Source organism: Vanessa cardui, chromosome 28, assembly GCF_905220365.1.
Source record: "Vanessa cardui chromosome 28, ilVanCard2.1, whole genome shotgun sequence".
Lineage (NCBI taxonomy): Eukaryota > Metazoa > Arthropoda > Insecta > Lepidoptera > Nymphalidae > Vanessa > Vanessa cardui.
In genome coordinates this window covers 1,115,876-1,234,304 of record NC_061150.1, presented here as the reverse complement: position 1 = coordinate 1,234,304, position 118,429 = coordinate 1,115,876, and the positions used below count along the sequence as shown (strand labels likewise).

Below are 118,429 nucleotides of genomic sequence, written 5' to 3'. Positions count from 1 at the left end.
CTGTGTGTTAACATGTTATTAATCTGCGTACTGAAATAAATAAACACATACATATACTTGGTGGTAGGGCTTTGTGCAGGTCTGGGTAGGTACCACCTCATCAGATATTCTACCGCCAAACGACAGTACTTAGTATTGTTGTGTTCCGGTTTGAAGGGTGAGTGAGCTTGTACAGGCTCAAGGGACATAGCATCTTAGTTCCCAAAGTTGTTAGCGGATTGGCGATGAAAGGAATGGTTAATATTTCTTACAGTGCCATTGTCTATGGGTGGTGGTGACCACTTACCATCAAGTGACCAATATGCTCGTACTAGCATGGAAAAATAAAACACAATAAAAAATAAACTTATAAAAAATGGCGCCAAAAAGTGACATTTAGAAAAAAGGTTGATAATAATTTAAGAAAAAGGAAACAAATATGTAACCAAGTATTTCAAAAAACAATATTAATGAATAAATATATCAATAAGAAGGAAATAATCCGTCTTAATCCATTTGAAAACAGTATCATTTTGTTTTTTTTTTATCGCTAATCAATAATTATCATGTATTATCTGTGCTGTGTTTGATAACGTAGAAATGTATGCCTCAGTTTCTTTACTGTTTTCATTCAAAGGTGATGTGCTATTATTCCTAATTATTAAAATTAAATACAGATTTCTATTAAATTAAAAGTGATAAAAACTGAATTTAATGTGAGTGTGACTTGATTGTTTTTAACATACATCCAAACAAAGGTATTATTTTATTATTCTTTTTGTTCATAATATTATAAATTAAAAATAATATCTTTAAAAAAAATAGATTCGAAATAAAATAATTTACGTATACACTAGTACATCTCTTTTTATTTTTGACGTTTGTTTTTTTTTTAATTTCAAACAAAATATCAGTTCATGGCATCATTTTTCTTTCGTTTAGAAATTAAAAACATTGTATTATATAACAAATATAGTATCCGAACGGTAAATCAACAGAGTCCAGACCATTGGTAGTGATGCAAAATTTAAACAATGCATATAAATTGATAATATCGACAGCGCAATCTTATCAATGATAAGAGGTAATTATATGGCTGAAATTGGTCATAGCACGTTACTGAAGTACTTCACGGACACGTAAGTAAATTTTTATTTAATTTTAAATATTATAATTAATTTTTTTTAATACTTGCAACCCCATGTAGGTCAGGATTTTTCAAACTTTATGTTATGTGTGTGTGTGTGGTCACCAACGCCCATAGATATTATCTCATTGCATCTGCCACCAACCTTGAGAACTAATGTGTAGGTCACTCACTCTTCATAACATGTGCAGCCTGTAATTTCCCACAGCTGGGCTAGCCTCCCCTCCCTTATTTGAGGAGAAGGTTTTGGAACATATTCCACCACGCTGTTTCAATGCGGGTTGTTGGAATACACATATGGCAGTATTTCTATGAAAATTGTCACATGCAGGTTTCCTCACGATGTTTTACATCACCAAGCACGAAATGAATTATAAACACAAACTATACACATGAAAATTCAGAAGTGCTTGCCTGGGTTTGAACCCGCAACACATTAACCGTACAATACGGTTATTGATTGATTATGATTCTAACCAATAGGACATTTCGGCTCTCCATTCTTCAAAAGATCACAACAATTCTAAACATTGCTCTTTGGCTGATTACCTCAAATGGCTGGTACAAAGCCCTACCAGGATCTTATTCTAAATAAAACGTACTGCATTCAAGTAGGGTTACAAGCAATTTTCAGTCGTCGTTCAACAAGGATTTAATACCACCACCGGTTTGGAGGCAGGAAAAAAGATAAACAGGCCATGGATTCGCGTATTTCATGAGTTTATGATAAATATACACACACATACACACACACACACACACACACACACACACACACACACACGCGCGCACACACACACGCACACATCCATACACATGAAGATATATCGAACACACCACACGCTTGTAATAAATTTATTCTCTGTTTTATGTAATTTGTATTTCCGTCAGGCTGATTGTTTAGTCTTTAAGAAGTATCAGTAATTTGTATTTAAGTATGAGAGAGTTAAGGAAGAGTGACTTCTTCTTGGTGGTAGGGCTTTGTGCAAGCCCGTCTGGGTAGGTACCACCCACTCACCAGTTATTCTACCGCCAAATAACAGTACTCAGTATTCTTGTGTTCCGGTTTGAAGGGTGAGTGAGCCAGTGTAACTACAGGCACAAGGGACATAACATCTTAGTTCCCAAGGTTGGTGGCACATTGACGATGTAAGGAATAGTTAATATTTCTTACAGCTTCATTGTCTATGGGTGATGGTGACCATTTACCATCAGGTGGCCCATATGCTCGACCGCCAACCTATACCATAAAATATAAAAAAAAATACGGGAACATACTGCACTCAGAAGAATTCAACCTTTGTAAAGTTTATGAGGTGTTTTCTTACTGATTGAATAAATTATTTTATTTTATTATTTATTATTAATATATCTTTATTTATAACACAACACTGTTACACTTAACTACTTATTTCAACTTTAATTTTACTTCCAAAATTCTTATAATAGTTTCGTCGACGTTCAAAACGCCATTCTTTCGGAAATCCACAGAGAATACCATAGTCTAATCAAGCTCTCGACCAATGGCGTCGCGTCAATTTGATGATTGCGGGTTCAAACCCAGGCAAGCACCGCTGATTCGTGTGCTTAATTTGTTTTTATAATTCATCTCGTGCTCAGCGGTGAAGGAAAACATCGTGAGGAAACATGCATGTTACAAATTTCATAGAAATTCTGCCACATGTGTATTCTAGCAACCCGCATTGGAACAGCGTGGTGGAATATGTTGCAAACCTTCTCCTCAAAGGGAGAAGAGGCCTTTAGCCCAGCAGTGGGAATTTACAGGCTGTTGTTGTTGTTGTTGTTGATACAACACATTAGTTCCAAAGGTTGCAAAGGATTGGCAAGATTTGTTTGATAGTTGTGGGATATATTTGGTAGTAGTAATTAAAGTTTTTTCTTTATCATTAAACCTGTGAGATAAGACGTTTTGGTCTGAAGTTCTGGTACTTTAAGGGCAATTAGAAAGCTTTTGGGTTCTTTCCTTATTTCCTAAATATAGGTATTATTACTCAGCTGAATTCCAAGAGGACTGATGCTCATTCCAAATTCATTTCGCTTTATAACAAATTCTGTAATATATGATTTTACGATTTTTTAAAGTATATGCAGCGCGCTACGGAAACTGTCAATATATTTTTTCCGTTTTTAAAACATTTTCCATTGATACTGCGTTCCTATTGGTTGTAGCGTGATACTATATAGTCTATAGCCTTTTTCGATATATGGGCTACTAGTTGTAGCCCGGTTTACCTCGCGTTTTAGGCATTTGGTTGTCATGTGCTAGGCAAAAAAGTAGCCTATGTCCTTTTTTTGAGTTCAAATTTGTTCATACCAGATTTCATTAAATTTAGTTTAGTGGTTTGGTCGTGGTGAACAGACAGACAGACAGACATAGTTACTTTCACATTTATAATATTAGTAGATATAGATTTTACATTAAAATATTTTTTTCAAATTACACGACTAGCCTGAGTTTAGCGCCTTCAAACAAACAAATAATCTCTCAAATTATTACATAATATATATATATATATATATATATAAAGCTGAAGAGTTTGTCTGTTATATATATGCTCTGCAGCATATATATAAATGCATACATATATAAATATATCACAAAAAACTTTTTTTTTTAATTACAGATCAAAAATGTCGGACTTAACAGGCGACGCAATCAAATCGAATGTACCAGGAGAGCAGAAGTTACGAGGAGTTGATTCAGCGACTGCAATTGATATTGAACCTAATGACGATAGCAGTAAAGACGATTTCGTTCTGACGCCAGTTATGAATGTAACGAAAGAAGAATTGACCTGGACGAAAGGGGGGATGAAATTGCAGAAGGTCGTCGTGAGTGGGGAGACATCGGTAAGATTTCAGCACCTGTTTAAGAAATCACCGGACGTTGATACAAAGATGGAGAAAAAATGATTTTAAGAAAGGAATGTTTAAATTAAATTGATATTGATTTACTATTAAGATTGTTTTTTTTTTCGAACGAAATTTTATGACGTCATAAAACGTCACGGAATGAATAGGCGTTAAACTCCCTTGAAAGATATATTTGGTGTTTTTAAACAACAACAACCAAAAAATTTAAGTAACAGCCTGTAAATTTCCTACTGCTGAGATGCCTCCTCTTCCATTAAGGAGAGGGTTTGTAACATATTCCTCCACGCTGTTCCAATGCGGGTTGGTGGAATGCACATGTGGCAGAATTTTATCAAATTACACACATGCAGGTTTCCTCACGATGTTTTCCTTCACCGCCGAGCACGAGATGAATTATAAACACAAATTAAGCACATATATATATATATATATAGTGGTGCTTGCCTGGGTTTGTACCCGCAATCATCGGTTAAGATGCACGCGTTCCAACTACTGGGCCATCTCAGCTCACCACTGGGCCATCTCAGCAAGCATTGAAATTGTTAAATATTTGGGAATAAAAGCAACAAAATATATATAACTAAAAGGTAAAAATATTCAATAAAACTTATGTCTGTTAGTGCAAAGCCGGGAAGGGTCTAGTCCATAGATATTTGTGGCATCTCAAACCGTCTATCTCGTTCACAATAGGCTATTTGACAATGCGAAAAATCAATTGTAAATTATTGTAATCAGTGTATATTATGAGTTTAAAAATGGTTATTTACTAACGAAAGTTGAAAATAATACTTAATTTATTCAAAAATCAATAAATAAAAATGCATTTTTTTCAAACGTTTGTCACGTGACACAAAACGCTGCTGATTGGCCGGGCTTATGATGAAGTCTTGTAAACTTTGCTTTTCTACTAAATGTATCACAGATTAAAATACAGCAAAGTGACGTCACCGACCCCATTGCAGCGCCATGTTGTCCAAGTAGCGTTTTCGCGCGTTTATTTAAATATGGAATTTTTAATATGATATTTTTCGGCGAATGTGTACTAGAAATAAAAAAAACAACTTTCACTGGGTTCCTTAACCTCTACTAAATAATATAAAATGAATTTTAAAAACCAGTCAAATAGCCTATTATTATAATTAAACACTTGATTCTTATCAAATGAAGGTGTGTTTATCAAATCACGTAACACAACATACCTGCCCCAGATATCACTACATAGTACAAAACAAAGTCGCTTTCTCTGTCCCTATGTCCCTTTGTAAGCTGAAATCTTTAAAACTACGCAACGGATTTTGATGCGGTTATATTAATAGATAGAGTGATTCGAGAGGAAGGTTTTTGTATATAACACATGGACACTATAGTAAAGAAACACTGATCATTTTAGAATTTTGTAATGTGATGTCGTAAGTAAAAAAAATCTGTAGTATATTTATTAGTATCAGTATTGCACCCGTGCGAAGCCGGGGCGAGTGGCTAGTTTTTAATATATTTGTATCTTATATTAACAAAAATCATAGTCTTAAATCTTACACAGTTTAGAAGTATTACACTTATTAAACCACCGCTGTTCCTGTAACTCCCCAGACTTGAGAAAAACCAGCTAAAGAAACTCTTAGGTCTAGTGATTTTAACAACCATATATATAAGGAACAAATTGGTGGAATACACATGTTGCAGAATTTCTATGAAATTAGACATATGCAAGTTACCTGACGATGTTAACTTCACCGCGGAACACGAGATGAATTATAAACACAAATTAAGAACATGAATATTCAGTGGTGCTTGCCGGTGAAACCGCAATCATCGGTTAAGATGCATGCGTTCTAACCACTGGGCCATCTTGGCTCTCACCAATATAATCTTGAAGTAAATAATATTCGACATCTTCATATATCATCTTGTGTAGGAGATATTGCCAAAACACTGCTTCCTTTCAAACAGTCGTGCCAAGACGAAGCTGCCTTTAATTACACTGGCCTGCCATTCAAACCAAAATATAACCTATCTACGACACAGCTTAGACGTAGCATCGGTAAATTTAATAAAACCGATTCCTGCCTATTTACACGACCAATAGAAACAGCTCCCTATCGCGCCATTCGACGCTATTCGTCGCTATACATTTCCACGTCAGAGAAAGCAAGTGCATGTAAATCGACGTGTCAAATTAACGAATATATTAGGTCATATGATATTACAAGTTATTACGTTTGTGTAAAGATCATATTCACATGAGTAATAGATATTGATAAATTAGGATAGCGTACTCAATTCGGATGTGATCGGTTTTACGAGTTTTGCTGATGCTACTTCTAAATTGGGTCGTACTATACTTCTACCAATATTACGAAGACGGACGAAGTTTTAAGTATGTTACTTTGATTTATTTCAGAACGAATCAACAACAGTGAACACAACAATGAGTGTAACGGAATCAACAGGAGTCAACACAGTTCGAACGGAAACAACAGAAGTTAATGTTACTGTGACGTCAAATAATTCAAACGAAAATGGCACCCAGGAAGAAGGTATAGAAAAATTATCAAATATCTGACAGTTCTTAACACTACTATTCATACTCCAAAACATGCACATGTGTTTAGGCTAACTATCCTTTTAATCAGATAGTTTCTGTTTGCATACGGTAAATAGAACGTTTTTGGGCAATGGTATAAGCATATATAATAAGATACCGGAAAATATAATCAATTTACCATTTTCAAAATTTAAAAAGATTATTAAGACTAAATTATTAAATAAGTCATATTATTCATTAAAAGAGTACTTTTTAGAGTGAAACGCCTGGAGTTAGGCTCGGGTTCCATTATAGGACACTAATTATGGTAAATAACAGCATTGTAAATCTGTTTATTTGAAAAGAGCAACTATGCGAGTTTCTTGCCGTTTCTTCTCGCTGGAAGCTGCTTTCCAAAACGGTGGTAGTGTTTAATTATTGACGATTCGAAAACACTTCATTGTGAAGTTACTTGAATAAAATTGATTTTGATTTGATACCATCATCTCCTACGCAAAATGTCGTAACATTATTTTTGGCAAAAATCACAAATCAGCACATCAGTGAAAGTAAATCATATTTTCTTTACTGAGATTTTAACTCGATAGTACTATGACTAAAATATGAAATTTTAATTCAATGAAAAAGTTCCAAAATCAATGACAAACTGCATCTGGTAGCAGAGCTATGCAAAGATGAAAGGTTAAAAATAGGTCTTCTGAAAATTCACGATATTTTGTCATACGACTTAATGCGCTGGAGGTATCGATACAGAACAGAACAGAATCCAAAGGCAGGAACAGCGTCTTCACATGCCAGCCAAGGTATAGGATTGAACTCCGAGAATTCGAAGTGCTACTGAGAATAGTTGGACAAAAGTACTTTCTAACACATTGGCAGTGGCATAATAATAATCGCTTTAAAGCGATAAGACCGCCGGTTGTACCATCTTTTCTTTATATGTATACTTACTATAAATCTAATATGTTTAATTTGTGGTGTACAATAAAGTATTTAAATAAATAAATAAAAATAATATTTTAATCCATTCGTAAGGTACTGTCATTCAAATATGAAAACTATCATAATATCAGTACGAGGCCTATTAGACCCCGCAACGTTCATTGCGATATGTTAAAGTAGGTACACTATTGCATTCTGCTTTCAATTGGCATCATAAACATATATTTACCACTTTCTTCAAATACATTAAATAGATTACTGCCTCCACACGACAGATAAATCTATGTCTTTCTTAGCTGCACTGTAAGGGAGACACATAGGGCCATATACTATACACATGGCCATCAAACCACTAGACCGAGCCAGTCAAATAATTCAAGTCTCAATTAAAACTATTAGTTAATTTAACATAAAGTCTTTGTTTATGATGCAGAAACGGGTGAAAGGATATATGGCGAATCGAAGAAATCAACTAAAATACCGAAATTAAAGCTGAGACGGGCGTTTGATAAGATCAGACGAGAGGAACAGATGTCGCAGGAAAAAACTATACACGAGGTAATTATAGATAGATAGATAGATAGATAGATAGATAGATAGATAGTTAGATAAAGTCTTTATTTGGATCACACCACATGAGTAAAAATAAGAAGTGAAAAAAGAAATGACAAAAGTAACACAGAATTTAACTTAATTTATGACGTAGAAAGAAAAATAAATAAAAATAACTAACTTACAAAAATATTTTGCATCTAATTTTATTTAATCTATATCTATTAAATATAATTAGATGTATTATTATGTATTATACACATATCATACTAGTTAAGTAGGAGCCCGTGGATTCGTTCGCGTTTTAGGGTATTGGTTGTCATCATCATCATCTTTATCATCATCATCATCATCGGCCCGTTTTTGTCCACATGGCCGTAGACCTCAAAGTTCACGCCACTGTGGTCTTTCTCCGGCTACTCGCGTAGACAAAATAGGCCTATGTCCTTTCTTGGAGTTTGCTTCGTACAAATTTCATCGAATTCGGTTTCGCGGTTTGGTCGTTAAAAAGCGACAGACAAACAGAGTTACTTTCACATTTATATAATATAGATTGCAATCTTTTCAAACCTTGGTCGTAGAGCTTTGTGCCCGTCTGGATAGTTACCACCCACTCATCAGTTATTCTACCGCCAAATATCAGTACTCAGTATTGTTGTGTTCCGGTTTGAAGGGTGACTGAGCCAGTGTAACTACAGGCACAAGGAACATAACATCTGAATTTCCGAGATTTATGGCATATTGACGATTGACGACGTCATTGTCTATGGGTGATGGTGACCACTTACCCAGGTGGCCCATATGCTCGTCCGCCAACCTATTCCATAAAAAATGTCTAATTGTACAGTATGTCATTGTACCCCTGGCAGTCAGGCTTGGAGCGATAACGCAAAAAAAATCTAAATAAATTTAAACAAAAATAACAGTCTATAAATGTCCCTGCTACACTAATTTGAGCTTGTGGAATTTCACTGTAATTAGACACATGTAGGTATCCTCACGATGTTTTCTTGTGGAGCTTGTCTGGGTTTAAATCTAAATATATTATAATCTCAGCTCATAATTATGACACATAAAAATTATACTAATCTTATAAAACTACATCAATCCGACGAATGTCTACTAAATATGAGTTTATTTGCAGCCATACCTTGCAATGAAAGTACGATCTGCTATACCTCGGTTGAAGGATCTCAAACATCAGCAAAACGCTCAAGAGAACTTGACAAAAAACGAGGAAGTACCAAATGAAAATTCACCAAAGCTAGATGACGAATTCGATAAACTGTACGAAGAAACTGTAGAAAACGATCCGTTCAATAATAGCAGACCAGTGTCTGAACAATTTGATGAACTATCAAAGATCGAAACCAAATTCGAAGAAATAATTCATTCTTATGAGGATAATAAGGTTCAGCAAGTTGCCACAGAGAAAGTCAAAAGCAAAATACCGTTGCTTAAACGTAAAAGTGAGCAAGAAATCGAGGTTCGACCGCAAAACAGAAGAAGCTCACTCAAAAAGAGCCTTTCTATTGAAGACAATAAAGGTAAAATCCCTGTGGCCACAAAGGAGAAAGCCATCAAAACAGATGTGGAAACATCCAAGATTATTAAAAGCAAAGCGTTATCTGAAAGTTCGACATCAACTAAATCTGAAACTGTTTCCACAACAAAACATAGAGCGGAAACTTTCACAACTCAATTAAGTACAACCACAAAAGAAGTAAGTGTCTCATCAAAGGATAAAGTTGAAATAAAACAAAACACTACTACCACACCTAAAGACGTATCTAAAACTAATATACCTGTTTCACAACATACAAAGGAAAAACTTGAAAGAAAAATATCAAATAACACAGAAAAGTTATCAGAACAAGTCACAACTGAAAGATCAACATTATTAATTGATGGCAAAAGTGTAGAAAATGAAGTAGATGATATTAAATCTTTAAAGAAAAATGAAACTCAAACAGAAGTGAAAACAACGGAAAACATTAGCTCAAAGGTGTCCACTTCATTTAGCAAAAGCCAATCATTTGATCAATCATCATACACAACAGAAAATATATCTGTTAAAGAAACTACTGACGATTTGAAAGTAACAGAAATTTCAAAAATCAATGTTGAAATTCAAAACGTTGGCACAACTGAAGTTAAAGAAACAATCAAAGTCGCTACTCTGAAATATGACAATTCACTTAGTGCTGAATCTGAAACAATATTGAACAATAATAAAAATATACTTTCGAACGAAAATACTGATGAAAAAGGTACTCTTAATGAAAATTGCGATATTACAATAAAGGAAATTAAGAAAGAAACAACTGTATCATCAAATGCTACTGAAATAGAGTCCACAATAGAAAACAAGAAATTTATTGAAAATTACATATCCCAAAGGTTATCCCATTTAGATTCAAATGAACATGTTGCAAATTCAAATAATGATGTAAAAATAGAACAAAACAATGCTAAAGAAAAGGAAGTAACCACTACTAAAATAGAAAATGAAAGTGTAAAATCATCTAAAGATAATTTAAATGATAGTTTCACAAACAACAATAATCAGCTACAGCAAGATTTAACTATAACCAGCTCAAGACTCGTTAAATCATTAAGCATTAATGACAATATAAATAAACATAATATTGCTCAAGAAACGACTACAGAAACAATCCAAGTTCAGAACACACAAAAAGAAAAAGATGCTGTGCTTATTACTAAACAAGAAAATACTGAAAAAACAGACAAGACTCAAGTACCTGTAAAAGAAACAGAAGCAAAACAAACCATAAATGCTTTAGAAGCTAATCATATAAATACTAAAGATAATAACACAGTTAATAGTGAAGTTAAAATAAAAGACAATGGAAATGATAAGAAATCTCTAACAAATCTGTCATCTCAAGTGAAAAATATCGATGATTTGGAAGAGGAGGATATTATAATTTTGAAAGGAAAAGTAAATAGAATAATAAGTAGGTTAGATTCACGTGAACAGCAAGTAATCAAAACGGAGGTTGACGACATACCGAAAGATGTTTGTGTGTCATCGAAAATAGCAAACTTCGAAGTGAGTATCATTTCGTAACAGTTTTCGCATGTGTGTGTCGTGAACTTTAGATTTGAAATGTCCTTCTTAGGTTAAGTTTCCATTCCAAATTTCATCAAAATCGATTCAACAGCTTAGCTAAGAAAGCCTGAAGTACAAACATATATTGTAACTGTTATTCTTTGTTAAACTATAAGTACATTCACACATAGACAGTGAAATTACATAAGAGATTCTCTATTCCAACGTACTGCAATGAGATCTACCAATTTATAATTAAAATGCGCTCTAAGAACAATGCAATACAGTTGATTTTTGATAATCTAATAACTGAAAGGTATCTTGTATTAAACCAGATAGACTTGCTTAATGCTTAAAAATATAATTAGTCTCGTAACTTCAAGTCATTAATTATCATCAGAAACTCATCTTTGATAAGTACTAATTTAACAATACATTACTTTCCAGAAATCCAGACAAACAGAAACTCTCTACGAAGACAAAACAAATAATTTAGACGAAACAGATAATGATAGAAAAGATAAACCAAAGATTGTTGACGAAATATTGAAATCTGATACTGGATTGGATATTAATCACAATAAACAAAATAGCATAGTCGATAGCAATGACGCTACAAAACATAATGACAAGACCAAAGACAGTAACGATTTAGACAAGACCAATCCTTTCGACTATACAAACGCCTTTGATAATAACAAATTTCAAAGCAACTATTACAAAGTTTATAACAAAGTTCACAGCTCGATAGTGAAACGTCTAAACAGTATAGAGAAGAAATTCAATGAATCTGATATCAGCGAAAGAAATGAAACCAAATACGAAACGATCAAAGAAAACGATGATATTTGCAAAGATAATAATAATCTTAGAGAAACGAAAAGTTTATCAGAACCGAATTTCTTCAAAAACAAAAATCCAAACGAAAATGAAGACGTTTTTACTGATAAGAAGGAAAAACCAAAAGTTGATATGTACAAAGAATACAGAGTTAAAGAACTAGATGTGGATCAACGTGCGAAATCTTTAGCGGAATTAGATCTAGGTGATGCTGTTAGAGGGAGAGTCAGGCAGATGGTGTACAGGATGAATTCGATGGAGAGGATGAGGTTGATGAGGAGTGATACAGTTGAAAGGAAAGAGAGATTGAGAAAGATATCAATCACTGATCGAGTTGCTTTGTTTGAGGTAAGTTTTTATTTCATAACTACGATTTTACATGAGCTACATAATAATCATAAAACAGTAAGTCCTTACAACAACTGTAAATTTCTCACTAAGGCTAAGGCCTCCTCTCCCTTAGAGGAGAAGGTTTGGAACATATTCCATTTCGCTGTTCCATTGCGTGTGGCAGCATTACTATGAAATTAGATACATGCAGGTTTCCTCGCGATGATTTCCTTCACCAATCCAATCCAATAATAAAACACAAATTAAGCACGTGAACAAACAGTAGTGCTTGCCTGGGTTTAAATTTGCAATCAAACGAGTTGAAAAGATACACGCGTTGTAAGCATCTCGTCCCTTAAATAATACGTCCTTAAATAAATATGAAATTAAAAATAGTTACTGTATAAATGAACATTGATTAGGGAAAAGCTAGTAGCAGAAATTCCCAGTTGAATCGCAATTCTGATCCTCTGGGCATAAAACGAAGCCATTGTCACCAGTGCATTATACAAAGAGGTGTTATACTTTCATGACGGTGTTTTTCACTAGTACACCAAGGGCCAAGTGTAAAAGACACAGTGGTTGAAATACTTATACATAATACTTGGTGGTAGGTCTTTGTGCAAGCCCGTCTGGGTTGGTACCACCCACTCATCAGTTATTCTACCGCCAAATAACAGTACTCAGTATTGCTGTGTTCCGGTTTGAAGGGTGAGTGAGCCAGTGTAACTACAGGCACAAGGGACATAACATCTTAGTTCCCAAGGTTGATGGCACATTGACGATGTAAGAAATAGTTAATATTTTTTCAGCGTTATTGTCTATGGGTGATGGTGACCACTTACCATCAGGTGACCTATATGCTCGTCCGCCAACCTATACCATACAAAATAATAATATTCTAAAGCGATAATTGTGGGTCTTTATCAATATAGCATATTCATAAGCAGTGTATGCAAATTAAAAGTGGATTCCCGTTGTGAAAACATGAGATGCACCTAGTTATTTATGGTTCGAGTTTTTATATAACTTTTTGAAGTCTTATTACTTTCCTTTGTTATAATTATGTATAAGGGAGAAGCATGTCAGAGCCCGTTTTAAAAAAAAAAACATGACGTCAACACAGGTGACGTCACGACTGTCAGGGTTTCGATCTTTAACCATCTTCGGTGGTATGAAATTAAACTCAGGAAATAATCTTATCTGATGTATTGATCGACCAAGCCTGTAGATACCGGCGGGCGCCTGGTCTTTTATAACAAAAATAGGTGGGTAGACTTATTCACTCAACATAACAGCTGTTTACAAACACTAAAATATTTCAGACTAATTTAACATTTCAAAATTCACTAAAAATTATTAATTTAACAATCAAACAGTTTTAAATTATTAAAATAAACATTTCTGGACACGTGTTTTTCTTAAATTCGTGGTTTCGTGTCATACAATGCGAAGCATAAACTTTTTAACTTGAGAAATTTCTCTTCCAATTATTAACAGTAACAAGTTTATAATAGCATAAAATAGATAGGTAACTGCCCACTCATCAGATATTACACCCCCAAATGTACTTTTGTTTTCCTATTTTAAAGAGAAGAGCCAGTGTCGAGATGGCCCAGTGGTTAGAACGCGTGCATCTTAACCGATGATAGCGGGTTCAAGCCCAGGCGGGCACCGCTGATATTTCATGTACTTGATTTGTTTAATTCATCTCATGCTCAGCGGTGAAGGAAAACATCGTGAGGAAACCTGCATGTGTCTAATTTATGTCACATGTCATATGACGAATATGTTAGGTCATATATTACAAGTTATTACGTTTATGTGAAGATCATATTCACATGAGAAGTAGATATTGATAATTTGGGATAGCGTACTCAAATCGGATGTGATCGGTTATACGAATTATGCCGATGCTACATCTAAGTTGTGTCTTACTAGTAATCGCTTTTATTTTATTTAAAAAGTATTAATAACAACGCCATCTGTGAGCTTATATATATTTTAGATACTGCGGTTTACTAAGGTGTGTTAGTTGTTGCATATTGCTCATAGATGGCGTTAATGAATAAAAAATAATAATTGTATTAGTAAATATTTACAAGAAACGATCCACCCCGGCTTCGCACGGGTTCAATGCTGACACTAAATATACTGCTGAATTTGTTTACTTACTTACTTACTCATGTATTATATACAAAAACATTTCTAATGAATTAGTAAAATATCGAAAAATAGTACGTTAAATTGCAATCATATTTCACGTGTCACAATATTTCGACAGATTACAATCTGTCTCATCAGATTGTTATCTAACGAATTTTGAAATGCAAAGTTAGAACAATATATTTGAAAAAAATGATTCTAAATGTTATCACTATTTTTTTAAACAGGCACAAGGGACATAACATCTTACTTCCCGCAGCGGTGATGACCGCTTACCATCATGTGCCTATTCGAAAAATTAAAAAAGTAATAAAATGCGACTTAGTTTCCTTTTAATATTAATAACTAAACATAATAAAATTACTTTTAAATCTTAATAACGTACAAACTGCATAAAAAAAATATTGCAAACAGACACTTCGATTTAATTTATATGTGTATTAGGTATAAGGAAAATCTGTATGTGACAGCATATACAACGTCCTTGTACTCGTTATAAGTAATATATATGCAAAGATATATCTGCGGCCATTACTAGCGTTTGTAATACACTTAGTAATTATCCCACATAAAATATATTAGGTTACAGATGATATATTTCTTTAAAAAAAAAAAACTTATGTCAATTGTACGAATTGACAGATATTAAAAAAAAACACATTTTTTATCTGTTAATAAAAAAAATCTTAAATAATAATTTTTGACAAATAAATAGTAAAAAAAAACTAAAGATTGTCAAAACTAGTATGTATTAACTTTCCTTTTCTTAATAGTCCTAATCTTTCATTTTTCGAAATTGTACTGAAAGCAGCACTGTGCAAGAAATAAAAGGCTTTTTATTTTATTTATTAGTAAATGCTTTTTTAAAGATTTATTTAAGTCAACGACAATTTTTTTTTTTAATATACAATATTATAGAATATTGTACGAAACATTTACATAGCCAGCAGGTAAATCGCAGATCTAATTACATATACATAATTGTTAATCACAACATTGTGCATGCAGATTAAAAACGAGGGTAGAATGCTATTATATAAAAGCAAGAACTTATCTCAAACATTTTTAATCTATTTTTTATTTCGAACGAAACGGTGCCTTAGTGTGGATTTAAAAAAAAAGTGACCAAAATGAAATTCAAGTGTATTTTACTTATTTTGATACTATTTGTAAGTAATGTTATTTGAATATATTATCTATTAGTTATCGCACGCAGCTTAGCTTGTGTTTTAAGAGTAATAATGTGTTAGGCAAAAAAGGTAGACAATGCCCTTTCTTGGAGTTAAAGTTTGCGTTACACCAAATTACATCAAATTCGGTGCATTAGTTAGATCGTGAACGAGACACAGACAAATCAAATCAAAACAAAACTTTATTCAAGTAGGCTTTTACAAGCACTTTTGATCACTTTCAATCTTCATTTTACAACCAAGTGAAGCTACCACCGGTTCGGAAAGTAGATTCTATCGAGAAGAACCGGCAAGAAACTCAGTAGTTACTCTTTTTTTAACATTTAAAAATACAAAATCATGTCAGTAAAATACAATTATTTAAATTAATATAGGAAAGTAATAGTATGGAAGTCAACAGATATTAGCTCCACGCATTTTTATCATCTATAAAATCTTGTATGTATTTTTTACAAACGATTTGAATTTACTAAACGGCAAAGTTAAAAATGTCTGCGGAATTTTCTTATAGAAGCGGATACCCTGCCCTAAGAAGGACTTATTGACAGACAGACAGACAAAGTTACTTTTACATTTTTAATATTAGTATAGATTGATTTTTACATTAAATAAGTTTTTTTTTTTAAATTATTGTGCAAACGTATGCTATTTTCTAATGTCATTAAATACTACTTACTAAAATAATTTTTAATTACAAAAATTACGATTATTATTATGAATAGACTATTTGAATAGTTTTTAAAATCCATTTTATATTATTTAGTAGAGGTTAAGAAACCCAGTAAAAGTTGATTTTTTTATTCCTAGTACATATGTATTTACCGAAAAATATCATATTAAAAATTCCATATTTAAATAACGCGCGAAAATGCTACTTGGACAATATGGCGCTGCAATGGGGTCGGTGACGTCACTTTGCTGTATTTTAATCTGTGGTATATAGTAGAAAAGCAAGGTTTACAACAAAGTGACTTCATCATAATCAGGCCAATCAGGAGCGTTTTGTGTCACGTGACAAACCTTTGAAAAAATGCATTTTTATTAATTGATTTTTGAATAAATTAAGTATTATTTTCAAGTTTCGTTAGTAATTAACCATTTTTAAACTCATAATATGCACTGATTACAATAACTCACAATTTATTTTTCGCATTGTCAAATAGCCTATTACACTGGCAATCAGATGAGTGATTGTCGATACAACTAATTAGTAATCACCTCTATTTGGAGGGCAGGAAGGACGCTTATTCCTGTCATAAGAAGACAGCTTAAAGCATCAACGCATGACCTCAGAAATTCCTTCATCACCAATAAACCAAAACAATCTCAATTTCAGAAAAAAGTCGTACCAATTTACACGGACGATACATCGACGCATCGAAAAGCACCGAAACCCACCACCACCAACATCCAGGTCCTCAGCGATGAGAAGTTGCAGGAGAAGATCACGGAACTAAAGAATGCTAAAATTAAGTATGGCAAGTTTGAGAATATGACGTCGATCGAGCTGAGAGATGGGTCGTCGATGCCTGTTATCGCCCTCGGAACAGCCCTGGTAAGACTTTATGATTATACGACAGACCAGCTAACCACAGATGATATAATGGTGCATCTGTGTGTGTAAGACAGGTATAAAAGATAAGAGGGTTTAGAAGATATTCCACCACGCTATTCCAATGTGATTGGTGGAATGCACATGTGTCAGATTTTCAGTGAAATTAGACACATGCAGGTTTCCTCACGATGTTTTCCTTCACCGGCGAGCACGAGATGAATTATAAACACAAATTAAGCACGAATATTTAGTGGTGCTTGCCTCGGTTTGAACCCGAAATCATCGGTTAAGATGCACGCGTTCTAACCACTGGGCCATCTCAGCTCCTAAAACAGGTATAATCTCTACCCACTCTTGTAGGACTCTCTTATATAGAAACAAAACAAAAAAAAGAAACTCAGTAGCTACTCTATTTCAACATTTAAAAACACCAGAGGTAGAGATCAGAGCAAGCCTATCTCTTACCTTTTTACCAGAAATATTTAAAATTAATTTGGAGTGATTGTACCCCCAACCGTATTTTGTAATACTATTGTTGTCTGTTTTGAAGGGTGAGTGTATTGGTTAAGGCACAAGGGACATGGTATCTTAGTCCCCAAGGTTGAAGGGGTTTTTCACGATGCTGCATTACTTGATGGTCAAATTTCGTAGGGAGAACTAACTCCATTAGATACTAATCTATCAGATTTCATCGTCAACCATTAAGTGCTTAAATATATACAAATATGAACTAAAACTAGGTACTGTATAAATATTGACCGCGTGGAATGGTGGCAAGAAAGCTAGCTTAGCTAGCATCATTTCCTCGTTGAATCGAAATTCCGATCCTCTGTTCACAAAACGAACCAGCCCTCCTGTCACCAGTGGAGGCAATGAAGCGAGGTGTTAAACTTTTGATGAAGCTTTTTGCACCACTGAATCGAAATTCCGATCCTCTGGGCAAAAAACGAACCAGCCCTCCTGTCACCGGTGAAGATTGCCTCCACGAGGTATTATACTTTTGATGAAGCTTTTTGCACCACTACTCCAAGGGCCAAGCGTTTCGACAGCTATATAGTTTTATAGGTATACATTTGACAACAAAACCTCTATGTCTGAATATTTATCTACCCAATTAAATGACATATTCCATGCATATTGCAGACGCTCTTTAAATATATGTCGCAGAATCACATAGATAGCCATCTAAGCGTTCACTATTGCCATCCGACATTTTATTTTACGAAATCAGTCCATACCTCTGACCAAGATCAAGAGCTTCATTCAGGAAAGGAACATACACTTACAGATTCCTTACCATTGATGTATCAAGACAACCTTAATCACGTTGTGTATTATCGTCATTCTAAATTCATAAATCTCTAATATATATGTATATGTAATTTTAATCCGTAGCTGGAACCCAAGTTGATCAAGCATGTAATATGCGCAGCGATCGATCTCGGCTACCGCGCCATAGACACCGCTTACATCTACGGAAACGAGAAATTCATTGGCGAGGCGATCCAGGCTAAAATAGACGATGGTACCGTTACGCGGTAAGTTTCACTGTCTTTGCGATGACTGTTATTTGTGACGTCATACGTTGACAATATATTAGTTGAAATAAATATGTATAACTAGTAGTCGACCGTGGCTGCACTCGCGTTTAAGGGTGTTGGTTGTCATGTGATAGGCAAAAAAAGTAGCCTATGTCCTTTCATGGAGTTCAAGTTTGCTTCATATATAATAATTTCATCAAATTCGCTTCGGTTGTTTGGTAGTGAAAGAGCGACAGAGAGACAGAATTACATTCAAATTTTTTTATGGTATAGGTTGGCGGACGAGCATATGGGCCACCTGATGGTAAGTGGTCACCATCACCCATAGACAATGACGCTGTAAGAAATATTAACTATTCCTTACATCGTCAATGTGCCAACAACCATGGGAACTAAGATTATGTCCCTTGAGCCTGTAGCTACACTGGCTCACTCACCCTTCAAACCGGAACACAACAATACTGAGTACTATTATTTGGCGGTAGAATAACTGGTGAATGGGTGGTACCTACCCAGACGGGTTTGCTCAAAGCCCTACCACCAAGTTCACATTTATAATATTAATATGGATAAGCAGGATATATAAACTTAATAGTAATCATAATATATTTTTGAATGTTTTTGAACATGAGTCACCTGATGCTAAGTGGTCAACACCACCAATAGACAATAGCGTTATCAGAAATATTAACGATTCCTTACATTGCCAATGCTCACCCACCTTGTTACCCCACCAATCTTGGGATTAAAGTAATGTCTTAAATTATGTCGGCCTTAACATCTTAGACCAAGAATACTCAGTTTTTCTACTATTTATTTGTAATTGTTTTCTTTACAGTGACGAGTTATACATAATATCGAAGCTGTGGAGTACGTTCCACCGTCGTGACCTGGTGACAAAGGCCTGCAAGAAGTCCCTGGAGGCAATGGGCTTGGAATACTTCGATCTTTACCTCATACACAATCCTATGTCCTTTAAGGTAAGTTTCGGTTTCACGGACAAGCACCACTTTTCCACCAATATTGGTGTGCTTAATTCGTGTTTATCATTGATCTCGTTCTCGGTGGTTAAGGAAAAAATCGTGAGGCAACCTGCATGTGTCTAATTTTATAGAAAATCTGCCACGTGTGTTTTTCACCAACCCGCATTGGAACAGCGTGGTGGAATATTCCAAACCTTCTCCTCAAAGGGACAGGAGGCCTGAACCCAGCAATGAGAAATTTACAGGCTGTTGTTGTTGATGCATCATTGTCCAGCCAATCATAGTCTGCTGCATCACTGCTGGGCATAGACCTGTCCCAAGATCATAACTTCTCGGTAGAATCTATATTTCAAACTGTCAGTAACTTCACTTAATATAGTTTGAAAGATGACGATTAAAAAGTGCTTGTAAAGCCTACTTGAATAGAGAAAATTTGATTATTGATTACAGGAAGGTGGCAACCCCATACCGAAAATCGCAAATGTTCTCCAATACTCCGAACACGATTACCTTGAAGCCTGGTACGGCATCGAGGACCTGATACGAAAGGGTCTCGTGAAAAGGGGGGGTGTCAGCAACTTCAACTCTGTGCAAGTCGAGAGGGTTGTGGATAAGGGGAAGATCAAGCCAGTGGTGAACCAGGTAAGTTATGGTGGAGGTTTTCGTAATAGTATTGATCACAAAAGATAATTACACCGTAGAAATGGCAAATTCAAAAAAAGAACGAATGCAAAATTATTAATAGGAGTTACTCTGTAAGATTAAACTGAATACTCACAGCAAAACATTAGCGTGTAACTTCAAAATGTGGTATGATATGATATTGAAGATAACCATAAAAAAAATTATGAAATATACACATATTTTATTATTCGCTTGGGAACCTTCAAGAAAAGAGCGTACTCCTTCCTAAAAGGCTGGCAACGTACCTGCAAGGCCCCGCCGTTGCATATCCATGGGCGGTGGTAATCACTTTCCATCAGATGAGCCTCCTGCTCGTTTGCTCCCAATAACATAAGAAAATATGAATAAACGATATAGTTAAAATTATGTTACTTGTAAGATTACGTCTGACAGAGACGTATGGAAGGAGAAGACATGCTGCGCCGACCCCGAATAAAATTGGAATAAGGGCAGGAGAATGATGATGATGAACATAAGACAATATGAAACTGCTGTAACACCTTAAGTCGGCTGTCAATATATCACGAAGAACGTGCTCAATAAGTTTATGTGCTCTACTAAGAAAAAGGATAGCACTAATTTGAGCTCATTGATTATGTTGTACAACACTAAAACCTCGATATTTTTCCTTCAGGTTGAATGTCATCCTTACTTGACTCAACAACGCTTAGATGACTTCTGCACGACCCGTAACGTCAAGCTCAGTTGTTTTGGTGTGTTGGGCTCTAAGGGGACACCGCTGGAACTCAAGAGTGGTCTTCCTCCAGCTATCGATGATCCTCTGGTGAAGGTCATGTCTGCGGGACTGGGGGTCAAACCAGGCCAGCTGCTTATAGCGTAAGTCTTGATTGATGATGATTGAGTGATTATGAGAGTTCGTGTTGCCTTATCGATTTTTAAATTAAATTCAGTATAGTAACTTACTACGCTATTCCAATGCAAGTAGAAATAAAGATTAACAAAACTTGGATTCACGTATTTCATGTGATTCGCTAATGACTCAGATATATTATGCCTTAGTAAATGTACCTGTAATTATAATACAACACAATTACACTTAAATATTTATTTGTTAATTTTACTTCTAAAATTCCAATAATAGCTACATCGACGGTCAAAACGCTATTCGCAAATCTACAGGGAATATCACAGATTATACAAGCTTTCAACCAATGGTAACGCGTCAATTTGCTGTCAAATGATGTATATTTGGCGTGTTTCCTGTTATGGTTAGAGTGTATACATTGATGTCTATCAATTGATTCTCCAACATCTTGCTATTAAGTGCTATATCACCAACTTACTCAGAGGACAGTGGGTAAGAACTACACTGTCACCAAGTCACCTCCCTCCACAAAATCTACTTTCGTTGGGCTGTCTATGTTGACTTTCTTGACTCTAGGTTACAATGCATTAACCTACATACAACAACAACAACAATAACAGCCTATAAATTTCGCGCTATTGGGCTAAAGCCACCTCTCTCTTTCGAGTAGAAGGTTAGGAGAATATTCCACCACGCTGTTCCAATACGCGTTGTTAGAATACACATGTTGCAGAGATTCTATGAAATTTAACACGCAAATTTCCTCACGATGTTTTTCACCGATTCACCGCCGAGCACGAGATGAATTTCTAATACGAATTAAGCACATATATATTCAGTCAGTTAAGATGCACGCGTTCTAACCAATGGGCCATCTCGCTTTTAACCTCCATGGTCATTTAGAGCTATAGATCCTCCTTAAATACGTATACAAATTAATCGTAAAAAATAATATGCTAATATTAACAAAACAAAATTACTTAAACAAATTTATTGCAAGGATATAAGATAATAATCATTAACAACAAAATACTTCAATCAATTTCTAGTTTTCTTTTATTACAAAAACAGTAAAACAAAGATACGCCTTGCCGCAATCGCGGCACCTCCCGCCAAAAAGAGAAAGAATTCAAAAGTCATCTGTCAGCTTGACACATGACATTCGGAAAGTCGCACTAATTCTCCTTTAACTAATTTTTTCAGATATCAAATTCAGACTGGTCGCAATGTCGTCGTTAAGACTACTAGCGCCGATCACATGTGGGACAACTTACAAGCGCTGAACGTCAAGCTGGATCAGTCCCACATCTCCGCCCTGAACGCGCTCAACAGAAATAAACGTACATTCACGTTTGAGGGGTAAGGTTAACTTTTAAATCATAATATTACATTAAAAATTGTACTTTCAATTATTGAAGATTTTGATCCTTCGAGCCGGATAAATGTTAACTTAGGTCCTGAGTTAAAACAACTATAATATTATAGAAATATATGTTATCTCTGATGTTATTATAGTCTTTGTAACAGGAATAATAATTTCTAACTTTCCTAATGATCTAGGAAACATAGAAATCTATTTCGCAAAGACTATTTTCGCGGTTTTTGAACCACTCCTCCCCTGTTGAATATTTATCAAAAAACTCAAAAATGCCCTTAACTGACATCTGATCGATTTTCACCTTCAAAGGCATGTTAGTAAGAAAAAAAAATCTCTATTGACTTATATACGTGGTTTTTTGATATCTTGATAGTATAATATATAGTTGTGGAAATCATTTTATGGTCTTATCATCGATAAGTTACATAGGTTCACAATTTACGGCGTTTTTATTGTCATAGCTCATAATTGAGTTCAGATAACGGCATTGTAGATATACCACGGCAGCCAAACGATCCTGCCAAATAAAAAATCTTTTTCAAAAAAAAAATTTTAATAATAGTATTCTCTTTTTTTCAGAATGGGAGACACTCACAGGAACTATCCATTTAAAATAGCCTACTAGTTTACATTTTATGACAGAACTGACAGGTGGTTTTTCGCGCCATTTGATATGTCATTTTGACATTTTATATTTTTCTAGTTTAAGGTTTTATTGACACTAGTTAAGTAATAATATGACATGTAATTTTAATTGAAATTAATGTGTATTTTCTAATTTCTTTTGTTGCTTTTTATATGTAATATTAAATGACTTTTAACGAATATTATAAACAAAATTAACCAATACCATATATTGCTCTCTATGAATCAAGAGTGTTAAAACGGTAGCATTTTTTCTGTGGGCTGAAAAAATAGTAGCACATGCCATAAAAATCTTTAATAAGAATTATGACAAGCAGCGCAATGCAACACTTTACTCGTAATTTTGACGTTTTAATTTTTAGATTTAAGCTCTATTAACAGTTACCGTATGAGATAGATTATGACGTATTCATTAACCACTGTTTTTTAATGTCCATTCATACGAGACAATAATTCTAAATGATTAGACAATATTTTGTGTATTTTTAAGCTGAATGTTACTTTTAAAGAAATTGAATTAATAATGCTAGTGAATAATTTTTTTATTGAGTCGTGAATTTGATTTATATAAGACGAACTTTTGTATTGATTTTTGACATTTTCCAATGTGTGTAGTGCTAGCAATAATTTGTAATTGATAAATTAAATGTAATTTTTAATATATTTGTTTGATTTATTAAATCGACGCTCTCTTCGATCTGTGATTTTATGAACGTGTCACCCAAAAATGTAGCCATACTTTTCTTTTTTTTTACTCCAATTTAAGAAAATAAAGACAGACACAGTGCTGTAAGTAGCCTTTTCTGCGCCCTGCGAGCTTCTATAACTGCACCCTATTTAAGCAGACCCTTTGGCTATTTCACTGTCTCACTCACTAAAACTTAAACGCAGGTTCACTACTGCAAATGCGTTGCCCATTTACGATAAACACAAATACGCTCGTGCGCGGCCAAAAAAATGAGCGCGATGTATGTTTTTAATGATACTAGCATGTAAGTACGTTTGTATTGGAATCGAGTACTAGGGGCTCAGCGGAATCTTAACAAGAGCAAAACGAAAAACAATAGTCCTGCTCAGTCTGTCTATTCTCGCGCCCCCGAGAGTCTACGCCCTGTGCCTGGGCACCGGTGGCACTGCCATATTTACACCACTATAGACAAACCTTCGATTTACAACTCATACATCAACTGATTTTCGTCATTATATGGATATAAACGGGATAATTAATAAAAAAATGAAAAAAAAATTGTTAAAAAAGTCATGTTTACCTTAATTTGTCAATAATAATTATGGTGTATTTCGAGAACATAGGTAGGTAAGGAACACATATATATAAACAGGTATAGGTATACTATATCTAGATAAAGTTAGCATCGCTTTACATTATTTGATTGAGTACGATCGTAAAAAATGTCTAAGTGTGCGTGATGCAACAAAGAGTAACGACAACAAAAAAAAATTACGGAAAAAATTGTAATTATCAAATTAAGCACTTAAAATTTCAAAACAAAAAATGATATCATTTTTTCACGGAAAACCGACCGTTTTCGAGAAAATTTGATTTCAAACGTTACATAAATATTACATTTATGATATCTTATCAATCTTTTAATTTTATGATTAATAACTACAATTTTTGTTTTCTTGTATATTATTGTTATATATTCTTGTATTATATATAAACGGTCTTACGAGATAATCGCGAAAAACTGTTACGACTCTTGACTCTGGCTAACTTTCTTAGTGGCACATGGTTCAATGGGGAAATTTGTTTAAAACTACAAAAGGAAGATTCACCTAAAATAAAAATCCATCTTTCCCCAATTTTATCCGCAGTTCGAGCTTAATTTTGTCTTTATTCAGTGGATTTAAAGAAATGATACTAAAACAACACATAAATTAATCCCATACAATTTATTAAAAATAAAACATTAAAATTAAACATTCAAATTCAACTCATCCTGCAACACAATATTTTTATAAAATACTTAATTATATCATACAGTTTGTCTTTTTAACATATAGCCTATCTCTTTCACACACATAATACAATCATAGGAGAGAAAAGGACAAAACAACATTGTAACTTCATATTAAACATTCAATCAATAATTCCCTGACATTATATCTTCTAGAGGAGACCATAGTGTCTCTCTTTCACTCACATTATATATTTACATGAGAGACAAGGACAAAACATGATATCATTAGACATATTTTCATGTAACTGTCTTCGGTTTGGATATCGGTTTCTTTAGTAATCCTGAAACAATAATATTACTATTAATATATTTATTTCACCAATTTAAAATCGAGCCAACGTATGGGGCCATTCTTTTATTACATATCACGATTTAGGGGGGGAAGGGGTGCGAACCATGTCTTATTTTTTCTTACAAGAAGTTACGTAAGATAAAAAATATGCGCAAAATCAAAATTCGCTACAAATAAATAAACATTTTAAAAGTTGTTAGTTCGAAAAATAAACATTATAATAAACCAAAACTGTATTCATTTTTCCTTTACATTCCTACGTAATAAATATTAAACGAAGAGATTGTCTGCCATTCTCAGTCGGCATTCTTATTTTCTATAATAGAAAGGGGGTGTTGAGTTAAAAATTAGCGAAAAGAGCCTTACGTATTAGATAATTGTCCCTACTCTGGTGGATATAACGTGAGCATTTTAACAAAAGATTGCAGGTTCAACCCAGGAAAGCCCATCTGAAATTTTTATCAGAATTCAATGAAATAGGCTATTTGACTGGTTTTTAAAATCCATTTTATATTATTTAGTAGAAGTTAAGGAACCCAGTAAAAGTTGTGTTTTTTATTTCTTGTCAATATTTACCGAAAAATATCATATTAAAATTTCCATATTTAAATATCGCGCGAAAACACTACTTGGACAATATGGCGCTGCAACGGGTTTGTGTCACGTGACAAACGTTTGAAAATTTGCATTTATATTTATGGATTTTTGAATAAATTAAATATTATTTTCAAGTTTCGTTAGTAAATAACCATTTTTAAACTCATAATATACACTGATTACAATAATTCAGTTTATTTTTCGCATTGTCAAATAGCCTATTCTGCCACATGTAAATCCATCTCATCATAAGATACACACTTTCTATCCACTGCACCACCTCGGCTCGAATGAAAATTACACAATAAACAATATACTTACTCGGTATGTTTGTAACGGTCTTCTGCAAACTTTTCACAGACGATTTCGAACTATCTTGTGCAGTCGCCATATTCGATTGGGGTTTTCCTGAAAAATATTACAATTAAAAATCAAAATATACTTCATACGAGTAAGCTTTTACATACATTTACATATTAAGTGAAGCCACCACTGGTCCGGAATGTAGATTCTACTCAAAAGGTCTGACGAGAGACTCAGGACCCTAATTATTCTTTATAAATTAATTTATTAAATGATTAAATATTATTCTGACACTACGTACTCTTACGCTATGTAGGAAGTATCTGAGCCCGGTTTTAATGAGCTTTCAAGTGGCTTAAGTATTTTTCATCCTTATTATATTAAAAATCAGATTGAACCAAGCTGATTAGACTTAGAATCTTCTGTTTAATAATCCTTTTTTTTCTCGCTAAAAAAACGCGCTTCCCCCACGTGATGGAAAGTGGGGGGGGGGGGGAGTTGTACTGCCCGGTTGCACCACAGTATCGCTTACGCATGCTACCGTGAAAAACTGTTTAATAACACTGTGTCTGGCAGGTTGTACTGTGCAAATTAATGAGTATAATAAGACTTAACTGTCGGTTAGCGAGCAAGTTCATCTCTAATCAATACATAAAACACTGTCGCTTACCGTTGTCTGTCCCTAAATATGCTTAGATCATTATAATTACGGAACGGATTTTATGGCGTCTTTTTTAAAACTTAGATTGATTCAAGAGGAAGATTTATATGTTAAAAAGAAAAGTAAAGTAAAGTAACAGCCTGTAAATTTCCCACTGCTGGGGTGAGGCCTCCTCTTCCATGAAGGAGAGGGTTTGGAACATATTCCACCACGGTTGGTGAAATGCACATGTGGCCGAATTTCGATGAAATTAGACACATGCAGGTTTCCTCACGATGCTTTCCTTCACCGCCGAGTACGAGGCGAATTATATACAGAAATTAAGCATATATATATAGTGGTGCTCGCCTGGGTTTGAACCAGCAATCATCGGTTAAGATGCACGCGTTCTAACCACTGGGCCATCTCGATTCTTATGTGTTAATACATGCCCAATATAGTAGAGAATGTAGTATATTTAGTATCAGCATCGCAAATAACTTACTTGGACTAATTCTTAAAGGATTTTTCTTTACACTTTCCGAAGACGGCCTCTTCTGTGGTATTTTAGAATTCTCGACGGCTTTTTTGACGACAGCCTTGTTTAAATTGTTCGCTGATTTACTTTTCTTTTTATCTAAACTTATTTTATTATCTGTTTTCTCGACAGGATTCTTATTCGCCCGTTCAACGTTCGCTTTGGTCTTAGAAAAGCGTTCCGCTAACGTTTTTTCTTTCTTTTTCTCCATATTAGTCGACGCTAAGCTTTTTCCTACACTGTTTGAATTATTATCATTTGTATTCGAATCTTGGACTTTCTTATTTTTCGCATTACCAACTGTATTCGTGATCTCTTTGTCTGTTAGTTTAGCTTTTTTAACTTGCAAATCTTGAGTTTTGGTTTTCACTTTAACGGCTTTTTTCTTATTGACATCTGTATCATCTGCTGTACCAACACTTTCCACATTAACATCTGTAACTTTCTTTGTTTTGCTAACGTTACTTTGATTATCGACATTGTTTTTCGTACTATCGACATTGACTGGAGACTTTTTGGAATCAGCGACAGCTTTCGAATCTTTCTTAGCGTTTGTGGAATTACTTTTCGATTTGAAAACTTCTTTAGACGTTTTTGGATCTGCATTTACGTGTTTAGCGTTCGCTTCTTGATCGTTTGAGGATTTATCACCGTTTTTGACATCGGAACACTTATTTATTTGAACATCATTGGATTTCTTAGCCGTTACTTCATTTATATCTTTGGAATTAACTTTATTTGATAGTTTATTGAGTTTACTTTTCGACGTTGAAGCTTTAACGCCATTATCATCTATTTTAGGTCTTTTAACACTTGCTTCATGATTACTTTCACTGGGTCGTTTCTTATCCTTTGAATTAACGACCGTATTCTCTTTGCCTTTAGGTTTGATTTTCTTCGGCGGATACTTCGGTGGCGCCATTATCTCGCTGTCTTTGGACTTAACAGCTGGTATATCCGGTTCCTCGTCAAGGGTCTGCCGTCTCTCCCTCAGGCTTTCCGCTTCGAAGCTCTCGTGTAACGCCTGTGTGGGTTTCTCAGCTTCGAGGCACGTGTTGATTATCTTCGCCATGAGTAGAGTCCGTTCGTCTGTGTCGATCGCTGGGTCAGAGAGCTGTCTGTGCGCTTGCGTTATTATTTTAATGTACGATTCATCTGTAAAATTAATTTTATGTAATTATTGTTACAGTTATTTATATTTAATATGGGATATTTACCATGTTTTTTTTTATTTTTAATTGGTGGAACTTGTGAACAAGATCTTCGTAGATAATATCGAAATGTATAATTCCACAGAATACAAATAAAAAACATGGTAGGTAAATATCCCGTATTAAATAAATGTAACCCTAAAAATAACCATATTGATATAAGATCTTAATAATTATTGTTGGCATTTTTTTATTGTATGTTTAGTGAGAAATATTGACCAATCTTTACATCGCTAATGCACCACAAACTTGGAAACTAAGATGTTACGTCCCTTGTGCCTGTAGTTACACTGGCTCACTCACCCTTCAAACCGGAACACAACAATACTTAGTACTGTTGTTTGGCGGTAGAATAACTGATGAGTTGGTACCTACCCAGACGGGCTTGCACAACGCCCTACCACTAAGAAAACACTAAGCTGTTAACGATCCAACGTGCACACAGCTAACCACCAAGTAAGGTACTCATTTACAAAGGTCCTATAACATATTGGTTTTTGATAAAACATAAGTCACTTCGCTTCTGATTGCCACAGCGTGATCTTAGACTTTGTATAGTTGATGAACATACCCATATATTCCACGTCGAACTTCAGCCGGTGATGGAAATGCGCGATCGGAGACCATTTGTTCTGGAGCGTCCAGGAAACTTCTAGAATGTTCGCGCATTTCAACAGGTAACCCCCGTCAGCCTAGAATGAACAACATCATTACATAGTATAAAACAAAGTCGCTTACGTCTGTCTGTTCTCCCCACCGATTTCGTTCTGAGCCGAGGTGCGATCTCATAGGAGTATATCTTTGGTCGAGTGGTGTGTACACCGGTTTTCATGGGTACGCCACTCTGAGGTCCCGGGTTCGTACGGCCGAGTCGATGTAGATTACCATTAGTTTTCTATGTTGTCTTGGGTCTGGGTGTTTGTGACGTCGTTACTTCTGATTTCCACAACACAAGTGCTTCAGCTACTTACATTGGGATCAGAGTAATGTATGTGATGTTGTCTCATACATTTTATAAACATTAGTTCTCGCCCGAAAGACGCTGTAAGGGCCAGTAGAGCCAACAGCAATACTACACACATAACAAAATAAAAAAATAGCTGTCTGTCCCTATGTATGCTTAGACCTTTCAAACTATGCAACGGATTTTGATGCGGTTTTTTTTTAATAGATAGAGTGATTCGAGAGGAAGGTTTTTGTATATAACACATGGACAATATAGTAAAGAAACAGTGATCATTTTAGATGTTTCTAATGTGATGTCGCAAATAAACAATTTTTTTGTATATTTAGTATCAGTGTTGCACCCGTAAGAAGGCGGCCACTAGTCTAATACATAATTGAGGTAAATTCGTGTGTACCATAGTAATGGACAATAACTCTCAGAAGGAAATGAAAAAAAAAACATTTCTTTTTTATTATGAATATAGAAAATAATAAAAAGAAGTAACATACGACGGTACCAAAAACACAGAAAACTAATGAACTTTCTTTGCATCGACTCGGCCGGGAGTCGAACCCGGTACTGCGGAAGTACCCATGAAAAAAAAAACACATTACTCGACCACGGAGGTCGTCAAAGTAACAGAACTACATATACTAAGCATAAATCTTCCATAAGCCTTATGTAGGTACATATTATATAAAGCCACTTAACTACATAACTACTACATATAAACGTATAGTACGACACAACTTAGATGTCGCATCGGCAAAATTCTTAAAACCGATCACATCCGAACTGAGTACGCTATCCCAAATTATCAGTATTTATTTCTCATGCGAATATGATCTTTGCATAAACGTAATAACTTGTAATATCATATGACTTAATATATTCGTCAATTCGACGCGTCGGTTTACACGCACTCGCTGTCTCGGGTCGAACTGACGCGGGAATCTATAGCGACGAATAGCGTCGAATGGCGCGATAGGGAGCTATTTCTATTGGTTGTGTAAATCGTCAGTAATCGGTTTTATTTTCATTCCATTGCATTTTCCGATGCTACATCTAATTTGTGTCGTACTATACATATATAAGCTACTTAACTACTACATATAAAGGTAACAAGTAGCAACTTTACCATAGGCTCCATGTAGAGCGAGTCGGCGTAGGTCTCCGCAAGCCGCGCCAGAGAGCAACGACGCGAGCGGTGCGCACGCGCATAGTTGCGGAATACCTGCAACGGATTGATTCAAACATCACTAGTTGTCACCCGTGCCTTTGCTCGCGTTTTGGGGTGTTGATTGTCACGTGTCAGGCAATAAAAGTAGCCTAAGTCCTTCCCTGGAGTTCGAGTTTGCTTCATACGAAATTTCATCAAAATCGGTTCAGCGGTTTGGTCGTTTGGTCGTAAAAGACCGTCAGACAAACAGAGAGACCGAGTTACTTTAACAGTGCGTTACCTCGACGGCATCACTGGGCGTCGTCACAGCAGACAGCACGGACTTAGCCAGCTCGCGCTTGTGAGCCACCTTCACGGGGGACACGTTCAAGTTTCTGTAGGAAACCGGCGCGAAGAGACGGTTCTGAAACATAGTACAACTGATTATATTTATTCTGAAATTGAAACATTTACAAAAAAACGTCGGTTTTTTCCCGTTATTGGTATGATTATAAACTAGGTGATATTTCTGTCAGTTACTAGATTATTTTCCAACCCGCTATTGGCGAGTATACGGATTACGGATGTAATGTGTAATTAAATACATATAATTAAATATATTTTTTTTTAATTTCTGTAAGATAATAACAAATTTGTTTTAAAAAATTTTTACTTAGCCTATTGGTAAATCCGCCAAGGAACATAACATCTTAGTTACATATTAGTGTTTTATATTTTATATAAAATTAAAAAGATTTCGACTTTATCAATTGTCCGATCAACACTAATACCTTTAATTACATAAATCTTTAAATTGACTTGACGACGATAAAGAGTCGAGATGGCCCAGTGGTTAGAACGCGTGCATCTTAACCGATGATTGCGGGTTTAAACCCAGGCAAGCGCCGGTGATTCATGTGTTTAATTTGTCTTTATAATTCATCTCGTGCTCAGCCGTGAAGGAAAACATCGTGAGGAAACCTGCATGTGACAAATTTTATAAAAATTCTGCCACATGTGTATTCCACCAACCCGCATTGGAACAGCGTGGTGGAATATGTTCCAAAACCTTCACCTCAAAGTTAGAGGAGGCCTTTAGCCCAGCAGTGGGAATTTACAGGTTGTTGTTGTTTGTTAAATTGACTTCCAAAATAACAATTTCACTGACGATTTCACTCGTAACGACACTATTTCGCGCATCCAAAACGAATATCACAGATTAAAAAAGCTCTCGACCAATGAGATCGCGTCGAATCAAGGTCAAATCTATTGGACTATATGCTATTTGACTGGTTTTCAACCGACTTCAAAAAGGAGAAGGTTATCAATTCGTCTGTATTTTTTTTTTATGTTTGTTACCTTATTTATAACTTTTCACTGGGTGGACCGATTTTGATATTTTTTTTTTTTTTGTTTGAAAGGTAGTGCTTCCCGTGGGGTCCCATTTTAATTTTATTTTTTTCCGATGATGGTATCCATATGAAAACGACATAAGTCTTAAATTTGCATTATGTATATGCGCGACAAATAGGTGAATAACTGAAAACCGCGTTAACCAATTTTGATGATACTTTTTTTATTATAAAATCATTCATGTATTATTTATACAAACCTTCCCCTGGAATCACACTATCTATTAAAAAAAACCGCATCAAAATCCGTTGCGTAGATTTAAAGATATAGGGACAGAGAAAGCGATTTTGTTTTATACTATGTAGTGATGGAACTCCTATACGGCTCACAGTTAGGGTGCGAGATGGGGCAGAATTTCTTACTATATTTAATCAAATTTTGTAAATGTGATGTGATGTCATATAATGTATGACATATATCAGCTCTTTTCCAAAATTTTCTTGCTGAGGTCGATTACAGGTCTTTCGAGGGATCCTTGTAGTTTATGTCGCATGACGTATAAAGCCGCATTTTCGAAAGTCTATTTTTACTTTAATGAAATGAAATGAAATGAAATGAAATGAAATGAAATGAAATGAAATGAAATGAAATTTATTTGCAAGACTATGGTTACATAAGATCTTACAGTAATTATGTCCTTATCATATTCAACCGTTTTGGTATGCAAATATTATACTATATTACACTGAATCATGCAATCAAACTACACAATTGGAATAATTAAGGCAACCATCATGTCTTGAATAAAATATTTATACAATAAAAAAAAATGTCAATATCTAATAAAAACTGAATATCAATCTAAACAATATTGGAATAAATAAACTTATGATTACACTACTTATCATTGAATTGAAGAAATTAATATTTGTCATGCGGTAAAAGGGACTAAAAATTAATATTAACATTATATTTATCCATATATCCAATTCATATTATATCTATATTGCAGTCTTAAAGAATTAGTATTTTTAATTATTTAAATATTGTTTTATGTCATAATAGCATTTTTCTAAAAGCCACAATTTTATCCTTATTTTGAATTTATTTATTGGTAAATTTTGTATTTCATCTGGTAACTTGTTGAAAATTTTAATTGCCATATAAAATGCATTATTTTTATAAATATTGAGGTAAGACCTAGGTACATAAATTTTATTGGGATATCTCTTAGATTTGTTAACTTCTGAATTGAGCTGAAAATAATTGGGATATCTTTTGACAAAGATACAGATTTCCTTTATATACACAATATATAATATATTATTCGCAAGTGTCCTTTGAAATTGTCCTCGAAGTAGTTTCTGATTCATATAAACGGAACGTTTAATCTATCCATATTAAGAAAAATCAGTTAGACAACATCAGCTTCACTTAAAATCAAGAAATAAATAATGTTGGAATAAACAAGCAACATCAGCGTCAAGTCACACAACTTCCCTATTAAAAAAAAAGGCGGGAGATTTGTAGTTGACACATTGAGAATTGCAATGATAATTATTACGTTGTAATGTGATTATTGATGGTTATTTGTGTTGTAGACTAAATGTTTTTCTATTGTGGTAGATTGATTGTTATTTTAAATTAAAGATAATTGTTTTAGATGTTAACCTACTTCCTACTTCTGGTTCTAAAAATAAATTTTTTAACAAAAAGAAAAACCGACTTTAAACAAAACACTATTTTAAAACAAATGAATATGCACTAAAAAGTAATAAAAATAATTGCTTATTCAACATATTTTTTAGAGTCCTCGTAAGTAAAATTAAATGAAAAATATTAGACTACTTAAAAGTCGATTTACGATTATATAATTTAGTTATAATTATTGCTATATTTGGAGTCGGTGTTTTGTGTCAAGTGACTTCATCATAAGCCCGGCCAATCGGGAGCGTTTTGTGTCACGTGACAAACGTTTGAAATAATGCATTTTTATTTATGGATATTTTTGAATAAATTAAGTATTATTTTCAACTGTCGTAAGTAAATAAACATTTTTAAACTCATAGGTAATATACACTGATTACAATAACTCACAATTTATTTTTCGCATTGTCAAATAGCCTATTGTTCTCTTATAGTTGATACTAGACTATAGGTAACTCTTAGCAAACAGGTTGCAACTTGTCTCACTGTGCGACGCGAGTGGGGGTGTATTGTTACCCCAGAATCACCCCGATCGTGTTTGGACGTGCATTCAAATTTTTACAATCGTAGCTGTGACGTGTTTTCCAAATTACTTGAAATAATTTCATTTTTTATATTTAATAGTGTTGTAAAATACAAAGTGAAAATGGAATGTATATCTTTTTAATATTTAAGCGTTAAGGTAAGAAATCTTAATTCAAGTTATATAAAGCCTTTTTAGTAAAAAAAAAGCACAATTTCTACTCTTAAATAATCCTTAAAAAACCTATGTAATAATTTAGACGAAAATAATTTCCTTATGTAAAACATTTCATTATCTTAAAATATTTATTAGTATGTAATATATATATATTAAGTATTCCATATATTACTGTGCATATATTTATATGTAGGTTTATGACTACGCCTATGCCGATGGTTTAAAAATCTCTCAGATTGGGTTGTCTGGAAGAGATGGATAATTAGCCATTTTTCGATTTTGGTATTTTTTTAGTAAAAAAAAAAGTAAAGTAACAGCCTGTAAATTTCCCACAGCTGGGTTAAGGCCTCCTCTTCCATTACGGAGAGGGTTTGGCACATATTCCACCGCGCTGTTCAAATGCGGGTTGGTGGAATGCACATGTGGCAGAATTTCGACGAAATTAGACACATGCAAGTTTCCTCACGATGTTTTCCTTCACCGCCGAGCACGAGATGAATTATAGACTCAAATTAAGCACTAATTTATAGTGGTGCTTGCCTAGATTTGAACCCGCAATCATCGGTTAAGATGCACGCGTTATTTTTTTAGTGCCTAATCCTAATAATTATCTTGACTTGACTTTAATGAAACGAACACTGTTCCTTAAGTTAAAGTGTACCTTACTTAGATTAAAACGATTTTCTCAACACATTTAGTTCGCGAGAAATACGTGTACAAACATTTACACATACTTATTTAATTAAGCACACGTGCTTGAAAGCTTACTGGATCATCATACTCAAATATAATTCAATTCTAAAAATGTTACATACATACAACATACATGTCGAACTGAAAACCTCCTTTTTTACAAATCGGTTAAAAAAGGTTCAATCGTTTAGTTACTAGAAGGTGTGTTCACTCCCGTGCCACAAAAGTATAATTTATTTTCCAATTGATTTCGATTACGGATACATTTTTATTTCGTATATCCGATACTTTTATAGAGCTCCTGTTTCAAAACCGGTTACGGATACGAAAAAACGTCGGATTATCCGATTGTTTCGGATAGCTTCATGAACATATATATTTAGAAATTGTCGTAGCTAATTACGTAACCGATATCACAACTAGCTAAACCAACGGCTTTAATTAGTGTTGCCCAAATGCAAGAACAAGACGAGACTTAGCCAGTCTTGGTCTTGGTCTTGCGCCAATACACCTGGTCTTGGTCTTGGTCTTGGTCTTGCGCTCCCAGTCTTGGTCTTGGTCTTGCAGCAAGAGTCTTGCAAGTCTTGCAAATACCTATTAGTCTATTACTATTTATTAAAGTTTATTTTAAATCTTAGAAAAACGTATTAGAATTGGAACATTGTGAGCTTGAAATAACATAGCCATAGTAAAGATCAAGCAGATTAATAAATTACTCAAGATTTGATAAGAAATTTGGAAAGTCAACTGACCTATATGTCGTTTAAAAACTTAAGAAATATAATGACTGAATGTACAATAATAGTACCTAAGTAATTAGTTTAAAACCATATAATCAATATTATAATATATACTTACTAGAATAAATTATTATGACATCTGCTACCTATCCTTACCATTTTATCGTAATCATAATACTACTTGCGTGATCATTATAATGTATTCACACCTACCTGTACTAACACCTGTAGGTACTCTTAAAATTCGAAATTATTTTGCATGAGTATACCTACGCCCTGTGGCGGCCAAAAAATAGTGTCAAATGTTGTGACTTCGGCGCGGCGGCAAAGATTGTTGTATATGATTTCAAAAGAAGCCGCCGGAGAAATAGAATAAAAAGAAATAGAATGATCTTTAGCTTGGAAGAGAACTGATCTGACGCTAAGCCCTACTACTGTCTCTCCTGCCTATACTGCTGACCTTGCAGCTGCAACCCAGTGGCTCAGCGTTACCACTTACTAAGTAGGGGTATAACAGCTCCATCGAAGAAAAGACTTAGTAATAAACACAAATTAAGCAAATGAATATTCAGTGGCGCTTGCTTGGGTTTCAACTCGCAATCATCGGTTAAGATGAGCGCCCTCTAATTACGCTTCTCTTATTCTCCATACTAAATTTAATCTAAATAGGCTATTTGACAATACGAAAAATAAATTGTGAATTATTGTAATCAGTGTATATTATGAGTTTAAAAATTTACTAACGAAAGTTGAAAATAATACTTAATTTATTCAAAAATCCATCAATAAAAATGCAAATTTTCAAACGTTTGTCACGTGACACAAAACGCTCCTGATTGGCCGGGCTTATGATGAAGTCACTTTCTTGTAAACTTTGCTTTTCTACTACACAGATTAAAATACGGGAAAGTGACGTCACCGACCCCATTGCAGCGCCATATTGTCCAAGTAGCGTTTTTTGCGCGCTATTTAAATATGGAATTTTTAATATATTTTTCGGCAAATATGTACAAAAAAAATCAACTTTTACTGGGTTCCTTAACCTCTACTAAATAATATAAAATGGATTTTAAAAACCAGTCGAATAGCCTATTGGTTCAGTTGTTTAAGACTAAATAGGTAACAGAAAAAGTTACTGTCGCATTTATGATATTAGTATAGAAGTGTAGATACTCACCGGCTTATGCATATAGTAGCTCATAGAGAATGGCACGAGATCAACTCTGCATTCGACTATAATCTCCTTCCAAGTACCCTCGTCCGTTATTTGAGTTTCACTAAAACAAATAAAATATTATTATTAATAATATATGTTACGCCATCTTTTTTCAACAATTACAATTTTTATTTATAACTAGCTGTGCCCGGGACTACGTATTTGTTTGAATTTAACTTTACTTGGTGGTAGGGCTTTGAGCAAGCCCGCCTGGGTAGGTACCACCCACTCATCAGTTACTCTACCGCCAAACAACAGTACTCAGTATTGTTGTGTTCCGGTTTGAAGGGTGAGTGAGCCAGTGTAACTACAGGCACAAGGGACGTAATATCTTAGTTCCCAAGGTTGGTGGCGCATTGATGATGTAAGGAATAGTTAATATTCCTTACAGCGTCATTGTCTATGGGTGATGGTGACCACTTACCATCAGGTGGCCCATATGCTCGTCCGCCCACATACAACATTAAAAAAAAATTTGACTGTGGAATATGAGGTCTAGAGAATCGAGATGACCCAGTGGTTAGAATGCGTGCATCTTAACCGATTGCGGGTTCAAACCAAGGTAAGCACCACTGATTCATGTGCTTAATTTGTCTTTATAATTCATCTCATACTTGGCGGTGAAGGGAAAATCATGAGAAAACCTGCATGTGACAAATTTCATAGAAATTCTGCCACATGTGTATTCCACCAACCCACATTGGAACAGCATGGTGGAATATGTTCCAAACTTTCTCCTCAAAGGGAGAGGAGGCCTTTGGCCCAGCAGTGGGAATTTACAGGCTGTTGTTGAGGTCTGGGATCTAATTTACAGCTAGTAAGAATAGTAAGATGTGGGTTTACTGTGAAGAAATATTTTAGGTAGGCAGATCTTATGGAGTCACTAGCGGTAAGTGGTGACCACAGCCCATTTACATTGGCATATCATGAAATTATAACCATTTCTTATATCAGCAAATACCTATTTTGCCTTGCCTATGCCTATGCCTTGGGAGCTAAGATGCTATGTCCCTTGTGCCTGTAGTCACACTGGCTCAGTCACCCTTCAAACCGGAACACAACAATACTGAGTACTGTTATTTGGCGGTAGAATATCTGATGAGTGGTGATACCCAGACGGGCTTGCACAAAGACCTACCACCAAGTAAATATATAAATATATATTGCAAAAGATCCATACCCTTCGTAAACTGGATCCTCGACCAGGATATTGACTTCCGACTGCAGCACCTGAACACTGGTGAGCTCTTGGGTAGCGTGGAGACATGTCTTCAACATACTTTGTTGGAATTTAAGCTCCGCTATCGACGGTGATATTTCGATAGAATACTCTTGTTCTGAATCTGAGCTATAAGAGAAATAACAAAATATATTTTTAACTGAAGGTCATAAGTGCTTATCTGAGCAAGTGGTACTGAGTTTTAATGTGATATGTGTAACTCATTGGTTAAAGTTTGAGTCTGGAAAAACCCTGTTAGAACCCCATTGCTCTTTTCTGACTTCCTTAAGTAAATTTTCCTATCACAATTAATTTTTTTTATCTTCAATACTTTAATTGATAATTAATTTTAAAACTTAATTTCGCAATTTTGGCTTACATAGCCCTTGGACCCTAGGCCAGTTTTCTACACTAACTGATGGATAATCCAGGTTTGATCAAAGGTTAAGGAAGACTGTTTGACATATGTATGCATCCCATGATTTGTAATGTGTACACACTGCAGCAGGTTATTGAATATATGTTAATTTCATTGAAGAACTATAATATATGTCTGGTATTTAGGTACCACTTCCTAATAATTTGGTGGTGGTGGAGTAATTATCTTAATTGCCTTTCATTTTAATTTTGTTAGTTTAAAAATTTTAGTAAAAAGCTGTTTGATATATTAGGTAAATTAAAAAATTGGAAATAATTTTTTAATTGACCCTAAAATGTTTAATATTTCGGTAGTTAGATTTGGTAAGACAAGTATACAAATAAGGGTCATATAATAACTATAATTGTAAAATATTTTTATCACATTTACTGTAAAGCCAATAAATTAGTATTTACTATTTTATACAAACACACAAAACCCAAATATTTACCTGTCGTTTTCAGTATGACTGTTGTTATGTTTCGTATTTTTAGCTTCTTCAATTCTTTTATCATAATATTGTAACTCACGTAATAGCTCCTCTTTGCGCGCAAGTAGAGCTTGTTTTTTATTAACTGATCTGTTTGCCATTATGGTTAAATTTATTATTATTTCTCATTTATACAATAAATACTTTAATACGAATTTAAACAAGCTTTTTAAAAACAAAATAACGTTTAAACTTTAAAAGCTAGTACTACTTGACAGCTATTTTAATATTGCCATTTCAATAAATTATAAAAAACCGGTAAAATTGTTGAAAGTTTTTAAAACTGGCAAAGAATTATGTTTTATAATTTTTAATAAACATGCGCTGCTTTTTGATTTTTAATTATATTCAAAATATTAATAAAATTATTTTTGGACCTTTATATTATTATATTATGCTTGTAAGATATCCGAGCGTACATTTTTATTATCTATTATTTCATTAATATAATGTCATACGTCAATTTGAAGAATATTTTGCAGAATCTTGTGTGAATGTTGAAAAACATTAAAAATATTTGCAATCATGTAATAAAATAACGTGCAATAATTTTTATAACGAATTAACTGTTCCTTCGTAGTTTACAAAACTTAGTAATTAAGTTACCAGATTCTTATAAGAAGAAATATAAGTTTTATATTAATAAAATTAAGACAATGTAATTTGTAATCTATTACGTTAATTAAACAATAAATTTTACGTACATTAATAGGGATCATAGTTCATTTTATTGTGTAATGAACGGACGCCGACTCGTATACAGGACGTAACGTGTTTATACAAATAATTTATGGTGATTCAAGTGTTTGAAAAGTGCAAGAATTTCAACAAAAAATGGGTCAAACTGGGAGCGCTATGCCGGGTAAGTGGTTATAATTGTTTCGTAAATACAACATTTTGAGTATCTAACAAGATTCTAACAAGATACGAATAGTTCCTGTTAACATAACCTATATTTCTTAAATAAACAGTTACGAAAATTAACTCATTGTTTGTTTTGTGATATTGTTTATTAAACAATTGTTTAAATATTTAAAATTGATTTAAATTTATATTATTTTTGTTTTGATTTAATTTATTACACAGTATTATCTTTATTTAATGTAAATAATAACAGAGGGGTCAAATTGTGGTCATAAGGTCCAAGGTTTGATTAAATAAATCTTTGTTACATCGTAAAATATTAAATCGACATAACATCCAAGTAGTTCATTAAAAAGATCAATTTATTTATAAAAAGAAATAAATCTAAAAAAAAAGAATAGTTAATACTTCTTCATCAATTAAACAGTTAGATTTTTGAAATAGGATATTCATATTTAGGCCTTAAGTATATATCAAATAAATAAAAAAAAAATAGCCACTATATAGCCACATAAAATAGTGTATATGTATATCTATGTCTAAACACATCAGTAATCAAGTTGAGATCCTATTTAAATATATATATGTAATTTACTTTGAAATGTATGCTAATAAAATATATTGCTTTTTTTCTACAATGTCAACTTTGGTATAGAAATGTTTTTATTTTTATACATATTACTAATTAATGTTGTGATCACGCTATTTTCGACTATAAATTGTAGAGATCTCTTACTCAGATAATAATATGCTGTTGTTGAGAGCCTCTATCTAAAGAGTCTGTTTGCAACATTTGTTATAATTAAATGGATCTTTAAGTGACTTAAATTTTAGAATTATCTATGTAATTGTATATTATCTCAAATTAACCCAATTTGATAAATAATATTGGAATCTTTACACTATTTGAGATAAATTAATTGAATTAAGATTCTATTGCTTTAATGTCTTTGTTTCCTGGTCATATAACTATAAAAGTAATTTTTAAATACAGATTAAAAAAAATAGTCTCTACTTTGGTATAATTGGGAAAGTAAATACTTTTTGCACATGAAGATTTTTTTTTCTCGTAATTCTGGATTTAAGTAATGTTTGAAAAAGCAATAATTTTGTATGGGTTTTAAGCTTGCTTTGTACTATTTATTATCTTACTTGGTTCATTGGTTTAGCTATGATAGACTGGCAGATAAAGTTGCTTTCTCATTTATAAAATTAGTATAGTGTATTTAATGACCAACTTGATCTATCTAGGTTTTTGATATTCCTTACTAGATATTTGTTAATCCGTAATCTCAGGAACTATTTTCCCACTCTCCCAATCTGGATAATTTCCCCTATCTTTTTTAAAATGGCTTGAGGTTGTATTATTTACACAAAAATAATCCTAGATAAATACAGAATTATTTTACTGGTGTATGCCTTTCAAATATCAACATTAGAATTATGATTCAAGAACACATACCCACCCATAAAGCCATGTAAGAGAGATATGTCTACCTCTGTGTCATATGATGGTGTGTACACCAGATTTCAATGGTATTCCACTCCAAGGTCCCGGGTTCGATTCCCACCCAAATCGATGTAGATTATCATTAGTTTTCTATGTTGTTGTCTTGGGTTTGGGTGTTTGTGAAGTCGTTACTTCTGATTGCCATAACACAAGTGCTTCAGCTACTCACATTGGGATCAGAGTAATGTATGTGATGTTGTCTCATATTAATTTATTGTTTCTCTTCGATTAAAGGTTAAAGGTCTTTGCTAATATTTGGTAATTATGTAATTAACAATGATATTTAATTTAAGAAGATACAGTATGATATCTAAATGTTTGTTATTTGAAAACAAGGGCTCCGTACTGTGTAATTAGTGACACATACATTTCACTTGGTAACTAATGCATTAAGTAAATATTTTAATTGTCAGTGCAAATATTTGAACGTAGGTATTAGATATGTACTAAATACGTATTGGATGGTGGTAAAGTTTTCATTCTGGTCTGTGTCTTGTAGTCATAAGGTCTGTGTCTGTGTGGTACGATTATATGCAGGCTTGTCTTGGTAAGTACCCATTCATGATGTATTTTCTACTACCGAGCTATTTAAAGGTTTAAATGTATAATACATACATGTTATACTGAAGATAATTCCAGAATGTAAACATTCATTGCCGGAAAGTATAATTGTTTTTTGTTTCTTCTCTATTGAAATAAATGTTGTGTATATAGGCCGTTGTTTTATCCGAGTTGAGCTGTATGAATTAAGTGCGGTCTTGTGCAAAAGAATTAATAATATTAAATGCTTAAATATATATAAATATGAACTAAAACTAGTTGCTGTATGAATCTTGACCGCATGGACTACTGGCGAGAATGCTAGCAGTATTTTACCCGTTGAATTGCAATTCCGATCCTCTGGGCGAACGAACCAGCCCTCCTGTCACCAGAGGCAATGTGGCGAGGTGTTATACTTTTGATGAAGCTTTGTGCAAATAAGAAGTGAGACGATCACCTATGAAAATAAAGAATTTGTTTTACAAGTGACAATTTCTACAAATAATATGTAGTAGTGTTTGTACGACGCGTTTAAGATGTGCTTATATCATTTTATTGACCTACAGTCAAATTCCAATCGAAGTAGGAATAAACAAGCCTTAGATTTGCGTATTTCGTTTGATTCGCTGATAACTCATCTAAATTGTGAACTACTAAGGGTTTATGATTAATATATCTTTATTTATAATACAACACTATTACACCTAACTGCTTAAAGCCATATTTATTTTACTTCCAAAGTTCCGATAACAGTTTCAATGATGTTTAATTTGAATTCTTATAAACATAGTTTTGAAAAAATGAAATTGAGCACCATCTCGTATATTTATTGTGGTAGGGCTTTGCCCAAACCCTTGGTACCCATTAATTAGATATTCTCTTACCTGGTAGCAATGCAAAGTATTGTTGTGTTCCGGTTTGAAGGGTGAGTGAGCCAGTGTAACTACAGGCACAAGGGACATAACACCTTAGTTCCAAAGGTTGGTTTCGCATTAGCGATCTGAGGATTAATAATAATTCAAATCAATTAAATTCATAATTAAATGGCTTTTAGTTGTACCGACAGGGCACAGATTATTTCGCCAATGTCACGTAGGATGGAGAAGACACGAATGAGATTAATAATAATATCTACTAAGGTAAGTGGACACCATAGTGTCATTATAATGTCACCATAGTGTCTACTTACCATCAGGACCATTTATCAGTCCACCTACCTATATGACATAAAAATAAATATAAAAAAATGCCACATTAAAAATTCAACCTTTCTCTTAACTATACAATCGAATTTCGAAATCAACGAGTTCGATTCCTGGGTAGGTATATTAATTTTTGCAATGAAATGAGTTTTAGTTTTATGAACTGGTACTTAGATCCACGCCCAATTGAGAATTCACCATGTATATAGAAAAGTAAGCGTGTTTCGATTTTTGTAAATTACGCTGAATATTTTTTTTTATTTATTCACCAATATAGATAACGTTTCAATTCACGCTAAACAAAACGGGAGGTTGATTAATTTTTTTTTTTAATTCTCATTGGTTTCAGAGAATATGAAATCACATCAATTATTCTAATGAATTTCAGTAATGTGTAATAATCTCAAAATCTACTCTTCTATCTCCTTTTCATTTAAAAAAAAAATATCTTTCAATGGTTGAATAGTGCTCAAATAGAAAAAAAAAACTTGTCGTCTAATTTCTTACAAAAAGATGAAACCTCCTTGCAGTTCCCATGGATCTTTAGCTATAAATCAAGCCTTAGAAAAAAAAAATTAAAATAAAATCCTTCAAATAAAAATATAACTTATTCCTTTGAATTTTAAATCGGTATTCCTTAAACTTTCAAACATGGAACGAAAATTTAAATTTTCGACTGATAATTTTCTATGTTCAAAAAAGTTTTTTAATAAATTTACTAAAATGAAAAATCGACTTTAATGAATAGTAACTTAAGTATATTTTTGTCTAATACAAAATACGTACATAGAATAAAATAATATACCATTTGTAACTAATTTCGAAATTTCAATTTCTAATTGTTCGATAAACAGTCGATATCATTAGGTTGTATGACATTTCGACCGTACACAAAAACAGCCCTTATTAATATTCAGTTAAATGTCAATTTCTCCTGTTTATAATTGCGTACGTAGTGGTAAATTATTCTGGTATGTGTTTTCAAACAGCTGACGATCAGCTGTAGCGTCTACCTGTTATTCTTTTATTTTTTTTCACGAGCGCACGTGTTTTTCGCGACATAAAAGGCAAGTACGAAATGGACGTTGAATTTTTTAAACGAAAATACGCCTTGTTCCAAGGTAGTAAAGTTTATTTTCTATTGAACGAAATTTGTGTTCTTTACACAATGAACTTGAAATAAAGAGTTCGGTTATGCAAAGAGTTTTTGTTGTTTTTTTTTCGATCAGCTGATGCAATGCAAAATGGTAAAAGTAAGAAAGGTTCTATTTTTGAAATCATATGGTCTCGCAGTCAGCTGATTTGCTTGACAATAGAGGTTTGCGCAAGGAAGCAAAAAAAAATTTTAAGAAATAATCCATGCTTGTTTTATTTACAAAGACTTTGGCATTTAATTTATTTTAAATATCCTTTACAATAACATAAAAATTTACGATTGTTACGTTAATATAATATGTATATGTATACGTTGTGGTATAGGTAGGCGAACGAGCAAATGTGCCATCTGATGTTAAGTGGTCACCACCGTCTACAGGCTCTTTAAAGAATATTAACTATTCCTTAGATCACCAATGACACAGCTGTATCGATTTTGGTGAAATTTGGTATGAGGCAAATTTGAACTTCTGGGAACGATGTAGGCTTATCGTTTTGCCTAACACATAATACCTCTACTTTACAAGTAACCTCTTGAAACGCGAGGGAAGTCGCGAGCGATAATTAGTTATAGTATAGATCGAAACTGGTCATAAAAAAAAAACCGTTCTGAAAAATTGAAGTAAATGAAATGTTGTCACTGTTCCGGAATAAAGATTCTACCGAGAATCGGTAAGAAACTCAGTAGTTACTTAATTAAACTAATTTATATTTTATCTTTCTGCTATTAATATGTTTTGTTTTAATTCATAATATTCTGTTACTAAACTGTAATCTATACATTATTACAATTTTTGTCTGTCTGTTTCGGCTAATCTCTGGACCAGCCGAACCGATTTTGATGGCAATTTCACTGGCAGATGCAGCTGATATAATAAGGAGTAACTTAGGCTATAACAATATATTTTTGTCAAAATCGAACCCACAGCTAGTGTCATAAATATAGTTTGCAATCATTAATTTATATAAACTGGTCCGCCTTACAGCGTGCCGTGCCAATTATAGGCTTATAACCTTTTCCTTAGGGGGTATGTGTACTGTACTGCAATATAATACACTATATGTTTATTTTACAAAAAGATTCGAGGCTTTTTTATGGTATAGGTTGGCGGACGAGCATATGGGCCACCTGATGGTAAGTAGTCACCATCACCCATAGACAATGACGCTATAAGAAATATTAACCATTCCTTACGTCACCAATGCGCCACCAACCTTGGGAACGAAGATGTTATGTCCCTTGTGCCTGTAGTTACACTGGCTCACTCACCCTTCAAACCGGAACACAACAATACTGAGTACTGTTATTTGGCGGTAGAATAACTGATGAGTGATTGGTACCTACCCAGACGGGCTTGCACAAAGCCCTAACACCAAGTAAAAGGCTTTACAAAGGCTTTACAAGTATTCCACCAATGTTGATATACATACTATTAATACAAGAAATAAGAACATACTTGTAACCCCCAGTTTCCGTTTGCATACGGTAAATAGAACGTTTTTGGGCAATGGTATACGCATATATAATAAGATACCGGGAAATATAATCAATTTACCATTCTCAAAATTTAAAAAGATTATTAAGACTAAATTAATAAATAAATCGTATTATTCATTAAAAGAGTACTTTTTGGAAAGAAACGCCTGGAGTTAGGCTCGGGTTCCATGATAGGACACTAATTACTGTAAATAACAGCATTGTAAATTTGTTTATATGAAAAGAGCAACTATGCGAGTTTCTTGCCGTTTCTTCTCGCTAGAAGCTTTTCGAAACGATGGTAGTGTTTAATTGTTGACGATTCAAAAACGCTTCATTGTGAAGTATGCTTGAATAAAATTGATTTGATTTGATAAAGGAATGAAGTTGAAAACTGACGAAGATTTTCTTACTCTGTGCAAACAACACTTCGACTGTCCATCTTAAGTATACCTATATATATTATATATATCTATATATTATAGCCTTTGTCTTAAAGTCCAGCTGTCATAGCTACCCCCCACCCTTAGTGGGTCGAAAACCGCAAGAAAAAAAACGATTACACAGGTAGAAATTTCTCTTCGTAGTTCAATTTAATTTCGACCGTATCTCATTTAAAATAGAGTTGATTTTCTGTTGATCCTTTTCTCAAATTGACAGCTGATTGTCAGCTGTTTCTGATGAACTTTACGCTCCGTATACGGTTTTAAGCGTTTTGAACTTTAATCATATGGAAATAGAGTTGCTAATTGGTTGATTAAATGTTTTCGTTTGAAATTTAGATTATAATATTTATGTCTGAGGAATAGAGTTTTTATTACGTTGTCGCTTGTTACGTTTTCGAGTTACGGTATGTACACCTTTTTATCCGATTACGGGGATGAGAAATGTATTTATATTTTTAGATTCCTTACTCTCTTATGTTATATCCATATAACTATGTATAAATGCTTGTATATATGTCCCAGCTATATAATAAGGCCTTTTAATTAGCATAGCCATTTTACTGTTCTCTAACCAGTGGTCCGAATGACATTTGATAGGGGATGAACCCTCTTACCTCTAAAATGAAATTGAAAATAATATTCATCAATCTTAAAACATACATCAACAGCCTATTAAATTTCCCACTGCTGGGTTAAGGCCTCCTCTCCTTTTGAATGTTTAGAGCGCATTCCACCACGATGTTCTAATACGTCTTGGTGGATTCACGTGTGGCCGAATTTCGTTGATATATATATGTATATATGTATGTCACTTGCAGGTTTCCTCATGATGAATTATATACACAAATTAAGCACACGAAAATTCAATATTCACTATTCTTAATTTTTTTTTTTTTTAATAATTTTAGGCAGAACACTTTTGCACCTTCGTCTTATTTTTTTTTTTAATTAAAGCCTATAAACAAGAAAGCCTTACAGACACTGTCCACATGTTGGGTTGAATATTTTCATAATCGCTCAATACTCGATGGCCACGCGACCCTCGCGTGCCGCCTCGGCAGATGCTCGCGACGATTTTTTTTTTTTTCGCAAATGGCTACGACCGTCCTTGCTCGCGAGGAATTCTTTCGTTTTATTTTTGTATTTTAATCTTAAAGTTAATATAATCTATAGATATTATAGAGCTGAGCATCTTAACCGATGATTTCGGGTTCAAACCCAGGCAAGCACCACTATATATATGTGCTTAATTCGTGTTTATACTTCATCTCGTGCTCGGCGGTGAAGGAATACATCGTGAGGAAACTAGCATGTGTCTAATTTCATCATAATTCTGCAACATGTGCATTCCAACAACCGGCATTGGAACAGCGTGGTGGAATTTTTTTTCAAGCCTTAATGGGAGAGGAGGTCTTAGCCCAGCAGTGGGAAATTTCCAGGCTGTTACTTTACTTTACTAGTGATATTATTCGATAACGATAACGTGTTTAATTTTTTTTAAGTTTGATTTTTTTTTTCTATTTTTTTTATTTATTCTTTATTGCACCCAAACTTAAAACTAAAAGTTACATCATCGTTACACAGAATTGCATGAGGTGCAAATGGCGGCCTTATCGCTAAGTAGCGATCTCTTCCAGGCAACCTTTGGGCAGAATTTTAATATTACGTTTCGATAATATTGAAACAGTAGAAGTAACAAGATGAAGGTCGATAAACTGACAATTAAGGTAGGGCTTTGTGCAAGCCCGTCTGGGTTGGTACCCACTCATCAGTTATTCTACCGTCAAACAACAGTACTCAGTATTGTTGTGTTCCGGTTTGAAGTGTGAGTGTGTGTAACTACAGGCACAAGAGACATAACATCTTAGTTCCCAAGGTAGGTGGCGCATTGACGATGTAAGGGATAGTTAATATTTCTTACAGCATCATTGTCTATGGGTGATGGTGACCACTTACCATCAGGTCCCACGGGTGCAATGATACAACAAGTGTATATATGTACACAGAATTTCTTACAACGTTCACAGTTTTTCAATCTAAAGAAAAAAAGTGTTTCTTTACTATATTGTCCATGCATTATATACAAAAACCTTCCTCTCGAATCAGTCTATCTATTGAAAAAAATCGCATCAAAATCCAAGTGTAGTTATAAAGATTCAAGTATACACAGGGATATAGGGACAGAGAAAGCGACTTTGTTTTATACTATGCAAAGATTATTAAATATCAGATTTTTACGAACTCTGGTTATAAGTGACCTATCCATATCAAGGGCTGGGTAGGACAAGCTCTAATCGGAAGGGAAGGTTTTTGCCCAGCGTTGGGATTTTCAAGATGTTTTCTTTATTGATTATTGAACACATGATGTGGATGCCAAAAGGTGGTACGTCTAATGCAGGCATTGTGTTTGCACTTGAATTAAGATGTAAAGGTGTCGTGCGCACGCGCAGAAAACGGAATCGCAACACATGTTTTTTTTTTGTAAACGTGAAAGTCCCAAAAGGGCTTCCGGCATTTGGCGCGTGCGCATCTGGCTTTGATATTTAGATTGAGGATTATTGAACTTGTTTAGTTTAATTATTTTTATAAAAAAACATCCGTACATAATAAATATATAATACATAGTACTATATCTTTTGTATCTGTCAATTACAAGGGTTGATAGTTTATGTTTATTACGCTTCCATATTTATTCGATAATAGTAACAAAAATAAAAACTAATTAAATAAAATCCTGAAATAATTAACGTAATTCTTAATTATAATGTCTATTAAGATATCACTTAGATTTAATCATGTATTTTAAAGAGATTTGGTCCAGTGGTTAGAACGCGTTCAACTTCACCGATGATTGCGGCTTCAAAATCCTGATGAGCACTTAAATTTACACGTTTTTAATTTTGTGTGTGAAGGAAAACATCGTGAGGAAACCTGCAGGTTACTAATTTAAGAATTCTGCCACATATTAGTCCACTAACGCGCATTTTAATAGCGTTCTAACCTCCTCAAAGGAAGAGGAGGCTTTAGCCCAACTGTGGGAAATTTACAGGCTCTTACTATTGTATTATTATAGACGTTTTATCAATTTTACACTCAAATACACTAGCCAGGATGATTTTTAATAATTGACAGCAATGTCTTGTATAAAATGTATAAAAAGTAATTGTTTTAAAAGTAAACAGTTAAATAGTGCTTTCTTTTTTTTTTGTATATAAAATCAATTATGTTAGAAAGAAACAGCTATTTTTTAATTTAAAAAAGCCATATCATGCGTTAATTTTATAATGCTGTCTTTTTCTATTGTATCAAAGAAGTCAGAGAGAGACAGCTCATATTTAAGTAGTTCGATTATAGTTTTTTTCTTTTAATAAGCTACCAAAGTCTGCAGTAAGTGTATAATCGCTAATAATCCCAAGATTTCGTACACGAAAGGTGGCTTAGGACAAATTAATTTTGTCGCCTTTCATCAGTGGGTCAGTGAACTGACGCAGATGGGGTACGCACTGCAAGGTGCAGTTTACATCTGGCTGGATTCGAACTTAACTACTAAACCCTTTAGAATATGCCAGTCGTGCCATTGGTTGGACGTGAAATAAATGGCAGAGAGCTGGCTGCATTGTGTCGGGTCTTTGTCTCTTGAATTTATTTTTTAATTTCGACGAGTGTAAGATTCTTTCGATTTTCGAATTTTCTTTCGTTGTATTGTCAATTATGTTGTCGTTTGAATTTTCTTAAACATCCATTAGTTGAAGGCTTATGGAATAAGAGCCGAGATGTCCCAGTGGTTGGAACGCGTCCATCTTAACTTAACTGATGATTGTGGGTTCAAACCCAGACAAGATATAAGAATATTCTTTTGCTTAATTCGAAAGAAAATATCTTGAGGAAACCTGCATGTGACTAATTTCTTTGGAACTTTGGAACAGCGTGGTGGAATATATTTCATACTTGCTCAAAGGGAGAGGAGGCCTTAACCCAGCAGTGGGAAATTTACAGGCTGTTGTTGAGTATTAAGTATCTTTCGAATTGGATTAATCTGTGGATTTATGTAAAAATGCCGTTTTGAACGTTGACGAAACTGTTATCGGAATTATGGAAAGAAAATTAGTAGTAGTAGCTGAAAAGTAGTTTAGTGTAATAGTGTTGTATTATAAATAACTAGCAATGCGACCCGGCTACGCACGAGTGCAATGCTGATACTAAATATAGTAGAAAATGGCTAAATTATCAGAGTTTCTTTACTATATTGTCCATGTATTATATACAAAAACCTTCCTCTCGAATCACTCTATCTATTAAAAAATACCGCATCATAATCCGTTGCGTAATTTTAAAGATCTAAGCATACATAAGGGCAGACGGCGGTGAGCGACTTTGTTTTATACTATGTTATATATTATGATTATGAAGATATGTATATCTTAGCTGTGTACATATACTATATATATTAACAAATAGCATATAATACGTAAATCTATGGCTTTTTTATCACAGTTACGTGGTAGTTCTTATCGGTTGGACTTTTCGTTGTAATTACACTGACTCACCATTAAAACGAAACACAATACATTATGAGATTATCATAAAGGCAGGCAGGCTTCCCCGAATATTTTTACAACACAAAACACCTCTTACGCAATCGTTTAAATGATTTACAAGGAAAGTAAGTTCCAGATCTGTTAATTATTTAATTGGATTAATTAGCTTATGGCTCTGCTTAACTCATGACTTCCTCGGTGGCAAATTGGAGGTTAAGTGGTAATGTCTGATGGGTTTTAGTGGGATGGGTTTATTTTTTTTCGTGTAGTGGTGCTGACCAGTAAATGTATCTGATGGTACCACCGCCTGTAGGTATTGGAGCTGTATAATTTATTAACGATTCCCTAACACTTGTATACTCTACTACCAAGAATAGAAAGAAAGATTTTAAAATTGTTAAAATATATAATACTAGCTCTGCCCACGACTTCACGGGCCTTTGAATCAAACAAGGAAACAATATTGTTGTAGCCTAAGTTACTCCTTATTACATCAGCTATCTGCCACTGAAAGTTCCGTCGAAGTTTTCAGCTTTTACTGAGATTAGCCGGAATAAACAGACAGGCAGTTAGGCGCAAAAAATTTACAAAATAAATTAATTGGAAAGAGGCGTATGTCGTTTCCCAGGGACTAAACTACTATACTAAATTTCATCAAAATCGGTTTATCAGTTTAAACGTCAAGAGGTAACAGAGTTACTTTCGCATTTATAATATATTATGTAGGGACTATATGGTCAAACTTAAACATACGGTGATTGGTATATGGAACATATACATACGTTCTGTGCCACAGAGTTGAGATGGCCCAGTGGTTAGAACGCGTGCATCATAATCGAGGCAAAGCCCAGGCAAGTACCATTGGAAGGAAAACATCGTGAGGAAACCTGCATGTAACTAATTTCATCGAAATTCTGCCACATGTGTAGGTATCCACAAATCTGAATTTAAGCAGTGTAGTGGAATATCCTCCAAACCTTTTCATCAATGTATTTGTGCCAAATTTTGTGAATGGGGGTGACCAGGTCAAATTCGCTCATGTTTCGACATTCGTCTCTGAATCATTGACTCGCTTTACAAAGATATGATATTAAACTCTGTAACGGAACCCAGTTTGTAACAAAGAGTCTAAAATTAGCATAAATGACCATCAATCGTGGATGCTGAAACAATGAAAGCGTTAATATCGAACCGTTTATTAGGGAGGGGTTCCGTATCCCATATGCCGTCCGCCAACCTATTCCAAAATAAAAAAAAATAAAAAAACAGCTGACGATTTCCGTGGTCAAGTCTGTACACCGGTTTTCATGGGTACGCCACTCCGATTCCTCCAGTCATCTCCGAGAGAGAAAAGTTCATTAGTTATCGATGTTGTCTCGGGTCTGGGTGTTTGTGACGTCGTTACTTCTGACTTTCCATAACACAAGTGCTTCAGCTACTTACATTGGGATCAGAGTAATGTATGTGATGTTGTCCAATGTTTATGTATTTATTTATAACTGGGTACCTCTCAATTAACATACATTCGACTGCTAAACAATTATTTTTTTGACAAATGGGCCACCTGAGTAAGTCACCATGACCCATGACAATGACGCTGTAAGAAATATTAACTATTCCTTACATCGCCAACGCGCCACCAACCTTGGGAACTAAGATGTTATGTCCCTTGTGCCTGTAGTTACACTAGCTCGCTCACCCTTCAAACGGGAACACAACAATACTGAGTACCGTTGTTTGGCTGTAGAATAACTGACGAGTGGGTGGTACCTACCCAGACGGGCTTGCACAAAGCCCTACTACCAAGTAAATGCTTATTATTAACTTTAGGTACCTGGGATACGATACCTTAGTTCTTATGGTTGGTGTGCATTAATGGTGTAAGAGACCATCCGATGGTCAGTTTCTCTATAAGCAGTAATTTACAGGAAATTTACTAATTCGGTTACTTCTCCATTTTGAAGAGAGGGTTGGTTGATTTGAAATTTCACTGAAATTAGACAAATAATTGTTTTTCTCATTATTTTTCTTTCCGATGATCGTCTGAGTGTGTACCTACTCATCATAAATTCTCCACTGCTGAGTTAAGGCCTCCTCTCCCTTCGAGAAAAAAGTTTGGAACATATTCCACCACGCTGTTCTAATGCGGGTTGGTGAATCAGATATACTAGCATCAAATAATAGTACTCGGAATTGTTTATTGAAGACTGAAACAGCAAGTGCAACAATATGTGCAAGGGATGTAACTTGGTTCCCAAGTTTGGAGGAGCATTGTCTATGTAAGGGATGGTTAATATTTCTTACAGCGCCATTGTCTATGGGCAGTCGTGACCACTCACCATCAGGTGGCCCATTTGCTTTGTTTTTCATTAACATATATAATAAATATAGTTGCAATAAAACATGTTATAAATAAATTGTATTGATTAACTTTTTAAATATTTATTGATACACTTAAATCGTTGACAGGACAGCGAAGTGTCGAAAAAAGTGTTATAAAAAATTACACTGGCTCTCCAATAAAGGATCCCTAAATATCTAACCCTCGAACAAGATGTTCCGCTGAAATTAATCCGTCCCTTTCACTCGTATCCGAATGAAAAGAGACAGCTGACCTAAGGGCTGCTATGCGTGCGCATCTGCTGTCGAATGCTGAAATGACTTTTTTGTAGTACGAACGGTTAATTCAATATCAACTCTTCGACAATGATATTAAAGCTCAATTTTCCTTGTTTGAGGAGGTAAGTGCAGCTGTTACCAATGTTTATAGCGTTCCCGGCTCTTGGTGGTTCGCTTGCATCGTCGTATCGTCACTCCGCCGGTAGGCCGCGTCGTGTGCGGACGTCTCTCGCGTCTCGTCGTATAAAATCGTGTTCAATTAAACGTAAATAACGCGTGAAGTGATAACGTGACTCAATAAAATCGTGCATTAAAGTTTCGTGACTTGTGGAAATGTTCTGATATGAATTAAGGATTAAATAATATTAATATATTTTAATTCGTTTCGTTTTAAACCGTATAAATGATGGGTGTAAGCAGTTGTATGAGTCTGAGGCAGGCGAGAGGGTCGTGCCATTGCCCAGCATGCCCCCGGGCTTCAGGACACGGGGTTTCGATGCCGCCTCAGACTCTGGTTCTGCCACCAATGGCACTGGAACCGGAAACGACTCCGGTTAAGGACAAGAAGGGATCGAAAATGAAGGTCCTGAAAAAGATCAAGAAGAAGATCGGATTAGGTAAGAATTAACATACATATTATATATATAAAAACTTTTTTTAAAGTATTATCTGTAAATAAGAAGAAATTTTTAAAATAATCAATTTTAATTTTTTTTTCTCTGGAAAGCGTAAAGCGATGTCGGTTGTAAACCGTTTGTAACGGTTTTTTTTATCTCATTGTCAGTAAAACGTTACGTTAATAAAAATTAAGCTTATACAATAAATATTAAAATTAATTTAATTTATAATATGCAACTTTAATGTTGCTAGTAATAAAAATATAATCGTTTGACGTAAATTATGTTTTTCTGTAGGTACCCGTTTTTTAATTAATTTTTTTTCTAACGTGTGCAGTTCAATAGTTAGGTTAGTTAATTTAAAAAGTTGAATTAGTGTCGTAATTCGTTTGTTAATTATCGAAATAGTGATGTTATAGTTTTATTGATATGGAATTGTATGTTTTGAAAAGAAAATCTACCGGTGAGTTTGTGTACTGTATCGTAATTAACTTCAGCTTGCATCCGTGTCTTTGTAATCTGTATTAATATCATATATGTGAAAGTAACTGTATGCTGTTCACGACCAAATCGCTGAATGTAATTTCATGAAATTTGGTATGTGAACTAGACATAACATATAGACACATAGGCTACTTTTTTGCCTAACACAAGGCAACCTTAAACGCGAACAAAGCCTAAATCTATACTAGTATTATGAAGTAGTCATAAGTTAGTATGTATGTAGAAGGTATTATAGGATACTAATGAAGGAATCTATGTAATTAATTTACTAATAGCAAGTTATAACAGAGTGCATTTTTGTATGAATTGTAGTCATAAAAAGCCGGGTTAGGTTAGTTGTTTAAAATTTTACATATTTGTGTGTACAGTTTGTGAGGATGTATGTTTGTTTGTTACTCTTTCACGATAAAACTACTGAACGTATTTGGATTAAATTTTACAGTAATATAAGTTATACATCAGAATAACACAATGGCTATAATTTATAATTATTTTATGTAATTTTATCATACTATAACAATACATATCAAGTAGTAAAAAGCCGGGCCGGGTCGCTAGTAATATATAATGTTATATATATTTCATTTGTTTTAATTAATTATTGATTGTCAAATTAAAAACTAATACAGTTTTGGAAAAGATAATACCCTGATCTTGAAGATCTGGCGTAACTGTTAGGTTTGTTAATACAACCTCTATGCCCTTTCTGAAGCCCTGGTAACTTGCATGTGCTTTATATATGTTAATACTTAAATTCGTGATATACAAATATACATATCATACAAATCGGCGACCTCCGTGGTCGAGTTTGTGTGTGTTTACATGGAAACGCCACTCCGAGGTACCAGGTTCGATTCCCGGCCGAGTCGATGTAGATTAACATTAGTTTTCTATATTGTCTTGGGTCTGGGTATTTGTGGTATCGTTTCTTGTGATTTTCCATAAAACTAGTGCGTTAGCTATTTACATTGGGATCAGAGTAATGTAATGTGATGTTGTCCAATATTTATTTTTTATTAATATTTCGTTGGTACCCTATAAATGTTCTTGAAGGGGTGATTATTTAAACAATACTTGTCTTATTCTTTCATATGATAAAATGATCGTGATAGAAAGAGACGGAACTGTTTTGTATTTCATAACTGTTCTTTGTTGCTATTGCGTGGAGTTACAAAGCATATCGCCTTCTTGGATACAATGTGCGTTACTTTTTTCAAAATTGTTTTTTTGACGTCGGTTTGGCGCGATTCTATTGGTCGAGATCTTTATTTCAATATTATGTTATATCTGTTATGTATGAGTGTATGTATCCATAAACATTCTATATATAGCAATCTTAACCCCGCTTCGCACGGGTGAAATGCTATGACATCACAGTAGAAACTTCTAAAATTATCAGTGTTTCTTTACTATATTGTCCATGTATTATACACAAATACCTTACTCTCAAATCAATCTTTCTATTAAAAAAAAGGCATCAAAATCCCTTGCGTAATTTTAAAGATCTAAGCATACATAGGGATAGACAGTGGTAAGCGACTTTGTTTTATACTATGTAATGATAAATGTACAGGTGAAACGTTCGAAATATGAACTGAGTTGAGGTTTTTGTTTTCTTTTTATTTAGGCGAAGGTATTTTTAAATAAGGATTAAAACACGTTACCAAAGAGGGTATATACTATAGTATTCCGCATTTATACAAGACTTGTACAGCAATGAAGTTTGGACATCGAGACGCGTGCCACCTGCCTTTGTTTTTTAATTTTTTTTTCAAACAGCTGCTCCACACCTTGCCAGTTTATGTAATTTTTTAATTATATATCAAGAAAAGAGGCCAAATACAAATGTTTTCTTGGAATCGAATCGTAATAATAATTTGTTAATTGACATTTTTCGTAATTAAATATTTAATGAGTGACTTAGTACGTCGTTTGTGTAATTGTGAAATTAATAGAATTACTGAAAAAGGTTTTATGTACAGGTATAAGTCTTTGTGTTTTCAAATTTGTGTTGCCATGAGAAAAAAAAGTAGAAATGCGAAATAATAAAAATGAGCCAGATGGCGCGGAAATACGACCGGAAGTCGCCTACGCCAGATGTACTTTGGAATTGTTTAATTACCGAGTTTCGGGTATAAGGGCTTAGACTTATGTTCCCTTAAGTCTGAAGTCACTTTAATAGATTACAGCCGATGACTCAGTATATCGAATCTTAACGAAGATCGCAGGTTCGATTGTCACCAATTTTTACTATTTATTATCATATATAATTGACAATCCTTATTGAAACAGCGTGGTGGAGTTATCTCTTATACGACGCATCCTTTGCCCATTTGTGGGGCCTCTACAATGGCTGTTTATGTTTGTGTTAATATTAATTGATGTATCTTTCTCACGTGTTCATTAAGTTTTTAGTTGTATCATAATTAGCGTCGTGATTTTGTGCAATAGAATCAATGGTAATTTTTGTGAATAATGAACGCTGATTGGTTAATATTTTCGTACTGCGATTTATATGGTAGACAGCATTTGACAACTCCAGTTGTAGAACGAGTAATTACGATAATATACATGGGTTCCATTTTTAAATTTCTATAGTAATTTCGAAGATAGTTTGAAGTTCTTTTTTGAAATTATTTAGAGTAACTCTATAATTTTGTTAGTGGAATTTTTGAGGTTCTAAATTTAAATTTTATTTTTTGATAAAATTTTATTATTTTATATTCATTTGACGTTCTAAATTTGAATTTTATTTATAATTTGAAATTATTCTTGATAATAGTCATGTGTTGATGTGATGTCGTGATATTTTGTTCTTTATTTAAACTGTTTTTGTTCGACATTAAGTCGTGAAAGAGCTATTAGTACGCTTAGTTAGTGAATGTTAAGGGGAAATCGTAATGTCTTCTACATTTGTTATGGTTCTCGCTTAGACGATTCATGTTCGTAATGCACACGTTTTTTTTATACACCTAATCAAAGGCGGTATTTGTTCAGCTTTTTATTTTAGCCTATATTTTATTATGTTTAATTATATTATATAGATATTTGATGACGTATGTCTAGTACGTATATACGAATATCATGTTCATGCACTTTTTTTTCTTGATGTTGTATCCATGAAGTTTTTTTTTTTCGAACCCGCATTCGGCCTTATGCGGGCCTTAGCCTCGAGAAGGTCGTCTTGAAAAAAAAATTTAAAAGCCAAAGACAGCTGTGCTCGGCTTTTGAAAATCGAACGGTGTGTGAGCAGCTGACTGTCTTAGGGTTGTCACAATGAATTTATGTAAAATAATTTGACTTGCAACACATGCATAGTAAATAGGTATACTAATGTTGTATATAATATATTTAATTATCTAATTGTATAGATTATATATGATTAATAAAATAATACTACAATTGGTAAGTAGATGAATTACATTAGTTAATTGATTCATTTGTGTATGAGTTTTGATACAAAACTATTTCTGCTGAATATTATATTTAAAAGATATTTACAATATTCGCAATTGTTTAGACGTGATGTAAATTATTAAAAAAAAAAAAAAAATTCGTTCGTGTTTGACAACCCTGTCCATCTGCGCAAGCGCACGCCCCTGGTGTCCCGTTGCAAAACAGCTGGCATTTAAAAATGAGAGTGAGCGAGATGCAATTAAACTTTACCATAGAAATGAACGAGACAGAATATCCAGTGATAAGCTCCTGTGTACTGATAACGAGATAATTTTAACGTGACTACATGGAATTTAAAATAGAATTTCTTTAAAATATTAAGTCTTCTAGTTACTCAATTCCCCTCTCCCCTCTTCAAGTTTCAATACATCCAAGTAACTCCTGCTTCTAGCATCCATCTATATACCTAAAATTCTGCATGTAATATGTCTGTACAATGATGTCGATACTACGTCATATACTATGTTATGTAACTTGAGGTGGTGACATCGCTATGTAGAAGTTTTTGAGTCTGGAAAGCTTTTTGACCACATCAGCAACACCATCTACTTCTGCTTTCCTGGTATTTTTTTTTTCGGGATTTTTAGAAACTAGAATTCTTATTGATGAATTGAATGATTCTTATTAACCAGTCAACTATATCTGCTATCCTGGTATTCTCTTTCTTGCTTGGGAATCTTAGTAATCCCCTCATAGGAGATATCCGAAAAATACGTGGCTTTCTCGCTGATAGAACACATTTAGTTTTGTAATCCTTGACCTGGTCCGCTCCTTATAACCAGTCATCTACTTCTGCTTTCCTGGTATTCTCTTATCGGGAATCGTGGATTGAAAATATCTTGGGTTTCCAATGAATGGCACAACTCATTTAATTATTATAAATATATAATATATGTGAACAGGTACTCTTCGCCTTGAATACTAGGATAGCATAAATTATTAGAAGTCAAATGAATAATTGATATAAAATATAATTTATATGCAATCATATAGGTCGAAACACTCAGGATTCTGAAATGATTGTAAATTATTTATAGCACAAAAACAGATGTGTAATTAAAATCAAAGATGGCGAACGCGGGTTTCGAAAATCAAAACTTTAAATATAAATACATTTAGATCGTCATTTTTGACGTTCTAAATTTAAATTTAATTTATTTGGCGTTCTAAATTTGAATTTTATCTATCATTTCAAATTCAAATGCTTGTGTCGTGATATTTTATCCGTTAGTGGAAAATATCGGAGCATATTATATCCGCGTACATCGTACAGCGTTGTACGACAAGTTATAAGTTGTGCGAGTCGTACATTCTGATCCCTTTGGTTCTTGTAGTACCCTCAAGCTAAATTCCTACACCGTTACGTAGAATGCGATACTAATTTTGTTATTAACTTGTTACCGCTCACGGTTTCGCACGAATGGCTTGGGGATGGGATATAGCGAGTTGGTTATCCTCCTGTGTTCCCCTGTATGTGTCAGAAATAAACTCACTTAGGCTATTTATAATGTTATTAATTGTTATAATACTTGATATTCTTTTGTTCTTTTATGTGACTTATATATTCGCTGTTTAATCGATGTGTCTAAAATAATATTTAATAGTTTGTTTGTTCGTAGGTTGTAATCTACGGAACTTATAGTCCAGTTCTATAGAGTAAAAATTGTACTTGTATTATATATTATATATACATTTATAAAGTTCATTGTGCGAGGCCGGGTGGTTCGCTAATGTTTATATAAAAAATGTATCGTTTTAAGTTTGGAACGTGTTTCGTTCGTGGTGTAATTTATTAGAAAAAAAATGTCGATATCAGCTGGCGTACTAACCTTTTCTTAAATTATTTGTCCTTTTCTTCCACGTATACTTTCCTATCTTCCATCCCCTGTAAAGGTTACTATTATTGCAGACAGCTGCCCCATACTTACAGCGTCTCGGTCTATTTCTATATATATAAAAGAGATGGAGACAGCAGATGGATACATTCGACGTGGATTAAGTTTATCGCCTCGAAAGCTATTGAAAAAAGTATTTGACATTTTGCGAAGTTTGATAACAGCTGAACGGTAATTTTCTAGTTGCCATCTTGTATTCTTATTTTGAATTTTTATATCGAATGAATGGAATTAATACCTAATTCAAATATGGAACATTTATTTTATAATGATTATAACAAAAATTCGATGAAAACTGGTAACATTTAAAAGGGACGTTCGAATTTCGAAATTTTTGGAACGCCGAGAATTCTTCGACCGTTTCTCACGATCATTAGCGCTGGATCGGTCTTCGAAATTCGAATCGTGCGTGATCTGCGGTTGTTGCTGTCTTGTCTTTGTAATTGCTCGAAGATAGGCCTAACGCTCACTGGCGGATAATACCATTCTCACTACACATCTCTTTACCCTTTCTAAACAAGTGCAACAGAAAGAGAACGCGATACTATTCTAATTATGAAGAAATTGTTTTATGGCTTGTAGTAAAGATTTATGGATAAGCTTTAGAAACAAAGCGTCGAAGGGCAGTGTGTACAGGGCTTAAGTTTTGATAGGCCGTAGTTACCGATGGTTTATTGGCCACGATGTTTTGAAATGTATTATAACGGTGTATTACAAGCGCAATAAAAGTTTCATCTCTTAAACTAATTATTATTCTTAACAGCCATCATTTCTATGTTCTAGTTTTGTTTAAACTTTATCTAATTTTAATCTCTTGGTTCGAGCGGGAAAAGGCTTACCGTTATGACGAATTAAATGACCGAATTTTCACGGTCTGTCACGAATCTGTCGAGACTAAGTTTTTTTTTTGTTTTTACCCGACTTTGTGAAGATTTCTTATTTTAATGTAATTTATATGGTCATCGATGTCTCTCCGATTTGATCACGTTATAGAGTCACAAGCAACGTATGTACGTTGTAATATCCTGTGTGGTAAAATTTCGTTGTAAGAAATTATCTAGTTCTTTTTTGCACGTAAGCCAATGTACCAGGAAATCAGGAGGCCCTAGCAGGTTTTGCGTTCGGTGAGAGGTCACGGGGTCGTGGGATGAGTTTACGAGAATGGTCGTTACGGGATGGGCTGTTACGTAATGTTGCCATTTTACTTAGCGTATGACGTTACGTGGCCAATAAAGGAGTGTTTGCCTCAGATCGCTATCGCGGGATATTCACTTACGCAAATTAAAGATTCGTTTTAAATTTGGAACGAAAAACGAATTATACCGATTCTTTTTCCTTATTCAAAAATCGAACGGGCTTTGTTGGATGAATAGAACGGATACAAGTTTTTTATCGTCGTTATTTAATATTCTTGATATAATAATGTATATTTTATTAACTTATTGTATTTTGCATAATCTATTTATAAGCCACCAATGGCATATTAAAATAAAAAAGTTTTAAACAAATATATTCATAGATTATAGATTGTATTATTATGTGTCTGACCTTATTTACAAAGTATTTACATGAATTCTCATCGTGAACCAGTTTAACACGTTTTCCGGTTTTTTTTTTAAACCAAAGTGCTTTAAATATTGAAATAAATTTATTATTTGGCAAATATCGGTCCTTTGTGTTTAAAAACAGGTTTAACATTTTCCCACAATACCAGATAAGAAATAATAGAAACTTTTTTTTTTCTTTAAACTATCTGGCAACCAGATGTTTATGGTAACCCTTTGAAAAATTTTTCAAAATTCGAACTTCCCCGAAGCGGCGCGTGGGAATGGAGACGTCAGTATGGAATTGCAAAAGTCGATATGCATTTGTTTTAATCCTTAAGCTTAAAGCAATAAAGTTCTGAATTGTATTTCCATGTAATTTACATAAATTGGCATTTGGTATACAAGTTTTGAATCGCTAATTCTTTTGTATTACAATTGCAAGATGTTCTTCTTCCGGCACATTGCTTGAATGTCCATTTCACCTGTTACTATGTTATGAGCGCCTGGTACCTGAGCGAACAAATTAAAAAAAAAAACATCTGCAACTCAAATTCGAAATTAGAATTTGGTCTAGGAACGTTCTCAAAGTAACAAGTTTTGTTTAATCTAGTCACAGATATAAAAAAACAATTACTTGAATTTATTTCTAAATATAATTTTACTAGTAAAGTTTCTCTCCGTAAAGGTTTTAATGAAAGCGTGTGAACGTAATAAAGGTATTTCACGTATTGGACGGAAAGTGGTTTAGTGCGGGAAAATGTAGAAGGAAGCGTTCTATGAATGTCTTCGCGGTTTATGATCTCCTGGTACTTAGGGTTGTATGACCGTGATTTTGTTTTTTTTTTAACATCGAATTAATTAAATATTATATTATTTACGGAAACTTAATTGAAGACTTATTTATAGATGTATTTAATATAGAGTTTTAAAAAAATATTTTTTTAAGATTAAGGTTTAAAAAAAGTAGTTTAGGGAAGATCCTGTTAATTAAGCATCAATAGATTTAAGTGAAGTCCCGAATTAAAATCGGTTTACGATGACAAAATAAATCGATACATCGCACTGAAAGGTGAGGTTCCCACGATCCGTGAGAGCGTTAGAGCGTGACGCGAGATGTGACCACAGGTGAGAGCAGGGGAGATGGCTATAGTTCCAGCGTTCTAATTACGTAAACAGTTACTGTCAAAATGCGTTACACTATTTTCGACACAATACTAATGCACTTAAAGCGTGTAATTCGTTGTAATTAAAAATTGACAGACGTCTTATAAAAGGTTGCAAGTGAATTAATACTATTTTTTTTATTTTATCTGTATACATTTTTGAGTCAATAAATAATTCCTTAACATAATTATCATAGAAAAACAATGATATACTAATGAAAGTGGTTATGCTTTATGTAAACAAAATGCAAGTATAGTACAATATAGACTTTAGGTTGTTGGAATAAGGTTCGTTTTAAATTAATCGTTTTAATGTGTAAGGATGCCTCTGGGAAAGGCGATTGTGAAACAAAACACGTCGTGATATCATCTATGTGTGATGGAATTGTTAGATATTCTTAACGTACACAAAATATTTCTCTTTGATTTAATGCGACTGTTTATACATTCATTTTTACCATATACAACGTGATACAGATTATAAATGTGTCAGAATAGCTCTGAAATAGGTTTTATGTAAAGCGATCTAACCTTGTTTGGTAAGAACGAGCTGGCGTTTTGTTTTTGCAACTGTATTATTAAAAAATAAACACAACATCGTATAATGAAAGTGAGACTGTTTCTCACGGCATTAATAATTAAAAATAAAAGGATAACCCGTCCTGACCAGTATTAAGTATATGTTTGGCTTTTATTACAATAGCAATAAGAACTATTTTAATATTAAAATTAACTATAAATAATACGATTTGATATTTATAATTCGATGGTACTATGCTTTTATGAATATTCGTAATTGTAGATTAAATATATCATTGAATTGGAAACAATAAATGTTCGTTAAAAAATAAACAAAATGGCCGGCCGCGTAAAGGTAAAGAGAGTACGGGGTACAAGTGACAATTACGCCGTGGGAAACGGATGCTTAACCGTTATGCTCTTCGCTGTCTATTTTTTTTTACTTGTTTTATGTTTATGTTATCCTGGTACTCTTTAGTCGTGATCTCGTAAGCATTATACTACTTTTTTATAGATATATAGGTAATTTAATGGAGGTTAATGATTAGTAACAGCGCGTTTATATGTGTGGTTACATTATGGAGTTTAAATATTTGTTTTAATGACCTTTGATATAAATTAGACTGATTCACTTTGTTAGGGCTTTGTGCTAGGCGTCTGGGTAGGTACAAATTACTCATAATATACTGAGAAGTAAAGTAAAACAATGTTTAGTATTGTGTTCCGGTTTAAAGGATGAGTGAGCCAGTGTAATTACAGGCACAATACGTTACTTCTTAGTTCACAAGGTTGTTGGCGCATTGATGATGTAAGCATATATGGAAAAACTTCTAAGTTTATTGTACTAGGCTGTGTATCTTTAATTTATACAATTACTCGTGTAATTAAAATTGCGTTCAAATTGCGTTTGCGTTTCTGTATTTTCAAACATCTATAGGATCGAATAACTCATCTGAAACTATTAAAACTATTAATAACATAAAATTTTACTATATCATTACCTTATACAAATTATATTGTGTCGAAAGTTAAATGGTATATTTAAACAATTACGCCTTTAAAAAAAGCTCCAAGTTCGTTCATCGCTGTGAATGTAGTTAAACGGTTTTGAACCTTAACAGCGAGGATATAAGAACGTTACAAATAAAATTGATCCCTTTCAAATCGTTTCCCACGGCTGATGAATCATTAAAGCGTATGTGTTGTGTTAACATTATAAAGTAAGATTTCGTTCGAAAATGCTCAATGACTTTCGTGTTTTAAATATTTAAATTTGATTATAGAACTATTGAACATATATAATTAATTATGATAGCTTAGTTTTATGGAAGTTCTAAATTTAAATTTACAGTTAAAAATTTATTTTATAGTCATTATAATATGAGATCTTGGTCATTTATTATGACAGTGTTGCCAGCCCTATTATCTAATGTAGAGTGTCTTTTGTGTGTGACTTACTCTTTGTTCCGGGCAGAGTATTACAGAGCTTTGCTCTTTGGTATTAGAATAGCTTGCGAATGAGTAGTCAGTGCCTTCCATGCGAGTTTGAACTTGGTCACCTCTCACTTTGCGTCAAGGATGGATTTTACCGGTGGGGGCTTTGTGCACACACGCCTGGGTGAGTGTTGTGTAGATGTAAGGTATTGTTTACAGTTCTAAAATTGAAATTTGACACATTCTTCATTTAATTTTATTCTTTGTTTTATAATTTGGCAGTCCATAAGTTTCCGTTGCCTTAAACAAAGTGATAAACTAGATTAAAAAAAAATTAAGTTATAAAAAAGTATACTTAACCACGTACCGTGACAACGCATATATAACTTTCTCCAAAATAAATTTTTAATCCAATCGTATATTTTTTTTTAATCTGAAGTTTATTTTGACAGCGATACGGCCAGTGATAACTTTTCGAGTTTTCGAACGTTCCCACGATGTGTGTACTACGAATTCTTGGCAATTGTAACGAAATGTTCACATAGATTCTTTTAAAGATATATTTTGTAATTTTGAGAATGTTATGAATTCAAACTCATTATATACGTAAATACTAGTGCAATGCTGACGCTAAATATACTACGGAATTTGTTTATTTACGACATCAAATTAGAAACATCTAAAATTATCAGTGTTCAAATAAAACTAGTTATAACGGATTTGAATCGCGTATATTAATTATTTTTAACATCCCGACGTTTCGAGCACTTTACAGCGTTCGTGGTCACGGGTAGACAACATTATTATCAGTGTTTCTTTACTATATTGTCCATGTATAATGTACAAAACCCTTCTTCTCGAATCACTTTATTAAAAAAAAACCGCATCAAAATCCGTTGCGTAATTCTAAAGATCTAAGCATACATAGAGAAAGACGACGTAAGCGACTTTGTTTTATACTATGTAATACTAACATTATATTTTCAATTAATTGTAAGTGATGTCTAAATAAATGGTCTTCTCGTAGGTCCATTCGTACGTTATCATTCATTTAATAGGTAACAATGGAAATCATTCTGCCTTTCGAAATCGTAGCAGCATCATTCTTTCTAATGAGCGTAATTATTAACGTTGTATAGGGCATGTATTGAAGGAGACTAATCTTTCGTAATCATTTACACGTGGGAAGTATATCGACTCGCTTTGAGGCCGTTACATTTTTGAAAAAGAAAGATATGTCTATGGTCATTGTTGTTTTGGAGTTCTATGATTATGTATGAGTTGTCTTGTATCATTCATATCTATATTCCGAGTTTGTGGATACGTGAAAATGAAAATTCAATAGTACTGTACTGGATTTTACCCCCCTAGCCACTGTTTCGTCGTCTTCATTACTGGGTTGGCCGTCTTCATCAAAGATCGAAAAAGCTGTGATCGTGTTGATGACATGCTTCGTTGTTGCCTACTCCTATGTTCTAATCCATCAGCAATCTCAGCATATATATCCTATAATACACGTGTTATATATCTAAGAACATATCATTGCTTCCTTCCTGTGTTAAGTAATTTTAATTCGAAGTGTCATAATATCTTATTCATGTACAGGATGTGGGTGCAAAAAATCAACGACATAAAAATCTAAACCAATATAAATGGTAACAAAACCTTTATTTTTATTCGTAAGTAAAACTTGGTGAAGAAATTTGCATATACCGCCACACATTAATATGATTAAGATTTAAAATCTCCTATTTATTTTATTTGTTATGTAATAAAATTTATTGGTTACTACGAAGAAAGTATAAAATATTGTAATGAACAAACTTGTTGGAACGTGTTACGTTTCACATCCTATGACCATCACAAGATACCAGCATCCGTTTCCCGTGGTTGCGGTTATCTCGGATGCTGGACCGATTTCTACATATAAACACTGTTTAACCAGAAATAAAAAAAATTTAACCCATATTTGATTACGAAATTCAGTTACGTCCTTTTTATTAAGAATCGCTTTTTTAAAAGTGTTCTTTTTTTAAATTATTTTTCTCTATTGAGAATTCGAATTGTTTATATGACAATGTTAAATGTCATTTTAAAGTAGGGAATCAAAGATGGAGTTTCCCGCCTGAAATACAACAAAGCGGGAGCCATCTTTGAACGCGGGGGCGTCACAGATAATGAACAAATGTCCCACACATGGCGTTGGCCCACGGGGATTCAGTTATAATAATGCACGTCTTAGTTTGGAGATGCATTCGTTTTTAATAATAGCTTCATAGAAATAAATCTAATTTTAATTTTAGAAATCCATTTCTTTAATCGATAAGATTTAAATGTTTTTTTTTTTCAAGTGAGAAATTTATGTTGTTCGTTCGCCATCTTTTTTTAATCGTTACTTAATATGAAAACCTCCGTGGTTGTGTAGTGTGTACACCGGTTTCAATAGGTACACTCTGAGGTCCCTTGTTCAATTCTCTGCCGAGTAGAAAAAGTTCGTTAGTTTTCTATGTTGTCTTCGGTCTGGGTATTTGTTGCACCGTCGTTACTTCTGACTTTCCATAACACAAGAGCTTTAGTTACTTACACTGGGATCAGAGTAATGTATGTGATGTTGTCCAATACCTATTCATTTATTATACCTTATTATGAACATACCTCACGTGACCTCTGTACTATGATTATATTAATGAAATTCAGCATACTGATAGGTCATATAAGGTATCGCTATATGATTGATTACTTTAACGATATATTTTGCATATTGTGACGTCACGGACTATTCGTTTCAGTAGTATTTCTCAACATCTCATGTGTCGGTATGTTGTCTCGCTCTGTTGTATGGATGTATCGTGTCTCCGTCTTTTTCGTTCAGCGTGTGCAATTGTATCACGCGTGTTGGCTTTTTAGAGCGTCACGCTTCGATTAGCCGTCTACTTTCAGTTGTATATGAAGTACTTTTGTCTTATATGGCGTCGCTATTTAAAAAAAAATACTTTTTTTTTAAGGCAAAGGTCCAACATTTTTCCGACTTAATTAACTGGTATAGTTTTGTTTGAGTTATATATTTTATAACAATGATAATGATTATAATTTCCTAATAAGATAATTATGTATATTTCAAGGATTTAGATAATTCTTTGATTACAAATTAAATAGTTTAAACAAAAGAGTTTTTATATGTATTATATACAATATAAACAATATAAGTATTCCTTTGTTAAATAATAACTAATGTAATCTCATATTGTAACATATTATTTAAGAAAGAAATAGGTATTTTTAATTTGTAGGTTCCTACCAAAGATTTGAGCGTGTTGTGTTTTTCAATTTTCTTTATTGTTCTAGAAAATTCTGAGCGTCTGTGACTCATGCGTTTAAAATAGCTCCCTTTGTACGAGCCCTCTAAGGGTTCGTTTTTCTTTGTCAGTCACAAATTTAGCTTTTAAGACGAAGATCGTTTTTATTTGAGACAATAGCCGTCTGCGAGAAGTCCTTGGACTTGTTGAATCGTGCTAATAAAAAAAAAATTGCGCTTTGTTTTTACTTGTCATAAAAAATAAAAAAAAATTATTAAGTGATTCCTTTTGAAGTGTGTTCAAACAAAAAGTCCTATGGTAGTTTCCATTCCACTGATCAGGCAACACTGGAAGGTCATAGACCCGTCCAGAAACCGTGACCGATGTGAGCCGTAGAGTTTTACGCCAGATTAAAAATAATTCTGCGTTTTTTTTTTTTTTTTTTAAATCTATTATATCATTAGATGCGCTTAAAATTGGACTGAATTTAATTCTATTTTTGAAATTTGTCTTACAATAATTAATTTACTTAAGTTACAATAAAAAATGATTAATTAATTTAGTGTTGTTCAATTTATTATGAATAAAAATTTAACGCCTCTTTGTCAGTGTAATGTTGTACCTTAGCCTCGCTAAAAAAAAGTCAAATAGATTTTGCAACTTGTTATCTGTGCTTTAATCTATATTCTGTTTTATATTAAAAACGATATAAGAACGGATATTATTTCCCGCTGTTTTTAAATACGGCCGTTATACATAACTATTCTTATTTTAAATAATGTTTTTTTTAATTCGTCATAAAGAGTACCTTAATCTTGTCAGATCTCGGAATATTCTAGAAAGTTGTTTTTTTTATGGTATAGGTTGGCGGACGAGCATATGGGCCACCTGATGGTAAGTGGTCATCATCACCCATAGACAATGAAGCTGTAAGAAATATTAACTATTCCTTACATCGTCAATGTGCCACCAAACTTGGGAACTAAGATGTTATGGCCCTTGTGCCTGTAGTTAAACTGACTCACTCACCAAAATTTTATTTTTATTAACGAAAATGAAAATTCTCATTTTGAAATCTATACATAGAGAATATTGTCTATTTCTTACATTGGATTCATAATAATCGCTGATTTATAAAGCCCCAGCGCCCCAGGGGCCCAGATTTCATTAGGCAGATGGCGCTCTTAAACGTGAGCTATTTCACGGTCCGGTTAGTTTCGAGGATAACTTAGTTGAGATAAGCTATAGATGTAGTAATATATCAACATATTACCCATTATATAAATACATATCCCTAATATATAAACAGTAATAATTATTGTCTATGTACCGAATTGATTGATTAATATCATTAGTCTTAATATTGTCCATGGTTTAGGATTCCATAGACACAGAGTTCAAGTCATAGACAAAGAAAACTTTACTGTAACAGTTTATCGAATATCTTTCCATTATAGTAATAGTTTATATGTATATATGTTTCTTTATTAGTTGTTTCCAAACGTAAGATTTTTTTTTGGATGAATACTATACCATCATTGTTCGTTTTACGTCATCGAATGTCATTAACCAATGACAACGCAGATTTGAGTGGAATTAATTAATCCGTGATTGGTCAGTGTTTAAGAATCTCTAAGTTATGAAGATGAAGTGTTAAAATTATCTTAAAAGATTTTTGTTTACGTAGCGATGTAAACGGACGGACAAAAGGATTTGTTTGTTATTAATTCGTTATCCATATATAGATTATTGTAAACAAAAATGTTATTAATACTGATAGATATCTTGCAGCGTTATATATTTGGACCTTTTATAGATTATAGTAAAGTTTAATTAAAATCCGTTCAGTAATTTTTTCGTGAAAGTTAATATTCCTAATTATTATTTACCTATTAGTATGTGTGAACCACGCCTTACTTCTTAAGCTAAAATTTAAACCAATTCCACACAAGCGATTTAAATTTTATTTTCAAAGCATTTAATTGAACCCATATTGGGTTCAAATTAATGTCATAATTGTAATTCTGTGACATATGATTCTTGTGTATGTTATAACATAGTGTTTGTAAACTATTATTGGTTGGTTATTAATTGAGTTTGGCTGGCTCAAAGCACTTTACTATCGAAGCTCTTCAGATGAAGAAAATTGAAACAGTATTAATACGATTATGTGGATCCCTTGCTTTTTTTATTTTCCCCACCCTCGAGAGTGTTAACAATGCACACTTTATTAGTTCAACCCCCATGAGACTTCGACGACATAACCGCAGCTGTGAGATGCGGGGGTGTCTCTGGGTATTTCGTGGGGTTAGTTTTAGTGTCATTTAAAGACATGAGCCGAGATGGCCCAATGGTTGATGATTGCGGGTTCAAACCCAGGCAAGAAACACTGATTGTTCATTTGCTTAATTTGTGTTTATAATTCATCTCGTGCTCGGCGCTGAAAGGAATTTTGAGGAAATCTGCATATGTATGATTTCATAGCTATCTACCACACGGGTATTCCTGCAATGGACAAAAAGTAGCCTATGTCCTTTCTTGCAATTCAAGTTTCATCAAATTCAGTGCAGCTTGGTTGTCAGTTGGTCGTGAAAGAGTGATAGACAGATAGAGTTACTTTCGCATTTATAATGTTAATATTCTTAAGACGTGATTTGTATGTAATATGAATTGGATATCGTGATAAAACTTGTTTTAAAAAAAAATGATATTATGTAAAGCAAGGAGACACGCATCGTCGCAGGCGCATCCTGCGGTGTGAGGGTGGCCAGTGAGGAGGAAGAGTTTGTCATGCGTTTCAAATAACATTAGATTAACATTCTAGAATTATCTATAACGTTTCCTAACATATACAGTGTAATCTACTTTTGATAGCAATAATCGATGTTCTTAAGAGCTAAGGGAAGCCATTTGAAGTCGATTGACTTATTTAACACTTGTGAGTCGAGATGGCCCAGTGGTTAGAACGCGTGCATCTTAACCGATGATTGCGGGTTCAAACCCAGGCAAGCACCGCTGATTCATGTGTTTAATTTGTCTTTATAATTCATCGGCGGTGAAGGAAAACATCGTGAGGAAACCTGCATGTGACAAATTTCATGGAAATTCTGCCACATGTGTATTCCACCAACCCGCATTGGAACAGCGTGGTGGAATATCTTCCAAACCTTCTCCTCAAAGGGAGAGGAGGCCTTTAGCCCAGCGGTGGGAATTTACAGGCTGTTGTAGTTGTAGTAGTAGACTTATTTAAAGTAAAGTCGGAGGAAAAGGTTCGTCACCTTAAGATCTATCTTCGTGTGCTCAGTGTGAGCGATAATCTGCTTTACCGATCGAGAATGACATATTGCGTCGCAATGATTCAATGTTTAGATACAAAAGGTACTAAGAGTTTACGACTCGATAAAGGAATGAATTTAAAAACTGACGAAGGTTTTCTTACTGTGACTGTACATTTACATTCAATGAGTTGAGTTTAACTCATAGTAACTTAGCACCGTTCGGCCTTTAATATTAGGTACGCACGTAAATCGGAATCAGTTTCCACGAGATCTTGTAATGAATAAAAAACTACGTAAAAAGCAGAGGCAATAAACTTTTGTGTTCTAAGACATGACAACACAAATGATAACCGTCAATTCGAAGTAATAATCATAATTTGAAAATTTAAATTTAGAATTCGTGTTCTAATTGTCTATCAACGGTGCTTCCCCGTTTAACTACAAATGTAGTTCTTTTTTCAAATATGAGACACACAGTCTGCGAACGTTAAGTTAATATACATTTGTCAATCAATACGAGCCTCTGTTATAGCTGGATGGCTTGCGACACTTGTCTATTACTAGATCTAGATCAAGATTGACGTCATTAGCGTCTAAGATTAGGTGGCGTGGCATCAGGAAGAGCCTGTGACGCAAAGCGTGGCATTTTCGTTGCGCGCGCATCCAAGTTTCGCTTTGACAGATGTTATTTACTATTTGGTAGTTGTTGTTTTTTTTAACTGGCAACATTGCTATATAAAGGTTAACGTACATTTGTATGTTTCGGGTAATTTTTTCTTTTAACGTCGATTATTTAAAACGAATATAACTTAGATATGTGTATATTGTGTACTGATGTAAATAAAATTATTGTTTAGGGTATTATGTGTAGCCAAAATTTAATTTAGACAAACATATAGCTGTCTCATGATATTTTATGCTTACCAATATTTTCAATTCTCTGAGTGGACCAGAAGAAAGAGATGGCAACATTTTTGATCCAATCAAGTTTTCAATGTTTTAAGGATTTGTTTTCAAGGGTACGTGCTCCATATCTGTGACCCAAATAGATTGTAACCAAATCGAAGATGTCGCTTATATCGTTCAGCACAACACATGGTGAGGGTGATTCCCCTTAGGACTCCGGAGAGGCATTACTTGTAACTCTCGTGAGCCCTTCGTGTATTTATTTCTGGGTTAATAGGTTTGCTAATCTCGAAATTTCTATTCGAAATTGAATGTTTTATTTTTGGTATTGTGATGGTCCATGGTTATGGTTTGTTGATCCTTATCAATTATACCAAATTTCATGAAATTCGCTTCATCTTCAGACAGACAGTTATTAATATAGATTTGTCTTCTTGTGTTTAAAATAGATTACAAGTTAGGCATCGACTGTTTCAACAACAACAATAGCCTGTAAACTTCCGACTGCTGGGCTAAGGCTCTCTTGGAGGAGAAGGTTTGGAACATATGCCATCGACTGTTTCGCACAGGAATAAAGGCACGGAAATGGACATACATGTGTAGTTTTTATGTGTGTGTGTTGTGTCTATTGTTACAATGTATCGAACGATGTGTATTATCTTACACGAATTATTCGATATCTGATTTCCTCCGTACAACGGAACGATTTCGGAAGGAACTTACAATCGCTGCTTCCGCCGGATATGATCCCCCTCGAATTCGAAACCACCCTCAACGTAACCACCTGGCACTTTAAAGTACCCATGTGTGGTAATGGCTCTTTGGGTTTGGAAATGAGTTTGATTATTAAGATGTTTTTAAGATGATAATTTTTTTTGTTATCTGTACTTTATTATGTTTTAAAATGTGTTTTATGTTGTCGCTCGCGGCTTCGTTGGTTTTATGGGTTTGGTTGTCATGTGTGGGAAGGTAGCCTATGTCTTTCATTGAAGTTCAAGTTTGCTTCATAGCGAATTTCGTCATATCAAAATAAACTTTATTCAAGTAGGCTTTTACAAGCACTTTTGAATCGTCATTTTACAATTAAGTGAAGCTACCACCGGTTCGGAAAGTAGATTCTATCGAGAAGAACCGGCAAGACACTCAGTAGTTACTTTTTTTTAACATTTAAAAATGTATTTTTTAAGTCATGTTAGTTAAATGCAATTATTTAAATTAATATTAATATCGGCCAGGTTCGGGTTTGGTAGTGAAAGAACGACAAACAGACAGAAATACTTTACATTTATAATAAAAGTATATTTTATATGAGATTGTTAAATGCGTTGATTGTAATACAGGATATATAATAAATGTCATATCTCAATTTTTTTTTTTTTTTTTTTTTTTAACTTTATTCAAGTAGGCTTTTATAAGCACTTTTGAATCGTCATTTTACAATTAAGTGAAGCTACCACCGGTTCGGAAAGTAGATTCTACCGAGAAGAACCGGCAAGAAACTCAGTAGTTACTCTTTTTTAACATTTAAAAAATACAACGTCATGTTAATTAAATACAATTATTTCAATTAATGTATCCTGCTTGGAAGTCAACAGGTATTAACTCCACGCTTTTTTATCATCTACAAAATCTTGTATCGAATAGTATGCTTTTTCTACCAATGTATTTTTAACAAACGATTTGAATTTACTAAACGGCAGAGTTAAAAATTTCTGCGGAATTTTATTATAGAAACGGATACCTTGCCCCAAGAAGGATCCATTGACTTTGCGGAGTCGGAAACTTGGCGTTATAAGTTTATCCTTACTTCTAGTGCATATACAATGATTATCACTGATTTTATCAAAGTGATCAATGTTACTGTGAATATACATGATATTGTTGTAAATATATTGCGACGCAACAGTAAGTATTCCTACTCTGTTAAAAACATCCCGAAGAGAGTCTCTAGCTCCAAGATTATAAATAAACTTTAACAAGTTAAATTTTAACAAGTCATTTCGTAAATATTAAAATTTTCAAAGTAAATCTTAAACTGTTATTGAATATATTTTATAAGGTCATTTAAAAATTGTATAAAAAGTAAATTTCTAAATGTAAAAATGTAATTGCTACCAAAATGGTAGAAATCGTTAGGGAATCGATGTCTATTGAAATGTCATTTTGCGCGCGAAATATGAAAAGAACAAAATGGCGGCTATCGTTGTGATCTATGTATGAATGCGCTCGCGTTACACTTCCGTACTTAACGCCATTAAGCACGATAGACACGTGCGGTTCCGCTTGGCTGGTATTTAACTTGTACATAGACGAGGGGGCCCGATTACGTGTAAAAATAAACTTTTTATGTCGAATATAATCTGAATAACTTCAAGGAGGTTCTAGTTGGTTGTCAAGCACTTTTTAAATGTCATTTAATATCTAACCAGCGACCCGCCCCGGCTTATATAAATATACTACATAATTTGTTTATTTACGACATCACATTACAAACTTATAAAATTATCAGTGTTTTACTACTATATTGCCCATGTATTATATACAAAGACCTTCCTCTCGTATTACTCTATCTATTAAAAAAAATCGCATCAAAATCCGTTGCGTAGTTTTATAGATTTAAGTATACATATGGAAAAAGGGACAGAGAAAGCGATTTTGTTTTTAACAATGTAGTGAACTCATTTACACAGAGTCTAATGCTGAAACAAAGATGGCGTCGCCTATATTATAATGTTTATTTGTAAATAGAACGTTTAATTCGAATGAGTTTCGAAATTTGAAATTCGTACAAATTAATTTCGCATCTGTCGTCGCATGTTGTATTCCAATTTCGAAATTACGATACTTTCCCGCAAGATGTTTAAATAATGCGTACATAGATGTTCTTAATATGAATCTATTGAAAGAGCAAATGCTGGGGCAAGCTGTCACACATCTGCTGCGCAGGTGGACGTGAATGCAATAGGGGGACACCTGTAGCCCTTAACTACTTGACTTAAGGACTAATATCGTTTGTATCATATCACGAAATCGAATCGAATTGTCAAACCTTATTTCTATACACTTAAGGTATATAATGTTTTTGAGTTGATATAACTTTGAGTTACGTGAATTTTTTTTTTTAATTCTGCGTCTAATTTATTGGGGAATGGAATCGTGTTAATGGCGGCGTGTTGCCGATTGTGTATGAGATTTCGAGATTAGAGCAGCCGCCAAAGCAACTGTCTTTGAATCGTAGTTCTGACAAAGTATCAATAAAAGTATAATTTTTATATATCGAAATCAGAATATTCTTTATTAAAGTAGGCTCATATAAAAACTTTTTTATTTTAATTAGGCTTAAGCTACATAGCAAACTAGCACAAGACTCATTATAACGATTTATTATTGTAATCTTGTAGCTTTTAATATCTACTTCAGTGTTTCCTGTAACCAATGTTTTTTTATTACTTATCTTAAAATCAAGTACTTATCTTAAAATAAAAAGGGTGTTTTTCTTTGTTTTTTAATAAGATTGTAACTAAGTGATGTATTTCTCTTGTTCCAGCGCCCCGCACCTCCTGCACCGGTGGTACCCCGAACAACCTACCACCGCTCAGCTTCCACGCGGTGCACGGCGAGAACGTGCGCGTGTCCCGCGATGGTGCCACAGCGAGGCGCGTTGAGTCCTTCTGCAAGGGCGTCGTGTTCAGTGCTAGACCCGTTAGGGTTAATGAAAAAGTAAGTCGATCATAGACAAGTTTTTTTTTTTGTTTATTCTGTTCTGAAGCATAAAATATACAGCCGGAGACATACTGATCTATACAATACTTGGCAAAAAAGTATTGTATGTCCTTTGTTGGAGTTCAAGTTTGTGTCATACGAAATTTCATAAAATTCGGTTTATTAGTTTGGTCGTGAAAGAGCTACAGACAGACAGAGTTACTTTCACATTTATAATATTACAAGAGATTATTTCTTACCAACAATTCAATTAAATACTCTATCTAGGGTGAAAATCGGATACACTAGTAGGAACCATTAATATTTCTAAATATATCCAACATTTAAATACTAATATAAAGTAATTATATAATGTCTCAATAGTATTTAATAAAGTCCCTTCCCGTCTGTACACTTAGATCTTTAAAACTACGTAACGGATTTTAATGCGGCTTTCATCAATAAATAGATTCAAGTGGAAGATTTATATGTATAGTCGAAATTTGTATTTGTCCTATCCAGAAAAAAACAATTATTTATCTTTTTATGTTTGTAAATTACAAATGTTGTATACAGACTCTTTTCGTACCCTCGTATCCTCGTGTATCAAAAACTAACCAGCTGTATTTCTTTCCAGGTGTGCCTCCGCTTCCTCGAAATGTCAAACAGCTGGAGCGGTGTCCTACGTTTCGGTTTCACCACCCACGATCCCACGACCCTGGCGCACGCACTCCCGAAATACGCGTGTCCGGACCTGACAAACAAGCCCGGCAACTGGGCGAAGGCTCTCGGCGAACGGTTCTGCGAGAAGGACAATATCCTGTACTACTACGTCAATTCCGCTGGCGATGTCCACTTCGGTATCAATGGGGAGGACAAGGGCATGTTCTTCTCGGGCGTCGACACGCGCAGCCCCCTCTGGGCTTTGGTGGATGTGTACGGTAATTGCACAGCCGTCCAACTAGCTGATCCACGAGCCCCGAATCAGATAAGAAGATGCACACAGAGCCCCATTTCGGAGGAAGATAGAATAATCAGTGGTATGCGCTCCATGACAGTCGAAGAACCCCTACCAGCTCCCAGATACCAAAACCCTCTCGTTCCACTCAGCCTTCACAGGACGAAGGGCAGGAATGTCCAGTTCATCAACGATAGAGGTATAGCTGCTAGGATTGAAGCGGAGTTCTGTCAGGGATACGTGTTCACAGCGCGACCGATGCGTCCAGGGCAAACCATTGTTGTCCAAATCTTGGCAACGGAAACAGCATACGCTGGTAGCTTAGCGATCGGCTTGACGTCCTGCGACCCCGCAACCCTCAGACCTAGCGATTTACCAGATGATGCGGAACAGCTATTAGATCGTCCGGAATACTGGGTCGTTCGACGTGACGCAGCCAACGGTCTCCGGAGAGGTGACGAATTAGCCGTCACCTTGACCTTAGATGGAGAAGTCCGTGTCAGCAGAAACGGTTCCAACCCTGTAACAGTAATGCACGTCGACCACACGCTGAGACTCTGGGCGTTCGTCGATATTTATGGAGCGACGCAGAAAGTGAGGATGTTGAGCTCTCAAGCGATGCAAGCGCAGACTCCGCCGCAACAGTTGAGAGTACTGGCCAGTTCTGCAGCGCCGATAAACGCTGGAGCGGGCGGGACAGTACTGGTCGTCAGTCTTCCACCGCAAAATGGGGCTCAGAACGCAGCGAACCACCAGCAGGGATTGACGTTGGCCAGTGCGCATTATATTGAGGTGAGTTGGGGTTCATACCAATAACAAAAATGCCTTTAAAACTGAGCAATTTGAATAGTATCTAATTGAAACTTGTGATATGGTTTTAATAAGTTATTTTCTTCTTTCCAGCCAATCCAAACGACCTCTCAACTCTGCTTGGCTGGTCTCCAGTCAATCTCAACCCAAGCCCCATCGTGCTCAGTGCCTCAAGCGTACCGTCCCCGGACTGAAGGACAATGCCCTTCTACCAGCCAAAACAACTCCAACGAACAACTTCAAATGCCCAACGGACTGTCTGAACCGTTAAGACTCGACAGGATTCCCAATGGACCATCCACTAGCCGACCGATACCGTCTACCTCACACCATCAGCCAATATACTCTGTGATCGGGGAAGGAAACCTCACAGGCACAGAATGCACAATCTGCTACGAAAATCCAATAGACAGCGTGCTATATATGTGTGGTCATATGTGTATGTGTTACCGCTGTGCAGTTCAGCAATGGAGGGGGAAGGGAGGCGGCCAGTGCCCTCTGTGCCGAGCACAAATTAAGGACGTTATCCGCACATACAAATCTTGATGTGTTTGTAATTCGATATGTCTAAAAGATGTCGGTATGATTTTCGCGCGTTTTTCGCTGTCAAACTGACGTTGACACGCGTCTAGCGTCCTGATTGAATGGTTATTGGTATGAATGATTGAACGGTTAGATTTGGATGAGTGTCGTAAGTAATATAAGGTGAAAATAATATGCCAAAAATACGTTCGGATACTCGACACGATATAATTTGACAATTTTAATATATTCGCTAAGGTAGCTACTCCAAAAAGTATGTATATAATAATGTAACGTATTTATGTGTACAAAAACACTGACATTAATTAATTATAATTTGACATATAGAAAGGTTTTTGAGAGTAATTCGGCTGTTATCATGATATGTACTGTAATCATAAAGGGATATGTGTTAAAAATAATATATTCGTTTAAATAATTTAGTTTACATAAACGATTTTTAAACATAAAATAGGTTATTTTAAACAAATGTAATATTTTTTCTTGTAACCATGACATTTTAACCGTAACTTTTAATTCGAGAGATTTTAATTGTTTTAGCAATACGTCAATATTTATAAAATTATATTCATGTATTTTTGAAACAATAATTAAAAAAAAAAAAAACATTTTTGTAACGAAACGTCACGTATGGCGCTTGAATACGTCATTTGTCATCTTGACATAAGTAATAATTGAAAGTATATATTATCTATAATTTACGCAGATAATATAATAGATTGAGTTAAAATACGCGAGGCTAAATTATTTGTGTACGACGGTAGTTTTGCTAGGTATTAATAAATAGGGTTCCTAAGTTAGAGTTTGTAGGGCACGCTTAGATGTATAGATAAGACAGTACTTATATTTCATCTCTGTCTAAATGTAACAAGAGTAAAAGAGATAACTAATGAAGATTATGTACCAGGGGCACATAAACACAGTAGAAGTCTTTTCTTGTATACCTTTTTTTTTCGCTGTCTTTGTTATCGTTTTTTTTTTATAATCGAGCGCCATGCTTTTAAAATGTTTTATATAAACTAAAATGAATATATATATGTTAATCTAAAAAATGTTTGATGCATTTTTGATTCGTATTTAATTAGTGGTATAAGATTTATTTTGTCTATGCGCTGTCTTGTCTATCCATCTATGACGGTAGGCTGTAATCGTACGTCCACAGATTATTAATAGTCGGTGATAGATTTAAAAAGCATTTAATAATTTATATCATATCGTAATTATAATTTTTCTACTCGATAATGTTACCAGATCTGGGGAGTTCCTATTTGAACGATTTTCTCTAAGAGGTTATGCGATTTTTTAAATTTAAATATGGAATCGTAGCGTTCTATTTTATTATTTATAATAATCGCATGATCATACAATTATAACCAACGATGGAGTGTAGAAGTGAGGAAGATATATCTCTCTTTTATGGTGCATAGTTATAAAAGTAACCAATCCAAAATAAGACTTGAGCTACACAAGCTCTAGTTGACCAATAAAATATAGAATTATCGATTGATTGTAACGCTTTTTCAAATTTGGAACTAAACTTTTAGTTTAGGCCAACGCCATCTTTGTTATACAGGAATTCCAGACCTCTATACTCCATTATTATAACATTCTATGTTAGTCTGATCAATAATCGTGCATATGAATATAATTATACTTTTGTCATGTATTCGAAATGTTCTTTTATAAAATCATCAAGATATCGTAGATATAGGAAATGTACAGAAGTGTCAGTACAGACGCATGAAAATTTCTAGAGAGTTCTCTAATTTAAGAGGTTGTTACTCAGATCAACTTTGTCGATGGTCTTGTTTTGTAATGACACGCATTTCCAATGTCTATAATGTCATGTGTAATAGTGTATAAAACGATCTGATGTTTAGCGGATATCGGCCCGTAGATAAAGCGCTATGGCGCTGTGTTGCCAGTGCTAAATATCGAGCATCAAAACGAAAATCGTTCAATGCGAATACGTTCTTTAGCTTTAAAATTTTAAAATTCGAATTTTTTTATTAAATACTACCATTCCTTACTTGCTCAACCTTCTCAATTTTAATATGCATATCATACCCTACGTAGCGATGACGTCATTTTGGCGGGAAAGAGAGGACAAGAGATCTCTTTTTATGTTTGTGGCGTTATGTCTATGTAATTGTGTCCTTAACATATCTCTACCAATTAAATGGCATTTTCTTTTTTTGAAATCATTCCTATTTAGATCTTTTTTTTTTCTTTTTTTATAATAATTACCAATTTTATCGTACCAAACATATGCAGCCAGTTATGTCTGTAACAATTTGTTTAAGCATCGTAAATTGTATCTATACAGTTCTAAATTTGAAAATGTTTCTTTCGAATATAGAACAGTATGGTTATATTATTAAATGTAACGTATTTATTTAATATATTAAGGACAGTTTTAAGCACTTTTATACCAAAACAGTGTGACCAGTTTATTGATTTTTTTATTGAATAATAATAATTAAAAACGCGTCTATGTTTAAGTGAAATATAATTAATTTGTAAATAATTATAATCAAATGATCAATATCGGTACATGTTTGTAAAAATGATTTTGTACTGAAAGTTGAATTTGTAATACAGATTTGTCTCTCTCATATGTGTGAGATTATAAGCGTGTGAGCGAGATGGCAGTTAGTTTCACAGAATTAGTTATAAACGTGTACCAATATGTCATTTATGTGATAATCGTAATTTTTCGACATTTTTTTTTGTTTCCTTTCGTCTTGTGTATAGCGTTGTCATCTAGTCGTTAATTTATTATATTTTGAATTGAGAAAAAACCTTTCATTTGATTAAGATGTTGGAATTTAGATAAGTTTTCAATTAAAATGGTTATTGAAATTTTTTAGTGTTTCTCTTCATCCCATCCTTTGAAACATGCTGATTTGCCATTTGCAAATTATATGAAAAACATTATTAAAAGCTTGAAAATAAAATAAAAAATCATCTATAAAATACGAGCTCGTATAGCAAAAATATCTTTTATTCACTTTTGATCTTTAAAAATTTCTGTAGAAACTTGTTGATTAAAAAAAGAGTAAATTTAAATATATTTGCAATTTAACTCAAGAGTTTTGATAAAACATTAGTAAATTAATAGCTACTGATTATACTCTTCATTTAGTTTCAATGTTGCCTGGTAAAAAAAACATCTAAACACATGCAAAAAAAAATCAAAAGATAATAATCCTGTAAAAATGTTCCTCATTTCAATAAATAATAATAATAATTGAATAAATCGAGTTTTCTCTCAACTCTAAATTAGTTAAATAATTAAATTTGATTGATGATACGTCGTGTTAAAAAAATTGAGATTTTAACGTCGTAACGATAAAAGTATTCAAATTTCCCGCTTAGATTATGATATATATCTTTCACTTTCTAACATATGGCGCTAGTGGCGCAGAATTATTCAACGAAGTTAACCTCTTATGCACCTTAACTTCATATCAATACAGTTTAAAGTGCATTAACATAATGTTGAAAAATTTAGTGCGCGTATCCGATCGCAGCGTGATTTATTTTGTAGAGCGTCAGGATGGATGTACTTTTGCCTTGTTATTATTGAAATAATGTATAACCTTTTATTTTTATGTTTCGCGTCTATTTTACAACATATACAATCAAATTAACCGTAATTATGTATTAAATTAACGTTTTTGTGTGTAAATTAGTGCATCAAAGTTAAATATAAGCAAAACATCGGTTTGTTCATTCAAAACAATACGAAACGAAAAATTAAATTAGTTCAATGTACCGAACTTACTTAATAGTGGCATGTGCTGTTATTTCGTGAGATACGATTAATTGTGTGGTTTCTTTTATGAATTCAACGCCATTTTGATTCGTTTTATAAAGTTAACATTGGTGTGCTTAACAATTAATTTGGAGTTATATTTTGAACAGTAAGTATACAAACGATTCTATATTAAATTTATAACTGTGCTATGTGTGAATGCCCTCAATGTTATTTTAACCAGTTCATTGTTAAGTATGTATTGTTTTCCAATCACTTATATCTATTTCCATGAAACCGTGAAATTTAAACGATTTTACGTTCTTTTTTTTTTGCAATAACTATTTCATGATCAATAACTTACTAGTTAAAATCTTAAAGGTATTATTACTAACTAATTTGCTTATACGTAAATAAGTTAATTATTTAGATGACGAAGATTAAATAAATGCTTATGCTAACATTTGCTCTACTTTAAAAATCTATGTTATTACGATTTTCGATGTAAGATCGTATTTTTATAATTTACAGATGTTTTGCGTCCAAGAAAAGGAGTCACCCCACTCAGAACCGTTCAGAAATTCAGATAAAGATCCTTTGAACACACAATCAGAGTCAAGTGATGATGAACCAGACCCAAAACGACTCAAATTCACGAGTCCCGACCTCAATCTCCAAGTTTACCAGATACCAGCGTTCAATGCACCAAAATCACTATCTATATATCCCACCACACCCACCAGCACACTACCAAAATTCGTCAACAACCCTCTAAATTTAGCAAACCCTTTAGCCTTTGCAACGAGTAACTTGCACAGTAATAACATTGTAAAGAATTTACAAAATCGTTACTCTCTACCTGCTAAATTGACGATCACCCCAGTAACTAAAGGAGTTTGCGATGGGGAAATCGTTAGATATAAAAAGAATGGTGAAATAGCTAAAAAGCGAGGTCCTCCAAAGGGCTATAAGAGGAAACCAAAGGATTTATCGCAGAGTTTTTCTAACGGAGCTTTATTACAGGTAAGCTTAAATACTTTCGAAACACAGCTGATACTGTACCATGTTCAGATACATATAGATATGTAGAAATAATGCTTAATAAACCTTAGTTTGACATATTATTGCTTAAGCTCTGTTAAATTTTATACTATAAACAATTCTTGATTAATTTATCATATATTTATAAATTTATAACATCTCTACTTATAGTAATGAATAGCATATATTATATTTCATTTATCTTAACTGTTGACGTTGAAATTAGATATATACTTGGCAAGGGAGTTGCTTATTATCAAGCATGACCAATTTACACAGAACACATGGTATTTGTTTTCACTTTGATAGATAACTTGTTCCAGGATCCACTGATCGATGTGCTTTTTCATCACAGATACACATAAGTCTGCTTTTATATCCTAATATAAATACTATACTATATGTTACTACAATGATGACAGCTTTAAATAAATGTCTTATATCAAGAATGTTCTCTAGGGTTTCACTATTGCTTCTGTTGTCTTGAGCCTTAGGGCTATAAGTCTGCCCTTAGCTTGAGTTAGCTAGGGCGGTTGTTATCAGTCAGCTAGTGCTGTGTTGTGTATGTTATTAATAGTAGCTTGAAAGTAAAGTAAAGTAACAGTCTGTACATTTCCCACTGCTGAGATAAGGCCTCCTCTTCCATTAAGGAGAGGGTTTGGAACATATTCCATCACGCTGTTCCTGGTTGTTGTTGCGGGTTGGTGGAATGCAGATGTGGCAGAATTTAGATGAAATTAGACACAGGCAGGTTTTCTCACGATGTTTTCTTTCACCGCTGAGCACAAGATGAATTTTAAAGACAAATTAGGTACATGAATCAGCGGTGCTTGCCTGGGTTTGTACCCGCAATCATCGGTTAAAATGCACGCGTTCTAACCACTGGGCCATCTCAGCTCCTGTAGTAGCTTGAAAAGAGTGCATATTGGTTGAATCATGATAAAGTAGTTTACCAATAGCATCTGTTGATATTAAAACCATATATAATTACAGGCACAAAACACAATCCTAACGAGTTTGCTGGCAGCAACAAACACAACATTGACAGTGACCGCCCCACCGACCCCACCGGAACCTGCGCCCGAAATAGTATTACCACCCGGTAAGGATTTTAATTAAGTGATTCATCCGTTGATTCATCACTTTGATTCATATCTTATTGTACACTCAGCGTACACATCTTATGACGTATTTAAATTTGATCGTTCATTTGGGAATGCTCTGTCTGTGTATTTCTGAGTACCTAACACCAAGAGGTACACATATGTAAGGTACTTCTTCCTAGCATGCATTGCACTATGGAAGATTATTAGTTGAAATTCTAAATGAAATAAAAACATTTTGAATGATCTATTTATAATTCCGTTTTAAAATTATGTCTTTAATACAGAGTAATGTTAGAGATATCTCAGTATTTACATAATATATTCATATAAATACTAGCTGAAGCTGCAGCTTTACCCATGATAATTTTATAATAGACCATAGACCAAACCGTCACACCAATTTCACCATCTCGAGAGGTGAATTAAAAAAAAATTGATTTAACCTTTCTCGAGATTTAAACTATCTCCACATCAAACTTAATCAAAATTAGTTCAGTGGTTCAATATGTGAAGAGGTGATAATAGTGAAAATAAATAGTAAATAGTATCTAAAACAAAGTATTTCGTGATTTCAGGCACAGAATTAATAGAAACTCTCCTCGATCCTGAAGACTGGTTTCCAACGGAACCATATCGAATGGTCTTCAGCAGGAAAAAGAATCCAAAGTGGAAAAACTTTCCATACCGCTGTGAACACTGTTTTAAGGTATGTCTTTAAATATATAATGTAAATAAAATGATTTACACATACATATTTTTGAAAGATGACTAATCAACTATTAGATGACTAAATTATTGTGAAATAATAATGTTGTATAGAGCCGAGATGGCCCAGTGGTTAGACCGCGTACATGTTAACCGATGATTGCGGGTTCAAACCCAAGTACCACTGAATTTTAAAACACCAAACCACTACCATTAAATTTTGTATTTTGCCACATATGAATCCACCAATACGTAGAGGAGGCCTTAGCCCAGTTGTGGGGAATTCAAAGGCTGTTACTGTAATATTGTTTGCTTATTTTAACCTTACCGGTTTAATTACGAGATTAATTAACCGATGATGTGTTGCCAGTTAATGTATACGCTCACCGCTCAAGGGATACCAGCCAACTAATTTCAGGATTTTCAGGAATATCAGGATGTATAAAATTGCACAATTGTACTATCTTTATACCTTCACTTCTAATCCAACTGTTTTATGTACGGCAATTAACACAATTTTTATTAATTAGACATCAGCTATTGAGAATTTTTTTGACAGAAAAATTATGTAAGTCTTATATAAATTAGACCAACGAGGCAGTCACAATTGTAAAACTAGAATTAGCAGCGTTGGCGATGATGATAATACGATGATGGAGTCAAATAATTCATAATTTGCGCAAAATGAATATCATTTTTAGGTGAAAAATATTTGCTGTCTCACTCGCACACTATGTCTGTCCGTATGGTAAAAAAAGTTTACCAATATATACTATAATTTGTATGTAATTTCCAGGGTTACAGAGTGGTGTCGACCCTCGTGAGTCACTCAGCGGAGCGTCACGGCTGCGTGCCCAAGGACCTCGCAATACCCTGCCCGTGCTGCCCTCACGTGTCCCTCCGGAGGAAACAGCACAAGAAACACTTGGAGACCCACGAGGGCAAACGGCATAGGATATTCTGTCCCTACTGTCTGCCACCATGTTAGTATACTTTTATAATTCATAATATTACCATAATTCATAATTCATTTATTTATTTGCAAGAATATGGTACACAATACAGGTGTTCATTAATATAAATTCTCATATTCTACCGATTTATCGGTGTGCAAAATATTAAACATGCAATAAATAATAATTTATATAACATACAATATAATATTGTAGGTTATAAAATGTCAGGAATTATATTACCCATATCCAATATATGTAATATTAGAAATAGATTTACGAAATGATATTTTTTAAATATTTCAATGGCGGCCAACAGACAATTTTCATTCTATGACAGGCAAATCGCTAAATATTCTGACAGCTAAGCGAATGTACGATTGTCGTCAACCAGTCGTCCTTATATATCTGGTCACAGTGTTGCTATTTGTGATTTTAATTTTCTTCTAATAATATATATATATATATATATATATATCAGTGTTGGGCAAATTTTAATTGCAAGAACAATTAAAGATTAACAATTAATTAATTGTTAATTGTTACTAATACAGTTAACAATTAATCAATTGTAATTGTGGAAAATCACAACTAACAATTAATTAATTGTTAACTGTATTAGTAACAATTAACAATTAATTAATTTTTAATTGTTTTGTTAATTTTAATTAAAAAATAACAATTAAAAATACTGCTATAATATAAAGCTGTTATATATAAATATACAATATACCCGTGTGGTTCCGGGTAGTAGAATAGTGCCCCCATCTTTTCATGTAGTTAAATAAATATGTTAGCAACAAATAAAAGACTTGAACGAAGACGACGACTTGAAATGTTTTTGTTTTACATCTACGCTGCGGAAATATTGATCAATGCAACTTTATATTATATAATATAAAAATAAACACTTTTTTTTCTGTGGAAAGAGAGATTTAGAAAAAATAAGCTATACTTAAGAGCCTTTGACCACATTTTTATTCGTCTGAAGTCTAATACTTATAGCTTAATTTTCCTAAATCTTTACTAATTTCATTTTGATATATAAAGTTAATTGTTAGTTTTAATTGTTTTATAAAACAATTAAAAAAGTTAATTGCAATTATTTTAATTGTAAGTTGCAATTGACATACGTTAATCAAATTAATTTAATTGCAAGGTGCAATTAAAAGTGTAATTGCGATTAATTTATTTGTAATTAATTTAATTGCAATTACTTTTTTAGTCAATTAATAAAATAATTGACAATTGCTTGATTAATGCCCAACACTGATATAAATATATATACATATATATATAGGGTAATAGGTAATTCGATTTATTCCCGTTAGGGATAATGCAAAAGTGAACCATTTTTGAGGTATCACGTTTATTAGATTTTTTCAAAATGAGCCATATATTCAACTTCAAAAAATTAAAAAATAAATATCAAAAAGTAGAAATCTATATTGTGCATCGATTATACATATAAACCTTCCTTGAAACACTATCATTAAAAAAAATCGCATCGTAATCCCTGCACATCTAGTTTTAAAGATCCAAGCATACACAGACAGCGCCTTTGTTCCATACTTATGCTTTCTCATACATAGTTGTTCTATTCCTTCCAGCTGATAAATCGGAGCCCTACGTCAAGGAATCAGTGAAATACCCCTTCGATAAATTCCCTCAGTACTGGTACGCATCAGAGGAATCCCTGCGTCTCCACAAGAAGAGGAAACATCCCTACGCCGCCATGTTTAATTACAACTGGTTCTACACGTGGGGAGATATCGCGCCGAACAGCTAAAACCCGGTGGTACCCCAAATGGTAGCTTCCAACTGGCAATGGTAGGAAATCGGTACAAAATGGTAGCTTTTTTTTATAATTTTAAGGTGCATCAGTTGTACATTGTATCACAATTTTAATTATTTCTTTCCGTCAAGAGATTACATGTCTAATAAGGCCAGTAGGTTTAATTAAAACGCCTGAGTAGTATTAGTATTTTTTGACGTAATTTATACATGTGGCAACACTAGCCTTTCTAGTACTTATGATTAGTTATAGACTTAGTTTAAGTAGTCCGATCAGACGTCCCAGTGTTGCAATATGAAAGAAAATGGACTAAACGGTTAATATTGTCACAATATATGTGTGTATATTTTTGTACGAACGATTTTTTAAAGAAATCAGCTAAAATGTGCCTTCAACGGTTAAGACAAGATATTTCGACATTCCATTTTATATATTATTATTGACACGGATCAGTGAAGTATATATAACCTTATATGTTATAGTATTCAAGTTTAAACTAACATATTGATTGATTTCACAAACTGTGCTACTTATAGGTCTGGAGGCCCCCGGGCCACAAAGCAGTGGGGGCCCTAGACAAACAGAAGCGTGAACAACCTAATAATTATATTATCATGAATTAATTACTTTTTTATTTCAATCAGTAAGCTATGATTGATTTACTTGTATTGTTAAATTTAAAAATTTTAAACAATAACAATATTATAATTTGACTATATCTCGGTATTTGTTAACTTGCTGACAACTGTGGCCCCCACTAATGTGGAGGCCCCAGGGCAGTTGCCCCGGTTGCCCTCCCCTAAATACGACCCTGTGTGCTACTTCCTTATTGGATAGAATTATGTTAGACTAGCAACTGGCCCTGGCTATTCATGGCTACTTGTTATACTATGACCAAATTACATAAAATCATTATTAATTGTAACTTATGTGTTATTCGTGAATGAGTAACAAACATACATACATCCTCACTAACTTTCGCATTTATAATATAAGTAGGATAAGTAATATCTCAGGTTAGAGACCTGCAAAGGAATGTAAGGGTTTTTTCCATATATTTATTACGGTTACTGTTTACTGTTACTTGGTCACTAACAGACTTACCAACTATATATATGTATTCTAATATAACTCTTAATGAAATTGTTCTTTGGTAATTAAAAAAAGGTTTTATATGCTTGAATAAATTAAAAAAAAAAAACAGGTACAGATTCATTACATGATTATATGTGCCGATCAAACACTGACCAAGCAAAGTCTGAATTACATTGTAACCCTAATATTGAATGTTATTATAATTCTAAATCATAAATAAAGATTAACTATCTAACATAAATCAAATCAAAATATACTTTATTTAAATAGGCTTTTACGAGCAGTTTTGAATCGTCATTTAACAATTAAGTGAAGCTAACACCGGTTCGGAAAGTAGATTCTACCGAGAAGAACCGGCAAGAAACTCAGTAGTTACTATTTTATTCAATTTAAACGAAGATATATTTCACTATATCCGTGTCATTAATATATTGTACACTGTTACGCCAATATAGTCTTTAAGAACTTATAATTTAAGATTGATTTTAAGTTAATACCCTAGTGTATATATATTCTTAGATGTTATGCCTGGTCTGCGGTCTCAATTCATAAATGAAATTATACCCTTTGTGTGTATTATAGGATGGAAATGAGATTTTCAATGAAAAATTAAAAATATATAACGATTTTTTTAAATCAATAATAGGCTATTTGACTGGTTTTTAAAATCCATTTCAAATTATTGAGATTACTTCTAGTACATAATTGCCGAAAAATATCACATAAAAAACAATCGATATTTAAATAGCGCGCGAAAACGATACTTGGACAATATGGCGCTGCAATGGTATCGGTGACGTCATTTGCCTGTACTGTAATCTGTGGTACATATAATTCACATACTGTAGGCAAGCGAGGTTAACAAGCAAGTGACGTCATCATAAACCCGACCAATCAAGAGCGTTCTGTGTCACGGATTATTGAATAAATTAATTCTTATTTTCTTCGTTAGTAAATAACCATGTTTAACTATAATATATACTGATTATCATAATTCAAAATTTTCGCATTGTCAAATAGCCTATTTATGTAATTTTACAAGATTATATTAATTGTATAACCAGCATATATATGATACAACAAGATGCTGACTATTAATAAAAACAATTCGCTTTTTATCATACATATAATCTTGTATGTGTGATATGTCTTATTAATCAATGTTATATATTTTAAATTAATTATTGGTAGAATTACAAAACGTTGGAAACATGTAATATCCAGTGGCGGATTTACAAATCTGCCGCTAATGAGCTAGTAGGCTATTTTTGTCGCCCCTGCTTACTTGATATGCAATACGTTAGTTTAGTTCACAATCGTATTAATTATATTTATTCTGAAATTGCAAAATTTATGATTTGTGTTCTATCGTCCTCATTACATCGGTTTTTTCCCGTTATTAGTATTTTTATAAACTAGGTGATATTTCTGTCAGTTACTAGATTATTTTTCCAACCCGCTATGTAGTGACGAGTATACGGATTACGGAGGTAATGTGTATACATATAATTATAAGATTTTTTTTTATTTCTGTAAGATAATAACAAATTTGGTCTAAGTTTATGCCTTCAGCCTACTTAGCCTATTGGTAAATCCGCCACTGTGTATATCAGAAATTTGACCTTAAAATCCGACTTCCATCAATATATTAAACAGTATTGCATATAAATTCTTCTCGTTTTGAAAAGGTCCTATGATAATATTATTTGCAAGGGTGGTATAATGTAACGCAGACTGCGCCATACGTCTATTTTCCACGAACAAATGTACAAATAAAATACCAGTATTTTTTATATGAATATTGATGCATTTAATGAACTTAACGATTTAGTATTAACGCAGTTTAGTTTGATAAGAATTTTCGGTAGTTTTCCCATCGATGACGTCATCATGAGGATGCAGAGGTACAAGCTTTTGTCGTTTAAATTTCGAATAAAAAAATAAAAATTCAAATTGACAACTTTGACAGGACAGTTTATGTCGTGAAAAAGCGCGGGAAGTTGATTTTGTGTTTTTTTTTTAATATGTTTGCTTAAATTGTCGAACTAAACTGTTATAGTACGACACAACTTAGATGTACCATCGGCAAAATTCGTAAAACCGCTCACATCCGAATCGAGTACGCTATCCCAAATTATCAATATTTATTTGTTATGTGAATATGATCTTTACGCAAACGTAATAACTTGTAATATCATATGACCTAATATATTCGTCAATTTGACACGTCGATTTACACGCTCTCGCTGTCTCTGGTCGAACTGACGCGAGAATCTATAGCGACGAATAGCGTCGAATGGCGCGATAGGGAGCTGTTTCTGTTGGTTGTGTGATTCAGCAGTAATCGGTTGTATTGAATTTGTCAATGCTACATCAAAGTTGTGTCGTACTATAATATATTATCATAACAGTACTATAACCAAAACAATTCAGTATTATATAAATAAGTATATTATTTTCCATAAAGAAATCAATAATCTAACAAGCGGGTAATTGTATTTCAACGTAAGTTTTTTTTTATAAGGTAATTTTCATACTGTCACAATATTTTTTCAATTCAATGCAGAAAGTGTGTAAGAGCTTTATATATAGCGAAGTTCTGCCGCTAAGATAATGCGTTCCTATCGTGTGTAACAGATTATAAAAAAATAAAAATGGCGAATAGTTATTGATGTTAGATCTTTGAAACTCACAACCTACCACTCAATCCTTATTCAAACAAACAGCAATAACCGATTTGAAGGGTAATACAAACGCTCACGAATTATGTAAGGGTTGGTTAATATTTCTTACATCTCAGTGACATTGTCTATGGTCATCGGTGGACTAACGGTCCGTCTACAGAAAAAAAAAACTAAAAAATATCTATGTAAATATTTTTTTTTATAGTAAATTTCCGCCATTTTAAAGTCACAGATTACATTCGATCACGGTCACGTCAGGAACAGATTATCTCAACGGTTGAATTTTAAAAACATTATCGTATTTCTCATGTGCCTGTACATTCATTCACCATTCAAACAGTTTGTCGGTGTAATGTTTGATGAATAGTATTTAAAACCATATCGGTTTCAGACTACGTTAGGCTGTTTACACAAGGCGCCATAACAACAACAGTAAATTCCCGCAGCTGGGCTAAAGGCCTCCTCTCCCTTTGAGAAGAAGGTTTAAAACATATTCCACCACGCTGTTCCAATGCGGATTGGTGGGATACACATGTGGCAGAATGTCTATGAAATTTGACACATGTAGGTTTCCTCACGATGTTTTCCTTCACCGCTGAGCACGAGATGAATTATAAAGACAAATTAGGTACATGAATCAGCGGTGCTTGCCTGGGTTTGTACCCGCAATCATCGGTTAAGATGCACGCGTTCTAACCACTGGGCTATCTCGACGACAAGGCGCCATAAATGACCATAATGTCTATGATATCCATGTGTCCGACACATTGAAATTAATCTAGAATTGGACGTCAGATACCAACGATTTGATGATGACGAGTAACTGTTCACCGCAACTATTGTGTTGATACGTAGGGTGACCGTGATAGAATGACCGTCTGGGTAGGTACCACCCACTCATCAGTCATTCTACCGCCAATAGTTAATATTTCTTACAGCGTCATTGTCTATGGTTGATGGTGACCACTTACCATCAGGTGGCTAATATGCTCGTAAAAGCATTCAAAGTACAGTAACTATATTATATCGCCCTGTCTCTCTTTAACTTTACCCTGTCTCTTTAACCTGTGAGAAAGAGATAGCCAATGTTCGATGATTTCGATATCACATCCCTGTCGTCTCTTTCTCACATATCGTACAATGTTAAGTTAAAGAGAGATGGCGAATTTTGATATCAACACCGATGTTTAATTCAAATATTTGTTACACAACCGATGTCATAAAATTCAAGTATAGCTCATGCCTAGTGTATAGAAGTAAAATCGTGTAAAATCGTTGCGATTAAAAACGTGCCCATAAAAAACGACATTATTTTAATTTATATGTTGCCTTGTGTAAAGAGCCTTACAGCTGTAGTTAAGTATAGTACGACTCAATTTAGATGTAGCTTCGGCAAAATTCGTACAACCGATCACAGCCGAATTAAGTACGCTATCGAATTTAATTCTTATGCGAATATGATCTCTACACAAACGTAATAACTTGTAATATCACATGACTAAATATATTCGTCATTTCGACACGTCGATTTACATGCACTCGCTGTCTCGGGTTGAACTGACGCGGGAATCTATAGCGACTATTAGTGTCGAATGGCGCGATAGGGAGCTGTTTCTATTGGTTGTGTGAATCGGCAGTAATCGGTTTTATTGGATTTGCCGATGCTACATCTAAGTTGTGTCGTACTATAACATAATCAATAATCTTCCTTGCTTTAAGAATGTATTTAGTATTTTTTTAAAACGTATTTTTTAAACATATCTCTGGTTGCAATCAGTATATTTTTCTACGGTACACATTTAGTATCGCCATAATGATAAACTTTTTAATTTTATATTGAGGCTAGACTATTTTTTATAATAATAAACAAATCCAATACAATTTATTTTAATAAGTAATACATTTCATCTTTTCAAATGATAATCTTTCGATATTTTCAAAAATGGAACACCTTGGATTGATAATATTAAACGAAAAAAAATCGCGCTATATCGATACAAGATCGATAACAACAACAACAACAACAACAACCTGTAGAATCCCACTGCTGGGCTAAAGGCCTCCTCTCCCTATGAGGAGAAGGTTTGGAATATATTCCACCACGCTGTTCCAATGCGGGTTAGTGGAATACACATGTGGCAGAATTTCTATGAAATTTGTCACATGCAGGTTTCCTCACGATGTTTTCCTTCACCGCTGAGCACGAGATGAATTATAAAGGCATTAAGCACATGAATCAGCGGTGCTTGCCTGGGTTTGAACCCGCAATCATCGGTTAAGATGCACGCGTTCTAACTACTGGGCCATCTCGACTTACTGGGCCATTTCGACTTCTACAAGATCGATACAGATAATTAATTATTAAAGTGAAAAAGCGCGGGAAATTGAAATAGTAACGTCAAAAAATGACAGATATTTTTATTGACGTAAAAAAGCGCGGGAAATACCTAAGATATGTTTTGAACACTTTATAGGCAGCTGTACTATTCTATAAGAGCTGATGTATATTATGCTGTAACTCAAATATACGATATTTTAATGCGAGCATTGTTTAAATAATATAATTATTGTATATTTCTTAGGTGAGTTTCGAATTTACGGAATATTTTAACAGTAATCTGTCGTAATCATGTGTCATGTTTGGAAATTTTGAGTATTTATCTTGTGTTCATTCCAATCATATTCCTCGCAGCGGTCATATTTTTTTGTGTTTCGATTTTAAAATATCATTTAATTTATTTTGTATTGTATTTTGAAATGAAATAAATAATAATGAGACTTATTTTGTAATACTCGTATTGAGAGGACGATTATTAATTAAATGAATTTGTAATGACTTTTGTAAATAAATATTTTTTTTTTGTAATATTATTTGGTTTTATTTTTCTTTCCTTCTGGGTAATATATTCCACAATAGTCGCGATGGATCCTGTTAATCTGTTCTAATACTGTCGAAAGTTCAGAAAAGTTAATTTTGCTGCAGCGATCTTCATAAAAAAATACAGCGCTAAATCGCATACCGGAATAGTTTTCTCGCTACCAAAATGTCGTAAGCGTCTTAGTATTTAAAGCACTTACGTAGTGGAACAATATGGCGTACCTTTAGATTTGACAGATGTAGTATTGGTTTGATTATAAAATGTTTTATTCTGTTGTGGTGTTAGGATATAATTAGCTAGTAAGTCCTAATTTTACGTACTTGAATACTTAATTGATATTTTAGTCGAAGTTTGAAACTATTTTTCGAATTCTTGGCGCCATTTTGTAGCGCTCTACGCTGTATGAATGGCAACGCTCAAATTTTAGGTGAACTGTCTGCAATTTTTTTTTAAATACCCAAATCGAATGTTAGGTGAACTGTCTAAAATTATTTTTAAAGGACTTCAAAAACAGGAGTTTCTATATTGGACTGTTTTTCTTTTTTTTTTTTTTAAATCGAACAGAATAAGTATTTGGCGTGCCATATACACATATGTTGATAATTTTGATTTTGAAGTGCTTTTTTATGTCACTCTACATAAATTATAATCCTTTTATAAAATATTTTTTTTTTAAGTTTAACAAAACTAAACTTTTTAAACAGGTAAATGAATACACGTCATAGGTCATCAATATTTAATATCTATAAAATTATAAGTAAGTTACACATAAAACTTAAAAATAAGTATTTTTTTTTAACAAGTAACATCTAGCATTGATAGACTAACATTAAACAATTTTTTTTTTGATTAAAATTATTATTGTCGTTTTAAATTTATACAATATTTTTTTATTGAATAATTTAGAGTCAATAAATTATAAAGTAATTTGTTGTTGTTTTGTAAATTGTATTTTTTAAGATAGCCGGCTTGGCAGAATGTTTATTCACCAAATTTCATTGTAATAGTGTGAACGACATAATTTCTCCTTAATAAAAAAAAAAAGCGCCCAACTATAAAATATTTGGGCTGTTATATGACTACTTTATAATATTCATTTAAAATAAATTATTCACTAATATTAATGGATTTTAATTAAAGAATAACGCCATAAATTAACCCCGATTTATGAAAATGTGTGTTACATTTTATATAACCTATATTTTACAATTGATTGAACAGCTTTTTTACTTATTAAGTATAACATAACAATTATGGATCGTGTATATGACTTTAAAAAATTCACTCGCTAATTCAACTGTTCATTATTATTTCTATTAAAATTAAATAACTCATGAAATAATTGGGTAAAATAAGAAAAAGGTTAAATATTTATGGCTTATTCTAAAATTAGAAAGACAAACGACATGTGTTTTTTTATTAGGAACTAAATAAGTGCATATAAAGTGATTAGGGGGTGGCCATCTTGGCGGCGGCTGCAGCGGCGACAGCGGCTGCCTTCTTCTTGACAGCGAGCGCTGTTCGCTGTTTCGCGGCAATTTTCGCCTTTTGACTCTTCGATAATTTTCGTTTTTTCTCATTCGCGACTGCTGTTTATTGAACAAAGATTAATATTTAAAATTATATTAACTGATAGTAATGTATTAAAATTGGGATAAAAACCAAAATATACTTTATTCAAGGCTTTTACGAGTATATCTGAATTACCATTTTACAAACTATATTAAAAGTAAACCTATGGTATCTACAATTTTTCACTTACGAATCAACAAAGTAAAAAAATACTGCGGAAATTTATTAAAGAAAATAAAAAAAAATATGAATGTGAATGGGAAATGATCCAATGTTATATAAAGTATGTATATATAATACAAAGTATAAAGTAGTACATAAAGCAAATTTAAGGTTGGATAATGCATTCAATTAACCTAATTCTTGTACTTTATATTCTTTAAAATGTATCAGGGAAGGGAGACATCTTACCGGCTGCCAGCACTTGTCTGTTGGAGGCGGTGCGCGCGAGGTCTCCAAACGTGTTCCCGAGCGCGGCGCCGAATCGCGCGCAGTCCGTGCGGGACACGGAATGCACGCGCAGCGCCAGTGTTGCCAGCCTGAATAATTGAATACAATTTAAAATTAATAACAATAAAACAGTTTTTTTTTGCAATGAGTTTGCGGACGAGCATATGAGCCACCTGATGGTAAGTGGTCATCACCCATAGACAATGACGTTGTAAAAAAAAATATTAATATTAACTATTCCTTACATCGTCAATGCGCCACCAACCTTGGGAACTAAGATGGTATGTCCCTTGTGCCAGTTGTGCCTGTAGTGACTGGCTCACTCACCCTTCAAACCGGAACACAACAATACTGCGTACTGTTGTTTAGCGGTAGAATAACTGATAAACTCAGTAGTTACTCTTTTCCAACATTTAAAAAATACGAAGTCATGTTAGTTAATACGATTATTTAAATTGATATATCCTGCGTGGAAGTCAACAGTTATTAATTCCACGCTTTTTTATAATCTACAAAATCTTGTATCGAGTAATACGCCTTTTTTACCAATGTATATTTTATAAACGATTTGAATTTATGAAACGGCAAAATCAAAAATGTCTGCGGAATTTTGCTATAGAAACGGATACCTTGCCCAAGAAAGATTTATTGACTTTGCGGAGTCGGAAACTTGGCGTTATAAGCTTATCCTTACTCCTAGTGCACATACAATGATTATCACTGATTTTATCAAAGTGATCAATGTTACTGTGATTATACATAATATTGTTGTAAATATATTGTAAACTGACATTATTTGTTACGGCCATTGTTTTTAAATATGAAAGTATTTTAATACAAACATGCGTCATAAGAATTATTTAGGCCTTAGGTATGTATATAGAAAAAGTACTAAATATGACCGCGTAGAGTGGTGGCAAGAATACTAGCAGCGTGAATTCGGATCCTCTGGAAAAAATATAACCAGCCCTCCTGTGACCATCTTAAAGCATTAAATATAATTGCCTTGCCTTGCCTTATTGCACGGCAAGGCAATGCAATTATATTTAATACTTTAAGATTCATAGCTTCGCCAAGATTAACGGATAATGGACTAGTTTAGTGTTGGTTTGATCATTATATTTCGATACCTCTAATTACACTAGTCCACTCACCCACTGACCCATACAACAGTAATTTAATGCGAATCATTGACTAACTTGTACAGATTGACTGACTCGTTTTAGCAACCACAACAACAACCTGTAAATTCTTACTGCTGGACTAAAGGCCTCCTCTCCCTTTGAGGAGAAGGTTTTGGAAAATATCCCACCACGCTGTTCCAATGCGGGTTGGTAGAACACACATGTGGCAGAATTTCTTTGAAATTTGTCACATGCAGGTTTCCTCACGATGTTTTCCTTCAACGCTGAGCACGAGATGAATTATAAAGACAAATTAAGCACATGAATCAGCGGTGCTTCAGGCACGCTGATTCACCGCTGGTTTGAACCCGTAATCATCGGTTAAGATGCACGCGTTCTAACCACTGAGCCATCGCCACTCCAACCTAACTATTAAATAACTTATTAAGTAACTTATTTCAATTGTCCAAGAATTACGGATAATGAACTAGTTTAGTATTGATTTGATCATTATAATTTGATACAGCTAATTACACTAGCTCCCTGACCCACTCATCCATAAAACACTGATACAATGCCAACCATTGACAAACTTGTACAAATTACGAACGAGTCTATGACTTCTTTTATTAAAAGGTGTCTGTACCTGCCAGCAAGATCCTGCTGATCAGCGTCAAGGTCACATGTCGGGGTGGTACTGTTCTTCTTGCTGCCCACCATCTGCGACCAACGCGACTGGTACAACACAAGCAGTTAATAAATACCACAGATTATAAATGAATAGTGTTTTTTTTAAATTATTTATCAAATAAATAAAATAAAGTCATCTTATTTTTACCTTGTATGGCGTGGGACATATTCCGAACATGTATTTCTCGATGACCTGTTTCAGCTCATCAGCAAATAACAACGCCGCGCCATCGTTTTGAATCTGAAAATACAATGGACAATTTGACAATGCGAAAAATAAAGTGTCAATTATTGTAATCAGTGTATATTATGAGTTTAAACATGGTTATTTATTAACGAAAGTCTAAAATAATAATTTATTTATTCAAAAATTCATAAACAAAAATCTAATTAAAAAATTGTCACGTGACACAAAATACTTCTGATTGGTCGGATTTATGACTGTATGATTATATGTATCACAGATTACAATACAGGAAAATGCGCCATATTGTCCAAGTATCGTTTACGTCCGCTATTTAAATATTGAATTTTTAATTTGATATTTTTCTTAAATTATGTAGTGGAAATAAAAAAATCAACTTTTACAGGGTTCCTTAACCTCTACTAAATAATATAAAATGGATTTAAAAAACCAGTCAAATAGCCTATTTATGAACAAGTTGTTAGTTGATCTGTATGTTCAGTATGAGGACTTAAAAAGAGTCCGTCAAACTTTTCTAATGGAAAAGATTCAGCGCTGTTGCGTTTTTATATCGAATTATCAACATTTTTGAGGTCCACCAGCCCAAAAATAAGCTACGCATAATTATTCTCGTCGGACCTGCTACCTTGGCAAAATCATCCTAATTAATAAACAAATAACCCCTACATTCATAATCCGCTGAGCTTCAATATCATCTGAAACGCTTATAATGTTTTCCTCTACGTATCACCAAACAAATTACCGTAATTGATTACATGAATAATTTAATCATTTGTGCCTGTCAGTTGAAACGGCGGCTATTTGTTACATTATATTATAATCTATATTAATTATAAATGTGGAAGTAACTCTGTCTGTCTGTCGTTCCTTAACGACAAAACCAATGAACCGAATTTGATGAAATTTTGTGTGAAGCAAACATTAATTTCAAGGAAGGACATAGGCTGTGTTTTTGCCTGACACATGACAACCCTGTAACGAGCGGAGCCGCCACAAATAGTGTTGTTATATTCAAATGAACATATTTTGATTGTTTTTTTTATGGTATAGGTTGGCGGAGCATATGGGCCACCTGATAGTAAGTGGTCACCATCACCCATAGACAATGACGCTGTAAGAAATATTAACTATTCCTTACATCGCCAATGTGCCACCAACCTTGGGAACTAAGATGTTATGTCCCTTGTGCCTGTATTTACACTGGCTCACTCACCCTTCAAACCGGAACACAACAATACTAAGTACTATTATTTGGCGGTAAAATAATTGATGAGTGGGTGGTACCTACCCAGACGGGCTTGCACAAAGCCCTACCACCAAGAACAAAAATATATTATTTTATAAATATATATGAACTAAAACTAGTTACTATATAAATCTTGACCGCGTGCAATGGTGGAAAGAACGCTAATAGCATTTCCCCGTTGAATCGCAATTCCGATCCTCTGGGCAAACGAACCAGCCCTCCCGTCACCAGTGGAGGTAATGAGGCGAGGTATACTTTTGATGAAGCTTTTTGCATCATTACTCCAAGGGCAAGTGTTTCGATAGCAAATACGACCTATTTGTATATATTTAAGCATTTAATGTTACTAATTCTTATGTCAATAAAGATGTAAACATATGTATACATCAATATTAATTCAATTCGTATCCAAAATAAACACAAAACTATGACGGTATGGACTGCCAGCATTAGATATAATGCGAAAACACAGCGGCCGTATATTTTATCAATTCAGAAATAATCTGAATTGCCTTCGAGTTTTCGTGGCACTTGTGAAATTATTATACACACTGTATTGGCCCAACGCCAGGTGTGTTCGCTTGGTGAGATGAGTGAAACCATTCATTTCGCTATAGATTCAATAGTTGTGCCCTAAAACATAATATTTACAAATACACACTGGTGCAATGAAGTAACAGCCTGAAATTTTCCCACTGCTGGGCTAAGGCCTCCTCTTTAATTAAGGCGAGGGTTTGGAACATATTCCACCACGCTGTTAAAATGCGGGTTGGTGGTTTTTCATTCAGAAGATCGTAATTTGTTATCTCTTGCTTTAAAAAATATCTCCTAGAATCTTGTTATATACCTAGTTACTGGCTGGAGGTAAGGCTTTATTTGTTTTGTTTTTGGAGCCTGGAAGAGCAAAAAAGCCAGTTGTTTAAAAGTCATCTTCACTGGTAACATAAGAAATACACGCTACTTTTAATCGCCGCCTACCATGGGTTGTAAAATGTTACGATCGTTGCAAATCTCTTCTCCAATAAAATGGAACGTTACACAGCTGTACAAAATACTGCTAGTAATCTTAATAAATAAATAAATATTGGACAACATCACATACATTACGCTGATCCCAGTGTAAGGTACCATCCAATCATCCGTTATTCTAGCACCAAATAACAGTATGTAGTATGGTTATGTTCCGGTTTGAAGGGTGAGTGAGCCAGTGTAACTACAGGCACAAGGGACATAACATCTTAGTTCCCAAGGATGGTGACACATTGACGATGTAAGGAATAGTTATGTCTATGGGTGATGGTAACCACTTACCATCAGGTGTCCTATATGATCGTCCACCAACCTGTACCATAAAAAAAGTAGCTGAAGCACTTGTGTTATGGAAAACCACAAGTAACGACGGCACCAAAAGCAACCAGACCCAAGGCATCGTAGAAATCTACATCGAATCGGGACCTCGGAGTGGCGTATCCATAAAAACCGGTGTACACACTACTCAACCACGGTCGTCAAGCTTGATAATACGATCTTGAGAAAGTGCATTCAACAATTTTCGAAGATTTTATAACAATTCTCGAAGCGATTTTGAACTTAGTTTGAGTTATTTCCAACAAGCTCAAGGCTGACCTGATGGAAAGTGATTACCACCGCCCATGGACATGTGCAACATCGGAGGCGTTGACAGCTTATTTTAATTGAAGAAGAAATTAAGATAGAGTTTTTGCTTTGTGGTAGGGCTTTGTGTAAGCTCGTCTGAGTATGCACCACCCACTGATCACATATTCTACCGTCAAATATTGTACTCAGTATAGTTGTGTTCCGGTTTGAAGGGTGATTTAGTTTGACTACAGGCACAAGGGACATAAGATCTTAGTTCTCGAGGTTGGCGCATTGTTGATGTAAGGAATGATTAATATTTCTTACGGCGCTGTTCTCTATGGGTGTTACTGACCACTTACCAGCTGGTGGCCTATTTGCTCGTCAACCTACCAATATTAACCTACAGACATTTTTAACTCTGCCGTTTCATAAATTCAAATCATTTGTAAAAAATATGGGTAAAGAAGGCATATTATACAATACAAGATTATACAAACGATAAAAGCGTGGAATTAATTCCTGTTGACTTCCAGTCAGGATATATTACATACCTATATACTACTATATTTAACTAACATAACTGTAATTTTTTAGAATTTCATACCGGTTATTCACTTAAAATAGTTGTTAAAATGACGATTAAAAAGTGCTTGTAAAAGCCTACTTGAATAAAGTATATTTTGATTTGATTTTTGATTCTTGATGGTTAATTAATAACCAATACTTAAGTGCTAACTTTCATACAATTTTATGTATGTCAAAATTAAATGCTATTGGATTTTCAAGCCGCTCAACACATATCGGTTTCATAATTCTTTCAAATAACACAGACTTAAATAAAATCTTTTAACCTATTTCCCGCCTTCTTTCATTGTAAAAAACTTTATTGTGTCTTAAATTTTAACGCAGGTGTTAAAACGAACGCGTATTTCACATTTGAAAACATGACTAATCGTAATAATTGACGCCATTTTGACGCGCGAAACGAGTGGGCGGGAAATGTAAATACAGATTATATATAGCGTTGCTTTTAAATTTAACGTTGCGAATAAATTATGACAACACTCGAACGCGTCTATGTTGCTTTATTAATTTCGATATATTTTATTGAATTTCCAGCCATTTTAATTAATTACCAATGAATAATTATGTTGGGGTTTTTTTTTATGGCAACTGTAGTCTTTGATTTTTTTTTTTTATTTTTTAAGCGGACTTGTCATATGGAAAGAGTTGAGATGGCCCAGTGGTTAGAACGCGTGCATCTTAACTGATGATTGCGGGTTCAAGCCCAGGTAACCACCCCTGATTCATATGCTTAATTTGTCTTTATAATTCATCTCGTACTCAGCGGTGAAGGAAAACATCGTGAGGAAACCTGTATGTGACAAATTTCATAGAAATTCTGCCACATGTGTATTCCACCAACCCGTGGCCAAGGGTAGTGGAATATGTTCCAAACCCTCTCCTTAATGGGAGAGGAGGCCTTAGCCCAGCAGTGGGAAATTTACAGGCTGTTACTTTACTATATATAGAAAAGCGAGTATTATACCAAGATGAGTTTTTGGCCAGAAAGGTTTATCTATTTATGTGTTAAATGATTCATTTGTGAGTGTCCATATTCCTCTAAAAACAGTTATTCACAATATATGGCCGAGATTCCTGTGACCTAATTAGATGCGCAGACTTGTCATCCTTGATCAGTCAAATATACTTCAACGAGCAGTATGATTTATGACTGCTCTGCTCTGCTCATACTAGTAGACACTTTTGGCATGTTAATCTGACTGTAGTAAATCTGGAGAATTATAATGTAAACTAATATTATAAATGTGAAAGTATCTAGTAGTATACTTGGTGGTATGGCTTTGTGCAAGCCCGTCTGGGTAGGTACCACCCACTCATCAGTTATTCTACCGCCAAATAACAGTACTCAGTATTGTTGTGTTCCGGTCTGAAGGGTGAGTGAGCCAGTGTAACTACAGGCACAATGGACATAACATCTTAGTTCCCAAGATTGGTGGCACATTGACGATGTAAGGAATAGTTAATATTTCTTCCAGTGTCATTGTCTATGGGCGATGGTGACCACTTACTATCAGGTGGCCCATATGCTCGTCCACCAAACTATACCATAAAAAAAAATCTGACACTCTTTCATGATCAAACCGCTGAACCGAATTCGATGAAATTTAGCATGTAGCAAATTTGAACTCCATGGAAGGACTAGGGCTACTTTTTTTGCCTGACACCTGACACCCAAACCCATAAATCGCGAGTGAATTCGCGGGCGTCATCTAGTCTACTAAATGTAAAGTTGAGTCCGAACTAACCTCATTGTGAGCGATCCGCTAAGATGCACGCGTTCTAACCACTGGGACATTTTAAACACATTGCCACTTCAAAACGTATATTTCTCAATCCAGTTGCGTTTCATATATCAGTGAGAAGAATTAGTCCTCAATTACGTCAAGTTGAGATTAATTATTGCGAGGAATAGTACAATCTTTACTCGGGTCAGACTTCACTTCGATACCTCTAACGCATTTAGATGTATGACAAAATTTTTGATTTATCAGGGGACTGATTTTTAATTTTCATCTTTATTGAAACTGGAAAACTTTTAAAATAAATTAAATAAAGTATGATATTCATTCAACTATAAATGAGTACACACACAGACACAAACTATTTTTAAGTTTATTTATTTGTTTTTTTTTTTATATAAACCTTTTTACACACTTTAAAATCATTCCCTATATAGAAATATAGTGCGCAATTAATTGTTAAGGAATCGCTGACTCCGATCTTACAATTTATATTAGTTTTAGAGTCAGAGCTCCACTACCAGAGATGATAATGTAAAGAAAGATTTAATTTTTAGTTAGTTTAGTTTGCATTGTTCAGCCACCAGGACATTTTCATTGAATTAAAATTTTCATACTTTAGTAACGCTAATAGTGAGTTAAAATATCGTTATTTTATTTTTTTTTCATTAGGGCAACAATAGACACAATAACACAAAATAAAAAAAAAATTACATTTCAAAATTCAAAATGTTAAAATCTCAACAAAAGTTCTACTACTTGCAAATAGTCCGACCATGCACTAATATTACACAATGTAATTATTGATAATGTAAATTAAACATATGCATAATAGTATTTAAATAAAACATGAAAATGTGGGTTTTCACGAATGTGTAGTGTTTTTTTTATTATTTATTTTACAACATCCACAGGCTCGTAGATGCCCGTGCCTTTTATTACGTTCTATTTTAAACATTTTGGCGTTTTATATCAGAAGATCTTCGCAGGATTTCATTTGTCTTCTTAGGAGAACATATATAATAAATCATATATAATAAAAATAGGAAGCAGTATAAGTAATATGTAGTGTTTATATTTTTAATTACTACAAAAATCTCATTTTTGCCAAAAATCATGTTACGACCTAAAGCGTAGAAAGTGTCAACTACAGATTAATCAAATTAAAAAAAAAAACTTAGGCAGTGTGTTATTATTTCGATCCTAGTAAAATTATTCTAACAGATATTCCCAGACCCAAAATACATATTCAACGCAAACCTTGAAAATTCATATTATAAAATTTTATGTTGCAATATATTTGACGCACGTGTCTCCAATATTTTATATTCTTGAAATTGTATTTTTGTCACACGTCGAGAGATATACCGCTCTATACTAACACGTTACTGTGTCTTTGGGTCGCCATTTTGATTTTAATACCTATAATTCCAGTGACTTGACAAAAGTTTCCCTCCGTAGGTCGGAGGTCGGAAGTCACTGGAAAAAAAAGATCGGAGGGAATATAAATATTTATAAATAGTATAATAAATATAAATATTTGAATTTATTTATAAAAATATGTATTCAATAATTAACAATTATGTATACCCCGTTATTTTCACAACTTTCAGGTAAAATCAGCCATATTTTTTTAATAACAAGAAAAATTACCTGCTTATTTATAATACAGCTGAGATGGCTCAGTGGTTAGAACACGTGAATCTTAACCGATGATTTCGGGTTCAAACCCAGGCAAGCACCACTATATATAAATGTGCTTAATTTGTGTTTATAATTCATCTCGAGCTCGGCGGTGAAGGGAAACATCGCGAGGAAACGTGCATGTGTGTAATTTCACTGAAATTCTGCCACATGTGCATTCTACCCACCCGCATTGGAAAAGCGTGGTGGAATATGTTTCAAGTCCTCTCCTTAATAGAAGAGAAGGCGTTATCCCAGCAGTGGGAAATCTACAGGCTGTTACTTTTACTTTTTTTTTATTAGTCTGTGATATTCACTGTGGATTTGGGAATGGCGTTCTGGACGTCGATGACACTGTTATCGGAATTTTGGAAGTAAAATTAAGGGATATAAGTAGTTAAGTACTATAGTGTTTATTTTTAAACATATTTTTTTTGACTTTCGTTTATTATTTAAGCAATTACAATTTCAGAATATAAACTTTTCAATGAATAATTTTGATTCGCAAACAATTTTTAAATATATTTTTTTTACTAAGTTCTTATTCTTCGTCACCATCTATGTTCTTGGTACGTGTGTGTAAAATAAACTTACATTATAAGCAATAGGCTATTTGACAACGCGAAAAATAAATTGTTGAATATTGTAATCAGTGTGTATTATGAGTTTAAAAATGATTATTTACTAACGAAAGTTTAAAATATACTTAATTTATTCAAAAATCCATAAGTGCATTTTTTCAAACGTTTGTCATGTGACAGAAAACGCTCCTGATTGGCCGGGCTTATGATGAAGTCACTTTCTTGTTAACCTCACTTTTCTACTATGTGTACCACAGATTATAATACAGGAAAGTGACGTCACCGAAACCGTTGCAGCGCCATATTGTCCAAGTATCGTTTTCGCGCGTTATTTAAATATGGAATTTTTAATATGATATTTTTCGGCAAATATGTACTAGAAATAAAAAAAATCAACTTTTCCTGGGTTCCTTAACCTCTAATAAATAATATAAAATAGATTTTAAAAACCGGTGAAATAGCCTATTAGCTATACCTACAGCGCAAAAATTGTGAACTAATTAACGTCGTATTATTAAGCTTTACCTGTTTATTCTTTTACTAGCATTTTATACTTTCCGTTTTTGTTTTTATTTTTAATCTGTTATTTTATTTGCCTGTTTTAATTTCAAATGGGAACTTAATCGAATAAATAAATTTATCATTATTTATAAAACAACACTGCATCACATACACAACAATACTAGGTATTCCTGTTGACGGACGGACTAAAGCGATATATAGTCATTGAATAATCAATTTAAAAATTCAAATAATATCATAAAAATGTACTTAAAAACCTGCATACAATGATAGGATATTAAAAAAATACGCAGTGTTGCCAGATTTGTAAAAATAATTCCCTCTAGTTTATGATCTAGATTTTTTTTTAATATCTTGGCAGGCAGCAATACGTTTCACATAAACAATCATTTTAAAAGTTACAAGATTTTTGCACGTAACATTTTATAAAGTCGTAAATAATTTGTTATCTAAATACTCTTTTGTTGAGTGTGCTGTGAGACTTTTGTTTACGTTATTTAAAAAAAAATATTTAGGATTTAGGTTGTGATGCGTAATCAAATTTTATTGTAGTTTCGCACGATTGTGTCAACAATCAATGATATTCTAATAAACAGATATGTTATATCCATACTAAACAACAGAAAAAAGTTTGCCGAGCAGGGGACCGTTTATTTTAGTTTATTTTTACATTTCGTTAAAAGTAAAAAGGATAGCTTGATAAAAAACAACAAGTAAAAGGGATAACTAGATGTTTTAATTAAACAAAACTTATTACTTCCTACGTAATTATGATGTATTATAATGGATTAATACGTAAAACGACTAAAGGCAAACGTCCCAATTAGGACGTTTTCTAGTCTTCACTTTTTGCGCGTTAATAACATATCTGTTTACTAAAACATCATTTAATTGGTCAACAATGGAAGTTTGGCAAGGCTGAAATGTATATTAATAAGTTCGTACAGATAACCACAATTATATGTCGTTAAAAATATTAATATATAATTAGTTTCATTTACATATCCAATAAATATACAACATATATCTGAAAAATTCATTTATAATCAAAATATTTCGATTCTTTTTTTCCTTTGTGGCTTTTATTTGTGCCAAAAAGAAACAGATTATTTCGCCAATGTCACTTGCGATGGAGAAGACACGATAGAGGTATTGATCGGTACGGTCGAGATTACAGGCTCAAATTCATTTTGAAGGCTAAATAATACTAAAAAATATTTCAATATTAAATCTATGAAATTCAATGACATGACAGTTTAACGGTCGGTCATATTTGACGTTTATGGGTGCGTTTAGAAAGATTATAATTAATTTTCACCATCAACATCTGTACATATAATAAAAATGTAAATGTATGTATACACGGTACAAACAGCAATTTTTTTTAATATTAGTCTGTTTTTAATGTAATAAGGAGTAATTTGGGCTTTTATTTTTGAATTATATATAAAATAATAATGAAGTCACGCTGTCCATATACTGTCCAGGATACAGCTTTTATTAACTAAATAAATTTGACCTAATTGCATTAAATAAAACTTAAGTAGGTATACCTTACCAACAGTAAGTAAGATATCTACATTTTTTTAAAGAGTTGTGATTTAAAATAGACTAAGTTACAATTGTTTTTTTTTTAATTCAAATGTCACAATGAAATAAGTCCGTTGCATTACAAAAACCATTGAAAATAAAAAAAAAATACAAAAGCGCTATATTTAAAAAAGTGTTTACGAAATCACGATATTGATGGATGTTCAGTCAGAGATAAGAGCCACGTGTGATGTATTAACAGTCAGTGTAATTGATTTCTTAACACTCTACATAATACCGAGAACTTTTGCGTTCGGTCATAGAAAATGACGTACATTATAACGTAAAAGTTTATATTGAACAATTAAAAAGATTCTTTAAACGAAACACGTCGTATCCGGTCTTGTGTGTTAGTCTTTTTTATTTTTGAATAACAATTACCCTTTGTAAAAACACTCCGTGTTATCAGGGGTGCGTTATGTAACAACAATATTATGTACATAATACATTCAAAGTAACATTGATCACTTTGATAAAATCAGTGATAATCATTGTATGTGCACTAGGAGTAAGTATAAGCTTATAACGCCAAGTTTCCGACTCCGCAAAGTCAATAAATCCTTCTTGGGGCAAGGTATCCGTTTCTATAATAAAATTCCGCAGACATTTTTAACTTTGCCGTTTCGTAACCATCGCCTCCTGGCTATTTCTATTCATATATAATATAATATGTAAATAACATTAGGTATTGACTGAGTTTATTTCGCCGGTTCTTCTCAGGTCAGGGTAATTTTTCCGAAATGGTAGTGTTTGGTTCGATTAGCAGTAAGTTAGTGTAATACTTCCATTTTGAATAAAGGAATTTAAATTTGTACTTTATTGAAAAAAATATTAGAACGGAAATGGAAACGGTTTTTCAAATTTTATAATAAAATTTCGCAGACATTTTTAACATGGCCGTTTCGTAAATTCAAATATGTAAAAAAAAAAAAAATGTAAAAAATACATTAATAAAAAAGGCATATAATTCGATACAAGATTTTATAGATGATAAAAAAGCGTGGAGCTAATACCGGTTGACTTCTTAGCAGGATATATTAATTTAAATAATTGTATTTAACTCATACGACTTTGTATTTTTTAATTGTTGAAAAAGAGTAACTATTGAACTTCTTGTCGGTTCTTCTCGGTAGAATCTACTTTCCGAACCGGTGGTAGCTTCACTTAATTATAAAATCACGATTCAAAAGTGCTCGTAAAAGCCCACTTGAATAGAGTTTATTTTGATTTGATTTTGATTTGATATGAATCATGTAACTGTGTTGCCACGAAACTTATACGGGTTACCATTATTAGAGGGGTATAGTAAAACATATAGTACGCCACCATTTAAATGTGTGGACCACATGTGGACAACCACTGGACCTAGAGACTTGAAATTTGGCACACGAATACCTTGACTATCCTAGAGGTGCATTAAGAAGTGATTTTTCAAAATTCCCACGGGATAGGGAATAAATGGGATTGATATTTTCTAACCAAAGTAGCTCTATCTCCGTAGCTATAATTATTAGGGGTTTCAAATATAGCATGGAGGTAGGTTATAACAACAACTAAAAACAATTTTTAGGATATTTCAGAATTCCCAAGGGATAGGGAATAAACATGTTTAGTATAAGCATTGTACCTGTGCGAAGCCGGGGCGGATCGCGAGTATGTTATAAATATATTTACAAAATAATAATATTTGTTGCGCAGGTATACATCCGGTTGGCGCTTTGCACGCCTTCCTCTCCCGACGTAAGCGTACTCTACGACACAACTTAGATGTAGCGTCGGCAAAATTCGTAAAACCGATCACATCGAGTCGAGATGGCCCAGTGGTTAGAACGCGTGCATCTTAACCGATGATTGCGGGTTCAAACCCAGGCAAGCACCGCTGATTCATGTGCTTAATTTCTGTTTATAATTCATCTCGTGCTCAGCGGTGAAGGAAAACATCGTGAGGAAACCTGCGTGTATCTAATTTCATCAAAGTTCTGCCGCATGTGCATTCCACCAACCCGCGTTAGCACAGCGTGGTGGAATATGTTCCAAACCCTCTCCTTAATGGAAGAGTAGGCCTTATCTCAGCAGTGGGAAATGTACAGGCTGTTACTCTACTTACTTTACTTACCCTGGCTAGCACCACTGAATGAAAATTCATGTGCTTAATTTGTGTTTGTAATTCACCTTTAGCGATAAAGGAAAACATCGTGATTAAACATACATGTGTCTAATTTCAACGAAATTCTGCCACATGTGTCCACCCCGCATTGGAGCAGCGTGGAATATGCTTCAAACTTCAAAGGAGTTTAGCCCAGCAGTGGGAAATTTACAGACTGTTAATGTAATGTAACGTAGAATGTTATATATATATTATAAATAATAATAAATAAATATGAGACGATATCACATACATTAATCTGATCCTAATGTGAGTAGCTAAAGCAACTTGTGTTATGGAAAATCAGAAGTAACGATAACACAAACACCCAGACCCAAGACATCATAGAAAACTAATGATAATCTGCATTGACTCAGCCGGGAATCGAACACGAGACCTCGGAGTACACACCACTCGACCACGGAGGTAGGTCATCAACATATATTATGTTTTTGGAGATAATAGTGTCATTTGTAACAGATTCAGAGATATTTTAAGATGTTAAGGAAAGTATTTAAAAACATCTAGAGCGCGCGTTCAATAAATTGAATTAGCATTGAGTAATCTTGAACTAGATTAGTTTGAGCGGAGACAGATCTTTTGTAGGAGGGAAAGGGGTGATTGGGATTTACTCCAACGCGGCTGGTGTGTAACGATATAACTAAAAGGTCTTATGTCATTTCTAGGTAAACAAAATGCCCTAATTACATTATTAATACGAATTATATATATTTTTATGAAATTTGTCACCTGATGGTAAGGGATCACCATCCATAGACAATGACGCTGTAAGAAATATTAACTATTCCTACATCGCTATCAATCTTGGGAACTAAGATCTTATGTCCTTTGTGTCTGTAGTTGCACTGGCTCACAGTTCAAACCGGAACACAACAATACTGAGTACTGTTGTTTAGCGGTAGAATATCTGAGTGGGTGATACCTACCCAGGCTGGCTTGCACAGATCCCAACCACCAAGTATATACTATTCTTATAAATCTATTACATATGTTATATACGCAAGATTTGCTCTGTTATATGTATGTAGTATTCGTCGGTTTTTGTAACTGACTATCAATAAATAAGTGTTAATAAATAGTGCTTATATCTGTATTGAGACAACATCATATACATTACTCTGATCCCAATGTAAGTAGCTGAAGCACTTGTGTTATGGAAATGAGAAATAACGACGGTACCACAAACACCCAGACCCAAGACAACATAGGAATACTAATACTAATCTATATCGACTCGGCCGGGAATCAATCGGGAAATTAGAGTTGCATACAATTGAATACCGGTGTACACACCACTCGTCCATGGAGGTCGTCAAATAATATAATAATAATATAATAAATGTGAAAGTAACTCTGTCTGTCTGTCTATCTGTCACTATTTCAAGACCAAACCGCTGAAATGAACCTGATGAAATTTGCTATTTTTCTTGCCTTACACGTGACAGCCAACACCCTAAACTGTGATGTAAGTTATTCTTCTTTGAGCTGAGATATCCCAGTGGTTAGAACGCGCGCATCTTAACCGATGATTGCGGGTTCACAGGCAAGCACCACTATATATATATATGTGCTTAATTTGTGTTTATGATTCATCTCGTGCTCGGCGTTACGGAAAACATCGTGAGGAAACCTGCATGTGTCTAATTTCATTGAAATTCTGCCACATGTGCATTTTACCCGCATTGGAACAGCGTGGTGGAATATGTTCCAAACCCTTTTCTAAATGGGAGAGGTCTTAATCCAGCAGTGGGAAATTAACAGGCTGTTACTTTACTTTTTTTTTTATTTTACTTCTTCGAAAGCGTGAGGGTGAATTCTTATGATGCGCGCACAGACTGACGTGGAAAATACATGATGAACTTTCTCGCTAAACCCCCAATATAAATGAAATTATGTATAAAGCTTGATCCCCAAGAAAAGACAGGATACTTCTCATGCCTAACACTTGCTAATTAACCAGTAAAATGCGAGCGAAAAAGCTGTTTACTAATTATTACGACAGAGTACAAGATGAGATTTAGACACAGACAATATTTTAACTTTTTTTTCTGCATTTATTGCAAAAATCTCCTTGCTTTCTTTCTAGCATAATTAATTTGACATTCGAAAGAAAAAGACACGGCATTGTTTATCCTCTAAATATCTTATATTACTAATATTATAAATAAGTTTGTATGTATGTTTGTTAGACAATAATTCGCTAAATTGCTATATGACATACGGCATACATAAAGCTTTCGTTGTAGTACGACTGATTAATATATATTATGTGTGTTAATATGTTTACTTTAAAATAAAACGTGAAAAGTTCTATGAAATAAATATACAGTTATTTTTAAAGTTATATCGTAATTTTAATGATTTTGTTTTTTTTATTTCGTTTAGTATTATTTAAATATTCTTAGCCCAGCGATATTACATAGACGTAATAGATTTCCTAATTTTTAGAATTTATACGCATTCTCAAATAAACAATTTAAATCATAATCATTAATAACAATAATTGTCGAATTAAAATATTAAATATAAAATTGTAATAAAAGATATTAAAAAAAAAAAAAAACAAAAAAGTTGTAATAAAAAAATAATACCATTTTATTCGTAGATTTCACTTCGGCACTGACATTAATTTTTTCATCCGACTTCGCTTCTATTTTCGCACACACAAAAAATAAAAACATCACTAATAGTTTTGCCGACATTTTTTTAATATATTACCAAAATAATATTTTACTTTAAAATTAATTGTTATTTTCACGTCAATCACAGGTAAAATAAAATCGACTGTCAATGTGTCAAAAAATAGCGGGAAAGCGTCGCCTGTCAAACCGGCGTCGCGTTCTCCAGAGTACTGGAGTTCTACCGTCTACTAGTAGACTGCGGGACGGATTATTTTAAGACTTTATCGAAGACGTTTTATTGACTCGTGTGAGATACCGGCGTGATTTAGAGATTATGACACCCGTAATATACTTTCATTTATAGAATCCGTATATTTTGTCTGTGTGGGATATCGCCTATAAAAACTTTTTTGACATTTAATAAATAAAAATTTTAACAAAAAGAAGAAGCAGCCAGGATAATTTATAGTTTTAAATTTAAATGAGATGCAGTAATTTTATTAATATGTTACTGAACTCAGATTAGGGCACGATGGGACTGACATTTTCACCTGTGAAAAAAGTCCCTAAATAAAACTAGAAACAAAAAAAAACAAAAAGAAAAACCGACTTCAAACGAAACACTATTTTAAAACAAATTAATAAGGACAAAAAAGTAATAAAAATAATTGCGTATTCAACATATTTTGTAAAGTCCTCCAAGTAAAATGAAATGAAAAATATTAGACTACTTAAAAGTCGATTTACGATTATATAACGTAGTTATAGTTATTGTTATATTTGGAGCCGGTGTCAGCCATGAAAACCCTACAGTATTAATAACTATCAAAAAACAATTTAATCATCAGAACAGGATAAAATTAAAATGGGACCACACGGGAAGCACTACCTTCAAAAAAATAAATATCAAAATGAGACCCAGTGAAAAGTTATGAGGTAACAAACAAAAAAATACAGACGAATAGAAAACCTCCTTCTTTTTGAAATCGGTTGAAAATACAGCAATTTTTTTTAATCTATGTTTTTTTTATTCATAAAACTTGCAGTGGGTTAGATATTATTGTGATTGTATACGCATGCGCGGTCGTAATAAGATCATCTTCGTTCTTACCATATTTATAGAAAATTATGTTATCTCAATTTCAAAATGTCCATTAGTCTGAACTAAATGATTCGAAAAATCTTTTTTTTTATGAAATAGGTAGTAAACGAGCTGGAGGCTCACCCGATGGAAAGTGACTACCACCGCCCATGGACATCTGCAACACCAGGGGGCTTGCAGGTGCGTTGCCGGCCTTTGAGAAAGGAGTACGCTCTTTTCTTGAAGGTTCCCATGTCGTATCGGTTCGGAAAAACCGCCAGCGAAAGCTGGTTCCACAAAGTGGTTGTTAAGATCTTAATTGAAATTTATATTTACATTTGTGAAGTTTTCTGATATGATTGCTTAACAAACATTTCATTGATATTAAAATTAAACTAATTATACTAATAAAAGCATTTAATAAGCGAATTGCTTTCTCGATTGTATCTATATTCAAAATCCTGTAATGATATTTTTAATTATAAATTCATTTATGTAGATGGTAGATCTACCTTATATCAGTACAGTCCGTTATTACCAGGTTTCAATTTCAGTGTTTAAAAAAATGTAAACTACTTAAAGATTACACATTAAACGGACCTTTTAATAAATCAAAATAAACTTAATTCAAGTAGGCTTATACAAGCACTTTTGAATCGTCATTTTACAATTAAGTGAAGCTACCGCCGGTTCGGAAAGTAGATTCTACCGAAAAGAACCAGCAAGAAACTCAGTAGTTACTCTTTTTCAACATTTAAAAAATACAAATTTGTTAAATACAATTATTTAAATAATATATCCTGCTTGGAAGTCATCAGGTATTAACTCCACGCTTTTTTATCATCTATAAAATATTGTATCAAATAATATGCATTTTTTTAAGGTATATTTAAATTTTTTTTTTCCTGATTTGTTGAATTTACGAAACGGCAAAGTTAAAAATGTCTGCGGAATTTTATTATATAAAATTTGAAAAACCCTTTCGATTGCCGTTCTGCTAAATTAAGTCAATAATGTTATTTACATATTATATTGTATATGAATAGAAACAGCTAGGAGACGATCGTTTATTTCCTAAGGTGTACTATCAATCATAAACTCGCTAATTGTATAGTAATCTTTCGCACACAAGTGCTACGAGAGTAACCCTAGCCTTCAATACGGTGTTATGTCATTTGATTCTATATCATAATTTATATCACATTACTATTGCATATTATGAATATAGAGGCTATTGAATTTACTTTATTATATACAATTATTATTGTAATTAATTGATCAATAATTTGTAAAACTGTAATTAACATTATTTTATATGGCATAGCATTTAATAATGGCATATAACACTATTTCTTATTTTAAATATGATTGAGCTGTCATTAGAAAACAATTGGACGTTAGCGTGGCATTCTAACAAAAGATTTTGGCCATCCCGAACTACTGGAACTACACAAGCGTTCCCTGACATTTTTCTTTTTTAATTTGGCAACAGAAGCATTTTGAACGCTTTCTGGGATCCCGTTGTAGAACTTTATTTATAGTATATTTATTTACATAAGAATTATAAACATTAAAGCCTTAATTATATACAAATAAACAAATCTAATAGTTGATGTACAAAGCTGGACAAAAAATTTATCAGATCTGTCAACAGAGAACGCAAGAAGATTTTATATTTTTTAATAAAGGTTTTTGCATTATAACGCTAAGATCCAAATGTTACAGCTACAAATGAATCAAAAGCATAATTTATACATACATATAATAAAATTGGAGAGTCTGTTTGTAATATTAAAATAACCCCTTTTTACTCAATGCATATGTACATATTTATACACGGTACATATACCAAAATATGTTTTTTTTATAATTTTTGTCGGTCTGTCTGTCTGTTTGTTCCGGCTAATCTCTGGAACGGCTGGACCGATTTCGACGGGACTTTCACTGGCAGATAACTGATATAACAGGGAGTAACTTAGGCTAATTTTTTTGTTATTTTCAAAGGCGTACAACGTCACGATACACGAACGAATATTCGATTTTTTTTAATACTAGAAGTACACTATAAATGTATTTTATTTAAACATAAATCACATAAAAATGTTGTTAAAACTTGTACGTACGAAACGAATAAAAACTAATATTGTAAAAATAGATTTAAACATATTAAACAATCATCAAAGGCAGATTAGCTTGGCCCTCGATTTTATAGTCGCCATTAATAACCCGCCAAATTACTGCCTGTCAAAGAGTGACGTATCGCTCACGTCAGCCATCTTGCTTGATATATATTTGTATTTATTTTGTTTACGTGAAATGGAACAGATTTTGTTTCTAGTTTTTAGTACGACACGACTTAGATGTAGCATCATATAGCATTCAATAAAATCGATTACTGCTGATTTACACAAACAATAGAAATAGCTTCTTATCGCGCCTTTCGACGCTATTCGTCGCTATAGGTTCTCGCGTCTATAGTCACGTAAAAGAGGTAAAAAATTTCACATCAAACTTACGTACTCATCTTGTTATAGTGAACAACTTCTACTAAGAAATGAGTACACATTATTATCAAATTACAGTATGTATGTATTTTCTATTTAAAAACAATAACATAATTAACAAAAACTTTTTCTTACACTAATCATCAAAATTAAATTGAGTAAAATTCGTAAAAGTGGGTACATATCTTTATGAGAACTTTATGTAAAGGTTTTGCATTGACAATATTCTTTAATTAGAGGTTTTTAAACTTTTTCTTGATAGTTGAAAATTCGTTATGAAGAGGTTGTTCGCAATTTCGTATATTTTACATTGATTTTTATGCAGTGGACGATTTACCAATAGCCTAAGTAGGCTGGAGCCTAGGGCGACAGATTTAGAGGGACGGAAAATTTCGCCCCAATTTGTCTTACAGAAATAAAAAAAAAACTTATAGTAATATTACGTCCGTAATCCTCGTATACTCGTCACTACATAGCGGGTTGGAAAAATAATCTAGTAACTGACAGAAATATCACCCAGTTCATAATCACACAAATAACGGTAAAAAACCGATGTAATGAGGATGATAGGAACACAAATCATAAATGTTGCAAAAAACAGTAGGGGCGGCAAAAATTGTATATCTTACTTGCCTCCTAGGGGCGGATTTGTAAATCCGCCACTGCTCTTATGGAAAATTCAAGGGGATTACGAAAAATTTGTTAAATCGAGGAATTCGTTATATTGAGGTACGTTATATTAAGGTTGCACTGTACATCAATTTATAAAATCCAGTAACTAATAAAAATATATTAGCAATAATAAAATAAACAAAAATTAAAAATATACACGTTAGTTTAACTTGCAAAGTTCCGATAACAGAATATTTTCTAAAACGCACGCCATTTTTTCTCAAATCCATAATAAACGTCATAGATAATTCAAATCGACTATGATATCGCGTCAGTTTAATGTCAAACACACAGACACACGTCTGATTGCACCAATTTATAATTAATCAAGGTAAAAGATAAGATTCGGTTTGCCAACAATAAATTGTATTCTTGTCAAATTTCCATTTAAAACCATTAGAGATGGCATTGATGCTTGACGCTACAGTTAGTTAAATCTTCGAAATAACTAAAATGCTTGCTGTCCCTTTTTTAACGTACACGTGAGAAAGAGATAGATGCTCCTGTCAAATGCCTGTCATAATTTTATTGAATAAGAGGCACGCTATATATATCTGTATATTTAATAAAATTGGAGCGTCTGTTTGCCATATGAAAATTAGCTTTTTACGAAGCTTTTTACGAAATGAATATGTGTATTAATGGTACATATACCAAAATAACATTTTTACATTTTTTGCCTGTCTGTTTGCTTATTCTGGTAATTTCTGGAACGGCTAGACAATAGGCTATTTGACAACGCGAAAAATAAATTATGAATTATTGTAATCAGTGTATATTATGAGTTTAAAAATGGTTATTTACTAAGGAAACTTGAAAATAATACTTAATTTATTCAAAAATCAATAAATAAAAATGCATTTTTTCACAAGTTTGTCACGTGACACAAAACGCTCCTGATTGGCCGAGCTTATGATGAAGTTGCTTTTCTACTATATGTACCAAGGATTAAAATACAGGAAAGTAACGTCACCGAACCCATTGCAGCGCCATATTGTCCAAGTAGCGTTTTTGCGCGCTATTTAAATATGGAATTTTTTATATGCTATTTTTCGGCAAATATGTACTAGAAAATAAAAAAACACCACTTTTACTGGGTTCCTTAACCTCTACTAAATAATATAAAATGGATTTTAAAAACCAGTCAAATAGCCTATTTTTAACGAGACTTTCTCTCGGCTCTCGAAACCCCAATTATAACATCAATTAAGCGGCGTCATGCCATTTGCTTTGACAATCAAGACCGTCTTTTTTATTTTTTTATAACATAAGAATTAATAATAATTAATGCTTAAAAATATACAAATATGAATTGAAAACAGTTACTGT

General features: G+C 33.6%; 5 protein-coding genes across 9 annotated transcripts; 3 read left to right on the top strand and 2 right to left on the bottom strand.

Moving 5' to 3' along the window:
* Nucleotides 1–598: 598 nt before the first annotated feature.
* LOC124541628 (serine-rich adhesin for platelets-like) lies at nt 599–23,932 on the top strand. Of its 2 annotated transcripts, XM_047119552.1 has the most exons (14): nt 599–695; nt 978–1,118; nt 3,772–3,997; nt 6,423–6,558; nt 7,924–8,066; nt 9,205–11,133; nt 11,581–12,321; nt 16,996–17,214; nt 18,610–18,752; nt 19,594–19,735; nt 20,189–20,380; nt 21,057–21,259; nt 22,452–22,607; nt 23,206–23,932. In XM_047119552.1, the coding sequence occupies exons 2-14, from the start codon at nt 1,054–1,056 to the stop codon at nt 23,249–23,251; spliced, it is 4,341 nt and encodes a 1,446-aa protein (XP_046975508.1). In that variant the 5' UTR covers nt 599–695; nt 978–1,053; the 3' UTR covers nt 23,252–23,932. The 2 variants fall into 2 exon arrangements, with proteins under 2 accessions (XP_046975508.1, XP_046975509.1); XM_047119553.1 differs by lacking the exon at nt 599–695 and having other exon boundaries at nt 887–1,118; nt 7,942–8,066.
* A 3,786-nt stretch (nt 23,933–27,718) lies between these two features.
* Nucleotides 27,719–39,646, bottom strand: LOC124541347. Its single transcript, XM_047119199.1, has 8 exons — nt 39,437–39,646; nt 38,529–38,696; nt 37,310–37,409; nt 31,241–31,363; nt 30,919–31,014; nt 29,406–29,526; nt 27,812–28,778; nt 27,719–27,722 (listed from the first exon to the last, which is right to left on the bottom strand). Exons 1-8 carry the CDS (start codon nt 39,574–39,576, stop codon nt 27,719–27,721), a joined length of 1,719 nt encoding a protein of 572 aa, XP_046975155.1. The 5' UTR covers nt 39,577–39,646.
* A 304-nt stretch (nt 39,647–39,950) lies between these two features.
* LOC124541423 (protein neuralized) lies at nt 39,951–97,374 on the top strand. 3 transcript variants are annotated; one of them, XR_006967247.1, is made up of 5 exons: nt 54,009–54,443; nt 75,989–76,161; nt 76,781–77,893; nt 78,005–81,202; nt 97,363–97,374. XR_006967247.1 is itself a non-coding variant. In XM_047119291.1 (4 exons), exons 1-4 carry the CDS (start codon nt 40,310–40,312, stop codon nt 78,455–78,457), a joined length of 1,767 nt encoding a protein of 588 aa, XP_046975247.1. In that variant the 5' UTR covers nt 39,951–40,309; the 3' UTR covers nt 78,458–81,319. The 3 variants fall into 3 exon arrangements, 2 of the variants coding, with proteins under 2 accessions (XP_046975247.1, XP_046975246.1); XM_047119291.1 differs by lacking the exons at nt 54,009–54,443; nt 97,363–97,374 and adding an exon at nt 39,951–40,337 and having other exon boundaries at nt 78,005–81,319; XM_047119290.1 differs by lacking the exon at nt 97,363–97,374 and having other exon boundaries at nt 78,005–81,319.
* LOC124541424 lies at nt 82,023–88,331 on the top strand. Its single transcript, XM_047119292.1, has 6 exons — nt 82,023–82,380; nt 82,743–83,234; nt 84,246–84,354; nt 84,934–85,064; nt 85,860–86,046; nt 87,627–88,331. The coding sequence occupies exons 2-6, from the start codon at nt 82,743–82,745 to the stop codon at nt 87,803–87,805; spliced, it is 1,098 nt and encodes a 365-aa protein (XP_046975248.1). The 5' UTR covers nt 82,023–82,380; the 3' UTR covers nt 87,806–88,331.
* Nucleotides 95,789–113,079, bottom strand: LOC124541425. Of its 2 annotated transcripts, none has more exons than XM_047119293.1 (5): nt 112,814–113,079; nt 98,454–98,546; nt 98,262–98,335; nt 96,453–96,580; nt 95,789–96,058 (listed from the first exon to the last, which is right to left on the bottom strand). In XM_047119293.1, the coding sequence occupies exons 1-5, from the start codon at nt 112,922–112,924 to the stop codon at nt 95,919–95,921; spliced, it is 546 nt and encodes a 181-aa protein (XP_046975249.1). In that variant the 5' UTR covers nt 112,925–113,079; the 3' UTR covers nt 95,789–95,918. The 2 variants fall into 2 exon arrangements, with proteins under 2 accessions (XP_046975249.1, XP_046975250.1); XM_047119294.1 differs by having other exon boundaries at nt 98,262–98,350; nt 112,814–112,909.
* Nucleotides 113,080–118,429: the final 5,350 nt, after the last annotated feature.

What these genes read in the sequence shown, in the direction of transcription:
- LOC124541628 (XM_047119552.1), top strand. Translation starts at nt 1,054, where the DNA reads ATGATAAGAGGTAATTATATGGCTGAAATTGGTCATAGCACGTTACTG. An exon ending in ACAATCCTATGTCCTTTAAG is followed by an intron (nt 19,736 to 20,188) that starts GTAAGTTTCGGT and finishes TATTGATTACAG; the next exon opens with GAAGGTGGCAACCCCATACC. An exon ending in TCAAGCCAGTGGTGAACCAG is followed by an intron (nt 20,381 to 21,056) that starts GTAAGTTATGGT and finishes TTTTTCCTTCAG; the next exon opens with GTTGAATGTCATCCTTACTT.
- LOC124541347 (XM_047119199.1), bottom strand. Translation starts at nt 39,576, where the DNA reads ATGGCAAACAGATCAGTTAATAAAAAACAAGCTCTACTTGCGCGCAAA. An exon ending in AGTCATACTGAAAACGACAG is followed by an intron (nt 38,697 to 39,436) that starts GTAAATATTTGG and finishes TTTCTCTTATAG; the next exon opens with CTCAGATTCAGAACAAGAGT. An exon ending in GTTCGACGTGGAATATATGG is followed by an intron (nt 28,779 to 29,405) that starts GTATGTTCATCA and finishes TTAATTTTACAG; the next exon opens with ATGAATCGTACATTAAAATA.
- LOC124541423 (XM_047119290.1), top strand. Translation starts at nt 54,230, where the DNA reads ATGATGGGTGTAAGCAGTTGTATGAGTCTGAGGCAGGCGAGAGGGTCG. An exon ending in CAAGAAGAAGATCGGATTAG is followed by an intron (nt 54,444 to 75,988) that starts GTAAGAATTAAC and finishes CTCTTGTTCCAG; the next exon opens with CGCCCCGCACCTCCTGCACC. An exon ending in CCAGTGCGCATTATATTGAG is followed by an intron (nt 77,894 to 78,004) that starts GTGAGTTGGGGT and finishes TCTTCTTTCCAG; the next exon opens with CCAATCCAAACGACCTCTCA.
- LOC124541424 (XM_047119292.1), top strand. Translation starts at nt 82,743, where the DNA reads ATGTTTTGCGTCCAAGAAAAGGAGTCACCCCACTCAGAACCGTTCAGA. An exon ending in CTAACGGAGCTTTATTACAG is followed by an intron (nt 83,235 to 84,245) that starts GTAAGCTTAAAT and finishes ATATAATTACAG; the next exon opens with GCACAAAACACAATCCTAAC. An exon ending in GCTGTGAACACTGTTTTAAG is followed by an intron (nt 85,065 to 85,859) that starts GTATGTCTTTAA and finishes TGTAATTTCCAG; the next exon opens with GGTTACAGAGTGGTGTCGAC.
- LOC124541425 (XM_047119293.1), bottom strand. Translation starts at nt 112,924, where the DNA reads ATGTCGGCAAAACTATTAGTGATGTTTTTATTTTTTGTGTGTGCGAAA. An exon ending in CAGCAGGATCTTGCTGGCAG is followed by an intron (nt 96,581 to 98,261) that starts GTACAGACACCT and finishes TCAATTATTCAG; the next exon opens with GCTGGCAACACTGGCGCTGC. An exon ending in CAGACAAGTGCTGGCAGCCG is followed by an intron (nt 96,059 to 96,452) that starts GTAAGATGTCTC and finishes TTCAATAAACAG; the next exon opens with CAGTCGCGAATGAGAAAAAA.